The 144,179-nt window shown below is 44.7% G+C and overlaps 3 long non-coding RNA genes across 3 annotated transcripts; 1 reads left to right on the forward strand and 2 right to left on the reverse strand.

Moving 5' to 3' along the window:
• Window positions 1-8,307: 8,307 nt before the first annotated feature.
• LOC120396394 lies at window positions 8,308-55,083 on the reverse strand. Its single transcript, XR_005593096.1, has 3 exons — window positions 54,977-55,083; window positions 36,290-36,392; window positions 8,308-8,406 (listed from the first exon to the last, which is right to left on the reverse strand). It is a non-coding gene; the product is annotated as an uncharacterized LOC120396394 (long non-coding RNA).
• Window positions 39,262-43,498, reverse strand: LOC120396395. Its single transcript, XR_005593097.1, has 3 exons — window positions 43,385-43,498; window positions 41,575-41,653; window positions 39,262-39,338 (listed from the first exon to the last, which is right to left on the reverse strand). It is a non-coding gene; the product is annotated as an uncharacterized LOC120396395 (long non-coding RNA).
• Window positions 55,084-55,206: 123 nt separating the features above from the next.
• On the forward strand, window positions 55,207-101,642 carry LOC120399052. Its single transcript, XR_005594924.1, has 3 exons — window positions 55,207-55,341; window positions 71,927-71,981; window positions 101,495-101,642. It is a non-coding gene; the product is annotated as an uncharacterized LOC120399052 (long non-coding RNA).
• Window positions 101,643-144,179: the final 42,537 nt, after the last annotated feature.

Consider the following 144,179-nt stretch of genomic DNA (forward strand, 5'->3'; position numbering starts at 1 on the left):
TAGTCTAGAGAATAGACGATTGAGGAGGAACATGATTCCAGCCTTCAAAGTTGTTATAAAGAGAAGCATCATAAATTATTCGCCTTAGCCATTGAGGACAGGACAAGAAGCAATGGGCTTACTTTGCCGCAAGGGAGATTTAGAATAGCCATTAGGAAAAGCTTCCTAATTGTCAAGGTAATTAAGTACTGGAACAAATTACCTAGGGAGATTGCGGATAGAGCCCTGCACAAATACAAAATTTGTATCCGCATCTGATACGCGATTCGCGAACATGGATGCCGATATCTGTGGCTATAAACCAAAAGCTGCGGCCCACCAGGGTAAGCGCCCTGGTGGGCCGGGACAGTTTGTTTACTTGACGTGTCTGCAGGTTTGGCCGATCGTGGCTCCCACTGGCCACGGTTCGCCGTCCCAGGCCAATGGGGGCTGCAGGAAGTGATGCGGGCCGAGGGATGTGCTGGTCCTGCTTCCCGCAGCCCCCATTGGCCTGGGACAGCGAACCATGGCCAGTGGGAGCCATGATCGGCTGAACCTGCGGATGCGGCAAATAAACAAATCGTCCCGGCCCAAAGGTTGCCAATCCCTGATCTAGTTAATATTTAGCCCTGCCATGAGTGCAGGGGATTGAAGTAGAAGACCTATTGAGGTCCCTTCCAGTCCTACATTTCTATGATTCTGTGATTCCTCTCTGTACCCATCTAATATTAATTTCTATCTGGGGTGATTGAGTAGGTGACAAAAAATAATTGGCAAATTCTGCACTGGTATAAGTAGACCCAATCTTAAAAACACTTATGCACATGTTTAACATTAAGCATGTGATTTGTTCCACTGAAGTCAATGAAATGTAAGTAGTGCATCTCAGTGAGCTGTTCACCAGATAGAAAACCTCTGCCAAGAACTGCACCTCCAGGATACTGGGAAATGAAATGTATCACACACACAAATAGCTCATGGAGTCTTCAATACATAAACTACCAGATCATTGCCAAGGGATTTTATTTGAGATCTGTAATACTTTAGGGCATATGCACACCAAATGATCTTGGGACCCACCTTGTCTGTTAAGGAAAGATTTAAATGAGAGATGGCAAAGACCTGCAATAGTAGGTCATCCAATCTGTCTACCTTGCCAGTTCCAGGATTGTTCCTTGGAGTGCATTTTATTGTGCTTTGTATTATCTATGACTAAGTGGGAGAGATCAGAAGAGAAAGAACATGCAATTTTAAACCCAGCTCTGGATCCCTACAAATTAGCACTGGACAATTAAGTGATTTTTAGTTCCTCGTTTTGTATGACCAGGGCTTGGGAATCAGATCTTATATTTGACATTTGTTTCTTTATAAAAGTTTTTCTCAGCAGTGGCTGTGAGCTGGATGACAGTTGTGTTATAAATTCAGCAAAAAAATTAATAGAATGTGAAAATTTTTAGTTTTCATTGATTTACTCCCCACTTTTTCAGTTTTTTTCATTGAAAAACTGGAAAAACTTCAGCTGGCGTGCTTTTGAATTCATTCCATCTCAGGTTCTTCCTATCCACTGACTTTTCAACCTATTAATTTGAATGACACAAAATGGAGATAATCTTACTTCTTTTCTCTCGCTTCTTTTCTGTCTTATCTACTAATGCCCTAATTCAGGGGCTCAACCATGCACTTATGCATGTGTTTAAATCCATCCCTATCTAGAACAGCACTTAAGCACATTCTTCGCTGTTGTCCTCAATAGAGTTGCTTTCGGGAATTGAGAACTCAGATTGTAAGCTATTTGAGACAGGGACTGTCCTTTCCTAGGTGTAGGAATAGCACCTACCACAATGGAAGCCGCAGTCTTTGTGGTGGTCTCTAGGTGTTATTGGAATATAAATTAATAATAATAAAGTGCTAAGGAGAAAGTTATAACAGAATTTCAGATGGATTGGTCAATATCCATGCTGTATAAATTCCTTGCCTCCATTGTTATTAGAATCATAGAAGATTAGGGTTGGAAGAGACCTCAGGAGGTCATCTAGTCCAATCCCCTGCTCAAAGCAGGACCAACATCAACTAAATCATCTCAGTCAGGGCTTTGTCAAGCTGGGCCTTAAAAACCTCTAAGGATGGAGATTCCACCACCTCTCTAGGTAACCCATTCCAGTGCTTCACAGGCAATGATCAAGTGATCTCTCTCCTGCCATCCATCTCCATCCTAAACATTGTTATAGTCCTAGCCTTCACAACCTCCTAGTGAAATAGTGTTTCCTAATATCCAACCTAGACCTCCTCCACTGCAACTTGAGACCATTGTTTCTTGTTCTGTCATCTGCCACCACTGAGAACAGCCTAGCTCCAGCCTCTTTGGAACTCCCCTTCAGGTAGTTGAAAGCAGCTATCATATCCCCCCTCACTCTTCTCTTCTGCAGACTAAATAACCCCAGTTCCCTCAGCCTCTCCTCGTAGTATTCATCTAATCCTTCAGGAGAGTAAACCTGATTCATTTTTCACTTTTGGAGTATTGTATTTATTTTTATTATATTACTGCTACTAAAAACAACAACAAAACTCAATCTGCAATTCATCCTTATTGGAGTTAATACAATCCGTGTTGGAAAATGTTAAATCTGACTAGACCAGTGAGTTAATTTGGGGGATTAATGTCTTGAAGTGTGAAAGTCTGAGAAACTAAGCCATTGAAATCTGGAGTTTCTTTCAGAGGAAAAACAAAACATGTCCTCCTCCCCCCACCCTGTAGGGTGACCAGACAGCAAGTATGAAAAACCAGGACAGGGGTAGGAGGTAATAAGTGCCTATATAAGAAAAAGCCCCAAATATCAGGACATCTGGTCACCTTACTCCCCCTCCAAACATTAGATAAAAAAATCCTAATTTTTAAAAAATACAATAGTGAAACCAAAATGCTGCAGTGTAATCAGAGCATGTTCAAATGGGTTAATGATATTCAGGAAAGTGGCCAGTGAGGGACTATTAGCATTTTCCCTTTCCCTGAATAAGCAAAGAGACTGGATGCCCTGGCTCTTCCAAATGAGACAGGGTTTCCAACGGCAGTAGCTGTGAATAAGGATCACTGCCTTTATATAGGATCATACGCACACAAGATGCTTTACAAAATAAGACAAGGGATAACGTTTTCAAAAGTGAAGTAGGAACTTAAAAACCAAAGTCCTATTGACTTTCAGTGTGAGACTATTTTTAAGTGCCTAAGTTGCATTTGAAAATGGGGCCTAAGCGCCTTAGTCACTTAGAGATGCTTTAGAAAATTTTCTCCCCTATTCCTGCCACACCAAATCTTGCAATCTAATTTAACCCAGGGCAATGGAGTCAGGGAAAGTGGGGAGAAGACGTGGGCGATGTTGGTATAAGGAGGTTTTATGAAAGAAAGGGGATTTTACGTGTAGGCGTCAACTTTGTGATTTGCCGGGGGGTGCTTGACCCCCCCCACTCTGCCCCAGGCCCCACCCCCACTCCATCTCTTCCTCCAAGGCCCCATCCCGCCTCTTCCTGCCCCGCTTCACCCCCTGCCCTGAGTGCACCCTGCCCTTGCTGCACCCCTCCCCTTCCAGCGCCTCCTGCGTGCCACTGAACAGCTGATCGCTGCGGGTGGGAGGCGCTGGGAGGAGGGGAGAGCTGAAGGGCGGGGTCCGCCAGTGGGCGGGAGGCACTGGGGGGACAGGGAGGAGCTGATCAGCAGGATCGCCAGTGGGTGCTGAGCACCCACTATTTTTTCCCATGGGTGCTCCAGCCCCAGAGCATCCATGGAGTCAGCCCCATGATTTTAAGAGGCATTTGAAAACCACAGAGGAAGAGTGCTTGCCAAGGCAGCAGGTTGTTCCAAACACATGGGCAACGTGAAAGAGAGTTCACCAAAGCTGAGCATGTGAAAAGAAAGCTACAGGGAGGAGAGGTGGGAGGAACCTAAGTCTAAGTAAGAATAAATAGGGGCATAATGTAAGCAGAGGGAAGACTATGCAGGACCTTAAATGTAGAGGTAAAGGGTTTGAACCTGCTGCAGTAAGAGCCTGTGCTGGATTTCAGCCTGTGCTGCACAACTACAACATAAAGGGACTTCAGTGGCCACTGAGCAATGTATCCAGCACTGGGTCAGGGTCAGTCAGTGGGCTAAGCCTCCCCAAACCTCACGCTGCTGGGGGAGGGGGCAGTGGCGGATTTGGGGCCCCCTGAAAAATCTCACACACACACACACCCCCGCCCAAGCCCTGGGGCTGGATGAGCTCTTGCTCCTCACCGTGCCCCCGCAGGCTCCCCCCGCTCCCCGTGGCCCCGACCGAACTTTCAGCCTCCGCCTCCACCCTGGTCGGGGCCACTTGGGGAAGGGGGGCTGAGAGCAGCGAGTGGGGGCAGGGCCTCCCCAAGTTGACACTTCTCCTGCCACCCATGCATCTCCTTCTCAGAGTCCTGTCAAAGGAGCATGGGTGTGGTCAGAGTCCAGAGCCTGCAGAGTAGCCTGGGTAAAGCTGCTGTGAATGAGAGCAGCCCAGAGGGCAATGTAGGATGTACTGAAAAGAGCTGTCATAAAATCTTCAAGCCACTTAATTACCATCTTTTTATAAAATCAAGAACTCTGTGAATTACAGCACAAATAATCCACAAGTAAGTCTGCCTTTTCTGTGGTTTGACGGAACAAGTGGAAGAAATCCTCAAAACTGATTATTTTGGTAGCAGGAGGACTAAGAGCTCATATAAAGGCTGAAATATGTCCCAGCTGTTCTGTCATGAGAATTCATCATTAGAATCATAGATCAGAATATCTAAGATCCCCTCTCACCAATCTACAGATCTCATCCACATCTCTGACCCACTCTGCCCACTCACCCCTCTTTGACTCTGACTCTGTGCTCTCTTCTGAATTCTCATGCAAAAAACCAAATTTATCAACCCAAGAGCCCACAGATAATCCACCAGCAGGCGCCCCCTGGAACAAAGGAAAATCCCCACTCCCACACTGCCAATACCCTGGGAGAAAAATTCTTCAATCCCCCATCCCTGAAAATCAAGAGAAGCCGAAAGTGGAAAGAGCAAACTCAGACCCCTCCTTCTAAAAAACCCAACACCATCCCAACATTGACCAGCATTGACCAATTACCAGTGTGGTACTACCTATTATACTATTATCCTCATAAATCCATCCAGCCATCCCATCCTCCATCCTTATATCTCTTCCTCCAGTAGTCCTTCAGCTCCTCTTCCCCCTGATTTCCACAGTTTCCATTCCTAATTTCCTCCCTAAACTGATTCCTTCATCAATTTCTAATCATTGATTTCCTAATTCCTGATATTTATTATCATCCATTTGTCCTGAGCTGAAATCTTAGCACTGAGCTGGTCTAATCCCTCTAATTCCCTTATTTCCTATATATTATATCCTCTGAAATTCTCCTCCTTCTTTATCATCTCCTCCTTCTTTTGAAACAAACTTTCCTCTCACAACATTCCTTCTCCTTTTCTTTCCTTTTTTTTCCATCGATTCATCTCCTTGGTTCTTTCTTCATTCTTTCTAAACACTTGAGACCAATAATAGAAAACTGCACACAATGGGAACACACAACACTCACTCTCTCTATATCTCTATATAGCTCCTACTGCCCTCTACTACTAATACTCTCCTTCGCCTAATGCATCCCAAGACCGCAGCCCCATCACATTGCCAACACATTGCCTCATCACCATCACCTCCATCATTCTCTCCTATCCTTCATCCATCTCTCCTCTCTCCTCCTTCCCTCCTCCTCTCCTCCATTGCTACTTCTAAATCCTAAAGCTTAACAACTAAATAATTACATTTACACTTATCACATCTCATTATTCTCATCTCATTTAATCATCCTGTTACTAATCCTCAATCTCAATCCTCTCAAGGATATCCGATCCCTTTCCGAATATCCTTATCCCAATCTGGTGTACTCCCCCCTAATTATCTTACTTTTAAACTTTTGGTCAAAATAAATATAATAAATAAATAAATAAAAAAAAAAAAAAAAAAAACTCCCCAAACAACCCAACCAAACTCCCCTCCTACTCCAACCACCCCCCCTTCCACCTCTCCCACCCTCCTCTGCAGTCTCCTTTCTCCAGCTCCTTATTTCTTCCAATTTTTTTTTTTTTCCCCATCTTTAATTAATCCAGTAAGTATGAAATCAAGATATACTCAAATGACTGAAATCCAAGATATATTAGATCAGATCCATTTCTTAAAAATCAAAAAAAAAAAAAGATCAAAGAAGAGATTTGGTTGTTGGGTTGGATAAAACTACCTTCAAAAAACCAGCTGTAATTTGTGTCAGTTGCCCCAGGCCTCAAGGTCCCTTTTTCTCTCTCCTTTTTTTTTTTTTCCATGACTTTGCTAACTACAGATGTTAAAACTACAGGCCTGTTACTACCCTCACTTTTTTTTTTTTCTTTGAATATAGGAACTATAGTCTCTAGGTAAGTCAAAGTCAAACAACCCAAGATTTTTTTTTAAAAAATTAAATTAAATCATCGCTAACGGGCTTCCTTAATATTAATATTCTAGGATTAAGATTCTGAGATTGATTGATTTACTTCCGTTAAGCTGTTCAAGTTGTTCTCTACCTCAGATAATCTATACTATACCCCATCATTTCATATCTTCATTCCTTCCCTCCTCTACCCCTATTCCCTTCATTAGCCATTCATTAGAAAATAGCAAAAATATTTATATATTTATTGTTGAGATTGCCATGCCATCTCTATCATCTCCACTCGCTCCGTTCCTTTTTCTTCTTTTCTTCTTTTTTTCTTTTTTTATTATTAAAAAAAAAAATTTTTTTATTGGTTTTAATCTTCTAGGTCCTAGGTCCATCTCCACCCGCTGCCTTTCTTTCTCTTTCTCACCCCCCACCCTCTGAATAAGGTAGTAGGTTTTTTGATGATCCCTCCCATTTTCCAGTCCTTTGTACTTTTTTTTTTTTCTTAATCACCCCTCTGAGACGCTTGCTCATCCAGCTCGGTCTAAAACTGCTACCTATGAACTGTTTTCCCTTTCTCGGGATACAGGCCTCTGACAGCTCCTGCAACTTCAACCTGAAGTAACCCCACTGAACTTTCTGTGAAATATGAAAGTGCCATTTCAGGCCAGACTGGATTAGTGAACCAATTGCACCTATTAGCGAAACCTAGAGCACAGTCAAATGCAGTTATCCTATGGAAATGAACATGCTGGAATATAAAGAGAAGAGAAAGCAGGTGCATTTGGCATATCTGATTTCTAATAGCTTTGGAATTGCTTTTTCAAAACTTGGACGCTTATTGAATGAGAACAGAAATCCTTTATAAAAATAAATATGAAATAACTTAAAGATCTCAAATCATTACATGGGAAATCTGTCCATTGGGGTAGATAGCTGCACAGTAAGGCCTTGTGTGTCACAATTATCCCCCCCCCCCCGCCCTCCTCCAGCAAATGTCATATATGGAATCAGAGTTCTTCCTAAATAGGAGACATTTAATAAACAAAGCTACTACTACAGATACAAAGAGGTTTCAACATAGCTTGAGTTCCCACTTTATCTGCTTCGTTTTCCAAGGACCACATTCTACCTGGTACTCTACACAGAGACACCTAGTGGATAAGTAATATAGTAAAAGCAAACATACCATTACCGCCCTCTGGTATCTGCCTGTAGAGCCCAGGAGGTTAGAGAGTGAGACCTCTGCACCTTCTTGGTGCTAGGGAAGTGGGTCCAGCTCTGACTCAGAATATGCTGGAAAGGAAGGACTGTTGAGCTTGGGCTGGAAGAATGGCTGTTGCAGATCTAGTGGCTGGAATCTCCTTCACAGAGAGAACTTAGAAGGTAGTTCCCTCTATTCCAGCTCAAGAGCTATAGCCACATGCACATAGACACCACCATCATCCCTGGAACCTTCCAGCAGCTCCCACTGAGGGACACAGCCATGGGGCAGGTCCTAGGGCCTTACCTATTAACTTCTTAGGTTATTAACACTGAAAGAGTTTTTTTAATCTAAATTTCCATTTCCTTATTTATGCCACTTGTTTCTTTGTTTGAATTTCTCACAATATGGACAATGAAAATTACAGGCGCTGGCTTCCTCCATGCCCGCTCCTGCTGTGCCTTGGGCCCTGCCCCCACCCCACCCTTCTCTCAAGCTCCCACCCGCCTCTTCCTGCCCTGGCCTTACCTCCGCCCAATTCCACCGCCTTCCCTGAGCGTACCCCATCCTCACTCCTCTCCTTCCCCTCCCCCCCCAGCACTTCCTGCACACCACAGAACAGCTGATTGTGGAGGGCAGGAGGCACTGGGAACGAGGGGGAGGAGTTGATCGGTGGGGCCACCAGAGGATGTGAGGCGCTTGGGGTGAGGGGAGAGCTGGCTGCCGGTCGTTGCTAAGCACCCACAGAGTCAGCACCTATGATGAAAATAGATTAGTCAGTTTGGTTTTAGTCCATTTCACTTTCAGGTTCTCATACATTATTAGCAGTGCTGCAACAACTGGGCTGGGAGGACGGCAAGGGAATCTTAATTGATTTACAAGAGCTATTCCCACTGGATTAAAAAAAAGCATGGAAATAGTCTCAGGTTAGCATGTTAAAAAAAAACAACTAATTTTTTCATTCCAATTTGACTTTACTGTCTCTTTAACATATGGAAGAAAGTCAGTGAAGCTCAAAAAAAACAACTAATTCCACAGAGTTTGCCCATCCCTTGTACAATACAACAACATGATAAGTTTATAACCACGTTAACTAACTGCTGGGAAACATAGCAACGAAACACCCAACCGTCTAAAGTGAAGAGAAATTTCAATAGCTCAGGTTAACTGAATTAGATACCAAAGGCCTCTCGTGGACACTGTGAAGGAAGAAATATTACCAACTTTTGTGCTTAATGGTATAGCAGATTTCTGATCTGTCATAATATCATAATGAATCAAGTGATCATTAATACTTCCAAGGCTGAAGGATCAATTTAACTGGCAAGCTTAACAGAATGCCAATTAACTTCTTGGTGAATATTTTTTTTGGGTTTCAGATCTGTGTGTTTGCAACCCAACTTTTTCTTTGAGTTTGCAGTTCTCATCCAAGACTGCTCAGTTTCACCTCGGTTGGATTTATAAATTTTAAGGCCAGAAGGGTGAGGTAAACCTGAGCTGGAGTGCCGATGAGAAGCGCAATTAGAAAACTAACTGAAATACATTCCTCATGGATTGTATTTTCTAAATGGACAACCAACCTAATTCTCAATTACTGAGGGACAATCTCCACTGATTATTATATTTTGCTTTTCACAACCAAATCTCTGTACAACTTTTCATGAGTGATGTACTTGAGTATTCGGATTCTAATATCTAAACTGTATTCTTAAATCTATTCACCTAAATTTGGGTTGTGAGGGTTGGTTCACAGAGAACCCCATGGGACTGTCACCTGATGGCACTGAGATTACCTCTGAGCTCATTTTCCCTGGCAGCTTGGGACTTCAGTACCCTGTCTTGTTGAGCCAGACACACTAGCCTGCTGCAAACACAAACCCAGGTCTGAACCAAGTCCCCCAGAAGCTGCAAACTTAACTGAAAACAGCTTAAGAAGTGCTCCTGTCTCTAGCACCCAGATACCCAGCACCCGATGGGATCCAAACCCCAAATAAATCTGTTTTGCGCTGTATAAAGCTTATACAGCGTAAACTCATAAATTGGCCGCCCTTTATAACACTGACAGAGAGATAAGCACAGCTGGAAATAATTACTTACTCTGGGTCAATTAATAAGCAAAAGTGATTTTATTAAATATAAAAAGTAGGATTTAAGTGGTTCTAAGTAATAACAGACAGAACAAAGTAAGTTACTAAGCAAAATAAAATAAAACATGCAAGTCTAAGCCTAATACAGTAGGAAACTGAATACAGATGAAATCTCACCCTCAGAGATGTTCCAATAAGCTTCTTTCACAGACTAGACTCCTTCCTAATCTGGGCCCAATCCTTTCCCCTGGTACAGACCTTGTTCTAGCTCAGGTGGTAGCTAGGGGATTTCTCATAACTGCAGCCTCCTTCGTTCTGTTCCACCCCCTTATATAGCTTTGGCACAAGGCAGGAATCCTTGGAAAAGCACCAGGTTTAAGATGGATTCCAGTGCCAGGTGACATGGTCACATGTCCTGTGAGACCCCGCCCCCCAAGCCTTCATTCTTCCCGGCCTGACAGGAAGGCTTGCAAATAAACAGAGCCATCTACAGTCAATTGTCCTAGTTGATGGAAGCCATCAAGATTCCAAACCACTATTAATGGCCCACACTTTGCATAATCACAATGGGACCTCAGAGTGGTATTTCATATTTCTAGTTTCAGATAAAAGAATTATACAGTCGTACAAATAGGATGAACACACTCAGTACATTACAAGCTTTGTAATTATACCTTAACAAGAGATCTTTTCATGAAGCATATTCCAGTTACATTATATTCACACTTAGCATATTTTTATAAAATCATATGGAGTGCAACATTACATGGGTTATTGCTGATTATGTACTCTATGTATCATATGACTTTTAAAAACCTAACTTTGTATTTGTGGATAATCTAAGCACTATACCCAGATGTACAGATGCTCTTTTCCCAACCATCCCTGGAATAATCATCAGCATCTCCACCAACTCGTGCGGTGGCATCTTAACCTGCTTAACCTGTTAGAGATTTTTAAGTACAAATTGGATGTGCATGCAGCAGTTGTTTGATACTGAGATAGACAATGATTCTGTGATAAGGCGGCTATGCTGACTCTAGCCTTCTGTCCCACATAGCTCGATTATAGTCCATTGAAATCCCCGCCTTTTCATAAAGGATGTGACGGTGCTTTTGTGGTTGCTGTTTGGCAGGAGCAGTGTTGAGAGTAGCAATATTCTTGGCAGATGTTATGAAATTAGTGCCTACTGGAGGATGGCAAATCCCTTTCGTAGCAACTTGGAGGTTTCAAAAATTTTCATTCTGCATTGAGACTAGCTCTGAGTAGGAACGTTGGCACATCTGCTGCGAAGTATTTAACATTTAAAATGGAAATCAACCTTGGGAAAACTGAAAACGAACATACCATTACTCTTTAATGCTGTATTTTGACTGGGTTGGTGATCATTACATCTGGCAGACTCACTGAGAAGCTTGATTTCAGAGTGCTTTGATAAATGTATCCAGTGAAACTCCAAAGGCCATATTTCAATACAGAGACCATGGGTTACTCAGGGCAAAGCTGTTCTACCTTCAGCTATAAAGAGTTGGGCCTTATGCCATCTGTAGTCGAGCTCAGCAAATACCAGATTTTTTTGGTTTGAGGGATGACCTGAAAAATCCAAGAAAAAATCTGATTCAATTTGAACCAAAACATTTTTTTAATTTTTTTCATCAAATCAGGAAACTCAGAAAAAATTCATTTTGAATCAACTGAAATTTTTTGAGTTGACCCAAAATAAATTTTTCATTTTTTCTATTAGTTTTCAGTCAAATGAAAGATTTTGGTAGACGCAAAATGATTTTTTTTTTAGTTTTGTTTCGATTTCAGCAATTTCATGTATTTTTCTCCCTTTTTTGGTGGCTTTTTAAAAATAAATGGCCAGATTTAAAATTGAAACATCATTTCCAAACACAAAGTTTTTTTGACTTTTTCAAAACAAAACATTTGGAAACAGTGCAAGTGAGACATTTTGGAATGGTCAAATCAAAAATATTTTTTCCAACCAAAACTATTTGCTGAATTCGATGCATTTTTGTCGAAAAATAATTTGCCAATTTTTTTTGCTCAGGGTAATGTATAGTCCCATTTAAGTCAATGGGTGATTTCTTTGCCATAGGCCTCTCTTTGATATACACAGAGGGATATAGTTAAGGCAAAGATTTTGTCACAAAGGTCATGAAAGTCATGGAATCTGTGACTTCCAGAGACACCCAGGCAGGGGTGAAAGTAACTGAAAGGACTTACCGGTACGCTGGAGTCCTGAGTGGGGGCGTGGTATCAACCAGAAGAGGTGTGGCCCTCAACCGGAAAGGGGCGTGGCCTATCAAGATTTAAAGGCCCTGGGGCTTCGGCTGTGGCTGGGAGCCCCAGGGCCTTTAAATCACCCCAGAGCTCCCAGCTGCAGAGGCGGCTGGGAGCCTCAGGGCACAGGGGTGAATTAAAGGGCCTGGGGCTCTGGCCACCGCGGAGCTCCGGGCACTTTAAATCACCGCTGGAGCCTGGAAGCTGGAGCTCCGGCACTGCTTTAAAGGGCCCTGGACTTCCCGCCGCGGCCAGAGCTCCGGGCCCTTTAAATCCCCGCCCAAGCGCGGCTGCTGGAGCTCCGACGGTGCTTTACAGGGCCCTGGGCTCCTCACAATGGCTGGAGCCCTGAGCCCTTTAAATCACCACCATGGAAGCTGGTCCATTCCGGCATGGTGTACTGGCTCTTGCTGGTATGCCAGACCGGACCATACCGGCTTACTTTCACCTCTGCCTCCATGACCTTTTCACTTCAGCCCCCGAAGCGTCAGGGTTGAAGCTATCGGCCAGCAGAGCCCCCCTGCAACTCCCAGCCACTGCGGGCGGCGGGAGGCCTCCCCACAGCCCCCAACTGTGTCAATGCCGGCAGCAGGAGGACCACCGCAGCTCCAAGCAGCTGCTGGTGGAAGGGGGGACCCCACACTCTCAGCTACATGGGTAGGGGGAACTGTGGAGCCCCAGCAGCAGTGGGTGCTGGGCCCTCCTCCTTCCCCATTTTGTCATAGTTATTTTTAATAAAAGTCAGGGACAGGTCAGGAGCTTCCGTGAATTTTTGGTTATTGTCCGTGACCTGTCCGTGACTTTTACTAAAAATAACATGACAAAATCTTAGCCTTAGCTGTGGTATTTAATAGCTGAAGCAACTTACAGACTTTCTATCAAGTGACAGATACAGTCTGAATGCAGAGTCTGTGAAAGTAGGGTGGCGGAGAGGCAAAATCGCCTTCTTTTTCTTTATGGCTAGATGGAAGGAGGAATCTCACAACTTTTTTCTCGCCTAACATGTGGTCATGGTATAGAAAAGGTTGAGAACCATTAGTATAGCTTGGTTATCGTCAGTGGAGGTATGTTGATTTACACAACCTGAATATCTGGCCCTAGATATACGTTTTATATTTTAAATAATGGAGCCCATAACTTGACTGACTTTAATGTAGTCATGATCTGATAGGATGCGCTATTTGGTGTTGTAGGGATAGAGATTTGACATAACATTTTTTTGGCTGCCAGCACTGCTGATGCAGGTGAATAAACAAGGTTCTGGTTCTTTATTTCTATGTTAATTTTAACCTCAATTAGTAACACAAGAGGGTGAAAAAAATCAGTGTTTGACAAATGGAAAAAGACAAATTTAGTAGGAAAGATAAAGCACCATTTATTCTCAAGCTCCTAAGAGGCTATTACAAACTATGAAGAGAAAAGGAAAATTAAGTTGAGCTATGAAATAGTACTTGAGTATGTCCTTCCAAGTATTCCCTTCCCTAATTTAAAAGGCTAATGACTGCAAATATAAAGGATGCTGCAAATTAGTCCTGTTTTTCTTTTGCTAGCAGAACAAGAATCAGATTGAACCTGGCTGTTCTTTCCCCAGGGAAGAGATGGGGCTAAATTACAAAGAGGAAACTTATTATCTATAACCTCTATCCTGGTTACATCTCCCGCCTAATGACTCAGAAAGGACCTATCTGGTAAAGTGGTTTAATTGACAGATTTACATTTTAAAAGGTTTTAATATATTTATATTCCTCCCACAAGCCTCATATCCTTCCTCACCCTTCCTGGGCCACTTTGGAGCTTTTCTTCTTCATAAGTTTAAAGTATAGGTGCATAGGTGATAACCTGCTTATGTGAGTCTCTGACTTCTGGTCCCACACTTCCCAGCCTTCCTGGTCCCACAGCCTTCCAGGACACACACCACTACTGCCAGGCACACTGATTTCATAAGCAGAATGGGTTGCAGAGAACAGACATTTATTTTTTAAGGAGCTGTTTTCTCTCTGTACAAGGAGAAGAAAAATCTTCTTTACTTAGATTTCTCTCCCCTGCTCTTCCCCTTCCCTGTTCTCTATGGTCCCTCCCTTGCCTCAAACAAGAATATGGCCATGCCTTTTTTTAAATACAAGTCAAAGCTAGATTAAAGATTATCACTCTTTTCTTGCATAGCATTTGCATAATTAAAGACATCCCCAACTTCTTCATGACTGAGTGAGAAAAAAGATCATGACCCACTGCCTAGGGAACAGTTCCAATCATTGACCTTTCAGCTCACACAGCTAGGAGACATCTTGTCCCATTTAATTGTTTAGGGTGACATTCCACATTTGCAGAGGGGAGTGTGTCAGGCCTATAAATCACTTAAAACCATAAAATAGACTTTATGCAGAGTTTCACCTTTTGTCTTGTTGCTTTATGTTGGGTAACAGGCAGGTCATCCCCAGTATTAAATATACAAGGGCCTTGAGTTGACGGGCATACCTAAACTGGCCTTTCAGAGTAGGGTTATTGTATTGTTACATTTTGACATACAGCCGAGGGGGTTCACCCCATCTCAAAACTACTGTCCAAGATTTAATAATGGTCTTTCACATTGGTGGTATGATTTACTTGACCGGTGGGAGCTGGGTGAGGGGTGTGTTACACCATGATAAAAGGTTATTTAATGGTAGACAAGATACAACAACTGGCGGTTTAAAAAAAACATAACAGGGATTTTATTTAAACTGGAACAAATAGAACTGGATTCCATGTACTTACAATAACATGAAATATATGAAGAATATATATATAATAAAAAAATTGAAGACACACACATACTATAACTTATTACTAACTGTACTTAACCAAATCTCTCTCTCTCTCTCTATGCATGTACGGGTTATTAATAATAATAATTATTGTTATTTCAAGGTTCCCCTTTCCCCAAATACTTCACTGGGTACTAACACCCATGTCAGTCTTTGAGCCTCAAGAGTCTCTCATGACTTCCTGAAGAGATGGACTTAACACCAGTGTTGCTTGCTTGTGCGGGTGCACATTAGATCAGACCCACTGGCTCTGTTGGACTTTTGAGTCTCCTGATCCGGATCTTAGGGATGACATGAATCAATGATGAGAGACAACTGGATCCAATTCTCAGGAACATGCCATGGACTGATTTGACCAGCTAGCTTTTAAACTGCTGAGACCCTCTCCTGCACGTCTGTCTGTCCTGCCCAATCTCAGCCTCTCCACTCACTCTCGGTTTTTCTCAGTCCTGGTTTCCCTCCATTCCTCTGGCTGCCCTCTCCCCTCACCCTGTTTCAGGTTACTCGCAGACTTTGTTTCTCTCAGTCTCTCTCCCTTAGGCTCCCCATTGCCTGTCTCTTCCCTCAGCAAACCCCTCTTCTCCCTCAATTATCACCTCCCCTCCCCCTGAGGGGAGGGGCCACCTCCTCCCACTTTCTCAGATGGAGAGGCTACCTCCTCTGCATAGAACAATGACAGTGCATTCACCCTGAACACACCCTAAATCATCTGTCCCCATACAGGGTCAAGTCTCTTTACCATATTTACACATAAGCAAAAAGGTGCGGGAGGATGGGGTAAAATTAAGTAAAGCAAGAGATAAACTAGGTATCAGAAGGAACTTCCTAAGGATGAAATCTATGAAGAAAATGGAGTAGTCTCCCAAAGGAAGAAATGGTGGAAACTCAAATTGCTTGTGACATTTAAAACTAGGCTGTGTAAGATGCTAACACGTGATGCTGGGGAACAATCCTGCCCTGGCAGGGAGATGAACTAGGTGACTTACAGTAATAGTTTTCCACCTCTAATTTCTGTGGTGAACACAACCAAGTGTCAGACACTAAACCTTTATGAAATCGATAAGATTAGATGGAGTTGCAAGGAGATATTGGTGACTAAAGTTGCAATGGAGAACATGTTACCTGCTCATAGACCTTAAACATATTGGCTGACATTCTCCCAAAGTCTGAGAAGTCAAGTTTTGTGTGAGGGATTCTAGAGGGTCAGAGCAGTATGGAACCCACTCTTCCAAATGAACTACCAGCAACACAGCTCTTCCAAGGCTGCTATTCCATCCTTTTGTTATAGTTCAGCTTTACTTATGGCCTCAACCCCTCCATGAGGCCTTGGCAGTGTTTGGAGTCACTGAATCCTCTTAAGCGCAGCTCTAGAATTCCCTCTTTTAGCCTGCCGTCAACAGTCTATTCAACACCAGAGTGGCATGTAGCCTTCTCCCGTCCAGCTTGGTCCAGTGCAGAGAGCCCCTGTATGGTTGCTTTGACTGCAGTATTGCCTCTTCCTAAGGGAGGGGAAATGCAGGGCTGTTCAAAGTTTCCCTATTTCAGTAAATTCTAAATTCTTATTTAGATTGTAAACTCTTTGGGGCAGGAACTGTCTTTTTGTTCTGTATCTGAACAGCTCCCAGCACAATGGGGTTGTGATCCAGGAGCGGGGCTCTAAGGCGCTACCACAATACAAATATATAATAATCTGGGTAAATTTTGTGCATCATGAAAAAAGCAAAGGACAGTATGCAACAATGGCACCTGTAGTCCTCAATGCTTTATGGACACAGAACAGGCAGCACACTCCTCTCAGTTACATTTGCCATCTGATCACTTGAAAGAATGTGCAGCAAGATCAAAGGTTGTGAAATCACTACATTTAACTTGCAAGGTATTTATCATTTTGTACTTCTTTCGGTGACAGCAAGCTGCAGAAATGTGCAACCTTGGCAAAATATGTCATGGGTTTGCTCCGTTTACTTTTGATTGCCAAGATACCTTGGAGAGCAAGCAATTGATTTGGTGTTGGAGGGAAAGTATGCAAAGGTTAGCGGGAGCAGCCAAAGGGTGGGAATTATTGTGCAGCTCATGCATTGAAGTTTTAGATCACAATTCCCAAAGAATTCAGATCTTGAAATGTTTATCTCATCAGCACAGCACTCTGTGCCAGAAGTGCTTCTAAGATTCTCACTGCAATTTGTGAGCCATATGCTATATTTAAAGCACTGGTCAGCAGTTCTGATGGGCAAAGATCACTCTGCAAGGTGTGTACTTCCGTCACCCAAACCGAAAGTGGTAGGCAGGAGCTCAGCACCTTCAGAGGCGACAAGGGACACAGAACTACTATAGTCTAAAATGGCTAGCTGTAGAGAGCAGCAGAACATGGTGGACCATCACTATTGGGCTTGGGAAAGAAGCACTGAATGGTGGGATCGGATTGTGATGCAGGTATGGGATGACGAGCGGTGGCTGCAGAACTTTTGTATGGGCAAAGCCACCTTCCTTGAACTGTGTGAAGAGCTCACCCCCACACCGTGGTGCAAGGACACCAAAATGAGAGCTGTCCTAATGGTAGAAAAGTGTGTTGCAATCACTGTGTGGAAGCTGACAACTCCAGACTGCTACTGCTCAGTTGCGAATCAGTGTGGAATTGGAAAGTGCACTGTGCAGGCTGCTGTGCTGCAAATATGCAGGGCTATTAATCACCTGCGATGAAAGACTGTGACTCTGGACAATGTGCAGGAACTAGTGATGGCTTTGCGGCAATGGGATTCTCTAACTGCGGTGGGGCATAGATGGCACATATATCCCAGTGTTTAGCAAATCTGGCATGTAAATAACTTGCAACGCCAGCTACAAAAGTGCCATGAGATGCCTGTTCTCACTTTCAGGTGACATTGTAAATAGGAAACGGGCAGCATAAACTCATTTATCTTAGTGATTAGCTGAACAAGAAGTAGGACTGAGTGGACTTTTAGGCTCTAAAGTTTTACATTGTTTTGTTTCTGAGTGCAGTTATGTACTAAAAAAAAGAAAAAAATCTACATTTGTAAGTTGCACTTTCATGATAAAGAGATTGCATTACAGTATTTGTATGAGGTGAATTGAAAAATACTATTTCTTTTATACAGTGCAAATATTTGTAATAAAATATAGTAATATAAAGTGAGCACTGTACACTTTGTATTGTAATTGAAATCAATGTATTTGAAAATGTAGAAAAACATCCACAAATATTTATAATAAATTTAAATTGGTATTCTATTACTGTTTAACAGTGCAATTAAAACTGAGATAAATTGCTATTAATTTTTTACACTACAGGACAGATTTAAAGTCCAAGAGGTATGTGCTCTTCCTCTTTCACTCATTAATCCTGCTGTGTTGTGTGCTTGTATGGAGACAATACACCTCTGTGATCTGACTAAATATACTATATGCTGAGTGGGCCATATTTTGCTCTCAGATTGATAGAAATGTGGAGTCCCTACAGTGATGTTGGCAGGCCTGCCAACGGGGGGGGGGGGGGAGGGAAGAGGAGCAGGAGGCAATTGCTATTTAAAAGGGACTGGGGGGGCCCCCAGCCACCAATGGCAGCACAGCAGAGCTAAAGCAGACTTCCGGCCTGACCTCACTTCGCGCCGCTCCTGGAAGCAGTCGGAATGGCCCTACCGCCCCTGGGAGGGCAGGGGGTCTCCACGTGCTGCCCCCACCCCGAGTGCCAACTCTGCAGCTCCCATTGGCCAGGAACTGCAGCAAATGGGAGCTGCGGGGGTGGTGCCAGCAGGAAGTAGCGAGCGGAGACCCTCTGGGCCTCCTGCCCAGGACCCACTGCCAGAGGGGTGTGCCGGTCGCTTTTGGGAGCTGCCCAAGGTAAGCACCAACCCCCGGACCTCCTCCTGCACCCCAACCCCCTGCCCCAGCCTAGAACCCACACCCAAACTCCCTCCCAGAGCCTAACCCCTCACCCCCTCTCGCACTCAAACTCCCTCCCAGAGCCTGCACACTCACCCCTCCTGCACCCTAACTGCCTCCCAGAGCCTGAACCCCTCACCCCCTCCTGCACCCCAACTCCCTCCCAGAGCCTGCACCCCTCCCATACCACAACCCCTGCCCCAGACTGGTGAAAGTGAGTGAGGGTGGGGGAGAGTGAGAGACAGAGGGAGGGGGGATGGAGTGAGCAGGGGGCTGGGCCTCAGAGAAGTGGCAGAACAGAGGCATGGCCTCGGGGCAGGGCAAGGGTCTTTGGGTTTGTGCATTTAGACAGTTGGCAACCCTACTGGGCGGACATGTGGAAGCCAGAAGAGAGAGCCCAGCAGCGCAGCTGGCAGCTCACTGGGTACCAACCAGCGCAGGTGCAGCACCACCCAAATGTCAGGCGGACCACGTCCGCAGCTTGTGCGTGCGTGGGGGCCCATTGACTATTCTGCCCTGGGGCCTGGAACTGCTGGCAGCGGGCCTGGCTATTGGAATCATTGTGGATTTGCATTGATATATCTGAGAGAGGAATTTGGCCCACTATCTATCTGTCTATACAATGGGTAGCACTACATTTGCCTAGGCTGCACTTTTAAATTTTCTTTCTGCCCCCTTCTTTCCTGCTTAAGGGCCCAATCTACCTCTCATTGTAATAACTGGAAAGGCGCCAATTCACTCCATTGGAAGTTCGGTCAGGCCCCAAAAGTCAAATCTCTTTATTGTTTTGGGGATGGAGGTTTTAAAGCCATTGCCTTCAATGACAGCAGAGTTAGGTCTATGTTGAACACTTTTGAGAAATCTCACCCATACTGGTTATGTCTACATTGAGTAGGTCACTTAAAAAAAACCATGATTTTGAGCTAGGAGCTACTATATGTTTTCCAGTCTTCCATGCACCAATGTGACATATACAGTATGTTGTGGGGAAATTAACTCTTGGTTATTTTTAAAGAATGAAACCATTTTATGTTTCAAAACTGCTGACTAGGTTTTAGCACAATTAAATAGCACTGAGAAATCTCTCCCTTCTCCTTCCAATCCATTCTTTTAACAGAACCCAAGCCAAACCTTTGTAACTTTGCACCACAGGACCTACATGCTAACTGCAGAAAAAAAAGGCCATTTGACGCTTGGATACAAAGCTTACTGAAGTAAATGGAGAGACTCTTATTGCCATCAATTCAGTGGACTTTCGCTCAGGCCCTAACTTACAAACCTGCTCACCCCCATCATGCAGCAATGTTTCCATCCTTTATCTAGTCTGCTTTCCTAGATCTAAGAGGCCTCATATTCATGCCTGGTCAACACCTAAGATTTAGGTCAATCTGGCTACATTGCTCAGACCTAGCTAAGCCAGACCTGACAGACCTAGCCTAGCCAAGCTAAGCCCAGTGTGGACACCACTAAGTTGATGGAGGAATTCTTCTGTTGACCTAGCTACTGCCTCTCAAGGAGTGGATTTACTACAGTGATCGAAAAAACCCTTTCTGCCGCTACAGCAAGGATCTACACTACAGCAGCAGAGCAGAACCTCAAGGACTTGCAGTGTAACCACAGCCTGACACTGTCACATGCAGAGACAAATTATCAGCTTGCTGTTCACTCACACGCTCTCTTCACGCCGAGACAGTAAGACGACCCTCTGAAAGGCGTTGCAGTTTTCTGCTGCAATATTTCCTATAGGGACCCTCTATCAATCATTCTCCCTTTTCAGCCTTTGGTACAAATATTGTAATTGGTCTGGCATTCTTGCTGATCCAAATTAAATGTCAAGCTGATAATTACAGTAACACCCAGTCTCCTGTTCTCCTCAACAAACAAAAGAACATAATAAGCAAACCAACAAAATATGAAAAACCAAAAATGATCTGCTTTTTTTTTTTTTGGCAAGATAGTGGTGTTTCCGCTATGTTCTGTATATTGTCTGTCTGATTTAGATAAGGGCCTCAGGGCTGTTGTCTTCTTATGCCACCCATGAGTTCGTGTGGTGCTCCATAGATACCGGTATTCAAACTTGGTACCATTTGGGGCTTGTAGAATGAGTGCACTGCAGAATCGACAACACGTGAGATTTGAGAGCTAAGGCTTATCTAGGAGGGTGCTGGGCTCCCTGGGGTGGGTGATCTGAATGAGTCTGCCTGTGAGGCAGGGAGCCTGAAAACGTGCAGGAAGAGGAAGTAACTTGTCGGAGGTGCTTGCTTGGGGAAGGATGGCGTGAAACAGCATAGGAATGGAACAGGAGTCTTAACTGTGGGCAGTCATGAGATGGCTGGGGAAGGCTGTCTGCTTAATATAGGATGGACCAGTCTTGCTTTCCCTGCTGGTCAGTTTTAACTGGCCTTCATTTTACTTTCTAAGAATACTCTCCCTACCCTGTTGCCACATTCTCTGGCTCTGTTCAGCAGAACCATTGTTTTGGTTCTAATGCTACTGTTGGAACAAGTATAGTCTCAGCTGGTGGCCCTTCACCCATGCCCTGCAAAGTTATTTACACCTTTAGACTATACTTTGTAAACTAGCACTTGAGAGGCAAGACACCAAACAAAGCTGAGACTCATGAGTGCAAACCGTACTGTCCCCTTCCTTTGCTATGGAGGAACTCTTGCCTTTCTCCATGTCTCTCATGTTGTTTAGTCTCAAGGGTTGCGGTGCATTTATGTGGGCCTAGAAAATGCTCCATCTTTTTCCTAAGTACTCTTTTGTCATCAATACAGTTCTACAGGTCAGAGACTGAAAAAAGCCATTAGGCCTAATTAATCCTGGGTAAAACCTCAGTCAACTCCATTAGCTTCAATGTAGTTACACCAGGGATCATTATAATCCAGTAAAGTCCATATTTTCAAAAAGTGCCCATTCATTTTGGTGGTTCCGTTTTTGGGTAGATAATTTGAGACATCCAGGGGCTGATTTTTCAGAAGCGCTGAGCATCCACGACTGTTTGAAGTCAGTGGGAGATGTGGCTGGTCAGCGCCTTTGAAAACTAGGCACTCAGTGTGGCAGTCCAGCTCCCTTGAAGGAAGTCTCTTCTCACCATATATTTTCTAACATTGTTTATTATTTGTATAGTGCCAACAGTATGCTAAGTGCGTTTCTATGCTCTGTCCAATCTAGCTTGATGCCTCACAAACTAACAGGCGTATTTAGTAGTGAGCACCTGTTTTAAGGCTCAGTAAAACACAGTCAGGTTCCTCTGTCAAATCCCACATTAAGACTCTCCATTGTCCTCAGACCTACAGAAACAACCCCAGACCAGAGACAATCACCCAACAATGGTTAGGCCATTAGAGAGCTGCAATTGCTGCTTATGCCACTGCTCCTAATCATTCATTGCTACCTTGTTCTCCCCCCTGTTTGTTGTACACATCTGCTGTCTCTCAGCCCATACTTCGATTGTAGGATCTTCAGTGCAGGGAGCACCTCTGTGTGTCCGTACAGTGCCTAGCCAACAGTGCCCTGATCCCTGATGGGGGTAGGTAGGACAGCTCAAAAATTTTCCACTGAAACTCTTTGTCACCAGAAAATTGGATTTTCAATTAAACTATTTCCCCCCTTCTTTCTTCAAAAGCATCTGCTTTCTGTGAAAAAAAAAGTGTTAAATTTTGTTGGAAAGCCGAACACCTGAAAACATATATTTCAGGTTTGAAATGCCACCAATGCATCGTGGAAATTATAGTTTGGGTACCTTGTGTTCCCATTCTCCTCTATGGGCCAGGCTCCCCTGCTGAACTACATCTCCCATGATGCATCACATCCTCTCTCCAAGAAGGGAGATTGTGTATCGGAAAAGGATCATAGGAGAACCAAGAGTATGGCCCATAGAATCAAAATGAGAGCATAAGGTGCCACGACAGCATTTCCAAAATAAACATTTTTTTGTTTGTTTTGGTCAAAACTTATTGGTATTCAAACTTTTGCCAAAAAATTGAAAGTTTTCATGGAAAAAAACTTGGAAAACATGGGAAACTATTTCCCCCTTCCCCCCACTTTCATCAAAATGTTCTGTGGAGGAGGGGGAGGAAAGGGGAATCCCTATTTTTTGACCAGCTCTATCATTAAGCAGTACCACAATACTGTACCAATAATTAATAATAATAAATGCTGCAGTAACTTGGGTGATCATGCTATCCTCTTCCTTCTACATTTCCAGCTGACCAATTGTCAATTCCTCTCCTATAAGGACTTGACACACTAGCCCAGTGGCTCTCAAACTTTTTTACTGGTGACCCCTTTCACATAGCAAGTCTCTGAGTGCGACCCCCCTTATAAATTAAAAACACTTTTTTATATATTTAACACCATTATAAAAGCTGGAGGCAAAGCGGGGTTTGGGGTGGAGGTTGACAACTTGCGACCCCCCATGTAATAACCTCGTGACCCCCTGAGGGGTCCCGACCCCCAGTTTGAGAACCCCTGCACTAGCCCCTGGAATCAGACCTTTCTGCGTTCATTCCTCCATCTTACGTTTAATCCTTTTCTTTTCCCATGTAATCCTGTCAGCTGATCTTCACAATACACAAATGTTTTCTTGGAGATACTCACTGAGAGAACTAAACATAGTAGGCTAGAGTCTTAGCTAGCAAAAATCACTTCGCTCCATTGAAGTCAGAGTTTTGACCAGTGGAGGATCTCACCCCAATACAGGGGGGGGGGAAAAGCTTCCCCATCCCTCCTGTATTACTGCTATCTCCCCTCTACCCACCCTAATAACACTTGCATTTGTTGATGTTTCTCTTAACTGCAGCTTAGCCCCTAACGAGAAGTTCAGTGAACGTAGAGAAACAGCAATTTTAAATGAAAGATAGTTACCCGCAATCAGCAGCAGCAGCTGTAGCAAATCAGTCAGTGAGGCACCGCACTCCTCCCACACAATTAGCTCCAGCTGTAGCAAGCCACCGTAATAAGGATAATGGCAGTGGTAATAACAAAAATAAACAAACAGGTTGGAATCACAAGCACATCATCCCCTTTCCCCCTCTCCAGCGGGGAGCTGAACAGTTTTAAAAGTACAAATACACCTCTCCAAACACAGCAGCACCTCACCATTGCTCTTTCTCTCTCTAGCCGGGGCAGTTAAGGCAAGTCTTGGATCTTCTGCAAAGCTCATAATTTAGATCTATGTTTTTTAAAATGGTCCCTGATTTTGGAGGCCTCCATTTTTGCATGCCCAACTTTAGACAAGGACCTTGATTTTAATGGGGCTGTGGAGGCATCTGCAATTTCCCATGCCTTTGATTGGAGCTGTGGGTACTCAGTATGTTCTCAAAATCAAGCCTAAGGAGTCTTATATTGGGCATCCAAAATCAGTGGCTAGTTTTGAAAATGTGGACCTTCTGCTGCTGTCTGCTTCACCCCGTACTCACACCTTTAGTCCCCACTTCTTCTCACAAACCATTCACTCTTTAAACATTCCTGTCAGCAGCTTTTAGTAGGATCTAAATATAAAACCAGTCAAACAACCACCTCACCCAATAAGCTAAAATTAAAGATGGAGGATAAATGAGCAAATGCCAGATCCAAAAAGACTCGGAAAGTCTTTGATTTTGGCCCAGCACAGAAATCGCTCAAGGCCCAATTCTTCTTACGCTGCCATATCTCTGTGGATTCCAATAGCCTTATTCCTGATTTACACCAGTCTCAGTGAGATCAAAATTAGGCTCATAGTTTCCAAATGATACACAGTCAGCCCCCAAAGGGATGCAGCCTCACAGCATCTTAGCAGCATTGTGGCAAAGTATGCTTTCTGGGGATTCTGGAGGAACCTTTGGGATCTTCACTTCCCTCCTTTGCTAGGGTGACCAGACGTCCTGTTTTGGCTTGGACGGTCCCTTTCTTAAGCCCTGACCTGGCCGTCCTGACGTTTTGGCAAAAGAAGGCCTTTGTCCCATTTGCTCTTGCCAACTTGATTTGTCAAAAAAGTGGTGTGTGGTGTGGAGGAACATGCGCGGGTGTGGGGGGGAACAGAGATGCCAGCTCTGTGCAGGGCAGGGCCTGGGCTGAAGGGAGGTGGACGCAGGGTTCTAGCAACCAGCGACAGCCTCGAATGGGGGGCTGGCAGGGTTCGAGTGACCAGTGACAGTCGGGGAGGCGCCTTGGGTGAGCAGCTGGGGCCAACCCTGGGGGGGACTCAGTCAAGTGGCTGTGCCAGCCCCACGTGGTGTCCCATTTTCCCTTTGGGAAATATGGTCAGCCTATCTTTTTCTCTCCCCACTTCTCTCAAGCCATCCATCTCATGGTGATCTTCCCTCTGAGCACCAACCTTTAGCCAGCCAGAAGAGTCAACCAACTTCAGACTGCAAAGTCCCTGGGTAGAGACCTTAGGCCATATTCATCCCTGGTGGAACCTCACTGATACCAGTAGAATTACACCAGGGTGAATCTGGCCCACTGGGAGCTCCTCGCTGTCTGTAAAATGACACGTGAAGCAGAGACACTGAAGAATAATAGCAGTACGGCACAATCTCTCCTAAGGGAACCAACATACTGCTTGCCCAGTGTTTCCATAGTTGAGCTTCTGAAGCTACAGAGAGAGCTGGACAATCGGACTGGGATTATCCCTACCAGAGATAAATTTGGAACATGAGGATTACCACTCACATCCTGGTGCCATGGGGTGTTGAGCATCAATCCATTGATTTCAATGGAAGTTAGGAGTCTAAATACCTTTGAGGACTGGGACCAAAGATCTTCTGCACAATGATAGGGAGTTCTGTGGGGATAACCTGAGCCGCATGGCGAATCAGGATGCCTCCACCCGATTGGTCCTGGGAACCAGAGCTCTGGGGCAGACACACTCAAGACCATTGGGGCAGCGATTATAAAATACAAGCATGTTCCTAGCAATGTTCCACATACATTCATGTTGCACAACCACAGTCATTTCATGGCATAAATCAGTCCCTGTTTTAGAAAATTAAATACTAAAATCAGTGTATCAAATTGATAGATTTTTAAAAGGAGAATCTCTTAAAAGTAAATTGAGTTCAATAAAGTCGAAGTAGGCTCCCGCCCCATCCCATTGGCTCCCAAAATCTTGTTAATTCCAAGCCCTTGTCACTCCCAACTGCTTCACATACAGAGATCGCTGCCAATAATTAGGCATGTGTTGCTGATGCGAACGAAATCCCAGCAGAGCTCCTATATAGCTGATGAAAAATTGCTGTGGTAGAGTTCTTGGAAATTGGAGACAGAAAGAAAAGGGTAATTACTGAAGAAACCTCATTGTCATTAGTCAGTGATTATATAAAACTGCTCCTCTGTTAAAGGATGGACCATTTGCTGAGAAGTCTGTTTGAAGTAATGTTTCCTTATAGAAGAAAACACCGTGTTTCTGATACAGGTCAGCTATGAAGAGCTGAACTCCTGCTACAACTAGGAATGAAAAACATCTGGCCAGAGTCTCAGCTGGCATCAGTAGAGCTGTGGAGAGCTGGATAGACCCTCTTTTCCTTTTATATGGGAACAAATAAAGCCTCAACAGGGTGTTGACTAACTGAAACTATGGGACCCCAAACCTGCTTGTGTTTACCAGGGTTTGGCATATCTTTTAGTGTGTGTGTTGCAGTTTTTCTGGAATATGGCTAATTTTATTTTGGGCAGGGGCTTGTGCCCAAAATAAAAATGAGGCCTATTCCAGTGATTTGTGCTGAGTGTCACCTATAAGAATAGGCAGACTGCTTGCCATCAGTGCACTGGCCCATACTATAGACCCCAGAGGAAAGGGCAGGGTATATGTGGAGTCATAGTCTTGTCTCCTCTCTGCTCCCTGAAGACAGCAACGACTAAGTAGGAACTACTGTTGTGTAATGAGAGGGGAGGCTTTTTGTATGCTCCCCACAACTCTTGTGCATTCATGCAAAGGCCAGTCAAGATCTAGCTCTCTGTGTGTACGTGCCTTGTACTTTTGGGAATGTCTTGCATAATGTCAGGGGTGCATGCGGAGTCCTGTTCTTGACTGCAGCCAATGGGATATTGCCTGAGAGAAGACTGCAGAATCTAACCACCGGTCAGTGGAATCCACTAGGTCATATAGTGATTTGGGGGGCCAGAGTGTAGCTTGCAATTGCCACCCATATCGGAGAAGAGCATGGAGGGAGTTAGTGATCTGTGGCTGGGTAAAGGGTAGGCCAGGGACATAAGAGGAAAGGCCAGGGCTGGTGAGATGTGCATCCTCCCCAACAAGTCCTGAGGAAGATTTGGTGGAGAGCTAATGCAGCTGGGGGGAAGAGGGGATCATGCAGCAGTAAAAGGAGGTTGCTGGGGCAGCAGTGGTTGGAGGAAGTTCTGGCAACAGTGTTCCACAGGAGCTGCTCTTTCAAGAAGCCAGAGAGTCACAGAGGACCCTGGAATGGACAAAGACACAAGGCACTGCAGAGGGATGATGGCTGGACTGGGGTTTGGGCACTAGCCTAGGACATGGGAGACCAAACGTCAGTTCCCTGCTCTGCCACAGAGTGGTGTGACCTGGGGCAAGTCACTGAAGGCTAGATTTTCAGAGGTATTTAGACACTGAATGGAATCTATAGGAATGAGGCACCGAGGTGCTTTTGAAACTCCCAGGAGGCACCTATCTGCAGCTTTAGGCAGCCAAATACCCTCAAAAAGCTGGCCCTTCGTCTCTTTGTGCCACAGTTCCTGTCTGTAAACTGGGGATGATGGCACACAGGGTGTTGTGAGGGCAAATGCAGTAAAGATTGTGAGGTGCTCAGGTACAGCAGTGACAGCGGTCAGATAGGACCCTGGTCTCCTTTGAGTCTCTTCAGTACCACTGCTCAATTCTTGGGGGACGGATTCAAACCCTGGTGGGGGTCATAGGCACTGACTTCCTCAATTCCCAGTGGGTGCTCGACCCCCACTCCACCCCAGGCCCAATCCCCACTCCACCCCTTCTCTCAAACCCCCACCCTTTCCCCACTTCTTCCTGCCCCTTCTCCACCCATGCCTCACCTCTTCCTGCCCCCACACATCCCCCTCCCACCCAGCACCTCCTGCATGCCACTGAACAGCTGATCGCAGCAGGCAGGAGGTGCTGGGAGGGATGAACTGATGCACTGGGCTGCCGGTGGATGCTGAGCACCCCCAATTTTTTTTCCAGTCCTGGAGCACCCACAGAGTTGGTGCCTATGGTAGGGGTTTCTACCTGGCAGATTCCCCGGCTGCAGCAGAAGATCATCTGAGCCCGCATAAAGATTTCTGCCTGTTTCAAGAGCCCAGGCTGGTAGTTAAAGGGAAAGGTTTCAGGCAGCTCCACTTCACTGATTCCTGGTGCACAGTTACAAACAGTAAAGCACGTTTGTTGCCAGTGCACTGCTGAGACACACAATGCACTGCATTGGTTTGCCTGGGCTTTTGATAACATCTTCTAAGTAGGGCACAGCTGGTCTACTTGCTTCATCAGGAGAGTAATAACTGGACAGTAACAGCTCTGCAGTAGGTAGTTTTTTTATGCTCCTCTTCAGACATAAAGAAATCCTTGATGAGAACACAGATTCAGAGCCTGTTGTTTTTACAATAGAGAGCTGATGGGTTTTGTGTTCCTTTAAGTTATTACAAAGCTCTTACATTCCTTTTGCTCTCCGCATGGCGAGCTCTTCAGAAGCCTTCCGGGAACCATCATCTCTCAGGTTTTCTGCAGAGCTGCCCAGGAAAATAGGACACAGCATAAAGTCAGATGGGGACAGATCTCATGCTGCCTTCAAGCAAGTGAATTTTTCCTCTTTACAACTCTGTTCTGGGCCACTACTAAGTGCAGATTTGGGAGTTTTTACTTCAATCAGGGTTCAGCACTGGGAGCTCACTGATGCCATCTGAACCCCGCTGTTTGAGAAATCTGCCAAGCAACATTTTCCTTCTGCTTTAGGCTTTCATTGAGGCTGATACTGCACTGCAGTTTCTGAAGTTAAAGTGCTTTGTGGAGGGGTTTAGGATCACTGTGTCATGTAATAACCATTCAGAACCGCTCAGCTTGCTATTGCTAGAACGCTTTAGTTTGAACCTTGTTCACATGACACTTGTTTACTCATGAATTCAGAATAATTCCTTTGTTTGCTTCATCTCTCCATCAGACACATTCATGCTTTGAAAAACAGAATGCAGGTGAAAGGCAATTCTCCAATTTAAATTCTTCAATTTAAAGCGTTGAAACCTTATGTTCAGTGCAGGCATTAAAATGATATTCCAGACAATCTCAGCAGGGCAAGTAAGGGCAACTAGAATCATTTGGCTTATAATGAACATGATAGTTTACAAATATTAAAGCGGTGCAGTCCTGTAGATAAGAGAAAACTCATCCTCAACATGGAGTACTTTGCTAGTGTGTTTCGTAGGTTTATTCTGTCTGTTAACAATGTGTGAGCACGTAAAGTGGACAATAATTCATGTATTGGGAATAGCTGGGCTAAGAATGGTCCAGCCAGAATAATCAACTGGAGAATTCAAATCATAGAACAGTCTGACGTCTGAGCCTTTGGTCCTGCAATGAGGTCCCTGTGGGTAGTCCCACCTATGTGCGGAGTCCACTGAATTCAGCTCAGCATGGAGAACTTTTCCAATGGGCCTTAGAAATTAGACTGGGGCCTTAGTGGTTTGAGGAAAGGGAGAAATGTGGACTTTGATGGAAACCTGTACAAAGAAAACACTCATCAAAACTGTAACCTGAAACCTCAATGCTGGAGTGGCCTTAGTGGGCAAACATCCAGGTTAGGGACTTAGGAATTGTCATAGTAGAGCAGACCAGTGGTCCATCTAGTTCAGTATCCCCGTAGTTCTTAACCGGGAGTCCAGGGCCCCCAAGGGCTGTGAGCAGGTTTCAGGGGATCCGCCAAGCAGAGCTAGTGTTAGACTGTATGGGACCCAGGGCAGAAAGCCCAAGCCTGAGCCCAAGCCCTGCCGTGCAAGGCTGAAGCCAAAGTCCGAGCAACTTAGCTTCACAGGGCACCCTCTGGTGTGGGGTCCTAGGCAACTGCCCTGCTTTCTACCCCCAATGCTGTCCCTGGCTTTGCTATGCAGAAAAACAGTTGTTGTGCCACATGTGGGCCATGGAGTTTTTATAGCACGTTAGGGGGGCCTCAGAAAGAAAAAGGTTGAGAACCCCTGAAGTATCCTGCCTCTGCCAGTGGCCAGAGTCAGCCGAGAGAGAGAGAGACCATCAAACCACATAAAGAAACGTATCTACCACATAAGGAAGCAACTAAATAGGTGACCCTGTGAATAATGAGTGCCCCTATCTATGTCAATATAGCCGTTCATATTAGATATAATATTCTTTTAAACTTTCTTGTCATAGGGCCTGAGCCAAAGCCTACTGAAATCAACAGGAGTCTTTCCATTGACTTCAATGAACTTTGGATCAGGAACTTTTGTATAATGTTGCCAAGTGCTGTTGAGCAGCTACTATATTCCACCCCAGAGCTGGCTGCATTGCAGGTGGCAGATGAAGTCACTTCTATACATATAGATTGGGCAAAACGCCTTCCTCACTTACACCCATATACACCCCACTAAGACAGAAATTTGTTGCTCTCTTTTCCCTCTTTAAATCCTGTTACGTGGTCACTCCAAGGGCGCTCAATATGATCTCTGTTCTGCCTCATTTATATTACTGAGACAGTTAACTTTTGTTCCACAGATAATAGACTGTAACAGCCAATAAATAAGGGCTAGCCTTTAAATAAAGAAGTGCACCCAGAGCAGAGGAGTGATTAGACATTACAGATCAGGGTGAGGAAGATGTAGCAACCTGGGTGAAGGTAGCAGGTAGAAATGAATGCAGAGGTGAAACATTTCCAAGGAGCTACTGCTTTTTCATTAAGAGGTGATATTCTGACAGTGCGTAATATATAGGCCTACAAGCTAGATAGACAAGACTGTGTAGGTTAGGGAGAAAATAGTTGCATCAGCATTTTTCATAACATCCAACATGGGTCAATGCCAGAATCAATCAGATTAGCACTTCCTAATTACCTTGGTACCATGTTGTAACTCTCAGTGATGGATACTGCCCAACACCTACAAGAAGGTTTACACCATTATTCCCTTCTGCCAGGATTTTCAATAATATAACTATCTTTATTTCCCCTGGGTTTTTTTTCTTTTCTCCCATGACAGAAGGCCAAGTTCCGAAGCCCTTATCAAATCCTGAGTCCTGGTTCAGTCTTTTCCTCAGGCAAAACTCTCATTGAAGTCAAAGGATCCAGTCCTGAATTTCTGAAGCCCTTACCCAGGTTTTACTTATTTCTTATGCAGGTAAAACTCTCATTGAGACCAAATGGGACTTTTGCCTGCATCAGGACTGCAGAATTTAGGTCTTGATGCAATGCCCTTTTGTATTCAATGGGAGTTTTTCCAATGATTTTAATGGTCCACTGACTTCAATGGAAGTTCCAGGTGCTCAACCCTTCTCAGGATTTGACTCACTGATTTCCAAGAAAGGAATCCAGGACATCTGTCTGATAAATAAATGTCCACCTTAGAGACTCTTGAAAAGAGTTGAGATAGCATGTGGTGGTTGTTGCAACTTAAATGGGCTTTATAAGTTAATACCTTACAGTCACCTCCAGTTATCCACAGATTTGGGATCCAGAGATCCCTATGTTGCTCTGTCCCTGATACAGCAAAACACTAAAGCACATGATTAACGTTAAGCCTATGAGCAGGCTTATTGAAGTGAAGTGCTTTGATGTGACTGGGACTAATCATGTGCTTAGAGTTTACTTTCCTGTCACGTTAGTCCATTTTCACAACTCTGCTCCTGTGTACAATGTAGCTATGACTGTCCCACAAAACAGTACGGATCACAGTTCTATCACACCCATAATACTGAATAGCAGTGGGTACGATTCTGTGGATTTTAACTCTGATGCTGTCATGGAGCCTGGGGTGACAGGTGGGAAGCCATCTGGGAGCAGTACTTCAGATCATTTTGATCACAGCAGGAAATTTGCCACCTGAAGGTTTTACCGCTTAGACATTTTTGCAGAAGTCGCATCAGAAGTTCCCTGACCTTTCTGGTACAAAAGATACTGCAGGGGGATTCTGTGTGACTGCGCGCCCGCAGAAAACGGCCCCCTCGCAGATTCCCTGTGTTCCAAACAAGCAAAGGGAAGCCATGCGGGGAGGAGGGAGGGTGGGGGGCAACCATGAGTGCAGTTTTTGGGGGGGGTTGCCCCCCTCCAAACAGAGGGGAGGCATTGGGGGGCACAAGGAGTTATGTGCCACTGCCCCCGCATTCTGCAAGAGTAGAGCTGTGCAGCTGAAGGAGGCTGTGCCTCGGCTCCTCTGACTCTGCAGCTGAATGCCTCCTCCTGGGCCCTAGTGCCAGTCACGCTCCTGTTCTGTGTGCGGGGAGCCTACCTGTTTTCTATTCTGTGCAACAGTGAGTGCCTGGGGTGGGCCTGGGTAAGGAGGGGTGGGGGAAGAGGCAGTGGGGAAGGAAATGGGGGTGGAATAGGGCAGGGGGAGGGGAATGTGGGAGTGAGGAGACAGGGATGGAGAAGAAAAGGAGATAGGGGAATCGCGGGGGGTGAGGGGGGGGAAGTGGGAGCCTGGCATGCGGCATCCCCTTGGCAGCAGCTGGGGCTCCCCTGTTAAGCAGGCCCATTGAACCCTCACCCTGACAAGCCCTATCCCCCTACACTTGGACCCCTTCAATGAGCCCCCCACACCTAGACCCCCACCCCACTGCTCCCCAACCATTTGCACCTGGACCTCCCCACTGAACCCCCTAAACCCAGACCTCCCCACCAAGCCCCATCTCCTCACACCCAGACCATCCTCTCCTCCCGCTGAGCCTAACCACCATCACCTGGATCCCCTGCAGCGTCCCATTGTCCTAGCACCTGGAACCCCCCAACAAGCCTCTGTGCATCCAGATCCCCCATTGAGCCACCTGCACCCAGATTGCCCACAGAGAACTCTCTAACCCCAGCCTGGATCCTTTCCTCAACCTTGCTGCCCCTGCCCTCTTCTCTTCTCTTCTTGCTTCACTGTTCCTCAGATCAGTCCGAAGCCCACCCAGGAGGTGGCGAAACTGCCCTTTAGGTTGGGAAACACTGACCCTAATAATATAGTTTTCCTTTTTCACAGAGGCCATCTGGACAGTTAATCTTTTAAGCCCTCCCTTCTAGGCTGGCTTAGTCAGATGATTATTGGTGATCACCCAGCGCCACACCCTAGCAGACACACAAGCAAGAAAAAGCATTAACAAAAGGAATTTTTAAGTACTGCATTTACAGTGTGCATGCTATAAGATCAGAACTATGTTTGCATTATTGCAGAACATGTGCAAGAAAGGACTTTGCATTCAGCTCAACACCTCTGCTGTGCTTTGCTGTGAAATAACCAGGGATTACCTCTTTGGCTCTGCCACCGTGACCGTTTTCCTTGAATTACACAGAAATGGAATTTGTCCATCAGAGGGCAATGACGCTGTTTCTTGCTGAAAATTGCATTTTCAGAAATGAATAATTGAAAAAAAAATGGTAAAAGTTTGGTTAAAAATATCACAGGACATTTTGCAGAAAATGGGTCAATTTTGAATCCTGCAAAACGAAAATATTTTTCACTTTTTTTCTCAAATCATGTCTTGGTTTTTGACCAGCTCTAATGACTATGCAATGTGCAAGCCAATGTACACTCAAGCCCTATGTGCTCACTGTATGAAAGACACAGAAGAAGACACAATCCCTTCCCTGAGGAGTTTACACTGTAAAAGAGGTTACTCATAATACATTGACAGATATGGAGGAAAGTTGATCTTCTTAGATAGAACTTTTTCTTGTAATCTGTCCTGTATATGGTGCCCATATAGTCACACTGTGAAGCTTAACATAGTAGGTAAGGTGCTGGTCATTCTACATGCTTCTGTTATATTATATATGGAATAACTAATAAGTAGTGTCATCTTGATCTCTTCTTGCACCACAGGACTTGTCTTTCTTTAATTGTGTTGCTGCGTATTAGCAGGCACTGATGACTGTGCAGTAATATAGTAGAATTTGTCAGGGGAAGAACGGAATGGCTGGAAATATTTAAATGTGACGTGAGTTGTGCTAATTTACATTCCATTGTTTGTGCTGCATGGGGCTGCGATTTTGTTAAGCAGACTTTCTGCCAGGCAATGTGTTACGGAAACTCCATCCCTCAGGGAGGAAGAGATTGCTATTTGTAACTGCAACTAGAGGAGGAACTAGGAGTAAACAAGACTTATTTTATTTTTCCCTATGGTTGATTTTCTGTGAAATAAGAAAACGTGTAAACTTCAAACAACATATAATGCCATTATTAATCAAGGAGACATGCCAGACCGGACATTTTGGGGGTGATAGTGCCCCTCGGGTGCTATGCTATGCTATGGTAAGGTATGGTAGTTATTTATTTATTTCTGTTTCAACACACATAAAAAGAACACCTATTCCTGGCTCTGGGCACCCTGCCAGATACTTACAAATTCAATCAAACTAAGACAAAAACAGCACTAGCAAATGGAGAAAGGCCTTTCTAGGCACTAAAACAGCCATTCACAATAAAGAAACCCTTCTCCTTCCCTCAAGTCTCACAGACCACCTAAATCTTTCAGTGAAAACAACCAGACATCCACCACACCCTATGCCTGAGACACTGAATGCCTTCCCAAATACATGGGATTTGCCATGTGCCCTAAAGAGCCACGGATTTGGGCTACTTTGGAACCAAGTGAGGAGTGAATGCCCTGGGAGCAGCTCCCTCCCTTACATACCAAGGGAGCTCTACTGCCTCTGCTGATCTCAAATGTGGCAGTATGGCACAGTGGGAATGTGGAAGGGGAAGCTCTCAGCTGGGAAGAGGCTGGATGATGTATTCACACTTTACAATGATGAATTGCTTTCTGTCCCAATTGTAATGAGGGAGGATCTTAAACAGCAAATGCTGAAGTTAAACATTTTAAAATCTGTAGGTCTCGATAACTTGTACTGAAGAATTTTAAAAGAATTGGCCGAGGAGCTCTCTGAGCCATTGATGTCAATATTTAACAAACCTTGGAACACTGCTGTGATGCTTTTTCAGGGCGTCCAAAACGGTAAGTCACCATGTAACTCCACTGCCTCAATGAGAGAGATTTGCTGGTGCTAAACTGAGTGACAGTTCTCTGTTACCCCAGTCTGTTAGCCACCCCAAACTTTTCAGGATTCTGCCAGCCCTTAGTTTGCCTTGCAGCTTAGCACTTGGTATACTCTAGTTCCCAAACTTCCCAGAAGTGTCCCCCTGTAGGGTGCAGCCCCTGTCACTGGACACGAACAGTGATGACCAAGTCCACTGCCTCCAAAGAGACAGTGTCCACTCCAGCTTACTTGATTCAACTAAAGAATTCAAACTCTACTTAATACCACAGTACTGAGATAATGTTACAGTAGATGGAGAATAAGTTTATTAACAAAGAACAGAGATTCACAAAGTCAAATGATTACTGAGTAAGAATAATGGAAATAGGAATGGTTACAAATAAAACAATAATATAACACACATCTAAGAGACTAATCATAACTTTTAACTGACTAAAACCTTTGTCTAAGAGAAGATTGTCATCTAAAGCAACCTCTCAGTATCACCAGCCCCCCTCATTCCCCAGCCAAGGTCCAACTTTCATGGATGCAAAAAGTGCTGCCTTTTCTGTTCCCTCAGCAATGGATAAGAAAGGGGTTCTTTTCCCTTCTTATAGTCCAGAGAACTTTTGAAATGGATCCTTTTCAAATGTACCCTGAGATAAGATTCTTCTCTTCCACTGCTTGTGCTCTGGCACACTGAGGCCATGCAGCTTTCTTATCCTTGTTCTTCCTGTTTACCTCACATACAAATGATCTCCTGTTGTGTTTGGCTTATCCTGCTTACTTTACAGCCAAGTCTAGGCAGACAGGTGAATTAACATTCCTTTGTCTGGGAGAAATGTGTTTAGCAACCCTACCTGGTTACATAGTTTCAGTATATTTTTAGTACTTGCATACAACCTCTTGAGCAAACACCCGCACACACAGTACTTTGGATGACCACTATGATAGAAGCTTTCATTCACTATCCTACACAACATTTATAACTAACTACTATGACAGCAGTCAAGTATCAGAGGGGTAGCCGTGTTAGTCTGGATCTGTATAAGCAGCAAAGAATCCTGTGACACCTTATAGACTAACAGACGTTTTGCAGCATGAGCTTTCATGGGTGAATACCCACTTCATCGGATGCAAAATGTCATTGTATTCACCCACGAAAGCTCATGCTGCAAAACGTCTGTTAGTCTATAAGGTGCCACAGGATTCTTTGCTGCTTATGACAGCAGTGTATTCAGTGTAGTGAGTTTGTCAGGCCTGACAAAAGCTGCTTACACAGAGTAATGAAGTACCAGTGTCACAATTGTGGATGTCTCAATCTCCTAACCAGGGGGGATGAACCTCAAATAGCAGCTGGAAGTCTAGCAAGACACCCCCACCCCCTCAAAATCACAATTCACCTGAAATGGCAAACAATGTTTACCGTATAACTCCAGTTGTGCCTCATGTCAGTCTTCTCACCCATCCGGCTCCCATACATGCTCCAATCATTACCAAACACTGTGAAGTATATTCAGCTGCATCCTCTGAGTTGGAAAAAAATGGAGAAAAAACACTGATTATCATACTGAAAACACTCCCTGCCCTTAGGGCCAGTCACTGTCCTGTCCAGTGACTCCATACACAGATGGGCTGAGGAGGGAGATGCTATCAGAGAGGAAGCTCCTATAGGCCCAGCAGCATACGAATAGACAAAGCAGCTCCCCTCACTCCTTATGCTGGCCCTAGAGCCTGTGCAGCAATGAATCTCCATCTTGGTCAGCATTTTCTCCACTGATGTGGGCAAACTGCTTTTTCTCCTTTAAGAGTAATACTTACCTAGCTTCACAAGGGTGCTGTGAAGCTCAACTGGCAAACTCTAGAGTATGTTCTTTACATGTAAAGCCCAATATAAATGATAACTATAATTTTGATAGCTAAGGGAATGAAAAGGCCTTTATTATTTACTGAAATGCCATATAATTAAAACAAATATCCACTCCCACCCCCACATCCTCCCCCTCTCTCTTCAAATTAGACCAGACACTATGATTTTAATATAGGAATCTTACCAGCCATTCTAGCTTTACAATGAACATTTCAAATCAGCTGTTCTCTCTAAAAACGTAAGAAGCAGGAGGGGAAAAAAGGAGCATTTTGCAAGTAAATAACAGAGGACTTTCCAAGGCAACAACATTCTTTTCTATTTACATTTAAAACACTGGCCTTGAAACTCTCCTTTTCTATATCTTTCCATCTCATTCTCTCTATTCTAAGTGAACTCTTTAGAGCTAATGGCACCTCTCCTTGAGATCAGGCTTTATATGCATTACTCTGCTTTGTTTTTATTTATGTTATGCATAGTTTCTGCTGTGAGTGCTTCAGAATGCTGTGCTAAATGGAAGTCTAGGTATTGTTGACAGGTCATCAGATGATCAGAGGAGAGATATGCCCGCTTTGGGTTGTATGCTGCACAATTTCCTTTTCAAATTTTTAAAATATGGTTCTCATTCTTTAAACATAGTCAGGTACCCATATGTGGGATTTGCTACACACAAATATTAAAAGCTTTTGTATTTTTGACAGTGTTTTTGTGCTACCTGACAGTTAATCCCATTAGGTTAGTTTTTTTTTTTAAAAGATTAAGTTACAGCACGAACATGTATAAAATATTACAAAATAACCCAAACGGAGTGCTCTGTGTAGAAGGGAAATTTCAGGCATGCACTGAAAACGTCATTTCTGCAAGTCCAGCAACTGCTTTTGTATGTGGAAGAAATTACATATTTCATAATGATTTTTATATAGTATGTAAACTATCTTGATTTATCCTGACATAGTCAATGGAAACAAGATGTCTCTATGCCCTCGTATGCCAAAACCACTTAAAAGATTCTTACTTGCAGCTGTGATGTGTCTTAACATTGTCTTTTTATTAGTGGGCAGTAAGTGGATTAATGTAAGAAGCTTCCTGAATTAAATGCTGAACTCAAGCCATCATCCTGCTCCCTCTGAAGTTGATGGGAGTTTTGCCCTGTCAGTGGGGACAGGATTCATTACGGCTCGATTCTGTAATGTGCTGAACATTGTCCACTCCATATGAAATCAAAAGGCCATTGTCTCTGACTGGTGTGTAGGAGCAATGAACAAACCACCGACCCACCCTGCACAAGGACCAGCTGCAGCACCTGTGCATGAAGAAGTGCAGGGACTGCTCCCTCCATGTGCTCCCAGCGGTGCTCACTTCCTCCCAGGGTATGGAGAGGTGAGAGAGTGTTGGTACTGCCCCACTTTGCCCCAGCCTGTGGAGTGGACTGGATGCACTGGGAAAACACATTGCAAAGGTGCTGCAAGATGTACAGGGCCCCCTTCATCCCTGAGGCCTTATCCTTCCCCCTAGCTCCTCTGGCTCTGCCGCACTCCCAGCTTGGAGCTAAATGGCAGAGTTAAGCCAAAGGTGTTAGCAGAGCTCAACACTTTGCAGAATCAGGCCCTAACTACACTTTTTCCTTGGAGACCTGTAAAGCAGAGGCAGAAGAGTCAAACTGGTACTTTCAACTAAAGTAAGGGTCAGCAGGGCATAAGTGCTAAGTATGATGATTGTCCTAAAATGATCTTCAGAACCTTTGGAGGCTTAAAATTAGATACAAATGCAAAGCACAGCCTCCAAAGTTGAAACACTCCTTGGATAGTAGGGATGAACAGCTTTCAGGGTGCCAGGTGGCAGGACTACAGGATACCATACTGACTGTCTCCACTAATGCAACAAAAGGCTAATAAATTCATAGATTACAAAGCCAGAAGGGATCACTGTGATCATCTAGCTTGACCTCCTGTGTAGCCCAGGTCCTAAAACTTTCCCCAAATAATTCCTAGAGCAGATCTTTTAGAAAAACATCTGATCTTGATTTAAAAATTGTCATTGATGGAGAAATCCACCACAACCTTTGGGAAGTTGTTCCAATGGTTAATTACTCTCACTGTTAAAAACATACGCCTTATTTCCAGTCTGAATATGTCTAGCTTCAATTTCGAGTCATTGGAATGTGTTATATCTTTCTCTGCTAGATTGAGGAGCCCATGATATAAATATTTGTTCCTCATGTATATACTTATAGACTGTGATCCAGCCACACCTTAACCTTCTCTTTGTTAAGCTAACTAGATTGTGGTCCTGGTGTTTTCAGTAGAAGGCATGTTTTCTAATCCTTTAATAATTCTCGTGACTCTTTTCTGAACCCTCACCAATTTATCAACATGCTTCTGGAATTGTGGGCACCAAACTGGACACAGCATTCCAGCAGTAGTTGCACCCAGTGCCAAGTACAAAGGAAAAAGAACAGCATCATTTTAAAATAGGATGAGAAAGGGAACTACACAGAGAAATAAGTACAGTCAGCTGAGAGCGAGGCTTACCGGCGTTTCCAGTTGTACACAGCGTGACCCAGCTGGAGAGAATTGAAGTGGAAAGTGATAACTGGATTCTTCTGAACCTCAGAAATTAATGATGAATTGAAAGACATGAACACTGGGACAGATCGTCACATGGTATAACTTGGCATAGCGCCATTGTTTTTAATGCACTGTAGCTTCTCTGATTTATACTAACTGAGGATCTAGCCTGCTGACTGTTGCTGGAGAAACTATAGCCCGGGAGAACTATACATGCTGGGAAGGTCCATAATCAACAGAAACTCAGAACCTGTTGGTAGTCCACATTCCCAAACCCATCAAATGACACCGTAGAAGCTAGTTTTACTCTGAAAAGTGACAATGCAGATAGGCCAGTATGCCTAAATATGCCTTCTTGGTCAACACATTTGCTCCCCATGCATATGTCTGTACTGAATAGCAAAGTGTAATTATCTGCTTGGGGAGAATGCGCAAAAAATAGCAATGTGGCTCTGGCAGCATGGGTGGTGGTTCGGGCTAATTGCCCAAGTACAACCCAACCTGAGGCTCTATATATATCCGGAGAGCAGGGGGCAGCCAGGGTGAGCCACCACCTGTGCATCCATGGGCACATCATGCTAACTAGATCACAGCTCATGTGTGTATATCTACCCAAGCTCAGAATTACACTTCCCAGCTCCAGTGTAGACATACCCTGTATTTAGAGGCAGATCTGCTTACTTCAGTGATGTTCTTTGCACCTGTTAGTCTTGCAGAGTTAACATTGGTGAGAGAAAATTATCTGGATTCTGCCTCATTTTATTCTTCATCAACAAATATTGTTTACTAAATTCCAATCAGTTATACCTGTGCAGCCCCATCAAAGTCTAAGGGGCTTGTACAGGTGTAACTAAGGGTCTAAACTGAGCTACAGAAACTGTATGACTGGGGATGGTTTTTGAGAAGAAAAGAGACCAGCTTGTCTCTCAGATTCCATAGTTTTAGAGTATTTCTACTACTTGCATTTTTGGTCGCATGTTAACTAATGCAATTATAAGTTCTAGGGTGAAAGGACACAATTTGCGGAGTGCCTACAATCGTGTCAATATAACTCAACATTCAACTGTAGATATATCCTTACTTATACTACTATTCTGCAATAATAGCTATATACCACTTGGCTACACTACAGATGTTTTGCCAGTACAGCTATAACACTATAGCTATGCTGGGAGAGCCCCCTAGGGCAGAAGCGATGTACGTCAAACAGAAGGAGTTTTACTGCTGGTGTAGGAACAGCAGCTCCCCACAGGACATTGTTTATGTTGACAGAAGCCCTCTTCTATTGGCATAGCTATGTCTACACTGGGGGTTTTGCTGGCATAGCTATATCAGCTAGGGAGTGTGCTTTTTCTCCACACCTCTGACCAACACATGTATGCCAACAAACCTTTGTAGTGTAGACCTGGCCGTAGTAAAAATAAAGTCTCACAAAATCATTTTTAAGTGTCACTTTCCCGAGTAATCTCACACTTTAAGCCTTAGAACCTCATGACATCATGAAAACATTAATTCTAATCTTCATACCAGCCACATAGAAATGCATATCCCGAGAGAGGCTCATCCCAGTGTTACTGATCCCAATGCCCAATTCTAGTTACAAAAACTGAAGGAAATGCAAGGAGTAAAATGAATCATTCCCCAAATCTGAGGATCCAAGAACTGTTTAGTTTCATACAGGTCATTTCCCAGGAATTCTTCATAAGATCACTGCTGCTTGACTCAGCCCGTAGGAAAAGAGATAAACGGAAGACAGAAAGCAAGCTGTCAATAGGACAAATGCAATCCATTCAAACAGCCATATAGGATGATAATACCAATTTCAACTTGACAGGATTGAATTGTATTATACTTGAATAAATGTCCAAGTCCTACCAACGTGTCAGACTAAAAGGCAAAGTGATGGGCAAATCTCCAAAGGTTTTAAATTTGGTTTCAGTAAGTACCTGAGAGTTCTGATGATTATCCCCAAAGCTTGTCTGAGAAACAATGCGGACCTGCAATATGGGCTGTAAAGCAGATGACAACAGCCTTTCTTGTAAGATATCTGGTACTCCCTGACTCAACTCGGGCCACAACTATTTCACCACATCTTGGATGGATCCCAGCAGGGCAAAGGCAAAAGAAAAATAATATTGAAATACAAAAGAAGTTAAGCAACTTTTTCAAACCTCCAGGTAGATTCAGGACTGGTTTGGATTGACTTGTGGGGAACTGTTCTATATTTTCTCCAAACTATATTGCTCATAACAAACACATACCTGCTCCCACACTTACCTGTGTATCATAACTTGTCTATCTTTCAGTCCTTACTGTAACAAGCATCTTCCTCCAAGTTAAATTGTGTGAAGAACCTCTTGGGGGAAGGGGCAAGAGGGAGGGAGACAGAAAAAAACAACCCCACATTGACTGGGCTGAGTGAATACTCCTAGGGAAGGAGTGAAGCTGAACTGGAAAGGTTTCCTACTTATCCAGGTTGCTATTACAGGCCATGTGGAAAAAGCAGTAGATGTGCTACTATTTCCTTACTGGTCGGTGTTTTGGCCCCGTGAATCTATTATGGAAGTAGAGCAAGAACTGACAAGGATTTGAAGGGGATTTCAATGCAAACAGTCGCTTCTGTGAGCAAGAGTCAGGCTAGCTGTAACCCTAATAACGTGAGACTTGTAAAAGCGAGGATTGTGTGAGGCGAGTGGGAAAGAACTGTGGGAGAAGTTGTTGTGTAGATAAAGTATGGAATGTAGACTATAGTCTAAATAGAAGTGAGAAAAATAAGATATCAGGATGACCTATGTATGAACAAAATGCAGCTGTTGCTCATTATTGTATGTAACAAAAGGTATAAATGCTTGCTGTAATTGTTTACCTGGAGAGAGACCTGCCTAGGTGGGGGAAACCCTGTGTCCTAGTGCACTCTCTCCCTCCATGCAATTGCTAGAGAATAAAGTATCTGACTTGCTGCACCCAACCAGAGAGTGAGAACTATGTTTTTCTCTGACACTATGCACTGAATAGACACATTGATTATGTCCCTGATATACCCTGAGACTCATGGCAGGGACCTTCTCTGCAGCACAGAGGCCTAGGGAAAAATTAAATGGGGATCAATAACATAGATCAGGGGCTGCAGAAAAGTATTAATGCCGTGGAACATATTATTTTTCTGCCTTCCTGATGGGAGAACGATGCATGTCTGCCCCCATGGTTTTGCTGCTGTGCTACGAGCTCCTCCCTCTGCTGAACGGAGTCTCAGGGCCATGGAGAGCTCTCTTTGGGTTCCAGGAGAAGGGAGGAATGCTGCAGTGGAGGTAGTTGTGAACTCTTTCCCCATGCAGTAAGGTGGGGAGATCCACCAGTCAATTTAAAGTGCATGGCCCAGTATGATTTGATGGGTTATTTAAGTTTAGATCAGGCCAGGGTGTGTTGATCGCATAGAGCATCCAGGCGCCTGTAGAGAGGGCAAGTGCATTAACCAGGAGAGAGCATGGCAATGCAATGACATGCCAAAACAATATTTTGCAATTTGTTCAGAGCTTAACAAAAAACCAGTGAAGCCAATATGAAATGAGGGTGCTACAGCGAAACAGCCTAGCCAGTGTACCCATCCTGGCAGCAGTGTTCTCTCTGACCTGCCAGAGGGTTTTAAACAGCGGTTCTCAACCTGTTTACCACCTGCAGGCTGCATATGCAACTCTCTGTGTTATGTGGGCCACATCCACACAATACATACTACCGGTATGGCCCTAAGGATGTCACATGGTCAGCAACTGTGTGCTGATTGGGCCACAAGCAGCCCACAGGTTGAGAACCAATGGTTTAAAACCTTGTCAAAAGAGCAGCAGGCAGAGTTCCAGTAATCAAGCTTAAAAGTCATAGTAGAAGCACAATCTTATTTCCCTCCGATGCTGCATTACAACCTTTCAGATCTCAGGAATATCTCTTCAATGTCAAAGATGGCTGTGAGCCCTGGCTAATGTTTCAGAAGTATGTGAATGTCTATTTGATATCATTGGCCTGGTCTATGCTGGGGGGAGCTTCAGCTACGAGAATAGGGTAGCTGAAGGTGACGTATCTTAGATCGACTTACCTCCCCGTCCTCACGGCGCTGGATCAACGGCCGCGGTTCCCCCGTCGACTCTGCTTCCATCTCACATCCTGGTGGAGTTCCGGAGTCGATGGGGAGCACGTTCGGGGATTGATTTATCGCGTCTAGATGAGATGCGATAAATCGATCCCCGATAGATCAATCACTACCTACCGATCCAGCAGGTAGTGTGGACATACCCGTTATCAGTACCTATATTACAGTACTGCCTAGAGGCACCAACTGTGGTCAGGGCCCAACTGTGCTAGGGTCTGCACAGATACACAGTAAGAGACAGTCCCTGCCCTGGAGAGAGAACTATTTAACAGCAGTACTGTTAAACCCACATTCAAAAATGATGAGTCATCCCTCCAAAATCATATGATTGGCTTAAAAATCATGAGATTTTTAAAAATAACAGGTTTTTAATTAATCTACTGGCATCATAACTTTTGGGGTTCATAACTTCAAGCTTTCCTCTGCAACCATGAGGGATAGAAACTTACTTTTAACAAAAATGAAAACAGAGACTCTCAGCTACTCACATGCCTCCAGGAGCTGGGATTTTAAGAAGAGCACCAAATGTCACAAGATTAGTATAAAATTGCAAGATTTGGAGATACTGAGGCAAAGTGTGAAAGAAAAGCAGTACGAAAAGTACTGTAGGAGTGCGTGGCTGTCCCTCCCCATCAGCCTCAAAGGGAGGCCATGCCCCCTCGCTCTTGGATCATTAGCAAGGCAAGGATTATAGGGGAATTATCAGTCCCTAAAACTCTGATCCTCTAGGCAGGGCCAAGCAGCAAGTAGTCCAGGGCTCCGGCCTCAGGCAGAGTATCAAACAGTCTAGGGGCTCAGGTATGGCGGAGCAAAAACAGTCTATTGCCTGATGTCTTAGCTCAGGTAGACAGCAGTTAAATGCAGGCCTCTGCTTCCGGTGGGGTGGGCGCAGGTGTCCTGGCTCCACCCACCAGAAGGTGTGCAGGGGTTCCTCTCCGTCAGTCTCAGAGGGAGGCCACACCCCCTCACTACAATTAACCTTATTTTTAAGATGGGAAAACTTAGCCAGAGTGTTAGAGGAACATCAGAGGAACTCTGCAAAAGTTAGGAGCAGGTCAGATTAACTGGGTACAGCACTGATTTCTTTGGAAGAGGGATGGAATTGATACCTGAGGGGAAGAAAGAAGTGTCAATGGAAATCAAATATGCGTGGATTTAGGGGCTATGACAGCACAAGTATTTTTCACTCAGGTGCTAAGCTCAGCCCTCAGGCAAGTCAGTGCTGGTGACATTTTGCTAGGCCTGCTCCTCACTTTTCTTCCAGACCATGCTCCTTTCTCCTTCTGGGTCTCCAGGCTGGCCAGGAGCACAAAGAAGGGGCTACAGCGGCCTCTAGTGAGCGGAAGTGGGTTCTACAGCTCTTATCTGCATTCCACATGGACACGAGAGGACACAGCTGGAGTGTGGGAATGTGTGACAGGACTGTCAAATGTGTGAGTGCCACATGAGATGCGTAACTTTTGGCTGCCATGAAAGTGTGCGAAGGAGTCTCCCACTGGCTTCTTTCCAATGGACATAAGGGGTAGGAAGTTCTTCTTTGTGGCCTTTTTAGTTGCAAATTTACTGGCAAAAATGGGGCCTTTAACTCTCCTTTCATAATAAATCTTTTTTAAGAGGCAACAACTTCTTCAAACTACCCCTTCTCCCAAGGGTGATACATATTCAGAGCTACATCCCCACTGCTAAATAGTGACCCTGATTTGGAGAGGAGGTTTGTTTATTTTTGTGAGGTGTCTCCAGTACTAAGTACCTGTCCCCGTGCCTCAGTGGGTCACAGCTGAGAATACCAGATGCAGGACAAACTGTTGAGAAATGGGGCAGACCAACTCCAAAACTGAGGTTATTCTTCTATAAGATATACCAAGCCGGTAACAAAAGTAAACTTCTGTCTCACCATGCTGGTTAATAAGAAGTCAGAAATGCAGCCTCCTTAGGCATTTCAGCCCTTGTTTCACCACCCAGACACTAGACTTAATGATGAGTGGTTGTTTAAAACCAATTTCCTCAAAGGGTTCTTCTAATCCCAAGAGATCTGTCACATAGCCAGGCCAATATATAACTCAGATCTTACCCAATAATCATGCTGTTGCCAATCCTTTAGTATCTAATATCTAAAAGTTTATTTATAAGAGAAAAGAAAGATGAGGGAGTTAAAATGGTCAAAGGAATCAAATATATACAACCACTGCAAAATCCTTGTATCAGCTTTGAAGCAGTGATGTTACAGACTGCTGTCTTGTAAAGTCTCTGGTAACTTCCAAAAGATTGGAAGGTCCTCAGTTCACTGGTTGGAATGTTCTTTTTAGTGTAAGTCCATAGTCCAGAGATCAGAGCAGGAAAGAGGCAAAATAGAGATGCTTCCAGGGCCTTTTATACTTTCTCCCATGTGGAGGGACTGCTCTCAGTCTTAATTTATGGAAAATTACAAGCACAAGATGGAGTCCAGGGTCACATGAGGTAGTCACATGCCAATACATGCTTCAATGAGTCATAGAAGCAGGCTTCCCTGGGAAGACCCATCGAGTGGGGTCAGGCTTCTTTTATGGTCTATTGTGCAAGCTGTGTCCTTTAATGGGCCATTAATTTGAATGGTCCATTCACAATGTGCTGGTCAGATTGGATGTAAACTACCTTGTGGATGATATCCAGGAGCAAACACATTTGAAAAACTGATATACAGTCAATATACATATCTTTAGATACAAAGATGATACATGCACACAAACAGGATAATCATATTTGATATATTGTATCTTTTCCATTGATACCTTACATGACATACTTCATATATGATTTGTTGCAATTATGTAACAGTGGTAGCAATAATGTTCTACATGTTCATATTTTAATAATACAATGTCAGAATACCATCTTAGATTTGCATCTCCTTTAACCTTAGGGATGATGACATTTAAAAATACCTAATAATGAGATAGAGGGATCTGCCCATCAAGGATCTCCCTTCACATCATGAAAAACTTCAAAGTTCCTTTAGCAACTTGAGCAATCTTCAAAGGGCTACTCTCCAGACAATGTGAAATCTTTAAATGGGGGCAAACTTCATTGATCTGAAGTCTCTGAAGGACAAGACCTCCTGCTAACATGAAGTGTTTGAAGAAGGATCTTTCTAACGGTGGATAGACTTTGAAGTCTTAGGGAAGCAGGAATTACTAATTACCTACAAGTTCCAATTCAGTCAGAATCTTCTCAACTCTTCCAACTGTAGAACAGTATTGCTTTGGTTCCTTCCAAAGTATAATTAAAGAATATGAAATTTGGGGTCCCAATTTAATCAGGTCCTCATTCAGCAGATTCATAGATATTTAGCTTGATTACATATGTGTGCAATAATTACAAAACATTCGTATAGCTGCAACACTGAATTTTCTACATCATTATTACCGTCAGCTCCGATCCCTAGTAGAAGTTTTTCTCTCAAGACTTGAAGTAAAGTACTTGGGTCTGTGTAACTTCTTTTGATGAGGTTTTATTGCCTATAATATGGCACAGCTAGGTGATTACAGCAGAAAAATATTTGTTGCAAATATTTTTGCACATAATTCCTTCCCCCACTTGTTTCACTTGTCTTTGGAACTCCTTTTATTTGTGGATTTGTGATTATTGAGGGAGTGGGTTGTATTCACTATAATGTTCTTGGAAAGCAAAAACACTGTGAATACTAGCATGCATATATATTCACAAGAACAGCCTCACCTGAGGTGCTCCTGTGGCCTTTTTAAAGGAAAGTAGTGAAGTTCATTGCTTATACTACTTAGAAATAGCTATGAAATAAATTGATACCTTGGAATATGAAAGAGGCAGACATTGAGGCCTGCTGCAGGGTCTTTTCTTTATTAATTTCTAGATGGACTGAGTCTTAGCTTATATCGTAGACGTCCTGCCAAGACTGGCAGTCATAAGAAACCTAATCTGTGCATACAGACAGATGCCATAGGCACAGTTCTCTGGAAGTCATAGCAGGCCATAAATGTTTTAGAGAGTAATAAAAATAATACTTATCATGTAAGTCTTGTTTATACTTGAAATGCTTCAGTGTAGACACTACCTACGCTGAAGGGAGGAGTTATCCCATTGGCACAGGTAATCCACCTCCCTGTGAGGCAGTAGCTAGGTCAAAGGAAGAATTTGACCTAGTGCTGTCTACACTGGACATTAAGTTGTCTTAATTATGTTGCATATTTCAATAAACTTTTAGAACAAAAATAGCAGCTCTCCAAGAAAGAGAGTAGATGGAGGAAATCCAAGAAAGAGAGTAGGTGGATTAGATGAATGGTTCATTTACACTATGGGTGAAAGCCTGGTCAACTGAAATTAAAGGGGTTAACATGTCTCTGTCATGTCTTGTACTGCATGCTTCAAAGGACAACATAATCGCACACCGGACAACACAACAGCCCCAATTGTGTAATACCATGGCAGGGGAGAAATTGCTTCCTGACCTCACCTAATGATCACCTTGGGTTAGATTTTCAGTTGGATGCATGCAAATGCATGAGTATAGTTGAACGCAACTAGCCCCTGTGTGCAAATATGTGGAATGCATGGAAATTGTGTATATGCATGGATACATATGGACATTTGGGCACCTCAGTGGCCACGCATGTGTTTGAACATGGGAGTTGGTCTGAAAATTATTTTCCCAGGGAAATTTTTTACAAAAACAAAAAAAGTTCATTTTTGTGACAGTTTTTCAGATCTTTTTCATTTCTTGGTGAAAATTGCAAAATGGGAGATGTAGTCCAGCTGCGGATTCCATCCTGTGATGGGCTGTTCAAACCCCATGCTGTGCCCAAAGGTGTTCAAGGACAATATTTTGGGCCTGGGTAGTTCTGCCCCTCCAGACGTACAGAGCATGCTCCAAGTGGAGAGGAAGCTTAAAAGGGAGCAACTTAGCTCAGAAGGGGAAGGCTGGGAGGAAGACAGACCAACCCTGAGGCTTCTGAACAAGAGTGCAGAAGAAGCCTACCTATGGGGAAGAAGACTGAATGCTGAGCCCAGTTGGGGCTGAAGGTTTAGGGTTTTTTGGTTTTTTTCCCCCCTGTCCTATATCGGGCTTGGAGATGTGGGGGGAGACAGATGATAGGAAGTGACCCAGCGAAGCAGCTCCAAGGGCACTCCAGAGTGAAAGATACTGTTGGCTCTCATAGACCCCTGGGTCTGAGCCCGGTGAAGTGGGAGGGTCTGGCCTCCTTTATCAACTGCCCTTGTTGCAGGAGGGGAATAAGCCTCGTTTCCACCCCACCCCATCTCTAGTAAGGAGAGGGTGAGGACACTGAAAACCCTGAGGTGAAGAAAAGCGACACACCAGGGTTAGGAACTGGACTGACTGAAAGCCCGTCCCACTTGGGTAGTGCACCCTGTTTCCAGTCTCACACCTCCACTAGGGCCCCTGACACTCGGAGGACTTTTACATGGCCCATAGAGGAGAATGGGGAGATACAAGGAGCAAACTACAACTCCCATGAGGCACAACGGCTCCCATTTTTGCTCAAAATCTTTCAACAGAAGAAAGAATTTGTCTCTGGAAAGCACACATTTTTGGCCAAAAATTTTGTTTTGTTGAAAACCCAATTTTTCGTTGAAAAACAGTTTCAGTGGAAAATTTTCCCTCAGCCCTAGTGAACACCTGATTTGCCTGCACACCTTGAGTATTTGTGTGTGGCTGCGTAAGGGATACACACATGTGGGACTTGTACTCACCTAATTTACATCTGGCCCTTTGGGTTTGGTAGCATAAGGTTTGATAGCCCTGGTAGGTTGTTTTTTTTTAATCCCAGCTAGTGCAGCTGGCAGATGCTGTTCTCATTCATATAAATGTCTAATCCTTTAATGATTCTCACTAAGCTGTGTGCTAGGTGACCCTGGATTCCCTGGCCCTTTGAGTTATCAGTAATTTTAAGTAAAATAATTAGCCTTTGCTGCAAGGAGCAAAATGACTTTTTTGCATTCAAGAGACTGTAAATGAACCAAAGTATTAAACACACTTCATCTCAGCAGCTCCTCAGATGCAATTACAGTCTCTAAAGATCTTGTAACACCTGCACCTTTCAATATGAAATCCAGTTGAGAATCTGAAAGTAATGTGGCAGAGACGACCATACATCATAACAAGTATCTTAGATTGCACATAACCTTGGTGCAATATACAGTACATCAACTATACTGTTCTTATATTTTCCACTATGTGAAAATTGCATTAAAAATCTATGTTAAAAGAATGTTAAGGTTGCGAAGTCAGGCACTCGGAAGTTTGGAAATGCCAGCATTAAGGTTGCCTTAATTTCCCTCCCGCCTTCCCTCCCCCCGTGCATATGCATTATAGTTAGGGCCCTGAGAAAATCATGATTTTTTAATAGAAAAGAATCACAGGAGTATAGCAAATTTCACAGGATATTCATGGAGCACAGTCAGGAAAAGATCACAGCTGCGCATAAAACCAGCTGCTGCGTCCCCCATGAACAGCTGTGATTTTTCCAACAGTGGGGAGTTGGAAATGGGCATCTGTGCTCATGGAGCTTGTGCCCAGTGCAGCTCATGGCCCCCCACCCTGAACGGCACTATGACGCTGCCCAGGGATTAAGGTGGCCACTCGTGCATTCACAGAATACCAGGCACTCCAGCACTTCTGGGAACAGCGTGGGCCTGCCCTTGCCAGCATGATCTTGCCTCCCCCACCGGCAAGACCTCACACTGAGGGTGCCATTGTCAAGTGCATGGCAATTCCCCCCCGCCACCCAAGTTTGCTCAGTGCAAAGACTGTAAGAAGGCTTTTTTAAAAAACACGAACAAAACAATCCATTTTTTTCTCTAACCTCGTTCTTGGAAACAGCTGAACCATTTTATCCCACACTTTAAAGGAGCAGTGAAAGGCAGAAACATCTTTGGTTTACATGTAGGAGTCACCTTTTAGAGTTTTAATAGCTAGATCACTGGTTCTCAAACTTTTCTTTTTGTGGACCACTTGAAAATTGCTGAGAGTCTTGGCGGACCACTTAATGATCTTTCCAAATGTTGTTTGTACCATTAGCTAACTATTGTAAAGTGCTTTGGATAAAAGCGCTATATAAAAAAAGGAATAATAATTAGCGTTTTTTTGTTCTATAAATAAAAGCACACAACTCTTATTTTAATATCAGTAAACCTACCTTTCTAAGGTAGCCCCTGAGCTGGGGCTGGGAAGGAGGGGAGTCTCTCCCTCTCTCCCCCACTGCGGCAGCCCCGGAGCTGGGGCTGGGAAGGAATGGGGGGGGGGTCTCTCCCCAGCAGCCTTGGAGCTGGGAAAAGTCACCTCTTTCTCTGGCCGCTACTGCCCTGCACATCCCAAATTCCCCCACCCCCTCTTCTCACCCCACTACCCCCTCCCACCTACCTCCCATTCCCCTCAAGGCCACCACCTCACCTTACATGTGCGTCTTCTCCAGGGTCCAGGCACCTAATTAGTGGAGCCAGGTCTGCGCGGCTCCACTAATTAGGTGGGTGGCCCTTCATTCTCTTGCCTGTGGCTGCCCAGGCGTGCACCTTAGAGGGAACTATCCGTGGGCCACCTGAATGGAGCTCATGGACCACTGTTTGAGAACCTCTGAGCTAGATGACCTGTTTAGGCCCTGATTCAGCAAGTACCTAAGCATCTGTCTGACTGTAACCATGGGAGTAGTCCCAGTGAAACCAAAGAGACTATGTATGTGCTTAAAGTAAGGCACATGTTTAAGTGCCCTGTAGATCTGGAGCCATAAAGTGGAATGTTTGATGGTTTCACATGCAAGGAATTGATACTTTGACTAACACTGGAGGTTGGTTTCACAGCAGAAATGCATGCCATCTGTATATAGTTTCTGGTAACCCCTAAATGTCATTTCAGAACTGTCTTGCAAAGAGATTTTATTGTATCACTGGAACAATATTAATTTTATAACACCTAGCACACTGCTGTGTGACTGGTCTTTGTCTGATATTTCTGTTTCAAGTGTGATTAGCTATTCAAAAGCAGATGTGGTAAATACTTAAAATGTGCATTTTAGATTAATAATTGGAGATATGCCTATCTTTTAGAACTGGAAGGAACCTTGAAAGGTCATTGAGTCCAGCCCACTACCTTCACTAGCAAGACCAAGTACTGATTTTTGCCCCAGATCCCTAAATGGCCCCCTCAAGGATTGAACTCTCAGCCTGGGGTTTAGTAGGCTAATGCTCAAACCACTGAGCTATCCCTCCCCCATTTTAAAACCTTATCCTCATGTCTTGGCTAACAGAATGCCTGGATTCTGAAATCATGGGTATAAGTGAATTCTTTCATGTGATAAAGTAATGGTTTCATGTTTATAGTTTCATTTTGTCATTAATGGCAACTAGCTTTTCAGTGCGACCCATTAGTCCCAGTGCAAGCAAGATATGGGTATGCAACCAGCAGACCTGTCTCATGTAATCTTTTTTGGCTATGAGCTAGCTGAGCGTAAAAACATAGAAGTGACTGGGTGTAGTGATATCTCTGTGTCAGGTATGCAAAGAGCAATTTCAGGCTGACACAGGTTAAGCTTTTTATAGCTCCAAGTGGGTTCATCAGAGCGGGAGGCTTTCCTGGGGCTTGCCCTGCAGAGCCGATGCCTAAGACCCACCAGAGTTCTGACGTGGGTAGCAGCAGTAGCAACATATGGGGGTTTACACTGCAAGTCCTCCTACTACCAGATAGTTGGGCCAGGGATCTAGGATTATTATTATTTGCTTACGGTTAAGGCCCTACTTCATTTGCAATATTGTGGAAATCGTGGATCCTGCAATATCAGGCTTCCACTGCAGTTTTGATTTTAATTAGCTTACTTTGCACAGTCCACAATTGTGCATGCATTTTGAGTGTGCAGTTAGTACTGCATTTAACATTCAACGCCTGTAAAATGTAAACGGTGAAAGTGACTGGACTTGATGACTTTTAGTCTTCTGAGTTTTATATTGTACCAGTCACTTTTTTTTTTAAAGGAATGTAATACAGTTGCAGCAAAATGTCTGGTTATCAAAAAATGTAGCAGGCATAACATAATACTTGAGGGTTTATAGCGTTCCAGCAAATTTTTCTTAAATAAATAGGTCTACTCTGGCTTTTCCAAATTACCGTTATTAATAAAGGTCCATTATTACTTTTCCACAATTTTCCATGTCTTCTCTGCAACTCAGCGCAATTATTTGAAGATCATCCCACCCTTCAAGTAGGGCCTTACTTATGGTAGCACCACAGTGCGCCAGACACCTTCCAGACATTCAAGAAGGGATGGTCCTTGCTTTGAGGAGCTCATAATATAAGGACAGAAAAGTGCCCTAGTGTCTTTGTTCACTGCAAGATGGGAATAGTAGCACTTCCCTGCCTCACAGGGTGGGGGATTATGAGGATAAAAGAGCTCAGGTTTTATAAGTAGCTAAGATAAGTGAGTTTTGACCCCACGCCAGGTGTGTAGATGGGTTGTGAGTGTGGTGGGAAAGCCATCTCCTCACACTACCCAAACATGCTTATTAAAAAGTAGCCATTCTCCCTCAGCTGTTTCAGAAAGCGAGACCCAGTGTGTAGTGACCAACCCTACCTCATTTCAAATTCAGCTTGAATAACTTGCTAGTAAAGTGCTTGTCTTTCAAATTCTCTCAACCATCACTACCCAAGTACATTCCTCCCATTAGACTCAACAAACCGACCATGTAATTGATCACGGGTGTAACACCCTCCAGAGAGTTCTTTCATGACACTCCAAGGCATTTTAAACAAACACCGCACCATAGTAACTCTAACTCAGGAAACAAATCCATGCAACAAACCTCGATGCCAACTCTGCCCACATATCTACACCAGCGACACCATCACAGGAGCTAACCAGATCAGCCACATCATCACTGGTTCATTCACCTGCACGTCCACCAATGTAATATACGCCATCATATGCCAGCAGTGCCCCTCTGCTATGTACATCGGCCAAACTGGACAGTCCCTACGTAAAAGGATAAATGGACACAAATCAGATATTAGGAATGGCAATATACAAAAACCTGTAGGAGAACACTTCAACCTCCCTGGCCACACAATAGCAGATTTAAAGGCAGGCATCCTGCAGCAAAAAAACTTTAGGACCAGACTTCAAAGAGAAACTGCTGAGCTTCAGTTCATCTGCAAATTTGACACCATCAGCTCAGGATTAAACAAAGACTGTGAATGGCTGGCCAACTACAAAAGCAGTTTCTCCTCCCTTGGTTTTCACACCTCTACTGATAGAACAGGGCCTCATCCTCCCTGATTGAACTAACCTCGTTATCTCCAGACTGATTCTGGCCTGCATATTTATACCTGCCTCTGGAAATCTCCATTACATATATCCAACAAAGTGGGTATTGTGACAAAGTTCCTCCTCTATCTTGGTGGGTCCTGTGCTTATTGGCAGATTTGCTCACCTCAGTGATCTTCCCCACAGTCTAGGTCAACTTCTCCTGTATCTGATCAGGAGTTGGGAGGTTTGGGGGGAACCCAGACCCACCCTCTACTACGGGTTCCAGCCCAGGGCCCTGTGGATTGCAGCTGTCTATAGTGCCTCCTGTAACAGCTGCATGACAGCTACAACTCCCTGGGCTACTTCCCCATGGCCTCCTCCAAACACCTTCTTTATTCTCACCACAGGAACTTCCTCCTGGTGTCTGATGATGCTTGTACTCCTTAGTCCTCCAGCAGCACACCCTCTCTCTCAGCTCCTTGTGCCTCTTGCTCCCAGCTCCTCACACACACTTCCTCTCCTCTGGCTCCCCCCTCCCTGACTGGAGTGAGCTCCTTTTTAATCCCAGGTGCCCTGATTAGCCTGCCTTGATTGGCTGCAGGTGATCTAATCAGCCTGGCTGCCTGAATTGGTTCTAGCAGGTTCCTGATTACTCTAGTGCAGCCCCTGCTCTGGTCACTCAGGGAACAGAAAACTACTCATCCAGTGACCAGTATATTTGCCCTCGACCAGACTCCTGTACCCCACTGGTCTGGGTCTGTCACAGTATTCACCCACGAAAGCTCATGCTCCAATACGTTTGTTAGTCTATAAGGTGCCACAGGACTCTTTGATGCTTTTACAGATTCAGACTAACACAGCTACCCCTCTGATACTAAACAAACACTGTTTCCCTCTTCCTTTAAAAGTTCTAATAGGGCAGCAGTAGCCAAGAGCTAACAGTGTAAATGCCATTTTAAGTACAGTTTGCAGTGGATGAGCCAAATTCTGCTCTCAACCACACCTATGTCAACCCAAATGGAGCTACTCTGAGTGTGTGCCATTGTAACTGAGAGTGGAATTTGGCCTGGTTATTTGTTTCTTCCTCTTTTCAATCTGATCATAGCATAGCATTGTTCTTTAGGCTGCAATATAAGCAGTTTTATCCTCAGAGGGTTTCAAAGCATTTCATAAAATGTAATCAATTAAAAGCCTCACAACAGCCCTTTAAAGCAGGTGGCAGTACTGTACCTATTTTACAGAGGGGAAAACTGAGGCACAGAAACTTTGAAAGACTTACCCAAAATGCCACAGTGGCACAGTGAGAATGGGAGTGCTCTAATAATTGGACAGCCCGGTTTAGTGCACAAGATGTGTTTGTCTCTCACAGGCACTATGACATCTGTGTGATGCCACTGGTTGTATCCTCTGAGAATGGAGTGTAAAGCTGGGTGTTGTCTGCATGCTAATTGGTGATGATACGGTAGCACCTCACAATTGCTCCTGAGGGTTCCATGTATAGGTTAAAAAGGAGAAGGGACAAGTCTGATCACTACAGGACTCTACGTACCATACAAAGTCTCTTAAGAGCTCATCACTGCTCTGAGAGAACTGTTGGAGTGAAATGAATAGAGCTGGTCTGTCTACACCTGCCAACACACATAGGTGGGTCAGGAACCTCTTTTAGTCACCTGTGTGAAAAGCCAACAACAAATTGCAAGTGGTAGCAAGTGAGAGTTAATAACAAGGTTAATTCAGGCAGATAATTTAGGGCCTGCTTCTGCTTTCATTGAAGTGAATGGCAATGCTCCCATTGATTTCAGTGGTACCTTAGTGCTAATATAACTCCCATTATGCACTCTTAAGATTCTTGAAGGAACAAGACAATTTTAGAGGAAGATCAGCTAGAAATCAGTGGAAATCATCCTGTCTGGAAGAGACCAAAGTCTCCTTCATTTTGTTCAGAATTGTAAGAATTTGATCCCCTCAGATATTGGCTCCCTCAGCTTTGCACTCACAATAACTGCTCACAGTGTGGCCCACAATTTGGGAGAGGTTGTTCTTTGGTATTTCCTGGCCACTCGGAAGCAAGAGGTACAGGAAATTTCACGAGAGAGCCCTTTCTCCTGAGACCTGCTGCTTGGTTTTGCATATCTAAGAGTTCAGATAAGCATTTGAATATGTGGATGCTTGTTTTCAAATGAGCGATGAATCTCAAGCTGCAAAATCAGGGGAATCTTGAGTAGGAGTACAGAGGTTATTTTACCTGTGTATTTTGCACTGATGCGATCACTCCTGGTATACTGTGTCCAGTTCTGTTGCCCACAATTCCAGAAGGATGTTGATAAATGGGAGAGGGTTCAGAGAAAAGCCACAAGAATGATTAAAGATTTAGAAAACCTACCTTGTAGCGATAGACTCCAGGAGCTCAATCTATTCAGTTTAACAAAGAGAAGGTTAAGGGGTGACGTGATCACAGTCTATAAGTATCTACATGAGGAACAAATATTTAATAATTGGCTCGTCAGTCTAGCAGAGGAAGCTATAATGTGATTTAATGGCTGGAAGTTGAAGCTAGACAAATTCAGACTGGAAATAAGGCAGCGAGAGTAATTAACCATTAGAATATTTTACCTAGTGTTGTGGTAGATTCTCCATGACTGATCATTTTTAAATCGAGATTGGATGTTTCTCTAAAAGATCTGCTCTAGGAATTATTCCTCAGAGGAATGCTCGAGGGCGTGGTAGGGCCTGGGGCAGCCTATGATCTGGGCTATACAGGAGGTCAGAATGGATAACCGGCAGTTTGACCGTGTGCTTGGTTGTTTGATTGCTTGTTTGACCAGTGTGATTTGGGAGTGCTTTGTTCCAGCTGGGCCTGACTGTTATAAAAAGGCAGTCAGCTGCGAACCAGCTGAGCAGCGAACAGCAGAGAGGCAAACAGAAGGAGTTTGCCTGGAGGGAGCCCACTGAGGCTCCCCTCTCGCAGGTTTCTCTGAGTAGCTTCTGCCACAAGTAAGGAAGCTCTTAGAAGGAAGAGGCTATGGATGCTGAGCGATCCGCTGTTGTGACCTGCACAGGATGCGCCATGTTTGTCTTCCTTCCACAGGATAGAAGCGACTTTGTCTGACAAAGTGCAAGCTGATCTCCATATTGGAAGAGAAGATTCAAGGTCTGGAGAAACGAATTTCAACCCTGCGTTCCATAAAAGAAAACGAGGATTTCCTGGATAGACGTCAGGATCAGCTTCAGCGGGCACAATGTTCTGAAGATTCAGAGGAGGCTACGCAGCGGGGACAGGAGGCCAGCAAGGATAATTGGCGGCATGTGACTTCCAGAAGAGGAAAGAGTACCAGAAACATCCATGTACCAGAAACACAGATACAGGTGAGCAACCATTTTCATGTTCTCTCCGGAGGTACTAGTGCAGAGAGTGGAGTGGATGATACATCTGAGGGAACAGAGCAGAAGGAGACTCCACTGATTGGAAGGCATGAGATGCACCGTCCTAGGGATGGGGGTTCCACGACCACCACTCCCAACAGGAGGAGGAGGAGGGTGGTGGTGGTCGGGGACTCTCTCCTCAGGGGGACTGAGTCATCTATCTGCCGCCCTGACCGGGAAAACAGAGAGGTGTGCTGCTTGCCAGGGGCTAGGATTCATGATGTGATGGAGAGACTGCCGAGACTCATCAAGCCCTCAGATTGCTACCCCTTCCTGCTTCTCCATGTGGGCACCAATGATACTGCCAAGAATGACCTTGAGCATATCACTGCAGACTACGTGGCTCTGGGAAGAAGGATAAAGGAGTTTGAGGTGCAAGTGGTGTTCTCGTCTATCGTCCCTGTGGCAGGAAAAGGCCAGGGTAGAGACCGTCGAATCGTGGAAATCAACAAATGGCTTCGCAGATGGTGTCAGAGAGAAGGGTTTGGATTCTTTGACCATGGGATGGTCTTCCAAGAAGAAGGATTGCTGGGCAAAGCCGGGCTCCACCTCACGAAGAGAGGGAAGAGCATCTTTGCAAGCAGGCTGGCTAACCTAGTGAGGAGGACTTTAAACTAGGTTCACCGGGGGAAGGAGACCAAAGCCCCGAGGTAAGTGGGGAAGTGGGATATCGGGAGAAAGCACAAGTAGGTGAGTGCAATAGGGGAGGGCTCCTGCCCCATTCTGGGACACCAGGACGATCAGTGAGTTATCTTACATGCCTATACACAAATGCAAGAAGCCTGGGGAACAAGCAGGGAGAACTAGAAGTCCTGGCACAGTCAAGGAATTATGATGTAATTGGAATAACAGAGACTTGGTGGGATAACTCACATGATTGGAGTACTGTCATGGATGGATATAAACTGTTCAGGAAGGACAGGCAGGGCAGAAAAGGTGGGGGAGTTGCGTTGTATGTAAGGGAGCAGTATGACTGCTCAGAGCTCCAGTATGAAACTGCAGAAAAACCTGAGAGTCTCTGGATTAAATTTAGAAGTATGAACAACAAGGGTAATGTCGTGATGGGAGTCTGCTACAGACCACCGGACCAGGGGGATGAGGTGGAAGAGGCTTTCTTCCAGCAACTAAAAGAAGTTACTAGATAACAGGCCCTGGTTCTCATGGGTGACTTTAATCACCCCGATATCTGCTGGGAGAGCAATACAGTGGTGCACAGACAATCCAGGAAGTTTCTGGAAAGTGTAGGGGACAATTTCCTGGTGCAAGTGCTGGAGAAACCAAGTAGGGGAAAAGCTCTTCTTGACCTGCTGCTCACAAACAGGGAAGAAATAGTAGAGGAAGCAATAGTGGATGGGAACCTGGGAGGCAGTGACCATGAGATGGTCGAGTTCAGGATCCTGACACAAGGAAGAAAGGACAGCAGTAGAACAGAGACCCTGGACTTCAGAAAAGCAGACTTCGACTCCCTCAGGGAACTGATGGGCAAGGTCTCCTGGGAGAATAACATGACGGGGAAAGGAGTTGAGGAAAGCTGGCTGTATTTCAAAGAATCCTTATTGAGGTTGCAGGAACAAACCATCCCGATGTGTAGGAAGAAAAGTAAATATGGCAGGCAACCAGCTAGGCTTAACAGTGAAATCCTTGCTTGTCTTAAACACAAAAAAACAGCTTACAAGAAGTGGAAGATTGGACAAATAACCAGGGAGGAGTATAAAAGTATTGCTCAGGCATGCAGGAATGAAATCAGGAAGGCCAAATCACACTTGGAGTTGCAGCTAGCCAGAGATGTTAGGAGTAACAAGAAGGGTTTCTTAAGTATGTTAGCAACAAGAAGAAAGTCAAGGAAAGCGTGGGCCCCTTGCTGAATGAGGGAGGGAACCTAGTGACAGAGGATGTGGAGAAAGCTAGTGTACTCAATGATTTTTTTGCCTCTGTCTTCACAGACAAGGTCAGCTCCCAGACAGCTGCACTCTGCAGCACGGTATGGGGAGGAGGTGACCAGCTCTCTGCAAAGAAAGAAGTAGTTTGGGACTATTTAGAAAAGCTGGCCGACCACAAGTCCATGGGGCCGGATGCACTGCATCCGAGGGTGCTAAAGGAGCTGGCCGATGAGATTGCAGAGCCATTGGCCATTATCTTTGAAAAATCATGGCGATCGGGGGAGGTCCCGGATGACTGGAAAAAAGCTAATGTAGTGCCCATCTTTAAAAAAGGGAAGAAGGAAGATCCAGGGAACTACAGGCCAGTCAGTCTCACCTCAGTCCCTGGAAAAATCATGGAACAGGTCCTCAAGGAATCAATTCTGAACCACTTAAAGGAGGGGAAAGTGATCAGGAACAGTCAGCATGGATTCACCAAGGGCAAGTCATGCCTGACTAACCTAATTGCCTTCTATGATGAGATAACCGGCTCTGTGGATGAGGGGAAAGCAGTGGATGTGCTATTTCTGGACTTTAGCAAAGCTTTTGATACAGTCTCCCACAGTATTCTTGCCAGCAAGTTAAACAAGTATGGGCTGGATGAATGGATGGTAAGATGGATAGAAAACTGGCTAGATGGTCGGGCTCAACGGGTAGTGATCAATGGTTCCATGTCTAGTTGGCAGCCGGTATCAAGTGGAGTGCCCCAAGGATCGGTGCTGGGGCCGGTTTTGTTCAATATTTTCATTAACGATCTGGAGGATGGTGTGGACTGCACCCTTAGCAAGTTTGCAGATGACACTAAACTGGGAGGAGTGGTTGATACGCTGGAGGGTAGGGATAGGATACAGAGTGACCTAGACAAATTAGAGGATTGGGCCAAAAGAAATATGATGAGGTTCAACAAGGACAAGTGCAGAGTCCTGCACTTAGGACGGAAGAATCCCATGCACTGCTACAGACTAGGGACCGAATGGCTGGGCAGCAGTTCTGCAGAAAAGGACCTAGGGGTTACGGTGGACGAAAAGCTGAATATGAGTCAACAGTGTGCCCTTGTTGCCAAGAAGGCTAATGGCATTTTGGGTTGTATAAGTAGGGGCATTTCCAGCAGATCGAGGGATGTGATTGTTCCCCTCTATTCAGCACTGGTGAGGCCTCATTTGGAGTACTGTGTCCAGTTTTGGGCCCCACACTACAAGAAGGATGTGGATAAATTGGAGGGAGTCCAGCGGAGGGCAACAAAAATGATTAGGGGGCTGGAGCACATGACTTATGAGGAGAGGCTGGGGGAACCGGGATTGTTTAGTCTGCAGAAGAGAAGAATGAGGGGGGATTTGATAGCTGCTTTTAACTACCTGAAAGGGGGTTCCAAAAAGGATGGATCTAGACTGTTCTCAGTGGTAGAAGATGACAGAACAAGGAGTAATGGTCTCAAGTTGCAGAGGGGGAGGTTTAGCTTGGACATTAGGAAAAACTTTTTCACTAGTAGGGTGGTGAAGAACTGGAATGGGTTACCTAGGGAGGTGGTGGAATCTCCTTCCTTAGAGGTTTTTAAGGTCAGGCTTGACAAAGCCCTGGCTGGGATGATTTAGTTGGGTTTGGTCCTGCTTTGAGCAGGGGGTTGGACTAGATGACCTCCTGAGGTCCCTTCCAACCCTGAGATTCTATGATTCTATGATCACAATGGTCCCTTCGGGCCTTGGAGAATGTGACCTCTGCCTTGGATATAGTTCTGCACTGCTATGTACTAGAGCACCCCTGAGTCACAGATTCAATGAACAAAACTTTATTTATTTAGCCAGTGGCACTTTGCATGCTGTCTGCTGGCTCAAGGTAGTTTCAGATCAGCTGATCCAAAAATGCATTGTAGTCCATTTTGGGAGAGAGCTGATAGATGTATTATGAAGCATATGGAGATTAGCCCCTTCCTACAGCCATTCAGAGACCACTGGAGACTCAGCATCTTTCAACAACAAAAATAAATATATATATTTAAAAAATGTAGGAGTACAAAATAAACTATTTAGAAGCAGGAACTGCATTTCCAAAATCCCTTTGAACTCTGCTTCACTTCTCCACATCTCTGCAACATAAGTCTGACCTAGGGGAGCTATTTGCAAATGCAGTCAGAGAATTTCAAAGCTATATGAGCACCTCCTGCACGTCGCACTGTGGATCAGTCAATACCCAGGAGGTACAGTGATGCTCTGCATCAAATATTCTGCATATGCCTTATCAAGACCTATTGGGGGATGAAGTCATCAGATGCTATTGTGAGCACGAAGGCTGCTCACACATTTGGAGAAGAAGGGTGTTCATCTCAGCACTGTCACAAAAATGTGGTACCCTGGAAAAAAATAATGATAACATGCGTTTCTGTTTTTATCAGAAGTCTTTACTTTCTTAACCCTGTTTCTGTCTCTCCCTACAGATTTCCCCCCTGGAGGTATAAAAAGGTAATTTAATAACTGATCATGGCATTTGGCTTGACTAAAAGGAAGTGTACAGTGGGTTGAGTTTCCTTGTATATCAGTCTTCAGTCTGCCTGCATTAGTGGGTTCCAAACGCAGCATGGAAAAAAAGTGCTATAATCTATTCAAAACCAGTTATAGAAATTGTAGGCCTGTCTTTTCCACCACCGTGCAGCAGTTTATACCTGTGCAAAGTGGCCACAAAGCACTGCTTCACAAGTATGAATGGCTTCAAAATCGTGCAAGGCAATAGCAAATCATACAGTGTTTCTAAGTTTTAGAGGAGTTATATTTTAGCCTAAAGAACATAGCTCATTCTGCCCACCGCTGATGGAGAGATCCTCATAATCACTTCAAGTAGCACTCTTATTAGTCTCCTATGGTATCTCCATTAATCACGGTCAACCCAGCTACCTTATGTGATTCATGTAGAAATCAAGTACATACTGTATCTGTTATTACAGCTTCAGTTTGATGGGTTAATTAAGTAATAATCAAGTGATGTCCCAAGGTTCTGGGCCATAATTTACCACAGTAGCAAGCATGATGGATTAAAGCAGTAATTCTGCCTAATAAGATAGACTCCATACTTTTTTTTTCTCCTTTGAATTCAAACAATAGAATTTCATCCTCTAGGTAAGAGAGATGATGCCCTTCGTGGGTGGATATAGGAGAGTGGACTGTGATAGAAAGATATATATACACAGAGAGAAGATGTCAATGAGGCCAATGCCGTACAATGGAGAAAGGACCGAGAGCTGGACGAACTGTCAGCATCACAGCTCACACCCACTTGAACTGACCTATGGGTTCAAGATTCAGTGTATTTCAAGCCATGTGCAGTCATGAAAGCTCAGAGAACATGAGCGGAGATTATTCACCTCCTTCCCCGCAAATCAACCTCACTTGCTCCCCACCCCTGGCAGTTATCACCTGCCCTCCAACAAGTTCCACCACTCCCGCAAAGGAACCTATGGAGCAGATGATTGAATATTGTTGAGTAGCGGATGTAAATCAGCTTTGAAATTGATGTTGGCTGAGGATCAGGTTGATGGTCCTTCTTGATGAGGTTAGATAAGACTCTGGATTGAATGGGTTACTTATTAACATTTGAGTTGAGTAGCCTCTGGGTTTATTATTTATTTAGATTTATAAGAACATAGAGAAGTGCCAATTCCAGCCTCTAAGCCAGCGATCCCCAAACTGTGGGGCATGCTCCCCTGGGAAGGCTCAGAGGAATGACTGAGGGGGAGAACCTGGGGCAGCCCTGCTCTGCCCCCAGCTCCAGCCCCACCCCCAGCTGCAGCTCTGGCCCTGGCCCCTGGCTCCCAGCCCTGACCACGACACAGCTCTGCTCCCAGGCCTGGCTCTGACTCGGCTCCCAGCCTTGGCTCCACTCCTGGCCACAGCCCCAGCTCTGGCCTTGGTCCCCGGCTCTCCCCGCCGACTGCAGCTCCCGGGGGTGTGTGGACAGATTCCATCACTGGTAAGGGGGGGGCGCGACATAAAGAGTTTGGGGACTACTGCTCTAAGCACCCTGAATGTTTATTTAAAACACAAATGGAAACATAAAGACAAACCTCTGAAGCCTTTATATGCCAGAGATACCCAAATTTGGACATGACTTAGAGCATGAAACGCAGTCAGTTTAAATCAAACATGAAAATAATTAATTAAAGGAAAAAAGAACCAGAAAGTTCTGAGGCAGGTTGTTTAGGATTTATATAGAAGAAATGATATAAAGTTAAAGTAAAATCCGCAAAGCAAATTGCTATTAAAAGCTTAATACATGCGTCAAAGGAATGGGTTTCTCTTGAGAACATAGCGAGCCGAATTGAACAATGATAGGCACACATCCTAGGTTCATCACAATTTCCCAAAGTGGCCTCCGGAAAATATCAGAACAGAAGGTTTCTTTAATATCTGTCAGCAGCCAGCAACATCAGCTAGCTTGCATCAGCAAAAGATAAAGCATTCAGTTCTCTTGGGCCAACTGACTTTCCTGGTGTCAACATAACTGATGTGTAGTATCAGCGAGTTCATGAAGTTATCAGTGGTGTTGCCAGTGCATTATATGACCTTGGATTTGATGCTGGATGATATTAATCACTGAATGGTAATAAGGCCTCTGGGTCCGATGCCATATTACTTTTCCCTCACCGCATTTTCCCTTCACTCTTCCTTGTTTAATTTTTCACATTTCTTCTCTCAGCATGTCACACTGGCTGCACAGTGTTATGCTTCAGACTTTAACATGAGCGACTGACTCTACATTACTGCTCAGAAGTACTTTAAACAGAGCTCGTTGGAAGGATGTTGCAATAGTTATGAGCCAACATGCATAAAGAGCAGGTTAAATCATTATTAAGGGTGTGATGGTGTCATGGAGGTCACAGATTGTGTGACTTTCCAGGACCTCCGTGACTTCTTCCAGGGCAGGGCTGGAGCAGCTGTCAGCCCCAGGGCCAGCAGAGCAGTGACCCTCGGGTTTCCAGAGCAGAGACCTCTAGGCCGCCGGAGCAGTGACCCCCGGGGCCACCGGAGCAGTGAGCCCCGGGGCTGCGAGAGCAGTGATCCCTGGGTTGCCAGAGCAGCTGACTGGCAGTCAGCCCTGGAGTCACCAGAGCAGCGGTTTCCGGGGCCACTGGAACAGCTGCCCCAGGGTGGAAACAGAGGCTGGGGTTGGGTCAGCCCCTCTGGGGCTGGAGCAGAGGCGCTCAGTCCCTGCCGCAGGAGCAGCGGAGGGGCTAGAGCAGCTGCTGGAGGTCAATCCCTGGCAGCACTCTGACTTAGTCCCCCACCCCACCAGGGTATTTTTAGTAAAAGTCAGGGACTGGTTGTGGCCAATCAACAAAAATTCATGAAAGTCACGAACGGTCCCTGACTAAAAATACCCCTGACAGAATCTTAACCTTAATCATTATTTACTGACCCCATTTCCCAGCTGTTCTTTTGCTCCCTCACCATTAGGAGTAGTAGACCAACGCGCACTCAAGTGCCTGCGTTTCTTCACAAGGAGCAACAGCAGTAATGGCTTTTGAGACAAGAATGTCACTTTGTTGCTTTAAAATGTCATGTACGCAGTGAGCCTGATTTTCAGGCCCCCTTACACTGCCAGAGAGGTGTCAAAGGGCTTTAGTGTAAATAAAAATCAGCCCCACCACGGTGTACTATTTGTAATGTATTATTAGTATTGATTGCTATTATTAGTGCTGGCAATGTGCATGGTGCTGTACAACCCAATCCCTGACGAGAATCCCTGCCCTGAAATGCATACAATGTAAGGGTTAGTTTCTGCCATCCTTACTTACAGGGGGTACAGTCTGGATTTCCTAGCAGTCCCATTGATGTCAGTGAGACTCCTTGGAGTGGGTACCGATCAGTGTGATTAAGGGTGGCAGAATCTGGGCCTGGGAGGAGGCTAGGGCACCCAGGAAACCCCGAAGGTGGAATAATGGAGGACATTGTTTACATGGGTAGTTCAGTTTATTTCTTGTGGGCACCAGGGAAAACCTGTGTTTAATAGGGATTTGAATGTGCAGTGGCTGGTGTGGCAAACTGGAATTAAAAGGGGACTCCTAATCAGTGTTCTCTCGAATTTTTCCCCACCCATGGGTGGAATGAATTTTGTCGTGTGCGCCAATATGGAGGTGATGTGTGACACATGACCTTCATATTGGTGCACATAACAAAATTCATGGTGGTGGGGCTGAGGGGTTTGGCATGTGGGAGGTGGCTCAGGGCGGGGGCAGAGGGTGGGGGTAGGGAGGGTGAGGGGGACTCTGGCTGGGGGTGTGGGCTCTGGGGTGGGGCTGGGAATGAGGGGGTCAGGGCTGGGGAAGAGGGTGGGGATGGAGGGCTGAGAGCTCTGGCTGGGGGTGCAGGCTCTGGGGTGGGGCTGGGGATCAGGGGTTTAGGGCGCAGGAGGGTGCTCCCGCAGGGAGAGAGGACTCCCTGCAGATCTCTCTCTCTATGCAGCAGCACCTGGGATGGCGAGGAAGAGGCGCTTCTCCCCACTGTGGTAGCTCCGGGGCTGGAGCCGCAGGATAGGAGCCCCTCCCCCGGCCCTGGCAGGTCTGGCTGGGGCTGAGTTTGGGCCGGGAGAGGGGTGCCGTAGCAGGTCAGGCTGGGCCACCGGGGTTCGGGCTGGGCCAGGCCAGGCTGGCTGCAGTTGGCTTGGGCCGGGGTAGGGGCGCCCTGGCCAGGGGCGGCTCTAGAGCCCAGCGGGGCAAGCCCCCGCCAGGGGGGCGGCAGGCTGGGCCGGTGGACCTGCCGCAGTCATGCCTGCGGGAGGTCCACCGGAGCCCGGGGAGGACCGGACCTGCCGCAGGCAAGACTGCGGACGGTTCGCTGGTCCCGCGGCTCGGCTGGACCTCCCGCAGGCATGACTGCGGCAGCTCAACCGGAGCCGCCGGACCAGCGAACCGTCCGCAGCTGCGGGAGGTCCAGCTGAGCCGCGCGACCAGCGGAACCTCCGCAGTCATGCCCGCGGCAGGTCCGCTGCTCCCGCGGCTCAGGGGCACCTCCCGGGCATGATTGCTTGGGGCGGCCAAATTTGTAGAGCCGCCCCTGGCCCTGGCTACAGCAGGTCAGGGCCGCGGGAGGGGCGTCCTGGCCATAGCAAGTCCGGGCCATCTCCAGCTGCGGCCGGTTGGGGGTCCAGCTAGGTTAGGGCCAGGGGAGGGGTGCTCCATGCCCCTTCCCCCGCCAGTTAAGGGGCAGGTTCCTTGAGTGCCTGCGCGGTGCTAAAAAGGCTGCACAGCCACCCAGCTTACAGGGAACGTAGCTCCTAATTGTGACTTGCATTTATGCAGAGCCATTCATCCAGCAAGATCTCAAAGTACTTGGCAGGGTTTGCCTGTAGGAATCACTTCACCCATCACAAATATACAGCCACTGGCTGCAACAGCTCTTTAGTATCACACAGCAACGTCACACACACACCACAGTTGAGGGCAGGAAGTGAATGCTTCATCCATTTGTGATGGCAGGGGGAGTTAAAGGTAGGCAGAGTGAAATTACAGCTTTAATATTATCGGCTAGTTAGGCCCATTTGAATACATTTGCAACAACTGCTTTAATTTTATATCTGCTAATGTGCCTCTGTAATCATAACATTTTCCACTTACCAAGTGTCATAAAGCATGTAAAATTTAAAACTGTGTAGGTTTTTTTATGCATAAATGTTCCCCCTGAGCTGATTATAGTGTTTGCCTAGGGCTAGATTTGTGCCTTTGAGTTGTAATGGTGCATAACTTGCATCGCTGCAGGAGTGAAATCAGTGGGGGTTAGGACCCCAGCTGCTCTTTAAAATCCCACTAGGCACCTAGCTGCTGCTTCAGGTGCCTAAGTTACCTTTAAAAATCTCACCTTGTGTCTCCGAGTCCCGTCTCTGAGGCACAGTTCCTTCCCTTAGCTCCTGGCCCATATCAGCAGTAAAAGATGACACCTTCTCTCATGGCTGGTGTTTTGAGGGAAGAATCTATTCCTCTGTCCATTTCCTCCCATCTGCTCTGGTGAAAGGTAAGTAGAGACACAGCCCTAGCTTCCTTCTGTGTGCCTGGATCCAAACTCCAGTTAACCTTTGCATGGCACCATGGGGACATGCCTACCCGCCTGTGGAGCTGTGATCTAGGGCATATCTGTCTTTGTGTTTCACCTAGGGCAGAAATATAGTTTATTCTGGCTTCTGCTGCCTTACCCTAGAGCAAAGGACCCCTGTCAGTGGAAAGTCATCTGGGGCCACAACCTCTCCTCTGATAGGGACTTGCATGAGGAGGTGTAATCCACAAAGAGGGCTCTGCTGGCTAGAGAAGGTTGTATCCATAGCAAAAGCTGACCTAGTGCATTCTGGCTACAAGTCAGAGAGCCCCTAGTGGAGCTTAAAGCTGCCTTTACTGGTAGACAGTGGTGTCTAATGGACCGGGAACTTACTTGGTAGTTGGGAGCCTTGGGTTCTATTCCTGACTCTGCTACTGACACGCAGTGTGACCTTAGGCTTGATATGGGAAGTTCTACATTATACAGGGGAGACACAAGCTTCCTTTTTCCTCAGTGCCAAGGCGGCTCTAGACATTTCGCCGCCCCAAGCACGGCGGCATGCTGCGGGGGGCGCTTTGCCGGTTGCCGGTCCCGCAGCTCCAGTGGACCTCCCACAGGCTCCACCGAAGCCACGGGACCAGCGGACCCTCCGCAGGCACGCTTGCGGGAGGTCCACCGGAGCTGCGGGACACTGCCCCAGTGACTGGCAGAGCGCCTCCCATGGCATGCCGTCCCAAGCATGCGCTTGGCCTGCTGGGGCCTGGAGCCGCCCCTGCTCAGTGCTACAGAGTGGCACAGGGCCTCTCCATGGCTGCTACTTTAGGGCTGTAGTAGGCTCCGGTAGGGTATGGATGGCGCGTCTGCACACTTATGGATTCACTGTCCATGCCCTCATCCCTGTGTCCCACCTTTATCAGCAAAGAAGCTTTGCACAAATGGGATCTGCAGCACCCCTTCTCCAGATAACCCATGCCCTTCTGTATCCTGTGCTGCGCTGGTTCTGTGTTATATTGGGTCTTCTGCACCTGCAGAACTGAAGGTGGGCAGACAACAGTGTCCCTCTAATGGATATTAGACAAGCTCCAAATGGAGGCTGTTCTTTTCTCTGTAAAATGGAGGGGAATATTCTCATTAGAAAACCATAAAAGGCATTGTTCTGCTCCATATATCCTGGCAGTGATTGATGTGAAACATAAAGCATGCGAAAAGTTGCCATAATGTTGTCTATCGTCTCCCTCTTGAGAGAGTAATAATTGTAAAGCTGAGAAACCCAAGCCCACTTAATGTTATATATGGGCCTTGCATATAAATAGTTTGAGAGGCAAGTGGTGAAACAATTGCTTAATGAAAGTGTTTATTTTTCATGGGCTTTCCTTGCAGGGCAGTAATTCAACACTTGTTTGTGACTTTTATTAAATATGATGCCCACTCATCTTTTATGAAAAATGTTTATGCCAAGTAATCTATTTGGGTTGGCATCTCAATATTTACACAATGAAAATACATTGCATATGACTAATCTTCTTATATTTTACTGCGCCAAGCATTTTAAGGAACAATATAATGAACGTGGGCAGCTTTCATTCTGTGCAATAAAATGCAAATTAATAGAGGCTTTTAACAAAGGGATTTGAACTTATGGATCATAGCTGGGCTGCCAGCATGTTGCTTGCAAACAAAATGACATTGCACAGAGTTTTTCTTTTTTTTTTTTTAATTGAAATGAAATGTTGTGGCTTGTGACTCATGCGCTTTAAGAATGTGAATTATATAGTCTGATGGAGGATTGCCATTTGTTTTCATGCTTAGATTTGGTTCGTCCCTTTTGGTTTCATTAGATATTGTTTAGAGTAGAGCTGTGTAAAATATTGGCAGTGAAATTATCAACACTTGCAATTTTTTTCCTTTTTTGAGTTTTGGGGGCTTCCTGAGAAAATGTTTTGTTTACTGAGATTTTTCATGTGACAAAAAAATGCCATCAGAACTGGGATGTCACTGCTGATGTCACCGAAAAGACTTTGTTAATGCCAAGTGTTCAAATACCATGAGTCAGGTGTCCCAGAATCAGAAGATTGGCTTAGAAATCACAATATTTTTTTTAAAAAACAATTTTAATTTGTTTGCCTTCTGCTTTTTGAGCTTTTAGAGTTCATATTTCAGGCTTTTCTCCAGAACCATGAGGGAAAAACACTTACTCTTTTTTTAAATATTAGTTGAGATTCTCATTTAATCACCTGACTCCAGGAGTTGGGGGTTTTAAGAAACTCACCAAATATTGCAAGACTAATGATAAAATAGCAAGAGCTGGCAAAACAGAAATTTTAACCGCAGCTTTGCACGGGACATTTTTGAGTTTGAAACTGGGTTGGCTGGATTTGTCACATGGTTGAAGTCACATGATGTTTCTTCAAGCTCTCTTATTGAAAGAATTTAGAGAGAGGCAAGCAGGCTTGCTTTCATTACGTGGACACTAGTCCCTACTCATCCACAGAAGACGTCAGGTTGGGAGATGGAGGTCTATTTCAGGGCCTGTTATGAGGAGGGGAATTGCATGGGGAAGGAAGGCCATGGGACCTGATGGGGGGCCAAATACCATATCTGCATCTCCAAACCAGACTCCAGATCTTTGGAACAATTCACTGTGGTAGATTTGGAACTGTTCTGTAATAATTTATTAACACTATATGTTGGCCTTATTTTGGGTATATTTATGGTCTTAATACATTGGTTTAGTTTAATAAGGGATTGTGAGGAAAAAACAAGTAGGAAGAGAAATAAATGGATCAAGATAAACCATTTCTCAGCATACACTAGTCCTGGGGGAATTCTGCACCACTGCGCATGCACAGAATTCATGTCCCCCGCAGATTTATTTGGTTCCCTGCAGGAAAATGACTTTCTTATGGGGAAGAAAAGGGAAGCCACAAAAGTGGTCATGTGACCCTCCCCAGCAGTATGTTTTGAGTGCCCAGGGCAGCTGGCAGAGAGGTAAATCATTGAGGGACTGGGGAAGACTTGGCTAGTGGCTCCTACCCTGCACCAGGCTCAGCTGCTAGTCCCAGCTGGGCTGGGGAGGACAGGACTTCCTCTTCCCCTGCATGGCATCTGGGTCTGGGTCAGACCCACCCCCAGATTTCTCCCCAGGCTTCAGGAAGATCTGCAAACTCTCCTCCCTCCCATTTCCTGCACCCATCGCTCTTCAGTTGCATGGGAAGCTGCTCCCTCCATGCTCAACCCCTGTGCATCCAGACCCCCTCATACTCAGACTCTCCTGCTGAGCCTCACCACCACCCATCCGCACCCAGAATCCCCCCCACCAAGCCCCACTCCCCCTGCACCTGGACCACCTCCCCCAAATCCCCAGCCCACTAAGCCTCAACCAGCTGCATCTGGATCCCCACCCCACTGAGCCCCACTCCTGCAGCATTTGGCCCCCCCCATTGAATCCCCTACACCCAGACCCCCCCTGCTGAGCTCTGTCCCTCCCACACCCAGACCCCCCCCCCACTGAGCCCCAACCACCTTCACCTGGACCCCCTGCAGATTCCCATTACTGTTGCACCCAACAAGCCCCTGTGCATCCAGATTCCCTCTGCACCAGGATCCCCCACTGAGCTGCCTGCACCCAGATTGCCCCACACAGAACCCTCTCAACACTTGGATCCTGCCAGGCTGAGCCATTCTGCCCATACCTGGTGCACCTGGCTTGAAGAGGCAGCGCCCTGGAGTGTTTCTGTGGCAGGCCTGGTCCTTGCGCTGTGTCAGGGTTGGGTGCAGCCTCACCGCTGACTCCATCTCCTGCAAGGGAGGGGGGAAGCTGCAGAGTGATAAAGGCAATAATTGGAGATATGCCAATCTCCTAGAACTGGAAGGGACCTTAAAAGGTCATTGAGTCCAGCCCCCTGCCTTCACTAGCAGGACCAATTTTTGCTCCAGATCCCTAAATGGCTCCCTCAAGGATTAAACTCACAACCCTGGGTTTAGCAGGCCAATGCTCAAACCACTGAGCTATCCCTCCCCCCTCTGTGCAGCCTGTGGCCTATGCTCCCCAATGCCATGCTGGAGCCTCCACCTTTATTGGACCAATAAAATTTGAAGAATTTTGCAGAATTTTAAAATATTGTGTGCAGAATTTTTAATGTTTCTGCACACCATTTTTCATTTTTTGGTGCAGAATTTTTATTTTTTGGAGCAGAATGCCCTCAGGAATAAGTTGCTAAGAGACAATGCCAGGACAGGAAAAGGCCTCAGAATACAGGAGTTGAAGAGACATCTGGTAGGTTTAAAGAGGAACACTCTTTCTCAAGGCAGGAGAGTGAGGGAGAGTAGTTCAGGGGAATCATACTGAGACACAGGGACCCACTGGGGATGTTTGAAGAAGCTTGGCCTGCCTAGGTTACCATCCAGTGATGGGAGGTCTGTAGGTAAGACAGAAATGCATATAGACTGTTTATTGTTTTAAAATCCTTTTTCTCAAAATGCTTTGTTCCTACTGTTAAAAACAAACAATATTTTGGTTTTAAGAAGCATGTCTGATTGCTTCATACCATCAGTCACAAACTCCTGAAGTGAAGAACACAGTTGCCAACTTTCATGCAGTAAATAAGCACCCCAAAACCAAAAATCAAGTTAATCCCATTTCAAAACAAGGCCCAAACAAGCCAATCCCTAAGACCCCCAACACTCTGTGTGACTAGATCCCCCAGCATGCAGTATGGGACTGTGGTGGGCCCACTGTGCTCTCGCCCCCTTGCCCCTGCTTTCCAGGAGCTGATAAAAAAAGAAGCAACAAGCTACAAGCCAAAAACTAGCCAACAAGCAACTCACAAGCCAATTAAGCCAAAACCAAGCTTAATTTCTGCCTTTTTTCCACAGGTTTGTCATGTCTGGTGAAGAACCGTGGGTACCTAAACCCAGTTCGACTTCCTGGGTGAGCACAACTGACACTCAGGGTACTGTGCATTTTCCCCCAGGGATAGGTAAAGACAAAAGGTCTAAGTCATGAATGATGCACTAAGAGAGCCCAGAGGGGGAGAGAGGAGCAGCTAGTGACATAACTGTGAGACTTGTATTACTTGTTCTCTACATAGATACCCCGTGCTGAGAGTGTTTTACTCCGTGGCTCAATAAGTAGTTTAGCTATGGGAAGGCTGGTGTACTGCTCTCACAATGCTGACAGTGCATGCCCCTCACACACACTTCCTCTCCTCTGGCTCCCCCTCACCTGACTGGAGTGAGCTCCTTTTTAAACCCAGGTGCCCTGATTAGCCGGCCTTGATTGACTGCAGGTGATCTAATCAGCCTGGCTGCCTTAATTGGTTCTAGCAGGTTCCTGATTACTCTAGTGCAGCCCCTGCTCTGGTCACTCAGGGAACAGAAAACTACTCATCCAGTGACCAGTATATTTGCCCTCTTCCAGACTCCTGTACCCCACTGGTCTGGGTCTGTCACAGTTGTGAATCCAAAACCAAAATCAAATTCACAACCCACATACTCAATCCTGTCTCTACTTGCTAATGCAAATGTACAACAGTTTGATTCAGCTGCATCAGAGTGAGAATGGCCCTGCTTTATCTTTCTGGCTTTCACTACTTCCCATGGGTTGGGAGAAAGTTTGGATCTGGGTTTCTAGGCTCATCTCCAATATAAATGTCATCTAGTCGAGGTTTAATGTGACCTTGAACATGATTTTCTCACTCTTTTCTGTAGAAAAATCAGCTGGTGCTTTCTTAATGATGATATGTCACCTCTTTGTCCTTTCTTTTTTTAAATGGCACATGATGTGCTGAAGAGCTTGTGTTCAGCCTGTTTGCACATTTCTGTGGGTGTAAACCAAAAATGAAGTGAATGGAATTACCACTTAGTAAAACTGGTGCAAGAAATAAATCACGCTCAGAAACCACTCAGCTGGGTGACCCAGCCACGTCCTTCCCGTTCCTTAAAAGTAAAACAGGACAAAAGAGGATGGCTACATTAATGAAAGTGAACACAACTTTGGTTTGGCATCATGGCCATTCACGTGTGGGGGAGCACAGAAGCTGCTGCTTGCAAACGGAACCTGACAACCCTGCACACATGGAAACTGACTCACTGTGGCCACTGATTTATAAGGCTACTGATCAACGGTGGCCCAGTGGGGAAGAGCAGTGGTCGAATGCTGCTTCAGCCATGTCCATCAAGGCAGTGTTTACAGCAAACACCCCACATGCAGCATTTGTAGAAGTATCTGTATGCTAATTACCATCTCAGGTTTTGATTAGTGTATGCATGTATTACAGCATCCACACATTCATCGGACTACGCACATACTCCACTGCCCCTCTTTTTGATTAGATACCTACGCATACTCATTTATTTTTAGCCTATACATATTTATAAAGGCAGGCATCCAAATATGCAGCTATGGTCCAGCTCATCTTTTACTGTCTTGCTGTCTGAGGAATACAGTGATCCACTATTCATGATTATATACATGCTTTTGGTACATCTCTGTCTCTGTGCTATAACTGCTTCACTCCCTGATGTAGTCCTACCATTCAAATTACAAATATATTCCAGCTCCCCCCTTCCTATTTATGCTGCATCCTATATATGCATCACACACTCCGAAATACATTTCCTCTGTGAAATATTCAGTTGGCCTACCCAGTTTTCTGTTTGGGGAATATTTTAATATTGTACAAGTCAGTGTCTCAGCAGCCACATATTTATTCATCCTGTAATTATGAGGGGACTTTTTCAATAGATAAATGGGATGTAATATGATACTGCTCTATACCATGTTTCTGAACGTGACAGAGTGTACAGTGCAGAATAAGGCAGTGCCCAGAGCTTTATCCTCTGTCCTTTCCACTGTAATGTGAATGCAGATTCTGTGCTTCAAATCCAAGCCATCTGGGATTTCTTACCCTCGGGTTGTCCTTCTACAGCACAAAGACTGTAGTGATTGGAGGCATTGGACTGGGAGGCAGAAACCTGCGTTCTGTTCCCAGCTCTGCCCCACTGACCACTGCTTCTTTTGGCAGAGGGCGGAGCTCACCGATCTGCACTGTACTAGCTCTGTCTGCAGTGAGCGCACGCCCTTCTATACACTTGGCCATAGACCCCGTGGCTTGTCTAGAAGGGCATTATCTCAAACTCTGAATAGTGGCCCTGTGTTGTTGGGGTTCAGCTTCAGATGGAAATGAGACCTGACATCTGGGATTGAGGTCCACACAAACGTCAGCCAAAGAGGATGTGTAACAAAGGTGGGGTGCTCTTTAACAATTGTTAGTAGTGGTTCCAGATGTTATGGACTGGGATGTAGGGGGTCTGGCCTAGTTGTCAGAGTAGGAGTCAGGTCTACTGGGCAGAGCAGGCTGGTAGGTTGGGGAACAAAGCCAAGGGCCATACCAGAGTCAGCTGCCAAGTACCAGAGTCAGGGGTCAAGCCAGAGTCGGAATCAGAAATTGAAGCTGAGGGTCAGAGCCAAGGTCAGATACCAAATGCCAGAGCCATGGGTCGAGCCAGAGTCATGGTCAGAAGTCAGAGCTTGGAGTCGGAGCCACAACTGGTAATTGATGATTGGAGGTGAGGTTTAAGGACAGGAACTGGAGGAGATGTAAGGATCAAGCACGGAGCAGGAACACAGTGGGAACAGGCGCGGAGGCAGGAGCCAGAAGCAGAGCAGGAATCAGGAACAGGGTTGATGCAGGAAGAGGGCACAAACAGAATCCAATGCAGCCACAACAGGAATCGCCTTGTTGCTCAGACAAACTTTCAATGCCTCCTTCTGCCTTAATCAGTGTGGAGCTGAATGATCTTCCAATCAGGGGTCTCATTGGCTGAGGCTATAGTCCTACTCACTCCTTGGTCAACCAGGATTTAGCAGGTATTGGGTGGAGGCCAGGATGCAGCAGCTGTTATGGTACTCCCAGGCCTGGGTTCAAGATCCATGACATCCCATAAGATGTGTGACTAGCATGGTGTTTTCTGTATGAACATTTTTGGTGAAGTGCTTCCCAGTGCAGGACTGTTTGGGATGGTCTAGGCACGTAGGAGAAGATGGTCACCTAACACCTTCCACTTAAGGGTGGATAAGGGACAATGCCAGAACTATTAGTTCTGATGATTCTGGTTCATTCTCCAGGAGAACCTATGGACCTGGCTTGCCAAAGCTCTGTCCCTCCTTAGTCCATTCAAATTGATTTTGGAGAGGGAAAATTTTTGAATTATTCATATTAACTTTTACTTCCTTTGAGTGATCAGACCATCTCCATAGCCAAACCAATCTGTGTGTGTGTGTGTGTGTTTTGTTTTGTTATTTTTAAAGAGAAGCACAGTGCAGATACCTGACAAGCTCTCACAGCTCTAGAAAATAGCATGTTATTTCCTCTGTCAGGCCCATCAAGTTGACTAAGTTAATGGCTGATCTATGGTGGTTGCTGGGTCCATATTACTAACCCATGTTAGGAGTGCTAGTGCCAATGTAGGATCCAGGCCTAAATTTTTGCCTGAGATCCTATTTTGAGTTTTGCTTGTCTGTTTGACTTTTTGATACATATACACTCTTACTAACATGTGTGAACAAAGGGATCCTTACTAAGGACAAAGACACTGTGTGTGTTGCTTTTGCCTAAGCCAGATGAGTTTGTTAGTATAATGGGAACAGATGAGAGCAGTTAAAGTGTTACTGGGCATGGTGGGAGTGTAAAATTTGAACGCATACTTGAAGACTGCCTCAACTCCTATCTCCAGGCAAGGTCAAGCAGCTAGTCAGGAGGGGCAAAGGGGGATTGGGGTGGGGCGAAGGTAAAACACTAAAAGACCAGAGAAATGCCTGCCCCTGACCATAGCACAACCTCACTCCTTACCCTTCCTATGGGGTACAAAAGGGGTGGGATGAAGACCCCAGACTCACGACCCCCCAAAACGGAACATGACCATAAGTTGTAAGGGGTGGGCCTGTGGGTGTGCATTTCATGTATAATTATGCCTGCTGAGGAGGGGGAAGTGGGAACACTGAGAAACAAGGCTCTGCGGCGTCAGAGTTATGGGACACATGCTTGCTGGAAACTAACCCCAATAAACATCACATTGGCTGCACTTCAGACTTCTGGTCTTCTGCTTTCTGTCTGCGTGACAAGAACCAGGGGAGAGGGTGAAGGGAAAGCCCTCTAACAACACTCTTCTCCTAGAATATTAGAGTAGCGTTCCACAAGATGTGCAGGAATCAGAATTACTTATACACCTCATCCATCAGCAGTGGAGAGGACAAGGAACCTTTCTAATTCCTTCGAATCTCTATATGAAGTTACGGGCTCTGTATCTATATAAATTGCTCTGGTAAGACATGAATAAAGACTAAAGCCAAATCACCTGGGCTTTGATTACGAAAGCCCCAATTCCACAAGGTGCTTAAGGACATGCTTAATTTTAAACACTTGATTAATCCCATTATTATTCAGCAAAGCCCTCAAGCATGTTCTAAACTTTAGGCATGTGAGTAGCTCCATTGAAACTGCTTTACTGAATAGGGATGGGATTATTCCCATGATAAAGTTATGCATGTGCTTAAGCACTTCCTCCAGCATGCTAAAGGATACATCTGCATGACACAGGAATATATTGGTGTTTCCATCAGATGATTGATTACCATTCATTAGAACATCAGCACATCAAAATGATCTCTTTGCTACCCCTGTTCAATTGCTCATGATTTCCCCCATGAATCAGGCACATTCAGCAGTAATCACCTGTTTAATCAGTCAGTCAATCTAATGTTTGCTTTTGTATTCGAAACAAAACAAAAACTAATCTCCCGGGCTGAGTTTTGCCCACATGAACATTTGTCCAACTCAACTGAAAATCCAGTGTTTGAAATGGAAATGCTGGTATCTTATCCACAATGCTGAAATGGAAGAACAATAAAACATGCACCGGGAAATCTCCTTACTGGTTTTCAAGTAGAACTGGAGCCACAGCCAGAATTTCTTCCCTAATCTGCACAGGACAGAAATTTACTTCTTGTTATCTATGGGTCCTATTTTAATATGTTTTTAATTGCCTATTCAACATACCTAGCAATTAAGGCAGAATGATATCTCTTCTTCTGAAAAATGTATGAGCTTTACAATTCAAAGTAATTGTCCTCGTTAATTAAGCATTGCTCTAGTTTTTGTTGGCTGTATTCTCTGCATTAAAGAGTGTTAATGGTCTCTGAGGTCTCATTAAAGGGCAAATGGTATCATCCTGTTTCCTTGCCGTCACAAAGGGCAAAATGTATCCTTCAACCCTAGGCCTGAGCAGCATCTTAAATCCTATTCTGAGGCCTGTAGTGCAACTTTAGTGCTGCCTAGGCTTTGTGCTGGCCCCTCTGCCGGGGTGAATATCACCCTGTGCATCTCTCATTCACAGAAGTCCCAAATTAGTTACCTGGACTGTGAACCCTTTGGGACAGGGGCCATCTCTGTATTATGTGCATGTATCATGCCTAATACAATGGGACCCCAATGATCCCTGATTGGGGTCCCTAGCACTCCTGCCTGAAGGCTACTGAACTGTTGTCATTCTATTGCATAGAAGCAGGCTGGATAGGATGCAGGGAGCTCCCTGTGCCCCAGAATGAAGAGGGGTTTTGTTGGGCGGGTGATGGAAGGGCTGCAGACCCACAACTGGGTAGATGAACTGGCCAAGTCAGTAAGGACTGCAGAGGCATTGCAATAGAGGTTGTGGAGTGACTGCTGCTGCAAATCCACACCCTGAATGGAGGAATTCTGACCTCTCCACCGCATTTAACTTTGACTGTATCAGAGACCAGAATTAAAGCATTGTGCATGAAATTCACCCCTGCAGAGAGGGTCAGCACAAGGCCAATGCAATATCTGAGTTCCACTTAACCCTCCCACAAAGAAATTGTGAAGTGTGCAGGCCTTGGCTCTGGGGTGAATTTCAGTTGATATACGTGCTGCTGTGTGGTTTTTACTGCATCAGTGCTACTTTTCAAGCTCATGAAAACAGCCAGTTTTTCTAGTTCTCTCTGTTATCCTGTAGCCCAACTTAATGCACAAGATGCGTAGTGTTTCGGAAAGCAGCTCTAAAGAGACACACAAGGCAACTGCTTCATTTAACTGCTCTTGTCGAAGTGATCTTTCATGGCCATGATGCACCATCCTGTTAACCCATTTTGAATACAACAATGTCATTACTGAATGGCTGGCTCACTTCACTGTCTTTCAGAAATACACCTGTGCCAACTGTTTTAGGCATGGATTTAAAATACTGTTCTGAACCCTAGGATCTTTCATATTCAGACCGTTACGGTGCAATTCCAGCTTGGCTGTCTGTCAGTCATGTGGATGCTCAAAATATATTTACAGCAATTTGGTGCTGTGTTGTATAATTTATTTGCATTTTAATTTTCCTTTAAGAAACATACTACCTCTGATTATATGATTGTTTACCTTGTTTGTTCATCCTGCCACTCTCAGGCTGGGAAGTAGGGTGAAATAATGTGTGTAAAGACTCTCATTGGAATAATATTCTTTGAACTGGGGGAGATGAGTACTTTAGAAAAGTGTGCATGCGTGTACTTGTTACAGTGGAATTAGATTGAGCAGGACAGTGTTTCGGCTGGCTCGCCAAGGAACTGGCAAGCGGCACAGCATTTGATTTGAGAATGTTTTAGGTGTGGCAATGCAGGTTCATTTCTGTTCTTGAATATACAGTGAACCTTCTGTAGTCAGTTACAGATGCACAGCTGTCAAAGACAGCAGTATGCACCAGGTATGGCCACACAATAACTGACTGCACATAAAACTGCAATATGCATGAGGTGCAATGACATTATTGCATGTATTACAGTAGTATCTATAGGCTCCAGCCAGGATCAGGTGATGTTATGGTAGACACAAACACAAAGGGACAGTCCCTGCTCCAAAGAGGTTACAATCTGAACAGTCAAAACAAAAGAACAGAGAGAAATGACTCATGCAAGATCACACAGCAGGTCAGTGACAGAGTTGGGAACAGAAGCCAGGTCTCTTGGCTCCCAATACATCGCTGTAGCCACTGGACCACACTGCTATATGCACCCATTAGGGATGCCCAGTAAGTGACTGCACCCAACACAGCAGTATGCACCAGTTCTTTGTGATAATGTTGAATTAGATTTTATTTTTTCAAATTTTAGTAAATAAATTACATGACTGAAATAATTTATTAATGAAGCACAAATAGTGTTTCTAAAAACAAGGATGATGTTAGCTTAAGATATGTCAAACTATTCTGGCTCACTTTGCTCTAAGCTCTGCGGTCATTGAAATCCATCATTACTCCAGATTTACTCTGGGGAAATTGAGAGCAGAGGCTGGCCCTCAGGCCCAAATCCTAAATTGGTATAAATTGGTGTAAATCCATTAGGTTAAGTCTGATAATAAAAACAGCCACACTGGGTCAGACCAATGGTCCATTCAGCCCAGTGTCCTGTCTTCTGACAGTGGCCTACTCAGAGAGGCGCTTCAGAGGGACTGAACAGAACAGGTAATCAACAAGTGAGCCATCCCCTGTCACCCATTCCCAGCTTCTGGCAAACAGAGGCTAGGGACACTGCAGAGCATGATTTTGCATCCTTGCCCATCCTGGCTAATAGCCATTGATGGACCTATCCTCCATGAACTTATCTAGTTCTTTTTTTGAACCCTGTTATAGTCTTGGCCTTCTGTGTTTATGTGCCCCATTTTCATGACTTAAGCTACAGAGTCAGAGACGGATCCTGAGCATTGCTCAGCACCTGCAACACCAAGTGCTTTCAACACGGACTTCGGTGAGAGGCAGTGTCATCCAGTGGGCAGGGCACTGGCCTGGGAGTCAGGAAAGTTTGGGTCTATTCCTAGCTCCGCAGCGTGAGCTTGGAGCAAGTCACGTCATCCTTCCACTCTAGCTATTTCCATGTAAATTTGCAATTGTTTTGGGGCCCAATCCTGCAAGGTTCTGAGCGCCTCTGAAGTACGCCCCACCCCCAGCAGCTCCAATGGAACTGAGAGTGTGCAGCTCTTCACAGCAAGAAGCCCTCGCAGAGTAGTGCTGCTCTCGCATGCTTGTGTAGCTAGCTCCATATGTTCTAATTAATCTCCTTTCCCCAAGCTTCTTTCGTAATATAATTTCACTGTGATCTGATCCCTAAAAAATAGAATCAGATGTTGCAGCAAAGTGATTACACAGGGTGTTTTTTCCATTAAAACTTATTAGAGCAAGAAGTGTATTTTAGGTAAACCAACTGGATATCTGCTAACGCTGAAAAGGCATCTCAAAATATAGTTACAGCATCTCAGCTCCATGTTGTACAATTCATATGAATGTTTAATTTTCCTTTGGGAAACACACTACCTCTGATTATGTTTTTTTTACGTTGTTTGTACATCCTGCCACACACAGACTGGTAAGTGGAGCAAAAGCATGAAGCACAGTACCTAGCAATTGCCGTGCCACAGGGTACAATGTAACTTAGACATCTAATTCCCTGTATACATCCACAATTAAGGCCTTTGACCTGTATACAGTGTTTGCAGGATCACACCCATAATGGCCCAGCATGAAAAAGCCTTGGCTGGGATGATTTAGTTGGTGTTGGCCCTGCTTTGAGCAGGGGGTTGAAGTAGATGATCTCCTGAGGTCTCTTCCAACACTAGTATTCTATGATTCTATGAATGGATTATTCTGACTGTTGTGAAAGTTCTGGCTCCCATGGTTACAAGCAGGGCCGGCTCCAGACCCCAGCGCGCCAAGCAGGCACGTGGGGAGGCATTGTCCTGGCAGGGCGGCATTTGGCTCCGGCGGACCTTCCGCAGTCATGCCTGCAGGAGGTCCACCGGAGCCCCGGGACGACCGGACCTGCCGCAGGCATGACTGCGGAAGGTCCCCTGTTCCCGCGGCTCCGCTTGAGCTCCCGCAGGCATGACTGTGGCTGGTGCGCTGGTCCCGCGGCTCGGACGGAGCTCCCACAGGCATGCCTGCGGATGCTCCACCGGAGCCGCGGGACCGTCCGCAGGCACTTCTGCCCCAGCCGCGGGACCGGGGAAGGGCGGCGCGAGCAGCGCGGCGCGCCGCCCTGCTTGGGGCGGCGGAATTTCTAGAGCCGCCCCTGGTTACAAGGCTATCCATATTGTTCAACAGTTGTTCCAGTAGAATGTAGCTGCTGTAGGAGGTTGTAGTGAAGGAGGGAGAGAGAGAGGTCTCTCAGCAGCCAGGATCATTTCCAATGGGGCTCTGCATATCAGGAGAGTGGCCTTGAGCTGAGCTCTGTATTCAGCTTGTTCCCAGCAATTTGTGTTGCTGAGCAGGTGAGCTGCTTCAAGGCATGGGGACTCATTCCGAGATAAAATGAATGATAAGATGAATTGCAATAGACCAGCTGCAAAAGCTGTCACAAAAGCACAGATTCCCATGGCCAGATCTTCATTTGGTAGGATCAGGCACAATTGTCTGGCCAGCTGCACATGGAAACAGGGGGCTGTTGCTACTATTTGAGCTTCCAAAGGCAGTCTGGAATCTGAGAGGATGCCAGGGCTGTGCACCGATTTGACGGTCAGAGGGCAGATGTCATTCATGGATGTGATTGCTTTGGAGGACAGGAGTTTCTCAGGGAGTTTGCCTCTTTCCACTGGCATCACCTCAGTCTTTTCCAGGTTCAGCTGCAAACAGCTGCTGTTCATCCAGCTGTTGATCTCAGGGACCTTGGAGATGATGCTGTTTTCTGTTGTCATAAAAGAGATGTAGAGCTGGATGGTTACCTCGTACTGCTTTGACACATCAGTTCATGCTGTCTCACTAGCTCCTCCAATGGCTTCATGTAGACATTGCTCAGGATGGGGAGAGAACGGAGCCTGTGGGTCCCTACATGAGAGAATCCTGGAGGTGGAGGAGCAGTTGCTCATGATGACCCTTTGATTTAAGAGGAAAGACCTGTGCCATTGTAGGAGGTCTAACGTGAATGTGATGTCAGAATTGCAGGGCATTGTACTGTTCCATCAAATGCTGCAGACAGTTCTGGCAGGATTTATATGGACATACTTCACTCCTCTATTGACTTGCGGTCAGTGCTGGTTCAGTCCTATTCCCAGGCCTGAAGCCAGAGCGGGAGGGATCCAGAAACTTGGCAGCAGAAAGCTGCTGTTGGAGACTATTTCTGGCGAGCTTCAGGGTCAGAGCCACAGGTGGTAGCTCTGGATGCTGCCAATACTTCTGATACCTCTCTTTTGTGAATGGGCCGAATTCTTAGGGATTGTTGCATCCCTAGTCCTCAGCTTGGTTTGTTGCTCAAGGAGATTAGCGAGATTGTCTTGGATGTGGGTGAACTTTAAGCCACAATATAAAAAAAAACATGGACTCATAGGAGTTAGAGATTAAAAAGCCATATAGGTCATAAAATCCAACACACAAGCCTTCCCCTATTGCAGTACATTCACCAGTGGTTTGTGCTCTTCCTTGGTTATTCCTCTGGCTATTAGATCTCACTGGCCCACATGCCACCCTCCTGTGCACAAATGAACAGAGATGCCTCTTTATTTGTCTTTTTAATGTCTTTGATTATTTGATTTTAAGTATCATAAAATGGCCCAAGGTGAGGGTGTGAAATACATTTAAGTTGTTGATGGACATTACAGCTGATTTTGCACTGAAACATATTTAACAATTCTTAAGATTTAAAACTTCACCATTGTTTTATACGTCAGCATGACTCTAAAAATGTGTGGTATTAATAATTCAGTGTATCTTAGTGTCTGACAACCCTTGCTTCCTTAGTTTGAGGCAACCCAATATATGCAGGCATGTAATAGTAATATGTCTCCTAACAAGTATTCCAGTTTTGTTGCACTCACTCACGTAGCAGGGATATCTGAGCATCTTACAGGCCGAGTTAACATGATACTGTTTATGCTTGTGCTGCTAAGTCAGCATTTTGCTCATACAATCAGAAACAGAGGTGAGTCTTAGAGAGCAAAGGAGCCTTTCCAAATGCAACTTGAGCCTCCGGCATGACTGAGGCTATGTACACACTGCAGCTTGCGTTGGTATAAGCTGTGTCGCTCAGGGGTGTGAATAAGCCACCCCCTGAGCGACAGAAGTTACACCGACCTAGCGCCAGTGTGGACAGCGCTATGTTGGCGGGCGAATGTCTCCCACTGACATAGCTACCACCACTCGCAGGGGCCGGAGTAATTAAGTTGATGGAGAGCTCTCTCCCATCGGCTTAGAGCGTCTGCACTAGCAGCACTGCTCTAAGTTCTGTAGTATAGCCAGAGCCTGAGTTTTGTAAACGGTCAGTAGACCTGATCTGGCAACCCTCACTGACATAAGTCATCCTTTGACTTCCAGGGGACTCCTTGCATGAGAAGGGTTTACTCACATGGCTAAGAGTGGCAGAATCGGGCCCCCGATTGTAGGGAGGGATGTATAAGAGCCAGCTTCACACACTCTACGCCTGCTGAAAACTCTCTCGTGATGGGGGTATTTCCAGTAGGAGCCGAGGAAGGTTTCCACTTCCTTTGTACCATCTGATTGGCACAAATGGGGCATGTTGGGACAGAGAATTTGCCCCACAAACTTGCTCTTTCTTACACTTTTTCTCTCACTTCCACCTCCTTTCCCCCTCCCCCACTATTCTCATTCCTCTTACATTATCACTCCTTCTGTTTCCCTTCTGTCCTCCTTGCTCCCTTCCTCCTATCATACTGCAGCTGCCTGGATTCTTCCCTCAAGAGCCCTTTCTTTTCTCTCAGAAACACCTCCTCCCTTTCCTTACCATTAGCAACCCCCAGGCCCTCCCTTTATTGCAGAGGTCGGCAACCTTTGGCACGCGGCTCGCCAGGGTAAGCACTCTGGCAGGCCGGGCCGGTTTGTTTATCTGCCGTGTCTGCAGGTTCGGCTGATCGCGGCTCCCACTGGCCGCGGTTTGCTGCTCCAGGCCAATGGGGACTGCAGGAAGCCACGGCCAACACATCCCTCGGCCTGCGCCGCTTCCCGCAGCCTCCATTGGCCTGGGACGGTGAACCAGGGCCACTGGGAGCTGCGATCGGCCGAACCTGCGGACGCGGAAGGTAAATAAACTGGCCCGGCTCGCCAGGGTAAGCCCCCTAGCGAGCCGCATGCCAAAGGTTGCTGATCCCTGCTCTGTTGCTTTATTGTCCTGCATTTTGTCTTGTGCTGTTTTGTCCTGTCTTATTTAGAGTGTGAACTTATCGGCGCAGGGCACTTCCCTTGCCTACATGTACAAAGCACAGTGCAAGATCAGAGTGGTGTGGAAATGTGTTGTAACAATAACAACTGTAATGTCTATATCTAAAATAATCAAAATGCACCAGAACAATAATGGAGTAAAGCCGAATAAAACCGCCTGTTAGAGAGGTTTATAATTATTGTTGCTCCTATAGCAATTATTATAATCCTTTGGATGAGAACAATGTTGCTCTTTCATATGGCATGGAAACGAGAAGTAGCCAACTGCGGCATATTCCTAAGAGACTGCTTCTGCCGGCCTAGCTCAAGCTGCGTAGCCCTGACTCACACAAGCAGTCCCCCAAACTCGGCATCCAGCAATTTTTACTACATTAGGGTGATGTCAGAATTGCCGGACGTTGTACCAGGAGTATGGACCTTTGTGATAGTTTCGCAAGTCAGACTATTAATAACAGATGTAGAGACAAGGCAATTTGTTACCTATACTAACCACACAGTAACTGGTAGCTCTACAGACTGTATTGTGGATTTTTTTATATCTATACACCCGCCTTGTTGTCTGAGGTAGGTATAGCTCAGGGGAATACCCCTTTCCAGTGGTCTGGCTGTGGAAGTGGCCACTTTCCATGTACTGTCATTCCACGAATGTAGCAAACGTCACCCTACACCATGTTGCCAAGCCTGAAAGAGCAGCTGAGTGTATTATGTTAGCCTTTGTGCGTAGTCAGTAGCCATAGTCTGAGGTGCAAACGGCATCCTACAATCACCCAGGACTATTTTGCATTTTGATAGGGTTGCAGTTTTTCTATTACTATCTCCAGCTGTAAATATTCTAGAGATTTTAACTGCATATCTTTAACATTAATTCAGTTCTTGTAACTATTTGGCCTGTCACTAAGTCCACATGAAATTCCAGAAGGCACTTTTGAAATCACAATGTATTAGATATAAGACTTTATATTTTATTGCCACATGGATATCTAAGCCAATCACTGCTGTGCTTACCTTACTAACATATTCCAGTGCTGCAGGCACAAATAATACCAGTTGAGGGAAACACTATCTATACTGAGAATAATTTTATTGCACCAATGCTTTTGAAGATATTTTGGCCAAATTCAGCACTATATGGCACATTAAGTCAGCAGGTGTTTAACAGTCCAATACAGAAGATTTGGAACATAACATCCAATACAGTGAGAAGCTATATACTGAAGTCTTAGGTATCTTCTCTTTCCCTTTGAAGGTTTTTAAATGGAATGGTAAACATGATTTACTACCCTAGGAAGATACAAATTGTTTTCTGAGAAAACACATTGGGCTTTTGTCTACACCATTCATGCAGATGTGACTGCAAAAAACGAGATTTTAGGAAACAGTTTCCCTCTAACTTCATCCTTATAATAAATATGTTCATTTTCGTCTTTCCATTTTATGTGTTACACAAAAAGGCCATGTATAAGTATGTCATTTTTTTCAATTAATGTTTTTATTTTGGGTGGAACAAGCAAGTAGTGTTTATGATAAAGATGATCTTTTTATACAAAATACCTTATTTGAGTTATGCTCGTATCGGTGGCAATCTTAAATCTCTTTTTAACCATTTTTTTATGTGAGTAGTGGATTCTCTATATCTTGTCTTCAGATCAAGACTGGATGTCTTTTTGGGGTATCTGCTTCAGTCAAACACAAGACTATCTGATAGTCCCTTTTGACCTCAAGCTCTGTGAATCTATGTAAATTAAAAATTGTTAATTGAAAAGGAATAATTACAATGGACCAAATCCTGATAATGCAGCAGTGTTGCCCAGTGATTAAAGCACTGGACTGGGACTCAGGAGATCTTGGGCAAGTCACTTCATCTCTCTGTCTTGGTTTCCCTATTGGTAAAATGGAACTAATGATGCTGATCTCCTTCATACAGATTTTTCTGGTGAAAAGTGCCATCAAAGAGCTGGGTATTATTAATAACACTCCACAGCATCTTCCATGTGAACATTGTGGGCCTTACTGGAAAGAAAATGATAATAAGGACTGAACAAAGATCCAGGATTTGGTCCAGTGTCTTTTATTCCCACTAATTGGGATGAGGGGTCAAATTTTGCCTTTGGTTATCCCTGGGCAACCCCATTGATTTTAATGTGGTTGCATGTGTGTGAGAGCACATTTTGGCTTTTGAAGTACAACATCTCTAAAGAACACATGAACAACTCAACTTGATCGCTAATGGGACAGACTGGACTGGCATCCTATGATACTTGTGAATCAGGTAGGTGAATAAAACATGATCCTATTTGCCACACGGTCCCTTACAGCAAATCATGTAACAGAGAAGTGATGAAGTTCAAATGTAGGATGGTGTGATGGGTTGGGTCACAGAGACCCCCTTGGGACTGCCACCTGATGTGCTGAGACTACCTCTGAGTCTGTTTTCCCTGGCAGCTTGGGACTTCAGAACCCTGCCTTGTCAAGCCAGACACACTAGCCTGCTGCAAACACAGACCCAGGTCTGAACCACGTCCCCCCAAAGCTGTAGACTGAACTGAAAACAGCTTAAGAAGTGCTCCTGTCTCCAGCACCCAGATACCCAATTCTCAATGGGATCCAAACCCCAAATAAATCTGTTTTACTCTGTATAAAGCTTATACTGGGTAAACTCATAAATTGTCCACCCTCTATAACACTGACAGAGAGATATGCACAGCTGTTTGCTCCCTCAGGAAATAATTACTTACTTTGGGTCAATTAATAAGCAAAAGTGATTTTATTAAATATAAAAAGTAGGATTTAAGTGGTTCCAAGTAATAGCAAACAGAACAAAGTAAGTTACCAAGCAAAATAAAACAAAAACACCCAAGTCTAAGCCTAATACATTAGGAAACTAAATGCAGGTAAATCTCACCCTCAGAGATGTTCCAATAAGCTTCTTTCACAGACTGGACTCCTTCCTAATCTGGGCCCAATCCTGTCCCCTGGTACTGTCCTTGTTCCAGCTCAGGTGGTAGCTAGGGGATTTCTCATGACTGCAGCCTGCTTTGTTCTGTTCCACCTCCTTATATACCTTTGGTACAAGGTGGGAATCTTTTGTCTCTTCGGGTCCCCACCCCTCCTTCTAAGTGGAAAAGCACCAGGTTTAAGATGGATTCCAGTGCCAGGTGACATGGTCACATGACCTGTGAGACTCAAAGCCTTCATTCTTCCTGGCCTGACTCACAGAAAGGTTTGCAAGTAAACAGAGCCATCTACAGTCAATTGTCCTAGTTGATGGGAGCCATCAAGATTCTAAACCACTGTTAATGGCTCACACTTTGCATAGCTACAATAGGACAGCAGACACATAAACCACTTTACATGGTCCAGCCACTAAAAGAGGACAATGACCAATTTGGTATTTGGTATTGTCACCCTTCTACTGGTAGCAAATGCTGGGGCCCTGCAGGCTGGTTTCCTGCCAGAGGAGAAATCAGTGATGTGGAGTCTTGGTATTTTCTTAGACTAACTTGTTTATTTAGACTATGCACATCAGTCATTGAACAGAGGTGGTCACAAACAGCAGACAGGCAATCCCCTTTGCAAAATCTCAGCAGCCCAAACAGCAATGCTGGGTTCTCAGGAAGAAACATTGCATCAAATTTGACTCCAGAGAGATAGATGAATGCATAAAGCAAACTATCTTGCTGTTTACAATGGTTCTCCCCAAAGAATCTACATCATAATCTTAACAACAACACAGCCTTTCTTCAAAGACTGTACACTGCTCACACACTAAACCAAGGGGACTATTCATAACAGCACCATCTACTGATTCATGCCAAAATAATATTAATGTGGGTTATATTTGTATTAGATGGACCAACAATTAATCTGTACCTGGCAGTTTGAGGATGAAAAGATATTGAAATTCTTCAGGGTTTTTCACAGTGACATTTGCTTCTGCTAGGTCTCAATCTTCCAAGTTCTGAATAGCCTCAAGTCTTTTGTTGGGAACTGACGGTGCACAGCACCTAGGTGGGGTGCTCAGCATCTCACAGGATTGGGACTGTTGCTCGGATATTCCACCCAGCTGGCTTCTAGAAAGGAAGAGCCTTATGGGAAGGTCAAGGAAGTGAATAAATTCTTCCTCTGGTTTAATGTTGCTCTGATATTTGAAAGCACGTGAACATTTTTTTAAGCTCCAGATTTAATCCATTATATGTATAAAGAGTACCTCATTAGAAGGTACAGTCCTTTTTGGCATCATATTTTGCACTGTACATCTCTACAAAGCCCGTGGGAAATGCTATAGGGAGGACTCTATTTGTGTTCCACTTTCTGGCTTTTCTTCTCCAAAATGATTCTGCGATAAGTGTGTTTAAAAATACATTACAACTGCTGTATCAGGTTGTTTGGAAAAGGAAAGGGGAAAAAGCAGCCTAAACAAATTTATATTTCAAGTGCAATTCATGCTGAAACACTCTGCTGTGGCATAATTTAAAATGCAGACCGATTGGAACGAATAATGCAGAATCACTTTGTTTTAAAATACTGGTATAGATCAAAATGTATTATTCAAGTACACTCTTTCAGCTAGTTTCGAAATAGAAAATAGTTAACGTGGGTAGCCTTATATAAATAAGTAACTAGGAAGCTTGAAAAGGCAGTGACACATGTGCCACATCTCTTCATCTGCTGTGAGTTCTGGAAATCTCATCAGACACTCTGCGGGGATGCCCACCAGGATGTAAAGTCTAATATTTCTTCCCTTCACTTCCAAAGGGTCTGGCAAACCTTTTCCCTCCTTCTGTACCATGCATTTTCTTCTCCAACCTCCCTGATTTTCCTTGAACAGATGCAAGAAATTTATTTCCTGCTTTCAGCCCAGCATTGCCCCAGTTTGCAACATTTTAAAGGAAATTGCTTCTTCACACAACACACAGTCAACCTGTGGAACTCATTGCCAGGGGATGTTGTGAAGGCCAAAAGTATAACAGATCAAAAAAGAATTAGATAAGTTAATGGAAGATAGGTCCATCAACGGCTATTAGCCAAGATGGTCAGGGTGCACCTCCATGCTTTGGGTGTCCTAAGCCTCTGACTGCCAGATACTGGGACTGGACAACAGTGAATGGATCACTTGATCATTGCCTGGTTCTGTTCATTCCCTTTGAAGTATCTGGCATTGGTCACTGTCAAAAGACAGGTTACTGGGCTAGGTGGACCATTGGTCTGACTCAGTACGGCCGTTCTTATGTTATGTTCTTATTCTCATTCAGACCTCCCCTAGCTCTCCCACACTGGCACTTTCTCCATCCTTTCCTCCCCTTCCTCATTTTTCCTCTCCCTTCCTTGTCCCCTGAACCTTCCTGAAAAGCCTTGGTCATTACGCACCCCGACTGCACTGTAACCTTCTCCAGTCTGGCTTCACTGCCTCTCAGCTCGTCAACCTCAAGTCTGTCCAAAATGGCCATGCGGGAGTCATCTGCCATTCTTCCCACTCCAACTGTGTCCCTATCGCTTTGTTCCATTGACTGCTGGGAAAGAGACTTTCTGTGGGCAGCTCTTCTAGCACATGGGCACTAATAGGAGTTGCAGTCCACCTGGCGGATCACTCCCCATCCCTGGTCTCCCCTGCATGCTGGCCTGTATGAAGCTAGCATGGAGGTCCCCTCTGCCTCTCTTTTTTGGGGGAAAGGGGAAGAAACCTCTTGAACTGATGCTTTGCCTGCAGCCTCCTTATACAGCCCTACCAACCAGTGGCTTAAACAGTGTTTAGTGTCTTGTGCTTGTTTCCCACATCCCAGCAAACAGCCCTAAATAATGAGCTGTGGAGTGATGAATAGTAGAAACAGTTGGGTATCTGCATATAAAACAATGTCAGGAAAGAGTGGTGACTTTTCATAGGCCATTTTGGTTGCTATAATACCACTGGTGTGTGGGAACGCAATGGAGCTGACATGCATTACTTTTTCCCCAGGAGTGGCCAAATCCAATACACCATTGGTTCTTCAAGCAAGAAACTCTGTTGCTTTCCTTTGCTGTATGCAGTGGTGTTGTAGACGTGTTGATCCCAGGATAGTAGAGAGACAAGGTGGGTGAGTATTGGACCAACTTCTGTTGGTGAGAGAGACAAACTTTCAGGATACACAGAGCTCTTCTTCAAGTCTGGGTAAGGTACTCAGAGAGTCAGAGCTAAAGTTTAGCATAAGTAGTTAGCATATATTCTACGGGGCCATTCAAGAAGTGGCCCATTAACACCCCATTTAACCTTGAATGGTCCCTTAGAATATGTGCTATCTACTTATGCTAGACTATCTGTTTGATCTTGTATTTAGCTGTAACAGTCTGAATACCTTTACCAGACCTGAAGAAGAGCTCTGTGTAGCTCAAAAGCTTGTCTTTCTCACCAACAGAAGTTGGTCAAATAAAATATATTACCTCACCCACCTTGTCTCTCTTAGGTCATGTCTACACTACCACTTTTGTCAGTAAAACTTTCGTCGCTCAGAGGTGTGAAAAACACACCCATGATTGACATAACTTTCACTGATAAAAGTGTGGTGTGGACAGCACTCTGTCAGCGGTAGATGGTCTCCTGACGACATAGCGACCACCGCTTGTTGGGAGGTGGTATAATTATACCAGCAGGAGACTGCGAAGACAGTGGGAAAGGCAGTAACTAAAATATCTGAGTGGCCCTGCTATTCAATGCTGACTTGTACTATACTGTTGCCCCTGTTTGACCTAAGCATCTAGTTGAAGTTCAGGGCTCTATGGTTCTGGAAGTAGAAATTGATGGAGTCTGGATTTTTTTTTTGATGCAGTGCTGTTTATTTACAAACAATATACAAAGTCCTTCTTCTCCAAACGTAAGAGGAACAAAGAACAAAGGGAGCAGTTTCTTAGCTTACCCAACGTCTCCTTAGCCAACAGACCCTAAAGATCTCTCTAACTCTTTCCAGGGTCACACTATGTTCATAGGCTACTGCTTGGCTTTCTTGCCTCTGCCACTCTCCGTTCTTGTCTTTTTCAGTCTTTTGTCTCTTCTGACTTCCCACACACACAAACACACCCAGACCAAAAACAATATTCAGCCCAAAGCTCGGGGGGGGGGAGCCCTCACATACTGCTTTTGTCTTAGGTGGAGGCTTATGCTTACAGTTATGTTAATTGAAGGATGCGTTCACTCCTATCAATCTCAATGGGGTTTTACGTCAACCCAGAACAAAGTTTTACCCAGCTCATAGCAATGCTATCATTACCCCCTTTACTGGACTGCAGCATTACAGATAAACCCCCACATTTTTCTTCCCACTTTAAGCACTGAGTTGATGGAACATTAGGTAAAGCAACACTAGGGGCTTGATTCTGCCACTCACCCTCAGGCTGAATAGTATCTTACTCCGTTAGTTGTCCCAGTGACATCAGTGGGACAATTTGTGGAGTCAGGTGCTACACAGCCTGACCATGAATGGCAGAATGTGGCCCTAAAGAGTCTGCAAAAATTTGGCACTGGGTTATAAACCTCTCTATTTCCATCCCGTTTGCACCAGCAGCCTTGTCCTGTTCCATAGCCAGTACTCGGATTTGTGCTAGGGAGCCCAGCTTCTGGTTTCAGGTGTTAATGTGGTTCATCCTGGATCTCATAGTAAGAACGTCCTCTGACCAGGGGTATAGCAAGCAATCTGAAATGTCTTCTCACGCTTGGAGTTTAGCTGAGCTGTGCCCTCTCTCAGGTAATTCCCATAATCTTCAAAGCAGGCCTGTCATTTTGCACACTATGATCACTGTACAGTGGCTGGTGTCGTTACATGTGTACAAAACAGAAAATTACAACATGGCTAAATGACAGCACTTAGCCCTACACTGGGAGTGGTGCAGAGCCGCAATACTCTGGGGTGTTCTGCCTCAGGTAAAAGGTTCAAGGTATTTCTCTGCTAACCATGCTGCATAGTGGGCCAGGTCTGCTGGGCAATGCACAGAAGATGGTCATCACCGTCTCAGAATGTTTGGTTCTAAACGCACAAGTCTCTATTCACTTAGAGCGTAAGCTCTTTGGGGGCAGGGACTGTCTTTTTGTTCTGTGCTTGTACAGCGTCTAGCTCAGTGAAGCCCTTGTGCATGACTAGGACTACTAGGTGCCACAGTAATACAAATAAATAATAATAATAACAACAATTAATAATAAATAATACTGCCTGAGATAAAAGACCCAGCTTTGTTATCAAGTATGTAGCAGGCTTACCAACCTCGGTATGTGGCTCAGCCACCACTAGAGGGGGACAGAGAACCACAGCACATGTATATGGGAAGGGTGTACTTAAGGTTCCTTACTCCCCCCCACACCCACACACACACTACTGCACAGCCATATGAGGGCCAACCACAACGTCGCCCATAGTGAACTGCTAGCACATATGGCAAAATGGGCAACCAATGTGAAAACAGATTTCTTGAAACTGGGGTTGCCAATTTTTTACTCACACAAAACCAAACACCTTTGCCCGGCTCCTGCCCCGCCCCTTCTCTGGGGCCCCTCCCATGCCCCACCCCTTCTCCGAGGCCCCACCCCTGCTCACTCCAACCTCTCTCCCTCTGTCGCTCACTCTCCCCACCCTCATTCACTTGCTTATTTTCATGGGGCTGACGCAGGGGGCTGGGGTGCTGGAGGGGGTGAAGGCTCCTGCTGGGGTGCGGGCTCTGGGGTGGGGCCAGAAATGAGTTCGGAGTGGAGGAGGGGGCTCAGGGCTGAGGCAGTGGGTTGGGATGCGAGAGTGGGTGAGGGCTCCAGCTGGGGGTGTGAGCTCTGGGGTGGAGCCAGGGTTGAGGGATTTGGGGTGCAGGAGGGGGCTCTGGGGGTGGAGCCAAGGATTTTGGGAGGAGGTACGGGCTCTGGGCTCGGGGTGCAAGTTCTGGGTTGGGGCCAGAAATGAGGGGTTCAGGATGCAGGAGGGGGCTCCTAGCTGGGGCAGGGGGTTGGGGTGCAGGGGGTGGTGGTGAGGGCTCTGACTGGGGATGTAGGCTCTGATGGGGGGCTGGGGATGAAGGATTTGGGGTGCAGGGGGCTCTTGGATGGAGATGAGGGGTTCAGAGTGAGGAGGCTCAGGGCTGGGGCAGGAGGTTGGGGTGTGGGGGGGGTGAGGGCTCCAGCTGGGGGTGTGGTCTCTGGGGTGGAGCTGGGGATGAGGGGTTTGGGGTGCAGGAGGGTGCTGCAGGCTGGGATTGCGTGGTTCAGAGGGCAGGAGAGGGATGAGGGCTGGGGCAGGGGGTTTAGGTGGGGGGTGAAAGCTCTATCTGGGGGTGTGGTCTCTGGGGTGGGGCTGGGGATGAGGGGTTTGGGGTGCAGGAGGGGGCTGCAGGCTGGGCTTGAGTGGTTCAGAGGGCAGGAGGGGGATCAGGGCTGGGGCTCGGGAAAGGGGTTGGGGCCCAGAGGTGGCGCTTACCTCAAGCAGCTCCTGGAAGCAGCAGCATGTCCCCCTCTCTGGCTCCTATGCATAGGGGCAGCCAGGGGGCTCCGCATCCTGCGCCCACCCCAAGTGCCACCTCTGCAGTGCCCATTGTCTGGACACCTGTCACCCTACCTGAGAGCTGGTAAATAAACATAGTTCCTGCTATGATTAGTTCTGAGGCCTAAAAAGCACAGCCACTGACTAAGCCTTAATGGTTAATAATAAACATCCTAGGCCTGACTGTTCTGTACCACCATTACCTACAGTGGGATTATCCCTATTTGTAAGTGAAATCACTGAAAACCTGGGCATAGAGGTTGGGATTTTCACAGCTGCCTTAGGGAAGTTACTGGGAATGGGGTGTCCAAATCCCCAAGGCAGTTTCAAAGATCCCACCATAAAGCCTCATCTGATCTTCACAGGACAAAGGAAATCAAATATGGGTTCATCCTCATATTTGCAGGAGGCAGACAAAGCCCTTCTCTTGGTGAGTGAACAAGAGCTGCAATAGTGGTGCCTTCTGGCCTTGAAATCTATTAAAAGCAAAGACTTAACGGGGCTTTAAAATACTGCATCTTATGAAACTGTATATCCTTCTACGTAGCTTTACCCTTCTTCCTTTTAACCAAGGAAACTGTACGTTGGATCCCATTTTGTACAAAACTAAAACTCAGTTATTTAGTTGGTGGCTAAGGAGCCTGGAAAAATAAATAATTGGGGTCAGAGTGGTACTGTCAGAAGCCATTATACTGGTGCTTGTCTCAGGGGAGTGAGGTGGAGAGCAGGACAGCACAACACTGGGACTACTTACATGCTAAACATTAGCCATGTGCTTAAGTACTTGGCCAAATTAGGGCCCAAGATCCTACAGTGCTTGGCATTCTGTAAACATCTAGGGTGGGCGTATCACATCCCGTTGATGCGTGACAGTCTTTCTTTAAGCAGTATTCTCACAGTGCAGTACAGTTGGTGTTTTAGCATGTAGAAGGTGTACCTCCACCTTATAAACACATCCTGCTGCAGCTGCTGGAATGGCAGGTTGGTTTTCAGCCCGTGCTAACATACCATCTTTGCTGAAGTAGCTAAAAACTAGTGACAATTTGTTTTGGCAGTAAGTGTGAAACTCTGGAAGGTACTGGGTAGCTAGGTTCAAATAACAGATGGAATAACATAGGCTTTAATTAAAGGTGTTATCAGGGAGAGATGAAAATATCAGTTTAGTTTATCGATAAATATCAGAGGCTACATTTTCGAAAGTGACTAGTCATTTTGGATGCCTCCGTTTTTGGTGCCTGGCTTGAGTCATTTTACAGAGTGTGGCTCTTGGAAACAAGTGGGTGCTCAGCATTCAGAAGCTTAAGCCTCATTAAAGTCGTCTTCAACTGGGTGCCCAAAATCATTAGCCACTTATGGAAATTTAGACCCAGATATTTTTACCATAGCTATCAATTATTTATCCATATCAGCAATAGTTAATTGAAGAAAAATGAAGTTCTATTGTGCCATGAATGTCCATGATAATATGGAATGCCTAGTTAGCATGAACGTAGTGCAGCCACAAATATTTTGCTAAACATCAAATACTTTGTTTTTGATGCCCTAAAACATTTGCAAATAGACCACAAGGTGGCAGATGAGCTACAAAGATGACTGATAAAAAACTACAAAATCAAATATAGATTACAAATGACAGGTAAACAACCATAAAGAAGACAATCACTGCTGCACTCTCATCTACTTTCTTAAGAAAAAAATCTTTCCTATCAAATAACAATGTAAAGTAGTTTGTACTCCTACTTGTGACAATGGATTCATGCTTTGAGTACATAATAGATTGATACTGAGTGTTATCAGAATCCACACAGGTATGCTTTGCTTGGAGAAATATTCTTTTTTTATCAGCTTTATCCCAAAGATTTTTCTGTGGTTGGCATTTCACGATTCAGACACAACGTCCTAACTGATTAAGATGGTGTGTAGGATAGTTTTCAACAGCTTGTTTGAATTGTTGTGAAGAACACCGATGATTTCCTTTTTTTCTGGAGCGTGGTGTAGGTGTATGCATTGCTCGTTTTCAGAAAGGACCATCACTTTGTGATTAGGATCCTTTTAAAAGTGAGTCTAGATCAAATCCAAGCAAGCTACTTAAACACATGAGAGGAGAGGGAGAATAATTCTGTTGGTTTCTGCAATACATCTAGAGAGCTGATAGTCAAATACTATACGCAGGGAAACCTGGTTCTTGAATGAGAAGTTCCATCTGCGTTTAACTGAATCCTTATCCATCTGGTGGTCCATAAAATGATTCACAGCCCTTTTCCTACTAAACCAAGCTGAGGCTCCGTTACATGATTTATCCATGGGGCTTATAAAAATCTTTCTGAAGAGAAAACATTTTTCCTCTGAGGTAGACTAGATTTCAGGTTTTGTCAGAGCCCTTAGCAAACTCTGTCCCACCCCCTCTTCAAATTACATCAAATAAGCCCCATTCTATACCATTAGTATAATCAAAGGGGAAAATAAGTTTAGAAGGTGGAATTCTCCCTTCTTCAACAGCTGCCCCATGCTGCTGCACAAGATTACAGCCGTTTGGGGGAGAATCCCCTTGGAGCAGAGAATTACGTCTTAGGGGGGCATGCCATGAGTGAGGTCAAGAAGGGATGTGTCAGGGCCAGAAGTCCCTATACTGTAGGTTACTATGGTGATTCTGAGTTGCTATGAGCAGTCTCTAGGTAGCTCTCAGAAGGCTGCTATGGTGGGACAGACTGGCCTTCTGAACAACCCAGACTCCTGGGGATGCTTAAAGCCACCCTCCCACCCGGGCTGCATCTTTCTTTGCTGCGCCTCCCAGAGGTGCAGCTCAGAATTCCAGCCGGAATGCTTACAAGAATTCAGGACCAAATTGTCCATTGCCATGCACTTGTGCAGCTGTTCACACCTGTGCAAAGTGGGCGTAACACACTGCCAGATCCACATTTGATACCTATGAATGACTGCACAAGGAAGCAGGAAGTAGCGAGGATGCCCTGTGGATCTTGGGATAACTGTGCATTCAGATGTCTATGTCCCCCACCTGCTCTGCCAGGAGCAAATCTCATTCCCTGACTCATTGGGCTGATTCACAGAAAAGTAAGTTTTCTTCCCACTGATTTTTCTCCCAGAGTCTGATCTGACCTTGTTCTTGTAAATACTGTCTAGTCTGTGGAGTAACATTCAGACAATAAAAACCCCTTACTACTAATAATTAACATAATCCGAACAAATAAATGTTTCTGGTTAATGTAAACGTTAATGATGGTGGCATTGCATTTGTGTATTTAAAGTCATTTTACTAAATAATTAAACATGAATTTATTTCTTTGTGTTTCAAAAGCATTCATCCTCCTCCTCCACTTGCCTTGTTATTATGCGTTGATTATGATATTCGCTTGTTTGATCTTTTGTTTGTGACAATAGAGAAGTTCTTTTTAAAATGTTATAGCTAAAGCCATGTGGCCCTTTGGTCATAAAAAGGCTGTGATTCCCTTGTCATAAATAATTCAGTCAGAGTTAATTAACATTCCTGTTTAGCATCCAGTGGGTTTCATATCTTTAGTTTAGTAGATTGCAAAATTTTCTTTTTATTACAATAGTATCTAATAAGTTATCATCATTAGAAGAACATACTAAATGTATTCAGAAGGGATCTTGTAGCAGTTGTACATTCAGTTCATTCAGTAACTCAAAAGATATTCTTGCTATGTTCATTTTTAAGGTTTATCTTGCTTCCATCCCATTTCCTCAATTTTGAACTGTCCATGGTACTTAAGCAATGATGGGGGCGGGGAATCTAATTTACAGCGCAAAAAGACAAATGTTCATAGTATTTCTTGCTCTATGGACTGGAAGATCCACTGTCTTAGAACAAAAATACCTCAGGTTGCGACACTTTCTCGGGGTGCTCAGTACTGTGAGCCCCTCGGACTCCAGTGAGAGGAAGATGTGCTCATATTTAATTGGGTGGCAGCTTCCTGATACCACAAGTCTGAAAAGGCATGTCTACACTGCAGTAAAACACCTGTAGCTGGCCCATGTTAGCTGACTCAGGTTCATGGGGCTCAGGCTGAGGGACTATAAAATTGTAGTGTAAATGTTTGGGTTTAAGCTGGGTCCCCATCACAGGATCCCAGGGCTCAGGCTCCAGCCCAATCCCGAATATCTACACTGCAATTTTATAGCCCCACAGCCAGAGCCCAAGTCAGCTGACATGGGTCAGCCAAGGGTATTTCACTGCAGTGTAAACATACCCTTAGCTACCCAAACAAAAAATCTCGTCTGGGTTTGCCTAACTTAAGAACATAAGAACGGCCGTACCAGGTCAGACCAAAGGTCCATCTAGCCCAGTATCTGTCTACCGACAGTGGCCAATGCCAGGTGCCCCAGAGGGAGTGAACCTAATAGGCAATGATCAAGTGAGCTCTCTCTTGCCATCCATCTCCATCCTCTGACGAACAGAGGCTAGGACACCATTCTTACTCATCCTGGCTAATAGCCATTTATGGACTTAGCCACCATGAATTTATCCAGTTCCCTTTTAAACATTGTTATAGTCCTAGCCTTCACAACCTCCTCAGGTAAGGAGTTCCACAAGCTGACTGTGCGCTGCGTGAAGAATAACTTCCTTTTATTTGTTTTAAACCTGCTGCCTATTAATTTCATTTGGTGACCCCTAGTTCTTGTATTATGGGAATAAGTAAATAACTTTTCCTTATCCACTTTCTCAACATCACTCATGATTTTATATACCTCTATCATATCCCCCCTTAGTCTTCTCTTTTCCAAGCTGAAGAGTCCTAGCCTCTTTAATCTTTCCTTGTATGGGACCCTCTCCAAACCCCTAATCATTTTAGTTGCCCTTTTCTGAACTTTTGCTAGTGCTAGAATATCTTTTTTGAGGTGAGGAGACCACATCTGTACACAGTATTCGAGATGTGGGCATACCATGGATTTATATAAAGGCAATACTATATTCTCAGTCTTATTCTCTATCCCCTTTTTAATGATTCCTAACATTCTGTTTGCTTTTTTGACTGCCTCTGCACACTGCATGGACATCTTCAGAGAACTATCCACGATGACTCCAAGATCTTTTTCCTGACTCGTTGTAGCTAAATTAGCCCCCATCATATTGTATGTATAGTTGGGGTTATTTTTTCCAGTGTGCATTACTTTACATTTATCCACATTAAATTTAATTTGCCATTTTGTTGCCCAATCACTTAGTTTTGTGAGATCTTTTTGAAGTTCTTCACAATCTGCTTTGGTCTTAACTATCTGGAGCAGTTTAGTGTCATCTGCAAACTTTGCCACCTCACTGTTTACCCCTTTCTCCAGATCATTTATGAATAAATTGAATAGGATTGGTCCTAGGACTGACCCTTGGGGAACACCACTAGTTACCCCTCTCCATTCTGAGAATTTACCATTAATTCCTACCCTTTGTTCCCTGTCTTTTAACCAGTTCTCAATCCATGAAAGGACCTTCCCTTTTATCCCATGACAGCTTAATTTATGTAAGAGCCTTTGGTGAGGGACCTTGTCAAAGGCTTTCTGGAAATCTAAGTACACTATGTCCACCGGATCCCCCTTGTCCACATGTTTGTTGACCCCTTCAAAGAACTCTAATAGATTAGTAAGACATGATTTCCCTTTACAGAAACCATGTTGACTACTGCTCAACAGTTTATGTTTTTCTATGTGTCTGGCAATTTTATTCTTAACTATTGTTTCAACTAATTTGCCCGGTACCGACGTTAGACTTACCGGTCTGTAATTGCCGGGATCACCTCTAGAGCCCTTTTTAAATATTGGCGTTACATTAGCTAACTTCCAGTCATTGGGTACTGAAGCTGATTTAAAGGACAGGTTACAAACCTTAGTTAATAGTTCCGCAACTTCACATTTGAGTTCTTTCAGAACTCTTGGGTGAATGCCATCCCGGTGACTTGTTAATGTTGAGTTTATCAATTAATTCCAAAACCTCCTCTAGTGACACTTCAATCTGTGACAGTTCCTCAGATTTGTCACCTACAAAAGCCAGCTCAGGTTTGGGAATCTCCCTAACATCCTCAGCCGTGAAGACTGAAGCAAAGAATCCATTTAGTTTCTCCACAATTACTTTATCATCTTTAAGCGCTCCTTTTGTATCTCGATCATCAAGGGGCCCCACTGGTTGTTTAGCAGGCTTCCTGCTTCTGATGTACTTAAAAACATTTTGTTATTACCTTTGGAGTTTTTGGCTAGCCATTCTTCAAACTCCTCTTTGGCTTTTCTTATTACACTCTTGCACTTAAGTTGGCAGTGTTTGTGCTCCTTTCTATTTGCCTCACTAGGATTTGACTTCCACTTTTTAAAGGAAGTCTTTATCTCTCACTGCTTCTTTTACATGGTTGTTAAGCCACGGTGGCTCTTTTTTAGTTCTTTTACTGTGTTTCTTAATTTGGGGTATACATTGAAGTTGGGCCTCTATTATGGTGTCTTTAAAAAGGGCCCACACAACTTGCAGGGATTTCACTTTAGTCACTGTACCTTTTAAGCGCCTTTTAAGGTCACTGTGCCTCTGCCAGCTATTAGTTTGCCTTGCAGGTTAACAATAGGTGCACCCCAAGCATCCTTGAAGTGTTCCCCTGCAGTGGCCAGCCTTTAACTGCTAGACACTCAGAAATTACCAGAGAAGTTGTCCCCAACTGAACAGTGCACCCACTAGCTTGTTTGGTTCAATCAAGAATCAGCTCCAATATAACATCACAGCTCTGAGATATATTTATAGTGAAAACAATCATACATTAATTATGAAAGACTAAGATTCTAGAGATAGTGAATAATGATAATGGTGGAAACAGAAATGTTTACATACAAGTCAAAAGTATAACATGATTCCTAGACTCTAAACTTAACTTTAACAGGCTAAAAGACCTTTCTCTAAAGTAGTTTATCTCATCTAAGGAAATCTCCCAATGTCTCCATCAAGATGACGTAGATTCCCCTTTCACGAACGCAAAAAGCACGGTCCTGTTTGCTTCCTCAGGGAAGGATGAAGAGGTGTCTTTTTGCCTTCCCTTAATATTCCCCAAATACATTGTTTTGTCCCCAGAGCCAGGATGACCCTTGTGGTTTATTCCCTGATGTACTGGCTCCAAGTTGCCTTCACATCCTCATGTTGATGTCATATAAAAACAAACTTCCATTATATTGGCTTGCAGTGCTTATTTTCCATGTGAACCAAGGCAGACAGATGAATATGCATCTTTTGCCAAGTCAAAACCTGCTTGTTAACCCTGCTTTGATTCAGATTGTCAAACATATTTTCTAGTACATATATACAACTCCTTAAATGTAATCTATACATACATCTCACAATGATCATGAGGGTCAGTCTGACACATGCTTTTATTGGACACCTCATTTGACTATTTGGATAAACACTCTGAAAGCAATGTGTTGGATGCAGTGAGTTTGTTAGGCCTGCTAAAAGTTGCTATTACAGAACAGCAAACCTTTGCCAAAGGCACCAATGGGACTCTGTCATGGGTGCGGGTGGGGGCAGCTTCATTGGTATACTTCAATTCAGTCAAGCATATTTCTGCTTTGCATCTTAGGATCAGCAGAAATCAGTAGGAGTGTACCAATTAATCTTGCTCTTTACAGCATAAAGAAAAAAATGTTCTTAGTTAAATTTCTGAAGTACTTAGATTAAAACACAACTAAAATAAAGTTTCAGTCCTGTGATGGGCAAAGTAACCCCAGCTATGATTGACTTCCACAGGTATGAAGAGTGGTCAACATTCGGTTCCCCTGCAGATTCAGGCCCTGATTTTGGAAGCATTGACTGGATATTGAAATACTGCTTTGTTGAACAGGGAACAGTGGAGAGTTGAATGGTATTCCATTGTCTGCAGTACTTACATGAATGACAGAAAATTGTTTGATTAAATGTAGCAAACAATTATTCACTGATTGCCTTGTTTGTGTTTTATTGTTTACCTTAACAAGGTGAGTTATTTCTGTAAACTGTGATTTAAACAATTCCATCTCTCTATTACCCAGGGTTTTTAGAACTCAAAGCAATTATAACTTAACTGTTTCACTCCAGGCGGTGTCAGGAATAAATCAGTGGGAACACAGCGCTTCCGGCTGATGAAAGATTGATTGCAACTAAGCGTGCTCTTATCTAAAACTACAATGTATTAGATTTAAGCACACACAAACATAAGCAATAGGTTTAGAACATCCCAAATAATTACCTAGAATCTGAGATAGTATTGAGTAATTAGCAGCAGGGTAGCAATTGCCGGTTGCTTTCCCGCCAGGGAGTATGGTGTCAGGAAAAAGTCTCTCAGGATAGCTTCAGAGCACAGCTCCAAATTACACTCTATTATCTATTCTTTTTATAATGAACTTTTACAAAACATGCAGCTCATAGTGACCTCTACTGTGCCATCATCTCTCCTAACTTCAGTAAACTACTTATCAACAAAACATTCCTAACACTCTTAATCAAAATAAGCTTCTATATCAAAGGCACCCAAACTCAAGTTCTCCATCCACTTATTTTCTTTCAGTCTCAAGTTGTTGATGCTTTTCTCCACTCCTCCCATTCTGATTAGCAGAAACTGCAAGCCTGCAGCTAGCATTTGACCTTGCCTCCAGAAGCCCTGCTTGTCTAAATTAACCCTTAACTAGGTCGTGCTCTATTTTATTAATTCATGGTGGCTGAAGCCACACAATATGGTTGCAATTAGCTTAATTAAATTCTGGGGTAATACACTCCTCCATTCTGGGGCAATGTCTCCAAAGAGAAACTGGTATTTTCAGTTACCAGAAACATTATAAAAAATGAATTCTTTATATTAATCCATTTTTTGTATATTATTCTTCAGAAATTAAACCAGTAGGATTTGCTAATTCTGTGCAGTCTGATTTACTTTGAGGAACACTCCCCCCCAATATTGATACCATTAACCAGATAATTGGTACTATTAACCAGATACTATTAACCCTTGCACTTAAAGGTTTTTTGCATCAGGGAACAGCCACTTAAGAGGTGAAAGCAGCCTTGTGTGATGGGTGGGATTTTTGTAAGGTCTCTTGGACATTTTGAGTCTCTTGAACTATGTTTCAGATGTGGTCTAGTGTCTTGAATGAAAGGAATGAAAGAAATTATGGCCTATTTGCCAACTATTAAATTGACCACCTTTAATCACTGCATTCATCATTAAAAATGAGGATGTACATGCTGATTCCCCACAGTTCTATCTAAGGTAGCTCAGCTGTTTGTTATTCTAATTATAAAGAGATAATATGGTTGTGACCCTGCGAGACCAGGTGCCAGCTCATGTGAAAGTCCCTAGGCCTCCCTGAACACTGACAAATGCCTAGCTGGAAACCAGTCTGGCTCACCTGTGTGTTAGTATTGATAAAATAAGTATTCGATTTATAGAGATGTATTTAACGTTTGGACTTTATGAAACACTTGTGAGTTGCTGCATGCATTAATCTCATTTATAATAGCTGTATCCCATGTTATAAGGTAATATTTAAGTGTTTGCTCTGTAGCCATAAAAGTGTTTGCTATGAAACTGGAAACCCATACATTGGCATTACCAAGTGTGAAATACTAGTTTAGAAAAAAAGGTATAATCTCCTGCCCAACAAAAGAAGGCCTAGAGACATCCCCAATTACAGAACATCAGTGGACAAAAGACAAAAGACTTTACCCTGCACCCATGAAGGGGGGAAAGTGCAAAGGCACTCTAAAGACAAGAAAGTATGGTGACCCTGCTCCTAGAAACTTACAATACAAGCAGAGACTAGAAACATTAATGATCAATGGAGTGATAAAGGAGCAGGAGGATGAGGACTATGGTGATAAGAGAATGTGATTGTCGACAGTATTGGTGGCACACATCTTGGGGGTTGGTTTATTATTAGACTTTCATTACTTCTACCTGCAGGTAGATATGTGCATTAGCCTAGGTCCTGGGAAGGGAGTGGAGGCCTGGAAACTGTGTTTTGAGGTGAGACTTCAAAGAGGAGAGGGTGAAGGTGATGATGGATTAGGAATTTGCTTCCACCTTTCATGCCAACAATTCAAACCTATATATTATGTAATCTGCAAAACACAAGCGCACTGGAGGATATTTATTTTCTTAAACTCCCATCACTCCTGCTTATCTTTCACATAAATTACTTTTTAAAGGAGCACAAGTTGTATGCAATATGTGATATATGTTTGTCAATTTTGGTTAGCTGGAGCTAGATCTGTCTGCTTAACCTGCACCAACATCCTGAATTGGCATTTTCCTTGTCTGGCTTTATAAGGCTCAATAATATTATGGATGGTCTCTGATCCTACTGGTGACACTGTGTTAAATCAGAAAGGCAAAGAGAATGATCAGAACTGCAAGATGTCCATCACTTTTTCCATCTGCCTGCTTTTTCTCTGCATCTACTATCTTTCTGCAGCTAATAATGTTCCATCTAGATTAAAGTTAATTACAGTTACCCATGCAAACAGTGTTCTGTCACACCAAGAAAATGTCACAAAGGGCTGAATCAGTAACAAATTGGTCTTTACCTGTCACAGTCTAGCTGGTCATTATTCTGATGCAAAGGTTCCTGCACTATTGGGTCAGGAAGAGTGATTCTTAACGGCAGATTACTCAATAAGGTTTCGTTTTCTGGTTTCTCGCATAGCATTGTTGCCTGCAGTCAACCCTTTGGTCTCAACAATCAGCAGGCTACTTCTAATAATGCAGACAATTCAGACACACAGTTACAATACTCTTCACGCCAGCTCTGAACCTGTAGATTTCTGACAATTCAAAACGCATCCTTCTGACTTACAGCAGACTTACAAAGCAGCTACAACATACAAAGAGTCTATCTTCCCCTGGAACCTTTGTTGGGCAAGGATGTTGGGAGATAGCTTGGACCTTGTGTAACAAAGCAAAGCTGCATCATATATTTATATACCACAAATGTCAGCACCTAAAACAAAGTGTCTACCTGCAGAGTTGATGGAGTAACTCTAGTCTCTGTAAACAAGAAACAAGATCTATAAATGGTGAGGCCATCATTAGGAGACATGATCACATAGACTGTCAGTGTATTACATACCTCTCTTTTTAGACAAGCACATCTAAGCTACATTGGAGGAATTCAGATCATAGCTGGGGTGCCATTATGTAACAAAACATGGCTGCTTACATCTGGACACCATGGCTATTATCAGGAATTGAATCCATGATCTTCAATACTGAAAGCACAAGCCCGTAATATACGAGCTAAAATAATAGCTTCTTTCTTCATGAAAAAGTAGCAGACTATGATAGTCACTGTGCTTAGCTGTTGGAGGAAGATATGTTTACACACTAAGCCAATGTATTATTACACTTTCACTTCCTCCTCTGATGAAAGTGCTCTTATTCTCTCAGTAAATCTGATGCCTATTGTAGTCAACATGAGTCTTTCCATTGACTCTAATGGATTTTGGATCATGCTCTATATGCATGTTTTGCCAATGAGAACTGTGCATATATATATGGAGAGGAGATCCTTAAGTACACTTGTCTCATGTACCAGCTAATTTTTGAGACCTCTAAAACTGGTAATGGTGGGGTGGGGGGGTAGATACAGCATTTTGTGGGATCGACCTGAATGTATTGTGTGGTGGGGTGATTGGGGAAGGAGAGACTGAGGTGATTGGTGGAGTGAAGGAGGGAGATCGGTGTTCCCAAGAACAATCTCAAAGAAAGGAGACAAAATCCTAAAGCCATCCCGGCTTCTATGTAGGTTATTCCTTCTGCTGTTGCTTTTGATAGCTTTGTGGCCATATTTCTGGTGAACACTTTCTCTTGCAGCACTGTCTCTTGTAACAATCAGCCCTTATTTGTTTTAGGTTTGTCTTTGACTATTTACATTTCTATCTGTTTCCTCAGGGTCTGTCTTCTTCTTTGCCCTAGTTATTTTCCTAAGCTGTTTCAGTCGGTGAACACACAGCATAATAGGTACATGTGAAATTTAACCACACTCAGTCTTGATTTTGACTGCTCAACATGCAGGCAGGCCTAGGAGCTGGAATAGCAGCCATGATGCACCATACCCGCTTGCAGGCAGGATCTTAGGTCAGTGGATCTGCACAGTCATGGATCTCATGGTCCTCCTGTACCTGGCAGCTGCCATCCATCTCTTGCCCTGACCTTTTAGTATCCAGTGCAGAGCACCTCTCTGCACAGCTACTACACATGATCGACGTCATTGCACCTGCCACGCCAAGCTGAATTTCAACATAAATGGCTTAAATAAATACAGTAGATAATGTGATTGCTGTCAAGTTAGTTAATTGGTCCAATAAAAACCAAGACAATGGAAAGATTCCCTTGGACTTCAAGGATCAGGGCCTGTAGGAATAGGTAAATATTACCAATAACACACCCACCACTCCGACACTGTACAGAACAAAACATGCTTTGCATTCTGAGGCCCTCATGCCCAGAGCTGGTGGCCACATGCTTGAAGGAACAAGGCTGCAGCCTTTTGAGGTTAATTCTATAGTGCAAAGGAATCTCCCTGGGAAGCCCATCCTAATTGCTTGTCTCCCTGTGGCTAATTCTCCATTAACAACTAAATTAAACTCTACATTAATTACACATATGCCTGTGCTGTGGATTACTCCAAATCCAGCCATTGACGTAGCTGTACCATTTCAAACTCCTAGTGCAACCAGGCAAAGCCGCCATGTGCACCAGCGGAAATGACCCCTGCTGGAAATTGTGATTTAGAACATTTGATCCTAGCTATAGGGCTTTGTACTAGAGCAGCTATAGCAGTAGATGGATTAAATCAGGACAAGTCTCCCATATAAACAAGGTTTACATCAGTAAATGTGCTCAGTAGACTCTTTGTTTCAACAAACCACTATTTACAGTAGTGGTTATTAACATATGGCACATGTACAACAGGCAGTAAAATATACCAAGAAGCTAAGTATCTCCCATAGACAGAGAAGTACACCATGGACATCTCCGTCTTCCATAAGGCTGGGAGGAAATTCTATTTTAAGGTAAATACATAAAAATACCGATACCCCTAAGCTCTATGATAGTTTGTCATTCTCCATAGAAGAATCATCAGGCCACTACTCCAATGTCAACTCAGTAAATAAGGGGAAACGATCATAAATCAGATATTGTCCTTTACAGGGGAGCAAGTCTCCTAATATCAATGACATGATGTGGCCATGTTTCAGCTTTTCAAGATGATCCAAAGCCCTTTGAAGTTAGTGGAAAGCCACCCAATAACTTCAGTGGGCCTTGGAATCAGGCCCCAAACAGCTTGTTTCAGGCACCACCCATATGCCTGACACCAATATGAATTACAGCAAATGAGCAATCCCCTGGCACCTTATTGGTGTTTAAAACTCAGATTGTAATGAATTTAACTGGGAAATTGTGCAATCGTGCAGCTGCTAAGTCAGTGTCGAGTGATGAGTAGTGGAGTCGGGACTGAGCTGGGTTAGAATGCCAGAAAGTCAGAGTCAGGCACCAAGTTGCAGGCGGTAGGTGAATAGCAGAGTCGGGATCAATCCGGGTCAGGATATGAGGAAGTCAGAGTCAGGCAACAGGCTATAGACAGCAAGCAAATAGCAAAGTCAAGGACAAACTAGGGTCAGAAGCCAGAGTCCAGGATCTACACCAAGCAGGGTCTGGAGCAGAAGCTTTCAGGCTCCATTGCTGCTCAGGCAGCTCCCCATGATGGCTTCCTGGTTTAAACACTAGCATCAGCTAGCCAATCAGTGGGCTGTGATGGGCCACCAATCATACCCTACCTGGCCAATACTTCCTACAGAGCCTAGCTTCACAGAGTCCTCCAGTGGAAACCCAGACTAAGCTTCCAGTGGTGATGTGGATGTGTCTGTGGCCCAGAACCTCACAGGTTCTTACAATATCATTCATCATGCAGGAAGAGCCAATGTGCGGACCAGGAATACTGCAATTTTCAACACATGCAACTTCCTCCAGATTGTCCCATTGGATGGGGTTGGAAAGTCCTCCCCAAACCCCCCACACAGAATGGGAAAGTAGTGGCCTACCTAACTTGTGAATTTATGAGATCTATGGGAAAATAGCATGTATCATGGGCCATCTGCAGAGAGCTGGGGTATTTCCACAGAGGCCTAGTACCCATGAACTACTCCATGATCCCTCCTTCTACACCCATGATAGGAAGGGTTTGTCAAAAGACACGCTTCCATGGCCTCAGTGGTATCTGCTGCCCCAAAGTCACCTCCTTCTCTGAGGAATGCTAGTGTGCCAATGGGGAGTCAGTGTTGGATATTGTGGTCAGCATTGTCTTTCAGTTCAAGTTCCCTACAGGGTTGGAAAGGGGAATTTATCGTTATTATTTATTTGTATTACAGTAATGCCTAGGAGTAATGCCAGTCATGGGCCAAGATCCCGCTGTGCTGTACAAACTGAACAAAAGGCTGTTCCTGCCCCAAAGAGCTTATACTCTAAATAGCCAGGCCAGATACAGGTTAAAGGGAAGGGTAGAACATGCAAGCAGAGCGAACAATGTGAGGCAGCAAACGGCATGTTAGTTCCATGATATTTTTTGTGGGATTTAGTTAGGTGGGGACCAGCTAAAATGGAAAGAAAGGGAAGGGAGGAGAGGGTAGGAGGCGCAGGTATGGAATGAGGCTGAAGTGAAGGGATTGTGAATGACAGGGAGGGGAGAGTTGGAACAAACAGCCAGTCAACCTACGGCAGAGAAAGTCCAGTCCCCTGGCACTGCTTCCTCCTGACTCATCACAGTGACCAAAATGTTCCCATCAAAACTTTGGGCCCTATACTGCAACCTTTACTCATTACGAATTGCCACTAGTTCCTCTTTACAGTACAACAGATCTGACAAAGCTACAGCATATGATTTGAGGAAAATGAGAGTAGATTATGTAATAAAAGCAATTGACACGTGCATTGACAAAGAAAGCTGCAGTTTCCAAAAATTACCAGAGGATTAAAAGGTCAGATCCATATTCCATTGCTTACAGATTCCCTTGTGTAGGGCTTGATTCTAGAATGTTCTGAGCACTTTCTGCCAGGTACTGAGGCCCTCAAATACCACTCAACCCCCACTGAGTTTAGAGCCCTTGGCATCTCCCAGGATCAAGCCCATAGCTCCTCAGCATATAGCTACGTGTCCCAAGTTGCCTTCAAGATAGAGGTGTGTCATTTGCCTCAGTCATGTGATGCAGACACCAAACATTATTGCCCCAATTTAAAGAGTTTTTATGGTTTTCATTTTTCAGTGCAATAGATTCAACTTTCAGCACCTGGAAAAAAAATAAATGCCAAGTGCTATAAAATTCATCTAACAAAAAAGCAAAACCTCCAGTCCTCCCTACACATGCATTTAAAAATCCCCAAAACTCTACCTTGATCTAAGCCACATGCTGAAATTGTATTTGTACCTGTGTATTTGCTATTTTACAGTTCACAGGGGGAGCATGTTAAAGCATGAACTTTCATAAGAATCTAAATGTCAAATATAACATTATAGACCACATTATAGCCACATTAATCATTTTCAAATAGACTGCCCATGAAGCCAAAGGGGAGAGAATAACACTCTGATCTTCAGCAAATCGTTTCTTTTCTCTATGCCTATGTCCCCTCCCACTCTTTGTCTTCTCTAGTTATAGAGAAGGTCCTGTAGAAGAAACTCTCTCTCTCTATGCGTCTGTATTGCACGTAACACTATCAAGCCCTGTGGTGAGGTATACAAACACCACACCAGTAAGGAAGGAGTTAGGCAATTGTTCTGGGCCCAGGCACCCCCACCCCACCCCACCTGCAAAGCATGCATGGCTTGGAGGAGGAGCTCAACCACAGAGCAGGCTAGGTCCCTTTAGGCAAACAGTGGAAGGGAGCCGCCGTGTGCTCTGAGTTCTTGGAAAGGAGCCCCACAGGAGCTCTTGTTGCCTGAGGCCTGGCAATACTGACCTAACCAAGCCTGTAATGGAGGGACTCGTGATTGTCCTTGAAGGTCAGAAATGTGGCTTAGTGCTCAGGTCAGAAATGTGGCTTAGTGCTCAGGTCAGAAATGTGGCTTAATATACCCTGTGGGAAAAAATGGAGTCTGGTAGGAAGTGATCCAGGGGGCAGCTGCATGTCATCCCAAGGTGCAGGACTTAGGGGCCCATCCCTGGGCCCTGGACTAGCTCCCAGTGAAGAGGGTGGGTGCAGGCTTCCTTCCAGTCTCTAAAGAGGGGGAAGCAATAGGAGCCAATCCCTTGGTGGGAAACCTAGTTGAGAAAGGTCCAACAAGGGTCCAGAGCCCAAGTCCAGAGCAGGAATCTGAAGACTTCCCCATTTTTGGACTTTCTTTTGTGTCCCCTGAAAGAGGTGGACTGGAATGTGGGACCTAGCAGGAGGGCTGAGTCATGGAAGGGTCAGATCAACACAGGATCACAGTGGCTCTCAACAGGGCATCAGGAAAGAAGAGGACCTGCCCTTCCCTGAGTGACATTGGGCAGCACCTGTGGTGAGTAATCCTCTTCACAAGCCCTGATCTCATCTGGAGTCTTTAGGGCAGGGGTGGGCAAACATTTTGGCCCGAGGGCCACATCTGGGTAGGGAAATTGTATGCAGGGCCCTGAATGTAGGGCTGGGGCAGAGGGTTGGGGCATGGGAGGGAGTGCAGGGTGCAGGAGGGGGCTCAGGGCAGGAGGTTGGGGTGCAGGAGGGATGCAGGGTGCACGAGCGGCCTCAGGGCAAGAGGTTGGGGTGCATAACGGGTGTGGGGTGCAGGAAGCAGCTCAGGGCAGGAGGTTGGGGTGCAGGAGGGTGTGGAGTGTACGAGGGGGATCAGGGCAGGGGGCTGGGGGAGGACGGGGTGTGGAGTGTGGGAGGGCACTCAGGGAAGGGGGTTGGAGTGCGGGGTGTAGGAGGGGTTCGAGGTGTGAGGCCACTTACCTCAAGCGGCTCTGGGGTGGCAGTGGCATGCAGTGGGGCTAAGGTAGGCTCCCTGCCTGCCCTGGCCCCCGCACCGCTCCTGGAAGTGGCCAGCATGTCCAGCAGTGGCTCCTGGGGGTGGGATGGAGCAGGCCAATGGGAGATAAGGGGGGCAGTGCCTGCAGGTGAGGGCAGCACACGGAACCCTCTCCCCACCCCCACCCCCCAGGGCTGCAGGGCTTCTGAGAGCGGCATGGGGCCAGGGCAGGAAGGCAGCCTGCCTTAGCCCCGCTGCGCCCTGGGGCTGGCAATCCCGCAGGCTGGATTGAAAGCCCTGACAGGCTGGATCCGGCCTGCAGGCTATAGTTTCCCCTCCCCTGCTTTAGGGCCTAGGCACTATCATCATATAGATAATAGCTAATAATGGTAACACACTCATACTTGTACAATAGAAAATGTTGCTCAAAGTAACTCAATGATTACAGTGCATAGTGGGCCTGATTCTCTTCTCACACTGGTACAATCCCATCAATTTACTCCTGATTTACACCAGCCTGAAAACAGAAGTCAGGCTTGCTGTGTTATCATTCCACCTTCCAGCATAGATAATCTCCAGGATTTCAGTGCCTCTCCTTTTCATTGTGTCACTAAAAACTAATCTTAAAACCCAAGGCTTGTTCTCCTTGTCGCATATGGACTGCAAACATAACATGGCCCTTGCAAGAAACAATTGGGTTTAAAAGGAGTGATCATCGCTGCGGTAGCTCATTGACCTTGCCAGTTCTGAATCTGTATTCTCCTTGCCCTTCTCTCCAGCTCATTCCCCCGCACAAGCTTAACAAGCTGAGCAATTCTTTGATTTCAAAATCTCTCTTGTTCAAAATGCAGTTTAACAAACTGTGAAATACTCAGTGCTACAGAAACAATATTAACAGGAGATGATGATTAGAGCCACTATAGCCAACTGTTAATTGGATTGTTACAAATGAAACCCATGGACCATTAAAAGGACATCAAACATGGTGGCTTGTATTATGGAGCAGGCTTTGGCAAGGATAAATTGTTCATTAAGGCCATATGATGACTGTAAGTATTGGTTGTTAAAACCAAATTCCTCTCTAATGGGATGCTGTCAGAGGCCTGGCTAATTTCCCTTTTCAACTTCCTGTGCTGCTTTAATGGGCTTCCTTTTTTGTATTTTCTTTTGGTTTCTCATTGTCAGTGGTCTGCATTCTTCCCCAGACAGCCTCATGACAGTCATTCTCTTTGCCTGTTTGTGCAACCATTTCTTAACTATCTCAGTGACCTGTACAAGGAGGAACATCAATCTTTTTTAGCTTAGTGTGAATGCTCCACTACATAGGATAGCCCCCTACTGTTCCTTATTATCCCGTTTCTGTTCCACTGCATTGTTCCTGAACTTCCTACACAGACATCTTTTTTGTCAGCACGGGTACATTCCCAGAGCCTGGATATTCCTGCTGTCCTGCTCCTTCTCTAACCTGCCCCAGTGTAAATCAGGAGAAACTCCACAGGCATCAAGAGAATTACACCAGTGTAAAACCAGCATAAGCACAATTGGAATCAGGCCCTCTGTAAAAAGCCTTCTGTGTAGGACAAGAGGGAATTGCCGTTGTATTGTTTCTGGGGAGATATTATAGTTTGTTTCTCAGAAACTTTGAACTAATTTTGGGCTGGGCCTCAGGAGGTTTCTCAGGAGGCAGTTCTTTGTTCTTTATTATATCAGGCAATGTCTACACTACAGGCTAAAACGGCACTGCTGCGATCGATGCAACAGTGTCAGGTTAGTGGGTCTGGTGAAGACACGCTAAGTTGATGGGAGAGCGCTTTCTGTTGACATTTGTATTCCTAGAGGCAGAAGCTATGTCGACAGAGTGTCTTCTGTCTTCATAGCGCAGTGTAGACATTGCTGTAAGTCAACCTAAGGTATGTCAACTTCAGTTATGTAATTTACGTAACTGAACTAGCGTAACTTAGCTCGACTTCCGGAGTTAGTGTACACCAGCCCCCAGTAACATGAACTCAGCATTTATGCTTGGCATTAAGCAGCTAGTCATAGTGTTTAGCAAAGGATTGATGCCAACCGTGAGATCATCTTAAAGGTGTGTGTGCAGGGCCGGCTCTAGGCTTTTTGCCGCCCCAAGCAAAAAAAAATGTGGCTGCTCCCACCCCAGCCCTGGGCTCCCCCCCCTCCCGCACCTCCCCTGCTGCCCTAGCCCTGGGCTCTCCCCCCCACCACCTGCACCCACTGCCGCCCCAGCTCTGGGCCTCCCCTGACCTGCAGCCCCCTGCCGCCCCAACCCTGGGCTCTCCCCCCCACACCCCGTGCTGCCCCAGCTTTGGGCTCTCCCCCACCTACACCCCTGCCGCCCCAGCTCTGGGCCTCCCCACCCGCACCCCTGCCGCCCCAGCCCTGGGCTCTCCCCAACCCGCACCCCTGCCCTCCCACCCCAGGGCTCTCCCCACCTGCACCCTCCCACCCCATCCCTGGGGTCTCCCCACCACACCCCTGTTGCCCCAGCTCTGGGCCTCCCCACTCGCACCCCTGCCACCCCAGCCCTGGGCCTCCCCACCCACACCCCTGCCACCCCAGCCCTGGGCTCTCCCCCGACCCACAGCCCCCTACTGTCCCAGCTCTGGGCTCTCCCCCACCTGCACCCCTGCCACTCCAGCCCTGGGCTCTCCACCCCACACCTTGTCCTGCCCCAGCTCTGGGCTCCCTCCTTCCCCGCCACCAGTGCCCCCCACCCACACACCCCCTGCTGCCCCAGCCCTGGGCTCTCCCTCCCCCCAACCTGCACCCTCCTTCCACCCCAGCCGTGGGTCTCTGATAACTTGCTCCCAGGGCGGGTCATTCAGCAGGAATTTTGGATGTACACAGAACACAGACAGGATTGGTTCCCATATGGTTACAGAACTGCAGTAAAGTGGAACAATTTTCAGCTTGTGTGATTGGAGGATATCTGGATGCATATTATAAGACTGTCCTCCATAAATGAGGAAAAGTTGAGGTGCCTTTATTATTCTTTTGTTCCACTCTTTGTATCTATGGGGAATTTGCCAATGCAACATCACTATCTTCCTTTTAAACAAATTAAAAAAAAAAAAAGCCAATGGCTGTTGAAAATAGCAATTCAAGTCCTAATATCCACTGGGAAGCATTTCTTGCTCAATTTTATCCTACTTTTTCTACAGCAAATTACAGTGGATCAGTATATTTGATCTGGGAGAAATGAAGTAACAGCTGCCCAAATTGAGCTTGAGCACTCCTGAATTTTGATAGGACAGGCCCTTTAGAAATGCCGAGGTGTTTGGCAGGTAGGTAGGCAGGTAGATCAGCTGATACTGTCTATTGTGGTGGACAGACAGTTTCACAAGATGCCTTTTCTCTTGAAAAATAAATGTCAATCTGTTTATACAAGTTCTTTATGCAGGTATGGGAGGTTTGGGGTTAAGATTTCAGCCAGGCACACCTTGGCCATTGGGTGTAAAGACAACACCCATCGCCACATAGACCCTGATACAGCAACTGATTTTGGGTGAACAAACCCTTCCATCCATGTGGAGCCCCACTGAAAATTAAAGGGGTTCCCAGGGAGGTCTGGGAATCTGCCCACCCAGAGCCAGTTGTGGGGCTACACCTGAGATACACCTCTACCCTGATATAACGTGACCCGAAATAACACAAATTTGGATATAATGCAGTAAAGCAGTGCTCCGGGGGGGCAGGGCTGCGCACTCCGGTGGATCAAAGCAAGTTCAATATAACACGGTTTCACCTATAACACAGTAAGATTTTTTAGCTCCCGAGGACAGCATTATATCGGGGTAGAGGTGTACTATGATGCCGCTGCTAAAGAGAAAACTTAGCTAGATAGACAAATACTTAAATTAAGGATTTGAATGTTATGATTGTGTGACACTCCTTTGTTGTTGGGAAAACTGATTTTATATTATATATACAATATATTTTATATACTATATATATATATATATATATATGCTAAACATCATCTCCCTAAGCTTTCATGCTTGAATCTAGAGTAATTGAAATAAGATATTTCTCGTTCATGCTTACAGTATTCCTTGGTTGGTTGAGAAATGACTTTTCAGAGGAGTAATCAATCTCTTTTCTGCTTCAATCTTTGTAAACTCTGAAATCTAATATTTATAATTACTTCCAATTAGCTCTCATAATAGGTCATCCTAACCCTGAAGAGTTATTGATGTCACTCATACTTGTTTGCTGCTTGTTAGGCAAATAATATCCTGCAAAATCTTTTGAGCTAAATTAATTGCGCCATCTATTATTGATCTGTTTGGTTCATGCCAATGATTTGCCTTTATTGCTGATTGACTAGTGGTATTTGCAAAAAGAGTTGATAGACAAACCCTTTTCCAGTCCAGAAGGCCAACAAAAGAAAATTGCCCACCAAAATTTTTTCCATCGCTGAAGGGTTTCTATTGCTATAGATAAATAGGCTTGGCACAATGAATAAAAAGCCATGTAATTTAGCCAAAACTAACTCTTGAGAATTATGAAGCTCCTTGGTTTCTTTTGTCCAAGAAATTTTTTTCCCTGCAGATAAAAAACATATTTCCTAAACACTCTTACAGATTACATACCTCAACACACTCAAGAGATAAGGAATCTGTGTCCTAATATTGAACTTTCTATTGTAAATAAAAACAGCCTCCTGGAATTATTACATTCATAATGTCAGTTATGATGAATGAGTGATGGTCCAAGGGTTAGTAAAAGCGGTGAAGTTTTTTCACTTGTGTGTGAAATTAGCTGGTGGTCTCAGTCCAGTCACTAATGGCATCAAGATCACAATTGGCCATAATTACGTTATTGCTGGCAATCTCAGTAAAAAGACCAAGAACTGAAGATGACCCACTCTGCAATTTTGATAAGCAATAACTCAGCCACAGTGAAACACATCCACAAGCAGCAAGAGCTGCAATGCTAGTGACACCTAACTCAAATATACATCAAGGTCACATAGCCAGAAATTCATGTAGACTGGAGCTATCGTGAGTTGATACATGTCAAATGGTCATTTTAACACATGTAATAGGTAGATGGTTCAAAATTGAGTGAATACTGTGGAAAATTGTTTTTCTTGGTGCCAAAGAATAAAGAATGACATCTTTCAGCATTATAAATCCAAAATGTGAGTATCTTTAAGCGTTATTAAACTGTTGTGTTATTATCGGGCTGTATAATTATGAACTTTTCTTTGTTATAACTGGTTCACATGTAATAAATAAGGGCCACAAAAGAAAAGTAACAGTGTTAACGCTTAATAGACTATGAAAGTGATGATATCACACTCCAAGTGGGAAACCATGAGGAAGGGGATTACTTTCCAAACAACCAGTGTCGGGTTATAACATCGAAAAAGATCATTTTGTTTCCGTGTAAATGCTGTAACTAACTGTTTTAATAGGTAAATGACTGTGTTACTAATCATTGAACCTTTAAGCAGTGAAAAGACGTGTTGGGATGGCTGCAATGTGGTTTAAATTGCCAACCATGTGATGGGTGTGTCAGCCATCCTTAACGCTATAATGCTTGCAGTCGGGAGCACAGTACATAACAATATTCAAATTCCTCATGGCAGAAAGAGTGGGAAAAAACCCTCAGGAGCTGAGTATCATAAATGAAAGGCTGAGAAGGAAAAGGACCAAGCAAGACAGCAGGGATACTTCCTGAAATATCTTCTCTTTAATCCAAATAAAGATGGAAGCAGTTCACAGTATCCCGATGAAGGAATTTTACTTGGAGAGGAGGTTAGCTCACATCCACATGAAAGCAGTTTGGAACATCAAGATGAAGGTATATTTCTTCGAGATGAGGGTAGCTCACATCCACAAAAAAGCAATTTGGAAACTCAAGATGATGGAAACTTACTTCTAGATGAAGGCAGCTCACAGCATCAGACTGATATGGAAGTGAAGAAAATGTATTCACCTTCAGAGACATGTGCAGAAATTGAAGTAAATGAAGTAGAAGGAAGAAAGGATGAGGAAGTTGCAGTTTGAGGACCCAGCTTCATGGTCCAGATGTGATCACAGTGTGAGGCAAATTCTCATGGAACGTGGACCCAAACAAGTTCCTTCCCTAAGGATGGAAATAAAAGAAAATTCTCTGCTCAGCATTACAAGAGGACACTCATTAATGGGGAAGAAATTAATCAAAACTGCATCCGAAGAAGTGGGTATTCACCCACGAAAGCTCATGCTGCAAAACGTCTGTTAGTCTATAAGGTGCCACAGGATTCTTTGCTGCTTTTACAGATCCAGACTAACACGGCTCCCCCTCTGATACTAATCAAAACTGGTTACAATGTTCAGTGTCGAAGGACTCTGGGTTTTGCTTTTGCTGCAAGTTGTTTAGAAATCAAGCAATTGGTATATTACTTATGGAAAATGATTCAAAGTACTGGAAAAACATATCTTCAATTCTTTCTTCACATGAAAGAAGTACAGAACATTTGGAATTGTAGCAGGGTGGTCACCCGCTCCCTGGTCTGGAAAGGGTTACAGCCAGCCCTGGGAGGGGGCTGGGGCTGCGAGCTATAAGATAAGCTGATTGGGGAAGCAGCCACAGCTGGGCCATGCCCCAATCAGACCTCAGCTGGCCCTGATAAAAGGGCTATGAGCCAGGAGCTAGGCACACTCTCCCTCCAGCTTCAGAGGGAGAAGGATCTAGCTGGCTGGGAGCTGAGGGTACAGGCAACAGAGCAGGGCTGGGAAAGGCGAGAGGAGTTGGGGAGCTCCCGCCTGGCAACTGCCCAGGCTGCAGGCCCTGTGCAAGGCCAAACCAGGTACTGGGGTTACAGAGGCTGCAGCCCAGCGGTTAAGCAAAGGCAGCAGGTCCAACCCTCCCTTTGCTAATGATGAGTGGCTTGTACACCGCAGTCTGCCCCGGTGAGTGGGGACTAGATGGTGACTGGCAGTAGCCATAGACTGAGAGGATTGGGGGTTCCCCCAAGGAGGGGAGACCCAGATCTGTGGGGGTATTGCCAGGGCGCAGCACCCAAGGTAAAGAGGCACCGGGATCTGGGAAGGACCAGCGGCAACTGAGACATTGGCTGGCAGAAGGTGCTCCAAGGCTGCAAAAGCTAATTCCCTGGACACCCAACAGGAGGCGCCAGGCCAGCGAGTCGTTGCCTCGCTACAAGAATGTTTTCAAAATTGGAAAGAACTTGAATTACAATTGAAAAAAGGAAAAACTATCGATGAAGAAAATTTACCTGTGATCAAGGAAAGAAGAATATTGGCAACAAATATTAGAGCGTCTGTTTGCTTTAGTGAGTTCTTGGCGGGCAAAATTTAGCATTCCACTTCAGAAATGAAAAATTATACACTCCAGGTAATGGAAACTTTTTAAAATTTGTTTAATACCTAGCTTTGTTAGATCCAGTCATGAAGGAGCATCTACCTAAAATAACTGATCATGAAACACAGGTTCATTTCTTAGGAAAAAATATGCAGAATGAATTGATTCAAATCCTAGCAAATGCCATTGAAAAGAAAATTGTAGAAGCTGTCCATTCTGCAAAATACTTTCAACAATACTGGACTGTACACCAGATGTGAGTCATGTTGAACAAATGACAAGCATTCATTTTGTGGATATGGAAAAGTCTGCAGATGAAGATAATGTTGAAGTGCTCATAAAGGAACATTTTTTGGGTTTCATACCACTGAAGGAGATGACTGGAGCATTTATGACTGAAACTATTCTACAGGGTCTTTATCTGTTGAAAACTTACGTGGCCAAGGCTATGATAGTGGGAATAATATGAAGGGTAAAGACAATGGTGTGCAAAGGAGAATGATGGAAATCAATCCCTAGGGCCTTTTTTGTTCCTTGCAGTGTGCATTCTCTGAATTTGGTTGTCAATGATGCTGCTAGATGCTGTTTGGAGGCAAGCAGTTTCTTTGACCTGATGCAACGTGTTTATATGTTTTTCTCAGGGTCAACATGCTGTTGGGAGATTCTGACTCGCCGTGTGAATTCTCTAACTGTGAAACCACTTAGTCAGACAAGATAGGAGAGTCGCATTGATGCTTTGAAGCCTCTTTGCTATGAACTTGGAAACGTTTATGATGCCCTAATTGAAATTTCTGATGACACTACCTTTACTGGATCAACTGGCAATACGGCACGTTGAGATGCAGAAGCTCTTGCAAATGGCCTTTCCAAGTTCAAATTTGTGACTTCACTCATTTTGTGGTATAATATCCTTTCCGAGGTTAACCTCACTAGTAAGCAGCTTCAGGAAAAGAACTTGAACATACAGTCTGCTATTCAAAAACTGCAGCAAACTAAAAATATTCTGAAGTTAATTCAGAAGTGATGAAGGGTTTGAAAGCACACTGGTAGATTCTCTCAAGCTTGCTGAAGAAATAGACTTTCTGACAGAATTTGAACCAGAGACAGTTCGCATTCAGCAAAAGAAACAGCAGTTTTTGTATGAAGAACAAGACACACCCATTCAGAACCCAAAACAAAGGTTCAAAGTGAATTTCTTCCTTGTGCTATTCACTTGGTTGACAAAAGATTTCAACAGATGCAGCAACTGGAGTCAGCATTTGGCTTTGTATGTAATATCCACAGCTTGCAAAAGAAAACAGCAAAACAGATAAGAGAATTTTGTATAAAACTGGAGTGGCATTGACTCATGAAAATTCAAAAAACATTGATGCTATAGATTGGAGTAGTGAGCTTAAGGCTTTTTCAAGAAGACTTCAGAAACATTCCACTCCTCAAGAAGTACTTAAGCTTGTTTGTGAAAATAAACTCAGACAGTTTTCCAAACATTTTTATAGCTCTACGCATTCTTTTAACTTTGCCAGTTTCCATAGCTAGTGGGGAAATGGCTTCTCAAAGTTAAAATTGATAAAAACATATCTGTATTCAACAATGGTGCAAGAGAGACTTGTTGGACTTGCCACAATGTCAGTAGAGCATAAAATAGCTGGAAAACTGGATCTAAAAGAACTAGTGACTGAATTTTCAAAATGTAAAGCAAGAAAAGTCATGTTTTAAGAGCACAGAGTGTTTTTTATTCGGAGTGTTTTGTAAAGTTTATTGAAGAGTTTTCTTATTTCTTTCTATATTGGATGTGGTGGTAATGGCAGTTAAAGAAGGCTAGTGTAATGGATGATTTTGGATTTGTAATAATAAAAATTATAATTAACATTTTTAATGCATTTTTATTTGAAATCAGACTGAAATATCACCTAGCTGTTGTGAACAAATCTATTCTGAAAATTTCGTGTCTCTATTTTATCTGATCTCAGAAACATTGGTTGGATGGACGGACTAACCGAATAATTAAAAGAAAATGTTTCAAAAACATTAAGGAAAAAAGGGGCAAAATGTTTCCCAGTTTACCAAAAACTTCAGCCTAGATCTGCCCTTGGGGTTTGGGGGTGGGGGCGCTGATTGTGTGGTTCACCTAGGGCGCCAGTTGCTGGCAGCTGGTCTAGGGCCGCCTCTGTCTCTACTAATCACATAACCTGTTGCTTGCTGTCATTTAATCAAAAAACGTAGAACCAGTAATTCCTCTGAGGCAAACCATATGATGTTATTAAAAATGCTCTGCACCTGGTTAGCAGCACCTCAAGAGCTTTTCCTGCATATATTGCGCTCTATTTTTCAGGCATAATGACCTTGAAACAATTTATGCAGAATGCTGAAAAATGACCAAGAGCAACATTTTAATAACTTCCATAACATATTACATTCCAAAAGGATTTACTGAAAAATGGTTGCTTCTGGCTTTCAGATGAGTCATAATTGATCCCACCAGGATAACTCAACTAATCTCTGAGCAAAATATAATTATGGTAAGTATTTTGGAAAATGGAATGATTTTTGCCCCTGGGAATCCAATCCAAAGCCTGATCCTACAAGAGTCAATACCCATCCCATCACTCCATGTTATGAAAGCAAAATGTTTCCAGACCTTGCTCCCATCTAGCGATAGAGAAAGAGAGAGTGGGTCAGATCTCATGAGATCTAGTTGCAAGCCCCTAGAGGTTGTGACCCCCAAGTTGTCAATCCCTGGATTAGACTTTTTAAAGTGTAGTTGTGCTCTGAAAAGTAAATACAAAATGGCATCTGGTTCCATGTTCACAGGCTTTGTTATCAACTTTGTTTGGCTTGCAAGTAAAAACTGAAAGCCCTATAAACAACCTTAAATCCAAAAGTCAGGCTGGAATGTTTTTTTCTCATGCATCATTTCCAGTAATAAAAGTTCTTCGGGTCAAACTATACCATCAGCTATAACTGAGCAATCCCATCCGCCTTCAGGAGGGCTATAGGATTCCAACAGGCGTAACCCAGTGCATAATTTGAAGACAATAGAGTTGCACAGTTGACTAACCACAGTCCTCTTTCCTTGCAAGTATGTTATAGACACCTCCCCATTACCTTTGTTTTCACTCTACAAGATGCTCTTTTCTTTAGTATTCATCTTTTTTTCTTTTTCATCCTTTGTGAGGGTTTTGAACTGCTCTTGCCACCTATCTGGGGCTCTTTATTTACACTGAAGTGGAGCTGCTGCTTAGATGAACAATGAGTGGGCGCAAGATAAAATATTGCTTAATTATTAGGGAGCCTGGATTCAAAGTAAATAACCATACAAAGGGCTGGCATGCATGAGGAGGAGAAATGTCAGAAAGGGTTTTAGTGAAGTGCTATTTCCATTTTTTCATACACTGCTGTTAGTTGGAAAGATAGACTTGCCATCTACTGCTACATAGTATTTCATAATAATACTTAGCACTTTATATAGCATCCTTCAGCTACAGATCACACCATTGTTTATGAAGGAGGGGAAGCATTATTTTCGCCATTATAGATGGTGAAACTGAAGCCCAGAGACTGGCTTGCCAAAGTCAATGGCAGAGACGCAAATAGCACCCAGCTCTCCTGTCTCCATATCAATACTCCTTTTCCCTGGATCACACTGTCTCACTCTGGCAATGTAGAAATGGCTCTGACCTCAAGCCCTACCCTGGGACACACCTGTACTTTGGGGGTGTTCAAAAACCCCAACCCAAATTCAGATTTCACACAATGTTCATTTCTTCGTATTGTGTTAAATAGAAATCCAGATCCCAGAATCTGTGAACTTTGGGTTGTTCAAAATGCAGATGTGTGTCCAAATTTGGAGGTTCTGGATTATCGCTAATGATATTATACAACAGTATCATCCTGGGGGCAGCCCCTCGCCTGATCCATTGTCCTAGTTCTGTTGAAGTCAATTGAGCTACAACAGTTTTCACCAGAAGAGGATCTCCACCCGGGAGCCTTAAAATTCCACTTGCGCTGCAGAAATGCAATGTTTATGAAGGACAGGAAATGTCCTGGAGGGTAGGGCTCTAGATTGGTGGATCGGTAATTTAAAGAACAAAAAGCTCTTATCAGGTACTCCTCTGTAATGCTAGTCTTGTCTCCCCTCCAAGGTGATAGCTACAGGGCCAGAGGCTGATCTCAGTTTCATCAGAGTGAATTCAGAGGAACTCCACTTACTGCAGTGGAATTGTTTCAGATTTACACAGTATTGTCCTGTTCCTACACATAGGCATAGGGAAGATTAGGATCAGGACTGCTCTGTTTATGCTTATCTTTGATCAATTCTTGGGTTTTCTAGATCTCTGTCCATGATGTAGGTAGGCCAAGCAAAGCTAGATTTAATAAATAGATACCAGCAATTCTTTAAGCAGGCAGCAAAGTCAAGGACACCATTCTGCTTGCAAACCTGCCAACAAAGTCTCTTTTTCCTTCATAATAAAACTGAGGAAGTAATTTTCATCCCGGATTACATTGCATCCTTTGGAAAATGACACTGAAAGTTCTTCTTCCGAGAGCTTTTCCTCCTGCCAGAAGCATCCAAAATTCCAGTGGCAATAGAAGGGTTGGTGTTCTGTGTAGTAGCAACACATGAAACGAGGATAAAATATATTAATCCTGCAATACAAACTCATAATCTGTTGGAGCTATCACCTTTCTGCTAAATTCAAAGATGGGCTCTCTGTCTGTCTCAGGGTTTTGTACTGGCACCTATTGTGGTATCTGGGCACTTTCCATATAAACTAGATTGGCAATAGTCAAGCCCTAATGGACTTCATGGAGTCTCTCTTCTCTGTTATTGGGGTACATAAAGGTCTGCATGGGATAGGGTATTTTTGGAAGCAGGAGGGTAAAGCAATCAGAGGCTGAAGTTGTGAAAGTCATATTTATTTCTGATGGAAAAACTTAATCTAATCGAAGGGTGTATGATCATCATCTGAAGGGTACAAACACAATACGTCTGGACATTGAGGACTGGATATGAAGGATCAAAATTATAATGACTAAAATTTTTAAAGACTACCATCATCCAATGTTATGCACCTACTGTACAAGCTGAGGAGGAGGGAAAAGACTTATTCTATATCAGACTTCAGGAAGAGATACTTAAGACCCCATGCCACGACATCCTGATTTTGATGGGCAACTTCAAAGCTAAAGTCGGTTCCAGCAATGCCGGGTATGAAGCATGCATGGGGCGGCAAGGAGTTGGAGAGAGAAATGACAACGGTCAACGATTTGTAGACTTATGTCTTGAGAATGGACTGGTGATAGGTGGAACAATCTTCCAACATAAGACAATACATAAGCTGACGTGGATATCACCGGATGGGAAAACTAGGAACCAAATTGATCACATTGCAATCAATCAGAAATGGAGAGGGTCACTGCTGGATACTAGAGTATCAAGAAGTGCAGATGTAGGTGGTGACCATCATCTTGTATTGAGCAAGCTTCAGATAAAATTGAGAAAGATGAAGAAAGTTTATGGGCAACAAATTTTCGACTCAAGGAAGTTGGAAGAACCGCCGGTAAAGGCATAGTTCATATTGGAGCTCTCAAAAAAGTTTCAACTTCTAAATGACTTGCGAACTGGTAATATAAACACTTTTTGTGACAACGTCGAGAAGGCATATGTAGAGACCAGCAAGACAGTGCTTGGCTACAAGAGAAGAGAGCGGAAAGTATGGATTTCAGATCACACATGGAAACTCATTGAGGAGAGGAAGACAGCAAAACTACGCATGCTAACTGGAAGGGATGAACAACAGAAAGCTGCGAACAAAGAATATAGGGAGAAAAACAAGGCTGTGAAGAGAAGTGCCCGGAAAGACAAAAGAGATTATATTACCAGTCTGTCAAGAGAGGCACAGTCAGCAGCCGCGCGGGGCGACACAAGAACTGTGTATAGAATCACGAGGACTTTGACAGGAGGGTTCAGCAATAGGTCAACAGCGGTTAGAGGAAAGAATGGGAGAATATTGATAGAAGAGAAAGAACAAATCAATCGATGGGCAGAGCATTTTAGAGAGACTTTAAATAGATCAAATCCTGAAGAGGTAGTTGAAATAGAGGAAACGAGTTTTCAGATGGAGGTAGAATGTGGGCCTATCATAGAGCGAGAGATAGAAGAGGCTATTAGACAGACAAAAGCAAACAGGGCATCAGGTGAAGATAGAATAACCGCAGAAATGCTAAAAGCCGACCTGAATATGAGTGCCTGGATTCTAAAGGAGCTATTCAACAAGGTGTGGGAAGAAGAGAAGGTACCTGAAGCATGGAAGAAAGGTATCATCGTGAAATTACCAAAGAAAGGTGATTTGTCTTTGTGTGGTAATTGGAGAGGTATAAACTTACTATCAGTGCTCGGGAAGGTTTTCTGCAGAGTTCTGTTGCAGAGAATAAGACAAGCAGTAGAAGAGATCCTGAGGGAAGAACAAAGAGGATTTAGGAGTGGGAGAGGATGCGTTGATCAGATATTTGTACTATGTACGATAATGGAACAATCTCTTGAATGGAACTCGCCACTGTTCACTAATTATCTCGATTTCGAGAAGGCATTTGATAGTGTCCACCATCCATCTCTCTGGAATATCTTAAAAATATATGGATTCCCTTAGAAAGTGATTAACATCTTCAAAGATATGTATGCCGGCAATAAGTGTTGTGTTCGCCATGAAGGACAGCAGAGCGAGTGGTTCCATGTGAGAATGGGAGTTAGACAAGGGTGTGTTATTTTGCCCATTCTATTTCTTGTGGTCATAGATTGGGTGATGCGGAAAGCCACTGAACATAGGCCAAGAGGGATTGTATTGGGACCCTCTGGTCATATTGAAGACTGTGACTTTGCGGATGACATCGCCCTGATTTCAAGCTCTCAGACGGACCTCCAATAGAAGACTGATAGAGTAGGTAGAGTAGCAAGGTGCGTAGGACTTAATATCCATGCCGGTAAGAGCAAAATAATGAAAGTAAAAACAGCCAGCTCGATGAAGACAGTTTTATGTGACGTAGAATTGGAGGAGGTGAACGACTTCAAATATCTTGGTAGTTACATATCGGCTGATGGCAATATTCAGAAAGAGATATCTACCAGAATCGGTCTTGCAGCAAATGCATTCTATAGACTTCAGAATATTTGGAGGTCAACCATCTTGCAAATGAAAACCAAGGTAGAGATCTACAGGTCGAACGTCTGCTCTGTGTTGCTCTATGCGGCGGAAACATGGAGGACCAACAAGAAGATAGAAAGTCGGCTTCGGGGCTTTGAAGGAAGGTGTCTTAGGTGAATTCTTAACATACATTGGCTGCAGCGTATCACCAATGTTGAAGTGAGCCGATTAACGGGCATCAACAATATAGTGGATGAAGCCAAACAACGAAGATGGAGGTGGCTGGGGCATGTGTTGAGAATGGATGCTGATAGACACCCTCGTATTGCCCTACAATGAACACCACAAGGAAGAAGGAGGAGAGAGGGGACGTGGCGAAGGACTATTGAAGAGGAAATGAAAGGTATGGGAATGAAGTGGGATGAAATCTGCTGTCTCGCTCAAGAACAAAATGAATGGAGGAGAGTAGTTGGCGCCTTATGCTCCACAGGGAGTGAATAAGAAGAAGAAGAAGAAAATTTTTAAATAGAGCCCCTCAAGTTAGGCACCATTTATTTAGGTACCTAAAGATGGGTTTTAGATGCCTAACTTCATGTTTTTGGTGTATGTTCTTGTTCTTCATATTGAAAGTGGTGGCCCAGTGGCAACAAGCATGGTTATAAAGAGGATAAGAAACATTGCAGAGGCAAAAGCTGTAGAGATTTCTGGTTCCTTGTACTTCTTCACCACTTAGTCAGACAGTCAGCCATAGCGATTGTTCGCCATTTGGTCCATTCCTACACAATCACAAAGGCTTGATGGCCTGAGAGTCCAACAGACAGACTTGATGAACCCATGTAATAGGGGATCTGCCTCTGGACCACCTCCACCCTTTGGTTGGTGGAATTTTATCCCGGATGTTACAAGCCACCCAGAGAACTAGTACTAGTACTGAATAGTGAGTTTCCAGATGTTGGTGTGTTTGCTTCTGTGAAAGGAACAGAACCACAAGGATTTACTGTTCTCAAAGGTAGCACATTTGATAGCCTGTGAGGAGCTTTGTATACGAATATAGTAGCAGGGAACATTACAGTTGGTTGATGTGGCCAGATGTCTAGCCCCACACAGATGGTGAAAGGCTTAATGTAGGTCTGAGAGGCCAAATAATCCACCTGGTTTCACGTGGAGGGAGGGCCAGGGATAATTAAAGATGAAGACCAGCTGGGTAGGAGCTGTCTGCTGTTACAAAGAGAGGAAGCCTGGAGCAGAAGGGGGCTGGAGGAAGAGAGGTAAGAACTCTGCAGTCATTCTCTTGGCACTAAAGAGGGAGAGTAAAAGAGAGGCTGTGGGGAACACAAAGGCTCCTCCAGGGGGAGGAGGAAGCTGGGGGAGGGAAGATAGCTGGAAGACACAGGGTTGGACCAAGCTCCCGAGTCTGACCCTGACACAAGGACAGGAACTGAACCTCTGGGGAAAAGCCCTGGGAGGTGCTGCTTGGTACAAAGAGCCTAGGGAGGGGCTGCGGGGGGAGCCTGAAGCAAGGCTAATGGTAGGATGGAGTCCAGGGAGGCAGTGGCAAGATATCTGATGGAGAAGACCTTGGCTACTCATCCTAGGGTCCCTGGACTAGAAACCAGTGTAGAGGGTGGGCCTGGGTTCTCCTACCAGGCACAACGAAGGGGATGTGAAGGCCCCTGGACAGAGGATAAGGATGATTTTAAACCCTGAGAGAAGAGTATAAGGATCACTGGGCCCAGAGTCAGAGGCATGAGACCAGACACAAGGTCTTAGAATTATTTGTTGGACTTTTGTTCATTGCCCTTTCTGTTCCCTTGGAAGGGGTGGGACTAAAATGTGACCTGGCTGGAGGGCCCAGTCGTGAGAAGATGCAGACCACCATAGGCCTAGAGTGACCATTAACAGGGATACTAGAGAAGGAGAGCCTGCTACATCACACCCAACCAGGGGGTGCACCAGTGGTTAGTTGATCCTTCTACAATTGGCTACTCCATGATGTGATGGAGTATACAAACCCCACACTAGGCCTGGAGGGGTTAAAAGACAATACTGGGCTCAGGTACCCTGGCCCAGGCAGGAATGCAGGGGTGGTGGACAGGCTTCAGGAGAAAGGAGTCCTTCTCCAGGAAGCCAGACAGAAAGTTGTGCTTGAGAGGGGACCACAGAGTAGATAAGACCCATAGTAGTTGTGCCTTCTCCAAGCACCACCCCCTTTGAGAACCAGCAGGTCCTGCAAGGCCCTGTTCCTTTGGACCTTCCTGAGTGCAAGACTGTGTGTTTGGACTAGAGGGGCCATGCCCTAAATTGAAGGGACCTATTGGTAGGCTGTAGTCCAGGGAGGCAAACTTGGACTTACTTCAGGGAGGACCCTGCCAGCATTGCTTCACATAGGGCCCTGGATTGGCATCCGTTGGAGGGGGAGGGCCCAGGTCCCCCTACCACACCAACATAAGGGCTGAGGCCCAGATGCAGAGGGAAATCCAAAAATCTCCAGTTTAAGGTCAGGAACAAATACCGTTACCACCCTGACAAAAGGAGAAGGGGGCGGGATGTCAGGTGCTCTAACACTAAATCACCCAGACATCTGAGCCCCCTATCACATATGGCTGCTACTGTTTGTTTCCTTGCAATCAGCTGGCATTTTTGTGCTCTGAGAGATTTGAGTTTCTGATGATCAGCTTGTTAATACACACTGTTTAACTGCTGACATTCCCCTTTGGGAGGAAGCACAGACTCAGCATGAAAACCACAGCAGATGAGAGCAGAGAAGTTACTTATCCACTTCTATAAATTCAGGCAGCACTGTGCTATGTCACTGCTTCATATTTAGCATGCAGATTTCTCTGAAGAGCTCAATCAGCAAAGATTTGAAATCATCACAACATAACTCAGGGCAGGAATTCAGTCTGATTTTTGTCTCCAAGTTACACAGGTATAAGTCCTGACTATTTAAACACCTAAACTGGATCCCTTTGCTTTTCTCTTCTTCTGTTCTGTGAGTGGTGAGTGATGGGCATGTTTCCATTAATGTGTGATACCCACAAAGAGCCTGGATACAGCTGTCCCTGTGAGCACCCCTCCCGGTGTCCCTGTGCTGGAACCAGGCACTGGTTCCCACTAGCATCCTCTTGGTGCCCAGTACCCAAAAAGAAGCAGGGAAAGCAGGCTAACAACAGCTCTCCCTGCTGCGATAACCCACACTGCCTCTGTTTGAAGAGTGGTGGAGCTGCCACTGCTGCATGCACCCTAAGAGCTCCCAGGAGGCATTCTGGCTGATTTAACCAAAGTGCCGCCTGGGAGCTCCCAGTGTAGTGAAGCTCAAAAGCTACCATAAAACTCTCATTGACTCTAATGGGAACAGAGTTAGGCCAACACTGATCGCTGTCTAAAATCCCACCTTCCCCGTGGCACATAGTGTGGATATATTAATTAACCCATTTGTGCCTAGCCTCTCCCAGATCTACAGCCTGCAGAAATAGGCATTTCCAGCCATAGCTTTACAGTACTGGCAAATCAGCAATTGCAGAACGATGGTGAGACGCTCAGCAAATGTATCACTTCCACCTTTTCCAGGAGGTACAGGCTGGGGTTGTGCTATAAGAAAAGCTGAATGAAAGACCTATTGCTTTTCTCTTCCTGTGACAAGCCTGAAACAGGGCAAGCTGTTGTCAGAACTCTTGCAACACCAGCTGGAATCATAGATTACACTGCTCTACAGGCAAAATGCTTCTGAAATAACTGTAGTCAAACTTTACTAATTCTGGGTCACTGAGAACGAAAATGATGCTTAAAATTGTTGATTGGCTCTAGTTTTCAAGATATGCTATGACTTGGGAATAGCGGAGGATAAGTGAGTTATAAAGGGAAGGGATCTCAATTTAAACCAGAAATGACTAAAATACATCTTTGACTGGATCTATGAATAAATCTATGACTGAGTTTGGACAGTACTTGCTTTTTAGGCAAAACAATGAATGATGCAATCTGAAGCTGGTATTGCGTCATACATGATATGAATTGCATCATGTTATTCCTAGAAGTCATGCATGATGCAATCATACATCACTCTGCTGAACAAATTGCCCTATATCAGCTCTAGAAATCATACGTGTCGTGCTCTCTTATTTGTCAGTGTTTGATTTTGCAAAGGACACATTTCTGTTTAGCCAAAGTGAGCAGAGATGCGTGAACAGTGCAGATAACTTCTGCTATGTTTGTGGTGAAGTGACTTTTGCATCACAAAAGCGCAGTATAACCACTATGGTTAAGAAAGCCTATCACCTTTATTTTGGCTGCAAAATTGGAGATCAGGATAAGAGGTGGGCCCCACACATATGCTGCAACACTTGTGCAACAAATCTTCGCCAGTGGTTGAACAGGAAAAGGAAATCTATGCCTTTTGCAGTGCCAATGATTTGGAGAGATCCAACAGATCATACCAGCAATTGTTACTTCTGCATGGTGCCTCCAGTTGAGACAGGTGTGTCAAAGAAGAAAAAGTGGACTGTGCATTATCCAAACATTCCATCAGGAGAAGGACTGCCGGTTCCTGATGCACCAGAATCATTCTCACTTGAGTCACACGAGGAAGAGGAAGAGGATGAAACTTCTGGTCCTGAACCATCAATGTCACAGGACCCACATTTTCTCCCATCCTCCTCCTCTGAACCACACCTCATAACACAAGGTGAACTGAATGACCTTGTCAGGGATTTGGAACTACCCAAGAGTAAGGCAGAGCTGTTGGGCTCCAGACTACAGCAATGGAATCTCCTGGCAGGTGATGTTAGTCTTCTTCATGGAAGGTGATCTTGTAGCCTGCAACAACATCAATGGTGTGATGGCAGCCCTCAACATCGTTCACAATCCAGATGAGTGGAGACTGTTCATTGATTCATAGTCTTAAAGCTGTTTTACTGCATAATGGCAATGTTTTGCCATCAATTCCAGTTGGTCATGCAGTCCATATGAAGGAAACCTATGACAACATGAAACAACTTTTGAGGTGCATAAACTATGACCAACATCAGTGGCAGCTTTGTGGTGATTTGAAGGTTGTTGCTCTCTTGCTTGGTCTGCAGACTGGATACACAAAGTACTGCTGTTTTCTCTGCAAGATATTCCCACTACATCAAGAAAGATTGGCCACTCTGACAGTCATTGGAGCCTGGGAGGAAAAGTGTTCGCATCCACCACTTGTTGAATCAAGGAAGATTTTGTTTACACCCTTACACATCAAGCTGGGTCTGATGAAGAACTTTGTCAAGGCCATTGACAAAACACAAGCAGCTTTGAAGCTAAGATAAAGGAAGGTTTCTTTGTTGGTCCTCAGATTCGTGAACTTCTTCGAGATGATGCATTTGACCATGCACTACATGGCAAGGAAAAGACGGCATGGAAAGCCTTCCAGTTAGTGGCAATAAATTTTCTCGGAAACAACAAGGCAGACAACTACAGGTTGTTGGTGGAAAACCTCCTCAAGGCATACAAAGCCTTGGTTGCAACATGTCACTAAAGATACATTTTTGCACTCTCATCTAGATTTTACATTGCAACAATGGAGAAATGCTATCAGGGCAAATGGAGCCCATCAATGCTTGCAGACTATTGCTGGACAGTGACAAGAGATGCTCCATTTAATGAATACAAGAGACAAGCCAAGAAGCGCCGAGTAGACACTGAATAGGACTAAACTATGTACATAATAGTTTTTTGCCTTTTGTTTCATAATAAATTTTAGTTAGATAACCCTTTTGCTGATTTTTAAAGTGTTACATAAACAGGACAGGTGAAAATATTATCATGTAAAGCAACCATAAACACATGAAAAGACCTAGGTTTACAATTTATGATTAAAACTCTACTAGCTACACTTTATACATAGACATCAAATGTAAAAACTTAAATATCTTAGAAACAGTAGCCAATCAGTTGTTTTAATTATCATATTTGAATTCAGCACATCAAAATACATAATAAACAGCACATTTTATCTCTTCTCAAAAGTTGTAGACCAGTGTTATTAGAATTGGAAGGGACCTCAGGAGATCATCTAATTCAACCCCCTGCTCAAAGCAGGACTAATCCCCAGGTTGTTCTTTCAAGGATTGAACTCACAACCCTTGGTTTACTGAATCAATGCTCAAACCACTGAGCTAGCCCTCCTCCAAGTACATATACACAACAATAAAAGATCCATGCCATAACTGGGTCCCAGAGTCCAGGCTCCAGTTCTAGCCCTAATATCTACCCTGCAATTTTATAGCCCCACCACCTGAGCCCCACAAGCCCATGTCAGCTAACTTGGGCCAGCCATGGGACTTTTATTGCAGCATAGACATACCCACAGACTTCCATCAGATTTCATTAATGCACCACGTTTTTTGTGTGTCAAGCTTCTCGCTCAACTCTAGGTATGAGTGCTTCCAGCAATACAGTACAGTTCAAATGCTAAATTTTCTTTTCATCTTATGTAGGGTCAGTAATGTTAGGGGGATGCTTCAGAGCAAGAAACCCAACCGGCTTAACCTGACTGACAATCTGGGATGAATAAAAGGGGGGATTTATGGGTCTGATCCTGCATGCGCACATTAAAGGTGCCGGGTGTTTTGTTCTTATCTTCAATAGGAGTAGGATGGGGCTGAGCTGTGAGATTCATGTGTTTTGATAGACAAGCAGGTCATGAACCCATAAGGGCACAATCTGAAACCTCACAGTGACACCATTGTTGCTTCCTGCCCCGCACTATTAAAGTTAACTCCTATTAGCAAACTGGCCAAGGACTTTAAATGCAGCTGAAGTGAATGAAGATTGGTGCCTGCTGAACCTCTGGAATATTTATTCAGACATTACACCAGGTTACAGCTGACAATCCTCAACCTAGATGGTAACTGATCAAGAACTCCAGACGTGATTGTGTCACGAGGTGCAACTTGTAGTAAAGAGGGATGCTCCAGCACAGAGGTAGCACACCCGCTCCCATGGCCCTTTGTGAGCTGCATCTTTCTCCCCATCAGCTCTGCCATGCACTTCTCTGGGTCCAGGGATTGGAATTTTGGCCTTTATCGTGGCTGTATAAAGGGACCTGTGTGTGTGTGAGGGAGTGGGGGGGTTGGCCCTCTCCTTCATATGCTCTCTCCTTCATTGCACACCTGCATGAGGTTTGGCAAAGAGGGTCAAAGTCATGCAGGGACTTTGGTGGAGTTGCAGCACGGATGGATATAACCCAGAATATTTATGGTCAGATTGTGCACAGTACTGCCTAGGGGGCAAGGTGAAGCTGCACTGCCCCAGGGGCACTCAACAAAGCATAGTGTTTCATGGAGCCCAGTGCTTCACAGTAGCCACTGTGCCGTGGCCACCCATTATGAGTTGGCCATTGGGTCTTCTGACCAGTGTGGTAGAGGGGCACGACACCATAGCTCTATCTCCTCCCCTGCTGGAGACATTAGTACCTCCAAGGTGCTGTCTTGGAGCTGCTCTTGTGATGAGGAGAGTGCAAGGGTTGCACTCATGTAGCTGGTCAGCCCTGGGTAAAGCATGGAAAGATCACCATATTTGGGGTTAGGAAGGAATTTTCCTCCAGGTCAGACTGGCAGAGGCCCTGGAGGTTTTTCACCTTCCTCTGCAGCATGGGGCACGGGTCACTTGCTGGAAGATTCTCTGCAGCTTGAGGTCTTCAAACCACAATTTGAGGACTTCAATAACTCAGACATAGGTTAGGGGTTTGTTATAGAAGTGGAGGGGTGAGATTCTGTGGCCTGCGTTGTGCAGGAGGTCAGACTAGATGATCATAATGGTCCCTTCTGACCTTAAAGTCTATGAGTAAGAGTGGTGCCAGCCAAAGAGGGGAGAGAAGTCAATAAGTTGGGGCCAGCAGATTGGGGTGAAGAAAAGTAGAGCAGGCATTGTGAGATGGTGAGCGAGAGTGAGAAGAGGAGCTACTCAAAATGTGGTGACCTGGGAGGAAAGGGGAAGGACAGAAGGAGCTGGGAGGGATAATTTGAGTAGAACTGGTTGAAATTTTCCATTTTTTTTCCCAACAGAAAATGCTCCTTTGACTAAAATGAAATTTTCTGTTTTGAAATAAGAAAAAAATCATTTTGGTTGAAATTTTTGTTTTTTTCAGTAATTTTCAAACTGAAAAATTGCATTCATTTTGATGGGGGGAAAACCACCTTCTCTTCTTCCCGAACTCCACTTCCCTGCCTTCTTTTCTCTGATGGAAAAAAAGAGAGAGATAATGTGTCTTCCTTCCATTCTGTTAACCAGCTCTAATACTGGGAAAGAGACACTGAAGAGGTAGGCAGGAGGGTGGGTCCCATGGTAAATTTCTGCTTAGGTGCCCCTCCAAATAGCATTAAGCCCCTGGCTGTGGGGTAGTATTACACGGTTAGTGATCTAGTGACCAGGCCAAACAAGGCAAAAGCAGCTGGTGCCTAGTAGGGCAGCCTAGAGGCGGGGCGGCGGGCTGCGCGGCGCCGCTGCGTCATGCCTGCAGGAGGTCAGGGAGCCCCGGGAGGCGGGGCGGACCTGGGCGGAGCACTGGCGCGGCGGCGCGCGCGGGCCGGCTGGCTGGACCTCCTCCTGCGGCCTCGGCAGAGCAGAGCGCGCGCGGCCGCGGGACCCCCCGCGGCGCCGCCCGGGGGGCCAGCCCAGCCAGAGCGCCACCGGTCTCTGTGCAGTCATGCGCGGCGGAGTCGCTGCTGCTCCGGCTCCTCGGGCGCGCGCCGCGCGCGACTGGGGGGGCAAAACGGTAGAGCCGCCCCTGCTAGTGACACCATTCATTCCGCTCCTGGCTGATGCAGGATGGGTAGATCGAGCCAGAGCATAGGATCCCATCCAGCATGCAGTATTCATAGTAGTCCTTGGATACAGTGCGGGAATGTTGGCGCAGTGCCACAATACTGGCCGGTGACCAGGTGAATGGAAAGCCATGAAGATTTCTGATGACACACCAGAAATGCAGATTTGTGTGTGCTTGTTTAGCAGCCTGTGTATTCTTAATAATTTGGCCAGCTGACTGGTTCTCAGTGCTGACAGCTGCAGTCATAGTCCCTGCTGGTCAACAGAACATAAAGGTGTTCCTGAGAGCTGTGAAATGTAAGTAAAGCACACATTAGAATTCCCAGTGCATTTCACCGAGCTGCCAGATGATAAATATTTGATCAGTCGTAGATCAATGAAGCACATATCCCACCTGCTGAGGTCCTTTTTTAGGAACACAGCCTTGAGTATTAAGACCATTGCAGTGCAACTCTTTTTCAGTGTGTAGGAGCATGAGACCCTGGTGGTGGTTGCAATCTTTCTTGCAGCCTCTTGTAACCGCATTAGAATTTGATTATTGCTCTTAATTTTATGAGGCCTCTTTTTAGCAGCCACAGTGTTGGAGAAGTTGCCACTGCACCGCTGATCTCAGTATTATGAATGTCAGAGGCTACCTATGCTGCCAGGAGCTTTTCCATTTGAAATGTGAACTGCAAGGCTGAAAAAAGAAACCCAAGTATGCCCTTTATTGCTTCTCTATGGTGCATAAAGACAGCCTCAGTCTATCCTTTTGCTTGTTTTTTAACAGAAATATCAGGCCTTGACTTCCTGGTTTTTTTTGCTTGCGGGTTACTCTGAAGAATAATAAAACGAATTGGACAAAGACATCACAACAGACAGGAGCACTCCAGAAAGCTTGGTTCTGTGGCTAGGTCACTGGAATGGGAATCAGGAGATATGCATTCTATTCTGGGCACTGTTATGACCTTCTGCAAGTCATTTCATTTCTGTGTGTCTTTGTTCTCCCTTCTAACTGCCTCTGTTTAGAGTCTAAGTTCTTTGGGGAAAAGACTGTCTCTTACCCTGTGCTTGTACAGCTCCTAGCACAATAGAGCCTGAAGTTCAGTTAGAGCATCTAAGCACTATTGTTATTATAATATTTGCCCCTCTGCTGCGTGGTCGCAGATGTCCAGTTTTGTAGTCAGCTTTCTGTTGGAGGAGGAATCACTGACAAGGAGTCTGGGTATACTCTGTGCAGTTTGTTTTCTTTACACAAGTCCTGGAACGGAGGTGACCGCAGATGGCCCACAGGTCTTCTTGAAGAGATCTCAGCCCAAATACCAATGCCTGGATCCCAGGATGCAACTCTGCCTCAGTAATTGACAGCAAACTCTCCTTCTGCTTGGCAGAGCCCTTAAAAACACTACATCAGAAAACCAACAACAGGACAGCATTTTCTTCCAAGACCAAACACTTGCTTGTATGTTAAGCAAATGCTCAGAATGAGTAAGTCTAGGGGTAACAGCACCAACTAATGACCTTAACAATAACAAAAGCATGTTGCAGTTTTCCCTGCCCACAATAAAGGGATATTCAGTCAGTCTCTGCTTAAAATTTTAATTGTTGTTGAATCAAACAATATATAACAAGAAAACAGGTTTAACCCTGGTCTGATTCAATATTCCTCTTCTTTTAGTTAAGAGTTTGGAAATCTGCCACTCGAGTTTCAACCTATTGTGATGTCCCTCTAGGTCTCCACTCCTCCTGCAAAAACAAGTCAGTGGAAACTTGATATTCCTGATATTTCTATGGGGAAGGAAACTTTTTGATTAAAGGACATCTCTATGTATCTAACGGGCATGAGAAGGACTTACTTCCCCTTTTCAGATCACCTTTGACACTTGGTGATGTCTGAGGTTCATGTTACCTTTAGTTAGGGATCAGGGGCCCAATATGACTATAAATATGTCCAGGGGAAAGAGATGAGCCAAAAATGGGAATAATAACCTGCACACACTCATCCCATCAATTCCATGTTGATATGAACAGTGGGCACGGTTATGCAAGAGTGACTATCTAAGGTACTTACATGGTCCCCTTTTCCGTAGTATCTGAACACTGTGCAACCTTTACTGTATTCATCCCAACACCACCCCTGGGAGATAGGGAAGTGCTCTTATCCTCATTGGGGATGCTGAGAGAAAGACTAATGAGTGGCCTCAGCTGACACTGGAAGTCTGGCAGATAGAGACCTGAATCCAATTCTCCCAGGTCCCATGCTAGTGCCTTAACCACTTCTTTCCTTTCGGAGTGGATATTACATACAAGAAAAAGGCCATATGACCCAAATGTTACAAAATCATCTTCCGTTGCAGCTTCTGGAGGTCCAGAACACAACAGATTGTCTGTAAGCCTAGTACTAAGTTTAGTGGTGAAATATTTTTAATAAACTACAAATGTGGGAGATGAGGTCACAATGATTAAAGCTGGTAACAATAGAAATGCACTCCTGAATCCCAAGAGAAATACTGAGAGTCAATAACAGATATGGCAAATAATTGATTCAACTAACAGCAGCGTTATTAGACAAATATTTCTGTATTTGACCATATCTGTAGCTGAGGAAATAATATCCATTAGCTAATTTGTCAAAGAATGGATTATTTGCTGAGTATTCAACAAATAATTGTATCCAGTATTCAACCAGCCCTTCTATCAACCCATAGGAATAGAGGACAAACAGATGCACATGAGGACAAATGTTGGGTGACTCAGATGTGAATATGCCCAATAGGGTTGCACATAGGGATCATTTCTGCTCTATCTGTGCATGCCTGCCAGTACTGGAACGCTGTTCTTCTCATTGCTGCATGGGTTATAGGAAACACAATGTGTGACTGTATGGAGCCAAAAATAAAAACATTAGTTGCAAAGTCACATCAATACAGTTGTGGCCACATTTGCTAGCAGTGAAATTGTTGAATGCAGTGTTGTTGGCCAGCTGAGCCTCAGAAACAGAGTCATGTGAAATACCCAATACCCAATATTCTGTAGGTGGGAATGAGAAGATTTATTAGAAATAAGAAGAAATTTACTTCAAAATTCAGTGTAGTGTTGACAAGTCAATGTATGTAGCTGAAAACTGCCTGGAACCCCAATGGCGTCCATTTCCTATGTTCACGTCTGGAAAATCGTTGCTCATCCAACTGTGAATATCTGACAGCTAGTCAGACACCCTTGAGGTGCTCTCAGAAACAGCCAGTTTCAAAAGATACCAGAACATCATCAGCATACATGTGCCAAATCATAGTGTGCTGATGAGCTCTATTCCCAAATGGCAGCACACGGATCAAAACCAATATCATAGGCCAACAACCGTGGCTCTGGAAATTGCCAGGGGTGAGTTAAATGAACAGAAGGCCTGTTAGATACAAAAGACTTCTAGATACAAAGTGGTGATAGGGGACGAGTTGAAGTAGTGCGGTGCCTCCAGGGAAGGGAGAGACATGACTCCAGAGAGCCACGCAGGGGCTCTAACTGAAGACTGTTAAAAGCAGCACTAGGGAGAACAACAAAGGAAGGAGAGCGGCTGGATTGAAAAGTGGTCTGTAACTAAGTTAAAAATGGCCTTTGTGGAGTGCGCTTGTGTGAAGCACATCTCTAAACAGGAGTGTGGCAAAGTGTATGGCAGCTCGATCAGAGCGCAAATAGGCAAATGTAAAACGACAAGGCTAAGGCAAAATTTGTGAAATGAACGCTGATTGCGGGAGCAATTTTAAAAGCGAAGAGGGAGCAGAGAGGTGATGAAAAGGGGCCTTGTAGACATCCCCATGTAATGTGTGCCCATCCTCCCACCTTCTGTGCATGTCACTTTTCTGTTCACATGGACAGAGCGTGCAAAGTGGAGTGAGTTAGCCTCAGTCTGATCCAATTACTTGGGCTAGGTACTCCACAGAAAGAGCAAAAGCATTTCCAGATGGTTGGCTGAATAACTTCCCTTTGGCACCTGTACATTAGATCCTGGTTTCTCCAAGTGGAGGCTCACTCCACTGAGCAGAAGGGTGGCCCACCAGTAAAATGCTAGCCCGGGACTCAGGAGATCTGGGTCAACTCCCTGCTCTGGCCCAGGCCTCCTATACAACCTTGTGCAAGTCTCTCAGTTTCCCCAGCTTCCTTGCCTCACAGCACCATGTGAGGTGCTCAGCTACTAAGGTGATGAGAGCCAGATCGGTTCTGTCAGGGGAAAGAGATGGGATATTTGTTGCTGATGCTTTTAACTTTACTGTAGTGCTGATTGGAAAAATTCCAAGAAAACACTTTTTTTGCTGGAATTTGGCAGTTCTTCCAAATGGAAATGTTTTGTGGAGACAACTTGATTTTGCCAAAGTTCTGATGGAACCCAGGCTGGACACCTTGGAAATGCACCTGCTTTCCTGCCGGATCACCTGCCTGGCTCCCTGGGAAACCAGGCTTCCAGGGTCTGCAGCTTTTGGGCAGCCTGCCAGCCTGACTGCCCCGGAATGGGGGCTTCATTCCCTTTCATCAGTTTCAAATTTTTGTGGTGTTGTGCATAATCAGAACAAAACCAAACATCAGGATATTGAAATTGTCTGTGAAATGGAATTACCTTTCTCTGCCCAGCTCAACTTTACTGTATCTAATTGTACGATATATCACCCTGGAATTCTGCTGTGAAGGGAAAGACGAAGTATTTGTTTCTTTTATCTATGCTTTACTATTTACTTTTCGAGGGGAGGGGATTGGATTTTTTGCAGCCTTTTCTCAGTTTGCTCTGGCACACTGTCTCTCTGCAGTCACTCAGTTCTATTTTCAATGCAGATCTCTGTTCTATTCCTGGTTCTACCACAGACTTTCAGAGTAACCTCAGACAAGTCATTTGGAGTCAAAATTTCAAAAGTACTTAAGTGACTTAGGCACCTGAGGCCTATATCTTTGAAGGTATTTAGGGGTCTAACTTCCACCGAGTACCTAGGTCACTTTTTAAAATGGATCTAAGGCGTTTCTGTCACTTAGGAGATTTTGAAAAACTACCCTTAATCTCTTCATGCCTCAGTTTCCTCAGCTGTAAAATGGGGCCAATGATGTTTTTCTGCCACTCAGAGGTCTTGTGAGGCTGCTACATTTTTGCAGGGCCATAAAGAATCTATATAGTTGTTTGCTGTTGAGAGGGTGATTTGCAAGAGTAGCAAATGGGGAAATTCTAAGGTTTTTAAAGCGGAGTTATGGTGTATGGCATACTGTACATTATTTCCCTACTGCCAATGCTCTTGAGTTACACCTCTTCATGTGCTTCTAACAGAATTGCTTGTGGAGCTCAAGAGAGCGGAGAATTTGCATTAGTTTGTATTTCAGTAGGAGTGAGGATTCCATTGAGATATTATAGAATCTATTTAGATGAAGTAGATCACGAATTCTGCTATCACCATGTTTCTAGCTGAAAATCTAATAGTTACTTCTGGGTGAGGAACAGCTGTGAAGATGTTTGCATCTGTTTGGCCACCGCTCTTGCCTCTGTCTCTTTCCTAGGTGAAGTGCAATGTTAGGATCATACAAATAGGATTTATTTTGAAGTAGGTGACTATAGAAAAGCTGAGTACTATTGCGTGACTCCAGCATGTGCTGAGGGAGTACAGTACCTTGCAGGTGGCACACAACCCTCCCAAGATTACATTTGCTATTAGTCAAGCTGGGATGGTTGTGGCTTGTCACAACCTTGACACACTGCCTGGTATGTGGCTCACCACTGAGAGGCCAATCTCAGGTCACTCAGTCAGAAAGCAGGGCAGACACCCCAAACTGGTTTTATATTCTATAATAAGATTTCACCAAGCCAGTAACAAATGTGTGCTCTGGGATTACTGTATTAGTCACGCCATGGAGCCACAGGCAGTTCCCTTAGGCACTCCAGCCAAACTGACCATCCAGAAAACTGAACTTAATGATGAAAGGTTCTTAAAACCAATATTCACCACACGCTACATCCTTCCAGACCCAAAGGGCCAGTCACATACCCCAGATCTCACCAAAGACAACACTGACAGCCAAGTCCTTTAGTAAGCTAACTAACGATTTATTAGCTAAGAAAAGGAAATGAGAGTTATTGAGAGGTTAAAGCAGATAAAATATATTGCAGGTGAATCAGAGTCTATAGTCCAAATGATGCAGAGTTGTAATGTCTGCTAACTTTCCATAAATTCCTCAGGGTTTCCCAAAATGGCTTTTGGAGTCCTCTGTCCAATCACCTAGGATTCCCCCTGTCAGAATCCAAGCAGTTCAGAGATGCAGGATCATTCCCAGGGTACATCTTTATAACTGAAAACAGTCTGGCAAACATTCCTAGCACCCTGTGGGTCTGTAGAATTCCCACTGTTGAACATACAGTGATCCACTCTTTGAAATTAACATTCTACTTCCTATGCATATACAAGTAATCTAGTTGCAGTGTTATACATAATGTAATTGCCGGCCATTCATTACAATCAGAATGGCTAAGTGGAAAAATACAAGTATCCTTAAATAGTTTTCCACATCAAGTTAACTCACATCTAAGCACTAAATACAGGCCTGTTGACCTAATGTTAATTGAGTAGCATCACATACATAATGTAAAAGTAATTATGGAGTTACAGGACATGGAAAAAGGATATAGCAACAAAAGGTTAATTTAGTTACACTAGTATACATCAAACAGGATGTAGATAGATGAAGACAAATACAATTAACATCTGTTTAACAAGTGAATTGTCTTTTAATACCTCTTTGAAGGTCACCCACTAGTGAATTGCCCCAGGACTCTGATCTTAGCTGTGTGGTTAAATGTTCAGCTGCGTGTGTGTGTGTTATCCCTGTGTGCTGCCCCAGCTTTGCGCAGACAGCTGGCACAGCAGACCTCGAGCAAACCGCCCAATGACCACAAGATCCGTTAAGGTACAAAGGCATCAGGCCAGGTTTATTGTCAATAAAGCACAGTAATAGCACCTGGCAGACTTTACGAGAATACTAAGACACGTATGCCCATTACAATGGATGCAGCTCAGTGAATGACAGAACTTTCTCTTCTCCCCTAGGCTGGATGAAGATACTCCCGCTGAGATACTTCTTTATACCCTAATATGAACAAGTTAGTACTGCCTCTGACATAATTAGTCACTGCCCCTTGTCAGGGCTAGTTATCACCTTGTATATGTTGGTTCAATTAAAACATTTCTATTATGTACTGTTAGTTTGACCTTATCTTTTAGAAGGGTTCAGTGTATTCCTGTTATCCTTGGGGAATGTTTTTGTACCATCCTTAATAATGGGGTGTTCTGGTACCACTTGATATCGGGCTGTGTTTGCATGAGTATTTTGTAACTAGTACTTCTTAGAAATGTGTAGGTCTGCAATATTAGCCCTGTTCTTGCCAACTTCTGTAAGCAGGTCCTGCCTCACACCAGGCCTCTAATACAAGGGCTTATGTCTCAGACTCTCTTCCTACTACAAGCTGATCCATCAGTATCACCCCCCCAGTGCAAGACTGATATACGAAAGGGGTGTCACTGACACTTCTAATATATCTTAGGGATCCCCCATTCTCAGTAAAGCATCAGCCACTACATTTTCTTTCCCCTTGATATAACTATGTCCATATTAAATTCTTGTAGGGCTAAACTCCAACAGAGTAACCTAGAATTGGTTCCTATAGCTTGGTGAAACCATGTTAGAGGGACACAATCACTTAAAACAGTAAACTTTCTGATGTACATATAAGGTTTAAGCTGCTTAACAGCCCAGACAATGACATAGCATTCTTTCTCACTTGTAGCATAGTTTTGCTCACTTGACGTAGACTTTTTGCTTAAGTACACCATGCTTAAGTACCCCTCTCCTTGCATTAGTACAGCTCCCAAACCAACATTAGAAGCATCAGTACACAGCAGGTTTATTAAAATCAGGGCTGACTAAGACAGGCTCTTTAGACAAAGGGTACGTCTACACTACGGGATTATTCCAAATTTACATAAACCGGTTTAGCAAAACAGATTGTATAAAATCGAGTGCGCGCAGCCACACTAAACACATTAAATCGGTGGTGTGCATCCACGGTCCGAGGCTAGCATCGATTTCTGGAGCGTTGCACTGTGGATAGCTATCCCGTAGCTATCCCATAGTTCCCGCAGCCTCCCCCGCCCCTTGGAATTTCCGGGTTGAGATCCCAGTGCCTGATGGGGCAAAAATCATTGTCGCGGGTGGTTCTGGGTAAATGTCGTCAGTCAGTCCTCCCTCTGGGAAAGCAACAGCAGACAAGCATTTCGCGCCTTTTTTCCCTGGATTGCCCTGGCAGATGCCATAGCATGGCAACCATGGAGCCTGTTTTGCCTTTTGTGACTGTCACCGTATGTGTACTAGATGCCGCTGACAGAGGCGATTCAGCAGTGCTACACAGCAGCATGCCTTTGCTTTTGCATGACAGCAGAGATGGTTACCAGCCATACTGTACCATCTACCAATCCATAAATTGGTAATAAGATGATCATGGTTACCAGTCCTTTTGCACTGCACCATTTGCTGCTGTCATAAGTGCCCCTGGCTGAGATCAGCCAGGGGTGCAAAAGTCAAAATTGGGAATGACTCCCTGAGTCAATCCCTCCTTTTTGGTATCTAAAAATAGAATCAGTCCTGCCTAGAATATGGGCAAGTGTACTAGAGAACCACTGTATCATAGAACCAGAGAGCACAGCTGCTCTGTGTCAGATCCTGCAGAAATTATGAGCTGTATGCTATTCACAGGGGGTGCTCCTGCAACAACCCCACCTGTTGATTCCGTTCTTCCCCCAGCCTTCCTGGGCTACCGTAGCAGTGTCCCCCCACTTGTGTGATGAAGTAATAAAGAATGCAGGAATAAGACACAGTGACTTGTTAGTGAGAAATGAGTGGAAGGCAGCCTCCAGCTGCTATGATAGTCCAGACAGGACATTAAGCAGTGTGGAGGAGAGGAGCCCAGCATCCCGCTGCTAGTCCAGGGGCAATTGAATCTTTTCTTTACACATGAAGGGTGGGGGCTGATGGAGCTCAGCCCCCTGTTGCTATGATGAAGATGGTTACCAGCCATACTGTTGCTATGATGAAGATGGTTACCAGCCATACTGCACCATCTACCAGGAAAAATTAGGAGCAGGCGCCCTTGATCGACCTCACTGATGCTAGTTGGCATGGTTACCAGCCCTTTTGCACTGCCCCATGTGCCAATAGGCTGATGATGACGATGGATATCAGCCATATTGCACCATCAGCCACCCATGGCGGGGGGGGAGTGAGGATGTTGGTGTTGAGTGCTGCAGCATCGCGTCTATCTGCAGCATTCAGTAAAGATAGGGTGACATGTAAAAGAGTAAAGAGAGGATTGTTTTCCCTTTCACTTCTTGGGGTGGGTGGGGTGGTGCGTAAATTGCCGAGCTATGCCCTGACCCACCGCGGACACTGTGTTTGACCCTAGAAGCATTTGGAGCTCAGCCAAGAATGCAAATGCTTTTCAGAGACTGCAGGAACTGTGGAATAGCTTGAGTCCTCCAGTCCATGAGCGTCCATTTGATTCTTTGGCTTTCCGTTACGCTTGTCACGCAGCAGTGCGCTGAGTCCCTACTATGGCGTCTGTGTGGAGATTTTTTTAAAATGATTTTGAATTTCGTCTTCTGTAACGGAGCGCTGATAGAACAGATTTGCCTGCCCTTACAGCAATCACATCCGCATGGTCCATGCTGGAGCTCTTTTTTTATTTTGATTTCGGACTGCATCGCCACCCGTGCTGATCGGAGCTCCACGCTGGGCAAACAGGAAATATTCAAAAGTTTGCGGGGCTTTTCCTGTCTACCTGGCTACTGCATCCGAGTTCAGATTCCTGTCCAGAGCGGTCAGTGGTGCACTGTGGGATACCACCCGGAGGCCAATACCGTCGATTTGCAGCCACACTAACCCTAATCTGATATGGTAATACCGATAATAGCGCTACTCCTCTCGTTAGCGAGGAGTACAGAAACCGGTTTAAAGAGCCCTTTATATCGATATAAAGGGGCTCTTAGTGTGGACGGGTGTGGCGTTAAATCGGTTTTACGCTCCTTAAACTGGTTTAAACGCGTAGTGTAGACCAGGCCAAAGTATCTTTGAGATTCAGGAAGCCTCTATCACAGACTTCTGACCACATCACCTTATGTGGTTTTCCCT

The sequence above is a fragment of the Mauremys reevesii genome, linkage group 2 (genome assembly GCF_016161935.1).
Source record: "Mauremys reevesii isolate NIE-2019 linkage group 2, ASM1616193v1, whole genome shotgun sequence".
NCBI lineage: Eukaryota > Metazoa > Chordata > Testudines > Geoemydidae > Mauremys > Mauremys reevesii.